This window comes from Phyllobates terribilis, unplaced genomic scaffold (genome assembly GCF_046119375.1).
Source record: "Phyllobates terribilis strain yellow unplaced genomic scaffold, ASM4611937v1 Scaffold_7__3_contigs__length_470593459, whole genome shotgun sequence".
NCBI classification, from domain to species: Eukaryota; Metazoa; Chordata; class Amphibia; order Anura; family Dendrobatidae; genus Phyllobates; species Phyllobates terribilis.
Genome location: NW_027362767.1, coordinates 187,523,081 through 187,667,259, shown reverse-complemented (window position 1 = coordinate 187,667,259; position 144,179 = coordinate 187,523,081). Strand labels below are relative to the sequence as shown.

The following is a 144,179-nucleotide window of genomic DNA, read 5'->3' as shown; positions in this document are numbered from 1 at the left end:
ATCCTGCAGCTCCTCACTCCTCTCAAATATACACAGCCCCATCCTGCAGCTCCTCACTCCTCTCATCTATACACAGCCCCATCCTGCAGCTCCTCACTCCTCTCATCTATACACAGCCCCATCCTGCAGCTCCTCACTCCTCTCATCTATACACAGCTCCATCCTGCAGCTCCTCACTTCTCTCATCTGGACACAGTCCCATCCGGTAGCTCCTCACTCCTCTCATCTATACACAGCTCCATCCTGCAGCTCCTCACTCCTCTCATCTATACACAGCTCCATCCTGCAGCTCCTCACTCCTCATCTATACACAGCTCCATCCTGCAGCTCCTCACTCCTCTCATCTATACACAGCTCCATCCTGCAGCTCCTCACTCATCTCATCTATACACAGCTCCATCCTGCAGCGCCTCACTCCTCTCATCTATACACAGCTCCATCCTGCAACTCCTCACTCCTCTCATCTATACACCGTTCCATCCTGCAGCTCCTTACTCCTCTCATCTATACACAGCTCCTTCCTGCAGCTCCTCACTCCTCTCACATATACACAGCTCCAGCTTGCAGCTCCTCACTGCTCTCATCTATACAAAGCTCCATCCTGCAGCTCCTCACTCCTCTCATCTATACACAGCCCCATCCTGCATCTCCTCACATCTATACACAGCTCCATCCTGCAGCTCCTCACTCCTTTCATCTATACACAGCCCCATCCTGCATCTCCTCACATCTATACACAGCTCCATCCTGCAGCTCCTCACTCCTCTCATCTATACACAGCCCCATCCTGCATCTCCTCACTCCTCTCATCTATACACAGTCCCGTCCTGCAGCTCCTCACTCCTCTCATCTATACATAGCTCCATCCTGCTGCTCCTCACATCTATACACAGCTCCTTCCTGCAGCTCCTCACTCCTCTCACATATACACAGCTCCAGCTTGCAGCTCCTCACTGCTCTCATCTATACAAAGCTCCATCCTGCAGCTCCTCACTCCTCTCATCTATACACAGCCCCATCCTGCATCTCCTCACATCTATACACAGCTCCATCCTGCAGCTCCTCACTCCTTTCATCTATACACAGCCCCATCCTGCATCTCCTCACATCTATACACAGCTCCATCCTGCAGCTCCTCACTCCTCTCATCTATACACAGCCCCATCCTGCGTCTCCTCACTCCTCTCAAATATACACAGCTCCATCCTGCAGCTCCTCACTCCTCTCATCTATAGTCAGCCCCATCCTGCAGCTCCTCACTCCTCTCATGTATACACAGCCCCATCCTGCAGCTCCTCACTCCTCTCAAATATACACAGCCCCATCCTGCAGCTCCTCACTCCTCTCATCTATACACAGCCCCATCCTGCAGCTCCTCACTCCTCTCATCTATACACAGCCCCATCCTGCAGCTCCTCACTCCTCTCATCTATACACAGCTCCATCCTGCAGCTCCTCACTTCTCTCATCTGGACACAGTCCCATCCGGTAGCTCCTCACTCCTCTCATCTATACACAGCTCCATCCTGCAGCTCTTCACTCCTCTCAAATATACACAGCTCCATCCCGCAGCTCCTCACTCCCCTCATCTATACACAGCTCCATCCTGCAGCTCCTCACTCCTCTCATCTATACACAGCTCCATCCTGCAGCTCCTCACTACTCTCATCTATACTCAGCCCCATCCTGCAGCTCCTCACTCCTCTCATGTATACACAGCCCCATCCTGCAGCTCCTCACTCCTCTCAAATATACACAGCCCCATCCTGCAGCTCCTCACTCCTCTCATCTATACTCAGCCCCATCCTGCAGCTCCTCACTCCTCTCATCTATACAACAGCCCCATCCTGCAATTCCTCACTCCTCTCATCTATACACAGCCCAATCCTGCAGCTCCTCACTCCTCTCATCTATACACAGCTCCATCCTGCAGCTCCTCACTTCTCTCATCTGGACACAGTCCCAACCGGTAGCTCCTCACTCCTCTCATCTATACACAGCTCCATCCTGCAGCTCCTCACTCCTCTCATCTATACACAGCTCCATCCTGCAGCTCCTCACTAATCTCATCTATACACAGCTCCTCACTCCTCTCATCTATACACAGCTCCATCCTGCAGCTCCTCACTCCTCTCATCTATACACAGCTCCATCCTGCAGCTCCTCACTCATCTCATCTATACACAGCTCCAGCCTGTAGCGCCTCACTCCTCTCATCTATACACAGCTCCATCCTGCAGCTCCTCACTCCTCTCATCTATACACAACCCCATCTTGCATCTCCTCACATCTATACACAGCTCCATCATGCAGCTCCTCACTCCTCTCATGTATACACAGCCCCATCCTGCAGCTCCTCACTCCTCTCAAATATACACAGCCCCATCCTGCAGCTCCTCACTCCTCTCATCTATACACAGCCCCATCCTGCAGCTCCTCACTCCTCTCATCTATACACAGCCCCATCCTGCAGCTCCTCACTCCTCTCACCTATACACAGCTCCATCCTGCAGCTCCTCACTTCTCTCATCTGGACACAGTCCCATCCGGTAGCTCCTCACTCCTCTCATCTATACACAGCTCCATCCTGCAGCTCCTCACTCCTCTCATCTATACACAGCTCCATCCTGCAGCTCCTCACTCCTCATCTATACACAGCTCCATCCTGCAGCTCCTCACTCCTCTCATCTATACACAGCTCCATCCTGCAGCTCCTCACTCCTCTCATCTATACACAGCTCCATCCTGCAACTCCTCACTCCTCTCATCTATACACAGCTCCATCCTGCAGCTCCTTACTCCTCTCATCTATACACTGCTCCTTCCTGCAGCTCCTCACTCCTCTCATCTATACACAGCTCCTTCCTGCAGCTCCTCACTCCTCTCATCTATACACAGCTCCAGCTTGCAGCTCCTCACTCCTCTCATCTATACAAAGCTCCATCCTGCAGCTCCTCACTCCTCTCATCTATACACAGCCCCATCCTGCATCTCCTCACATCTATACACAGCTCCATCCTGCAGCTCCTCACTCCTTTCATCTATACACAGCCCCATCCTGCATCTCCTCACATCTATACACAGCTCCATCCTGCAGCTCCTCACTCCTCTCATCTATACACAGCCCCATCCTGCATCTCCTCACTCCTCTCATCTATACACAGTCCCATCCTGCAGCTCCTCACTCCTCTCATCTATACACAGCCCCATCCTGCATCTCCTCACTCCTCTCATCTATACACAGTCCCATCCTGCAGCTCCTCACTCCTCTCATCTATACATAGCTCCATCCTGCAGCTCCTCACATCTATACACAGCTCCATCCCGCAGCTCCTCACTCCCCTCATCTATACACAGCTCCATCCTGCAGCTCCTCACTCCTCTCATCTATACACAGCTCCATCCTGCAGCTCCTCACTCCTCTCATCTATACTCAGCCCCATCCTGCAGCTCCTCACTCCTCTCATGTATACACAGCCCCATCCTGCAGCTCCTCACTCCTCTCAAATATACACAGCCCCATCCTGCAGCTCCTCACTCCTCTCATCTATACTCAGCCCCATCCTGCAGCTCCTTACTCCTCTCATCTATACAACAGCCCCATCCTGCAGCTCCTCACTCCTCTCATCTATACACAGCCCAATCCTGCAGCTCCTCACTCCTCTCATCTATACACAGCTCCATCCTGCAGCTCCTCACTTCTCTCATCTGGACACAGTCCCATCCGGTAGCTCCTCACTCCTCTCATCTATACACAGCTCCATCCTGCAGCTCCTCACTCCTCTCATCTATACACAGCTCCATCCTGCAGCTCCTCACTAATCTCATCTATACACAGCTCCTCACTCCTCTCATCTATACACAGCTCCATCCTGCAGCTCCTCACTCCTCATCTATACACAGCTCCATCCTGCAGCTCCTCACTCCTCTCATCTATACACAGCTCCATCCTGCAGCTCCTCACTCATCTCATCTATACACAGCTCCAGCCTGCAGCGCCTCACTCCTCTCATCTATACACAGCTCCATCCTGCAGCTCCTCACTCCCCTCATCTATACACAGCTCCATCCTGCAGCTCCTCACTCCTCTCATCTATACACAGCTCCATCCTGCAGCTCCTCACTCCCCTCATCTATACACTGCTCCATCCTGCAGCTCCTCACTCCTCTCATCTATACACAGCTCCATCCTGCAGCTCCTCACTCCCCTCATCTATACACTGCTCCATCCTGCAGCGCCTCACTCCTCTCATCTATACACAGCTCCATCCTGCAGCTCCTCACTCCTCTCATTTATACACAGCTCCATCCTGCAGCTCCTCTCTCCCCTCATCTATACACAGCCCCATCCTGCATCTCCTCACTCCTCTCATCTATACACAGCTCGATCCTGCAGCTCCTCACTCCTCTCATCTATACACAGCTCCATCCTGCAGCTCCTCACTCCCCTTATCTATACAGAGCCCCATCCTGCAGCTCCTCACTCCCTCCCCTCATCTGTACACAGCCCCATCCTGCAGCTCCTCACTCCTCTCATCTATACACACCTCCATCCTGCAGCTCCTCACTCATCTCATCTATACACAGCACCATCCTGCAGCTCCTCACTCCTCTCATCTATACACAGCCCCATCCTGCATCTCACCATATCTATAAACAGCTTCATCCTGCAGCTCCTCACTCCTCTTATCTATACACTGCTCCATCCTGCAGCTCCTCACTCCTCTCATGTATACACAGCTCCATCATGCAGCTCCTCACTCCTCTCATCTATACACAGCCCCATCCTGCAGCTCCTCACATCTATACACCGCTCCATCCTGCAGCTCCTCACTCCTCTTATCTATGCACTGCTCCATCCTGCAGCTCCTCACTCCTCTCATCTATACACAGTCCCATCCTGCAGCTCCTCACTCCTCTCATCTATACACAGCCCCATCCTGCATCTCCTCATATCTATACACAGCTCCATCCTGCAGCTCCTCACTCCTCTCATCTATACACAACTCCATCCTGCAGCTCCTCACTCCTCATCTATACACAACTCCATCCTGCAGCTCCTCACTCCTCTCATCTATACATAGTCCTATCCTGCAGCTCCTCACTCCTCTCATCTATACACAGCTCCATCCTGCAGCTCATCATTCCTCTCATTTATACAAAGCTCCATCTTGCAGCTCCTCACTCCTCTCATCTATACACAGCTCCATCCTGCAACTCCTCACTCCTCTCATCTATACACTGCTCAATCCTGCAGCTCCTCACTCCTCTCATCTATACACAGCTCCATCCTGCAGCTCCTCACTCCTCTCATCAATACGCAGCCCCTCACTCCTCTCATCTATACTCAGCCCCATCCTGCAGCTCCTCACTCCTCTCATCTATACACAGCTCCATTCTGCAGCTCCTCACTCCCCTCATCTAAACACTGCTCCATCCTGCAGCTCCTCACTCCTCTCATCTATACACAGCTACATCCTGCAGCTCCTCACTCCCCTCATCTATACACAGTCCCATCCTGCAGCTCCTCACTCCTCTCATCTATACACAGCTCCATCCTGCAGCTCTTCACTCCTCATCTATACACAGCTCCATCCTGCAGCTCCTCACTCCTCTCATCCATACACAGCTCCATCCTGCAGCTCCTCACTCCTCTCACCTATACACAGCTCCATCCTGCAGCTCCTCACTCCTCTCATCTATACACAGCTCCATCCTGCAGCTCCTCACTCCCCTCATCTATACACAGCTCCATCCTGCAGCTCCTTACTCCTCTCATCTATACACAGTCCCATCCTGCAGCTCCTCACTCCTCTGATATATACGCAGCTCCATCCTGCAGCTCCTCACTCCTCTCATCTATACACAGTCGCATCCTGCAGCTCCTCACTCCTCTCATCTATACACAGCTCCATCCTGCAGCTCCTCCCTCCCCTCATCTATACACAGCTCCATTCTGCAGCTCCTCACTCCTCCCATCTATACACAGCTCCATCCTGCAGCTCCTCACATCTATACACAGTCCCATCCTGCAGCTCCTCACTCCTCTCATCTATACACAGATCCATCCTGCAGCTCCTCACTCCTCTCATCTATACACAGCTCCATCCTGCAGCTCCTCACTACTCTCATCTATACACAGCCCTATCCTGCAGCTCCTCACTCCTCTCATCTATACACAGCCTCATCCTGCAGCTCCTCACTCCTCTCATCTATACACAGCTCCATCCTGCAGCTCATCACTCCTTTCATCTATACACAGCTCCATCCTGCAGCTCCTCACTCCTCTCATCTATACGCAGCTCCATCCAGCAGCTCCTCACTCCTCATCTATACACAGCTCCATCTTGCAGCTCCTCACTCCTCTCATCTATACACAGCTCTATACTGCAGCTCCTCACTCCTCTCATCTATACATAGTCCTATCCGGCAGCTCCTCACTCCTCTCATCTATACACAGCTCCATCCTGCAGCTCCTCACTCCTCTCATCTATACTCAGCCCCATCCTGCAGATCCTCACTCCTCTCATCTATACACAGCCCCATCCTGCAGCTCCTCACTCCTCTCATCTATACACAGCTCCATCCTGCAGCTCCTCACTCCTATCTTTTATACATAGCTCCATCCTGCAGCTTCTCACTCCCCTCATTTATACACTGCCCCATTCTGGAGCTCCTCACTCCTCTCATCTATACACAGCTCCATCCTGCAGCTCCTCACTCCCCTCATCTATACACAGCTCCATCCTGCAGCTTGTCACTCCTCTCATCTATACACAGCTCCATCCTGCAGCTCCTCACTCCTATCTTTTATACATAGATCCATCCTGCAGCTCCTCACTCCCCTCATTTATACACTGCCCCATCCTGGAGATCCTCACATCTATACACAGCTCCATCTTGCAGCTCCTCACTCCTCTCATCTATACACAGCCCCATCCTGCATCTCCTCACATCTATACACAGCTCCATCCTGCAGCTCATCACTCCTCTCATCTATACACAGCCCCATCCGGCATCTCCTCACATTTATACACAGCTCCATCCGGCAGCTCCTCACTCCCCTCATCTATACACAACTCCATCCTGCAGCTCCTCACTCCCCTCATCTATACACAGCTCCATCCTGCAGCTCCTCACTCCTCTCATCTATACACAGCTCCATCCTGCAGCTTCTCACTCCTATCTTCTATACATAGCTCCATCCTGCAGCTCCTCACTCCTCTCATCTATACACAGCTCCATCCTGCAGCTCCTCACTCCCCTCATCTATACACAGCTCCATCCTGCAGCTCCTCACTCCCATCATCTATACACAGCCCCTTCCTGCATCTCCTCACTCCTCTCATCTATACACAGCTCCATCCTGCAGCTCCTCACTCCCCTTATCTATACAGAGCCCCATCCTGCAGCTCCTCACTCCCTCCCCTCATCTGTACACAGCCCCATCCTGCAGCTCCTCACTCCTCTCATCTATACACACCTCCATCCTGCAGCTCCTCACTCATCTCATCTATACACAGCACCATCCTGCAGCTCCTCACTCCTCTTATCTATACACAGCCCCATCCTGCATCTCCCCATATCTATAAACAGCTTCATCCTGCAGCTCCTCACTCCTCTTATCTATACACTGCTCCATCCTGCAGCTCCTCACTCCTCTCATGTATACACAGCTCCATCATGCAGCTTCTCACTCCTCTCATCTATACACAGCCCCATCCTGCATCTCCTCACATCTATACACAGCTCCATCCTGCAGCTCCTCACTCCTCTTATCTATGCACTGCTCCATCCTGCAGCTCCTCACTCCTCTCATCTATACACAGTCCCATCCTGCAGCTCCTCACTCCTCTCATCTATACACAGCCCCATCCTGCATCTCCTCATATCTATACACAGCTCCATCCTGCAGCTCCTCACTCCTCTCATCTATACACAACTCCATCCTGCAGCTCCCCACTCCTCATCTATACACAACTCCATCCTGCAGCTCCTCACTCCTCTCATCTATACATAGTCCTATCCTTAAGCTCCTCACTCCTCTCATCTATACACAGCTCTATCCTGCAGCTCCTCATTCCTCTCATTTATACAAAGCTCCATCCTGCAGCTCCTCACTCCTCTCATCTATACACTGCTCAATCCTGCAGCTCCTCACTCCTCTCATCTATACACAGCTCCATCCTGCAGCTCCTCACTCCTCTCATCTATACACTGCTCAATCCTGCAGCTCCTCACTCCTCTCATCTATACACAGCTCCATCCTGCAGCTCCTCACTCCTCTCATCTATACACTGCTCAATCCTGCAGCTCCTCACTCCTCTCATCTATACACAGCTCCATCCTGCAGCTCCTCACTCCTCTCATCTATACACAGTCCCATCCTGCAGCTCCTCACTCCTCTCATCTATACACAGTCCCATCCTGCAGCTCCTCACTCCTCTGATATATACGCAGCTCCATGCTGCAGCTCCTCACTCCTCTCATCTATACACAGTCGCATCCTGCAGCTCCTCACTCCTCTCATCTATACACAGCTCCATCCTGCAGCTCCTCACTCCCCTCATCTAAACACTGCTCCATCCTGCAGCTCCTCTCTCCTCTCATCTATACACAGCTACATCCTGCAGCTCCTCACTCCCCTCATCTATACACAGTCCCATCCTGCAGCTCCTCACTCCTCTCATCTATACACAGCTCCATCCTGCAGCTCTTCACTCCTCATCTATACACAGCTCCATCCTGCAGCTCCTCACTCCTCTCATCCATACACAGCTCCATCCTGCAGCTCCTCACTCCTCTCACCTATACACAGCTACATCCTGCAGCTCCTCACTCCTCTCATCTATACACAGCTCCATCCTGCAGCTCCTCACTCCCCTCATCTATACACAGCTCCATCCTGCAGCTCCTCACTCCTCTCATCTATACACAGCTCCATCCTGCAGCTCCTCACTCCTCTCATCTATACACAGTCCCATCCTGCAGCTCCTCACTCCTCTGATATATACGCAGCTCCATCCTGCAGCTCCTCACTCCTCTCATCTATACACAGTCGCATCCTGCAGCTCCTCACTCCTCTCATCTATACACAGCTCCATCCTGCAGCTCCTCACATCTATACACAGTCCCATCCTGCAGCTCCTCACTCCTCTCATCTATACACAGATCCATCCTGCAGCTCCTCACTCCTCTCATCTATACACAGCTCCATCCTGCAGCTCCTCACTCAACTCATCTATACAAAGCTCCATCCTGCAGCTCCTCACTCCTCTCATCTATACACAGCTCCATCCTGCAGCTCCTCACTCCTCTCATCTATACACAGCCCTATCCTGCAGCTCCTCACTCCTCTCATCTATACACAGCCTCATCCTGCAGCTCCTCACTCCTCTCATCTATACACAGCTACATCCTGCAGCTCATCACTCCTTTCATCTATACACAGCTCCATCCTGCAGCTCCTCACTCCTCTCATCTATACACAGCTCCATCCAGCAGCTCCTCACTCCTCATCTATACACAGCTCCATCTTGCAGCTCCTCACTCCTCTCATCTATACACAGCTCTATACTGCAGCTCCTCACTCCTCTCATCTATACATAGTCCTATCCGGCAGCTCCTCACTCCTCTCATCTATACACAGTTCCATCCTGCAGCTCCTCACTCCTCTCATCTATACTCAGCCCCATCCTGCAGATCCTCACTCCTCTCATCTATACACAGGCCCATCCTGCAGCTCCTCACTCCTCTCATCTATACACAGCTCCATCCTGCAGCTCCTCACTCCCATCATATATACACAGCTCCATCCTGCAGCTCCTCACTCCTATCTTTTATACATAGCTCCATCCTGCAGCTCCTCACTCCCCTCATTTATACACTGCCCCATCCTGGAGATCCTCACATCTATACACAGCTCCATCCTGCAGCTCCTCACTCCTCTCATCTATACACAGCCCCATCCTGCATCTCCTCACATCTATACACAGCTCCATCCTGCAGCTCCTCACTCCTCTCATCTATACACAGCTCCATCCTGCAGCTCCTCACTCCTCTCATCAATACACAACTCCATCCTGCAGCTCCTCACTCCTCTCATCTATACACAACTCCATCCTGCAGCTCCTCACTCCTCTCATCTATACATAGTCCTATCCTGCAGCTCCTCACTCCTCTCATCTGTACTCAGCCCGATCCTGCAGCTCCTCACTTCTCTCATCTATACACTGCTCCATCCTGCAGCTCCTCACTCCTCTCATCTATACACAGCCCCATCCTGCAGCTCCTCACTCCTCTCATCTATACACAGCTCCATCCTGCAGCTCCTCACTCCTCTCATCTATACACAGCTCCATCTTGCAGCTCCTCACTCCTCTCATCTATACACAGCTCTATCCTGCAGCTCCTCACTCCCCTCATCTATACACAGCTCCATCCTGCAGCTCCTCACTCCCCTCATCTATACACAGCTCCATCCTGCAGCTCCTCACTCCTCTCATCTATACACAGCCCCATCCTGCATCTCCTCACATCTATACACAGCTCCATCCTGCAGCTCCTCACTCCTCTCATCTATACACAGCTCCATCCTGCAGCTCCTCACTCCTCTCATCTATACACAGCTCCATCCTGCAGCTCCCCACTCCTCTCATCTATACACAGCACCATCCTGCAGCTCCTCACTCCTCTCATCTATACGCAGCCCCATCCTGCAGCTCCTTACTCCTCTCATCTATACTCAGCCCCATCCTGCAGCTCCTCACTCCTCTCATCTATACACAGACCCATCCTGCAGCTCCTCACTCCTCTCATCTATACACAGCTCCATCCTGCAGCACCTCACTCCTCTCATCTATACACAGCTCCATCCTGCAGCTCCTCACTCCACTCATCTATACACAGCTCCATCCTGCAGCTCCTCACTCCTATCTTTTATACATAGCTCCATCCTGCAGCTCCTCACTCCCCTCATTTATACACTGCCCCATCCTGGAGCTCCTCACTCCTCATCTATACACAGCTCCATCCTGCAGATCCCCACTCCTCTCATCTATACACAGCCCCATCCTGCATCTCCTCACTCCTCTCATCTATACACAGCTCCATCCTGCAGCTCCTCACTCCTCTCATCTATACACAGCTCCATCCTGCAGCTCCTCACTCCCCTCATCTATACACAGCTCCATCCTGCAGCTCCTCACTCCTATCTTTTATACATAGCTCCATCCTGCAGCTCCTCACTCCCCTCATTTATACACTGCCCCATCCTGGAGCTCCTCACTCCTCATCTATACACAGCTCCATCCTGCAGCTCCTCACTCCTCTCATCTATACACAGCCCAATCCTGCATCTCCTTCCATCTATACACAGCTCCATCCTGCAGCTCCTCACTCCTCTCATCTATACACAGCTCCATCCTGCAGCTCCTCATTCCTCTCATCTATACACAGCCCCATCCTGCAGCTCCTCACTCCTCTCATCTATACACAGCTCCATCCTGCAGTTCCTCACTCCTCTCATCTATACAAAGCTCCATCTTGCAGCTCCTCACTCCTCTCATCTATACACAGCTCCATCCTGCAGCTCCTCACTCCTCTCATCTATACACTGCTCGATCCTGCAGCTCCTCACTCCTCTCATCTATACACTGCTCCATCCTGCAGCTCCTCACTCCCCTCATCTATACACTGCTCCATTCTGCAGCTCCTCACTCCTCTCATCTATACACAGCTCCATCCTGCAGCTCCTCACTCCCCTCATCTATACACAGTCCCATCTTGCAGCTCCTCACTCCTCTCATCTATACACTGCTCCATCCTGCAGCTCCTCACTCCTCTCATCTATACACTGCTCCATCCTGCAGCTCCTCACTCCTCTCTATACACAGCTCCATCCTGCAGCTCCTCACTCCTCTCATCTATACACAGCTGCATCCTGCAGCTCCTCACTCCTCTCATATATACACAACTTCATCCTGCAGCTCCTCACTCCTCTCATCTATACACAACTCCATCCTGCAGCTCCTCACTCCTCTCACCTATACACAGCTCCATCCTGCAGCTCCTCACTCCTCTCATCTATACACAGCTCCATCCTGCAGCTCCTCACTCCTCATCTATACACAGCTCCATCCTGCAGCTCCTCACTCCTCTCATCTATACACAGCTCCATCCTGCAGCGCCTCACTCCTCTCATCTATACACAGCTCCATCCTGCAGCTCCTGACTCCTCTCATCTATACACAGCTCCATCCTGCAGCGCCTCACTCCTCTCATCTATACACAGCTCCATCCTGCAGCTCCTGACTCCTCTCATCTATACACAGCTCCATCCTGCAGCTCCTCACTCCTCTCATCTATACACAGCTCCATCCTGCAGCTCCTGACTCCTCTCATCTATACACAGCTCCATCCTGCAGCTCCTCACTCCTCTCATCTATACACAGCTCCATCTTGCAGCTCCTCACTCCTCTCATCTATACACAGCTCCTTCCTGCAGCTAGTCACTCCTCTCATCTATACACAGCTCCATCCTGCAGCTCCGCACTCCTCTCATCTACACACAGCTCCATCCTACAGCTCCTCACTCCTCTCATCTATACACAGCTCCATTCTGCAGCTCCTCGCTCCTCTCATCTATACACAGCTCCATCCTGCAGCTCCTCGCTCCTCTCATCTATACACAGCTCCATCCTGCAGCTCCTCGCTCCTCTCATCTATACACAGCTCCATCATGCAGCTCCTCGCTCCTCTCATCTATACACAGCACCATCCTGCAGTTCCTCGCTCCTCTCATCTATACACCGCTCCATCTTGCAGCTCCTCGCTCCTCTCATCTATACACAGCTCCATCCTGCAGCTCCTCACATCTATACACAGCTCCATCCTGCAGATCCTCACTCCTCTCATCTATACGCAGCTCCATCCTGCAGCTCCTCACTCCTCTGATCTATACGCAGCCCTATCCTGCAGCTCCTCACTCCTCTCATCTATACGCAGCCTCATCCTGCAGCTCCTCACTCCTCTCATCTATACGCAGCCTCATCCTGCAGCTCCTCACTCCTCATCTATACGCAGCCTCATCCTGCAGCTCCTGACTCCTCTCATCTATACGCAGCTCCATCCTGCAGCTCCTCACTCCTCTCATCTATACGCAGCTCCATCCTGCAGCTCCTCACTCCTCTCATCTATACGCAGCTCCATCCTGCAGCTCCTCACTCCTCTCATCTATACGCATCTCCATCTTGCAGCTCCTCACTCCTCTCATCTATACACAGCTCCGTCCTGGAGCTCGTCACTCCTCTCATCTATACACAGCTCTATACTGCAGCTCCTCACTCCTCTCATCTATACATAGTCCTATCCTGCAGCTCCTCACTCCTCTCATCTATACACAGTTCCATCCTGAAGCTCCTCACTCCTCTCATCTATACTCAGCCCCATCCTGCAGCTCCTCACTCCCCTCATCTATACACAGCTCCATCCTGCAGCTCCTCACTCCTCTCCTCTATACACAGCTCCATCCTGCAGCTCCTCACTCCTCTCATCTATACACAGCCCCATCCTGCAGCTCCTCACTCCTCTCATCTATACACAGCTCCATCCTGCAGCTCCTCACGCCTATCTTTTATACATAGCTCCATCCTGCAGCTCCTCACTCCCCTCATTTATACATTGCCCCATTCTGGAGCTCCTCACTCCTCTCATCTATACACAGCTCCATCCTGCAGCTCCTCACTCCCCTCATCTATACACAGCTCCATCCTGCAGCTCCTCACTCCTCTCATCTATACACAGCTCCATCCTGCAGCTCCTCACTCCCCTCATTTATACACTGCCCCATCCTGGAGATCCTCACACCTATACACAGCTCCATCCTGCAGCTCCTCACTCCTCTCATCTATACACAGCTCCATCCTGCAGCTCCTCACTCCTATCTTTTATACATAGCTCCATCCTGCAGCTCCTCATTCCCCTCATTTATACACTGCCCCATCCTGGAGATCCTCACACCTATACACAGCCCCATCCTGCATCTCCTCACATCTATACACAGCTCCATCCTGCAGCTCCTCACTCCTCTCATCTATACACAGCTCCATACTGCAGCTCCTCACTCCTCTCATCTATACATAGTCCTATCCTGCACCTCCTCACTCCTCTCATCTATACACAGTTCCATCCTGCAGTTCCTCACTCCTCTCATCTATACTCAGCCCCATCCTGCAGCTCCTCACTTCTCTCATCTATACACTGCTCCATCCTGCAGCTCCTCACTCCTCTCATCTATACACAGCCCCATCCTGCAGCTCCTCACTCCTCTCATCTATACACAGCTCCATCCTGCAGCTCCTCACTCCTCTCATCTATACTCAGCCCCATCCTGCAGGTCCTCACTTCTCTCGTCTATACACTGCTCCATCCTGCAGCTCCTCACTCCTCTCATCTATACACAGCCCCATCCTGCAGCTCCTCACTCCTCTCATCTATACACAGCTCCATCCTGCAGCACCTCACTCCTCTCATCTATACACAGCTCCATCCTGCAGCTCCTCACTCCCCTCATCTATACACAGCTCCATCCTGCAGCTCCTCACTCCCCTCATTTATACACTGCCCCATCCTGGAGCTCCTCACTCCTCATCTATACACAGCTCCATCCTGCAGCTCCTCACTACTCTCATCTATACACAGCCCCATCCTGCATCTCCTCCCATCTATACACAGATCCATCCTGCAGCTCCTCACTCCTCTCATCTATACACAGCTCCATCCTGCAGCTCATCACTCCTCTCATCTATACACAGCTCCATCCTGCAGCTCCTCATTCCTCTCATCTATACACAGCTCCATCTTGCAGCTCCTCACTCCTCTCATCTATACACAGCTCCATCCTGCAGCTCCTCACTCCTCATCTATACACAGCTGCATCCTGCAGCTCCTCACTCCTCTCATCTATACACAGTTCCATCCTGCAGTTCCTCACTCCTCTCATCTATACTCAGCCCCATCCTGCAGCTTCTCACTTCTCTCATCTATACACTGCTCCATCCTGCAGCTCCTCACTCCTCTCATCTATACACAGCCCCATCCTGCAGCTCCTCACTCCTCTCATCTATACACAGCTCCATCCTGCAGCTCCTCACTCCTCTCATCTATACGCATCTCCATCCTGCAGCTCCTCACTCCTCATCTATACACAGCTCCATCTTGCAGCTCCTCACTCCTCTCATCTATACACAGCTCCATCCTGCAGCTCCTCACTCCTCTCATCTATACACAGCTCCGTCCTGGAGCTCCTCACTCCTCTCATCTATACACAGCTCTATACTGCAGCTCCTCACTCCTCTCATCTATACATAGTCCTATTCTGCAGCTCCTCACTCCTCTCATCTATACACAATTCCATCCTGAAGCTCCTCACTCCTCTCATCTATACTCAGCCCCATCCTGCAGCTCCTCACTCCCCTCATCTATACACAGCTCCATCCTGCAGCTCCTCACTCTTCTCATCCATACACAGCTCCATCCTGCAGCTCCTCACTCCTCTCATCTATACACAGCCCCATCCTGCAGCTCCTCACTCCTCTCATTTATACACAGCTCCATCCTGCAGCTCCTCACGCCTATCTTTTATACATAGCTCCATCCTGCAGCTCCTCACTCCCCTCATTTATACACTGCCCCATTCTGGAGCTCCTCACTCCTCTCATCTATACACAGCTCCATCCTGCAGCTCCTCACTCCCCTCATCTATACACAGCTCCATCCTGCAGCTCCTCACTCCTCTCATCTATACACAGATCCATCCTGCAGCTCCTCACTCCTCATCTATACACAGCTCCATCCTGCAGCTCCTCACTCCTCTCATCTATACGCAGCTCCATCCTGCAGCTCCTCACTCCTCTCATCTATACACAGCTCCATCTTGCAGCTCCTCACTCCTCTCATCTATACACAGCTCCTTCCTGCAGCTCGTCACTCCTCTCATCTATACACAGCTCCATCCTGCAGCTCCTGACTCCTCTCATCTATACACAGCTCCATCCTGCAGCTCCTGACTCCTCTCATCTATACACAGCTCCATCCTGCAGCTCCTCACTCCTCTCATCTATACACAGCTCCATCTTGCAGCTCCTCACTCCTCTCATCTATACACAGCTCCTTCCTGCAGCTCGTCACTCCTCTCATCTATACACAGCTCCATCCTGCAGCTCCGCACTCCTCTCATCTATACACAGCTCCATCCTACAGCTCCTCACTCCTCTCATCTATACACAGCTCCATTCTGCAGCTCCTCGCTCCTCTCATCTATACACAGCTCCATCCTGCAGCTCCTCGCTCCTCTCATCTATACACAGCTCCATCCTGCAGCTCCTCGCTCCTCTCATCTATACACAGCTCCATCATGCAGCTCCTCGCTCCTCTCATCTATACACAGCACCATCCTGCAGTTCCTCGCTCCTCTCATCTATACACCGCTCCATCTTGCAGCTCCTCGCTCCTCTCATCTATACACAGCTCCATCCTGCAGCTCCTCACATCTATACACAGCTCCATCCTGCAGATCCTCACTCCTCTCATCTATACGCAGCTCCATCCTGCAGCTCCTCACTCCTCTGATCTATACGCAGCCCTATCCTGCAGCTCCTCACTCCTCTCATCTATACGCAGCCTCATCCTGCAGCTCCTCACTCCTCTCATCTATACGCAGCCTCATCCTGCAGCTCCTCACTCCTCATCTATACGCAGCCTCATCCTGCAGCTCCTGACTCCTCTCATCTATACGCAGCTCCATCCTGCAGCTCCTCACTCCTCTCATCTATACGCAGCTCCATCCTGCAGCTCCTCACTCCTCTCATCTATACGCAGCTCCATCCTGCAGCTCCTCACTCCTCTCATCTATACGCATCTCCATCTTGCAGCTCCTCACTCCTCTCATCTATACACAGCTCCGTCCTGGAGCTCGTCACTCCTCTCATCTATACACAGCTCTATACTGCAGCTCCTCACTCCTCTCATCTATACATAGTCCTATCCTGCAGCTCCTCACTCCTCTCATCTATACACAGTTCCATCCTGAAGCTCCTCACTCCTCTCATCTATACTCAGCCCCATCCTGCAGCTCCTCACTCCCCTCATCTATACACAGCTCCATCCTGCAGCTCCTCACTCCTCTCATCTATACACAGCTCCATCCTGCAGCTCCTCACTCCTCTCATCTATACACAGCCCCATCCTGCAGCTCCTCACTCCTCTCATCTATACACAGCTCCATCCTGCAGCTCCTCACGCCTATCTTTTATACATAGCTCCATCCTGCAGCTCCTCACTCCCCTCATTTATACACTGCCCCATTCTGGAGCTCCTCACTCCTCTCATCTATACACAGCTCCATCCTGCAGCTCCTCACTCCCCTCATCTATACACAGCTCCATCCTGCAGCTCCTCACTCCTCTCATCTATACACAGCTCCATCCTGTAGCTCCTCACTCCTATATTTTATACATAGCTCCATCCTGCAGCTCCTCACTCCCCTCATTTATACACTGCCCCATCCTGGAGATCCTCACACCTATACACAGCTCCATCCTGCAGCTCCTCACATCTATACACAGCTCCATCCTGCAGCTCCTCACTCCTCTCATCTATACACAGCTCCATACTGCAGCTCCTCACTCCTCTCATCTATACATAGTCCTATCCTGCACCTCCTCACTCCTCTCATCTATACACAGTTCCATCCTGCAGTTCCTCACTCCTCTCATCTATACTCAGCCCCATCCTGCAGCTCCTCACTTCTCTCATCTATACACTGCTCCATCCTGCAGCTCCTCACTCCTCTCATCTATACACAGCCCCATCCTGCAGCTCCTCACTCCTCTCATCTATACACAGCTCCATCCTGCAGCTCCTCACTCCTCTCATCTATACTCAGCCCCATCCTGCAGGTCCTCACTTCTCTCGTCTATACACTGCTCCATCCTGCAGCTCCTCACTCCTCTCATCTATACACAGCCCCATCCTGCAGCTCCTCACTCCTCTCATCTATACACAGCTCCATCCTGCAGCACCTCACTCCTCTCATCTATACACAGCTCCATCCTGCAGCTCCTCACTCCCCTCATCTATACACAGCTCCATCCTGCAGCTCCTCACTCCCCTCATTTATACACTGCCCCATCCTGGAGCTCCTCACTCCTCATCTATACACAGCTCCATCCTGCAGCTCCTCACTCCTCTCATCTATACACAGCCCCATCCTGCATCTCCTCCCATCTATACACAGATCCATCCTGCAGCTCCTCACTCCTCTCATCTATACACTGCTCGATCCTGCAGCTCCTCACTCCTCTCATCTATACACTGCTCCATTCTGCAGCTCCTCACTCCCCTCATCTATACACAGCTCCATCCTGCAGCTCCTCACTCCTCTCATCTATACACAGCTCCATCCTGCAGCTCCTCACTCCCCTCATCTATACACTGCTCCATTCTGCAGCTCCTCACTCCCCTCATCTATACACTGCTCCATCCTGCAGCTCCTCACTCCTCATCTATATACAGCTCCATCCTGCAGCTCCTCACTCCCCTCATCTATACACAGTCCCATCCTGCAGGTCCTCACTCCTCTCATCTATACACTGCTCCATCCTGCAGCTCTTCACTCCTCTCATCTATACACTGCTTCATCCTGCAGCTCCTCACCCCTCTCTATACACTGCTCCATCCTGCAGCTCCTCACTCCTCTCATCTATACACTGCTCCATCCTGCAGCTCCTCACTCCTCTCATCTATACACAACTCCATCCTGCAGCTCCTCACTCCTCTCATCTATACACAACTCCATCCTGCAGCTCCTCACTCCTCTCATCTATAGATAGGCCCATCCTGCATCTCCTCACTCCTCTCATCTATACACAGCTCCATCCTGCAGCTCCTCACTCCTCTCATCTATACACAGCTCCATCCTGCAGCTCCTCACTCCTCTCATCTATACACAGCTCCATCCTGCAGCTCCTCACTCCTCTCATCTATACACAGCTCCATCCTGCAGCTCCTCACTCCTCTCATCTATACACAGCTCCATCCTGCAGCTCATCACTCCTCTCATCTATACACAGCTCCATCCTGCAGCTCCTCACTCCTCTCATCTATACACAGCTCCATCCTGCAGCTCCTCACTCCTCATCTATACACAGCTGCATCCTGCAGCTCCTCACTCCTCTCATCTATACACAGCTCCATCCTGCAGCTCCTCACTCCTCTCATCTATACATAGTCCTATCCTGCACCTCCTCACTCCTCTCATCTATACACAGTTCCATCCTGCAGTTCCTCACTCCTCTCATCTATACTCAGCCCCATCCTGCAGCTCCTCACTTCTCTCATCTATACACTGCTCCATCCTGCAGCTCCTCACTCCTCTCATCTATACACAGCCCCATCCTGCAGCTCCTCACTCCTCTCATCTATACACAGCTCCATCCTGCAGCTCCTCACTCCTCTCATCTATACGCATCTCCATCCTGCAGCTCCTCACTCCTCATCTATACACAGCTCCATCTTGCAGCTCCTCACTCCTCTCATCTATACACAGCTCCGTCCTGGAGCTCCTCACTCCTCTCATCTATACACAGCTCTATACTGCAGCTCCTCACTCCTCTCATCTATACATAGTCCTATTCTGCAGCTCCTCACTCCTCTCATCTATACACAATTCCATCCTGAAGCTCCTCACTCCTCTCATCTATACTCAGCCCCATCCTGCAGCTCCTCACTCCCCTCATCTATACACAGCTCCATCCTGCAGCTCCTCACTCCTCTCATCCATACACAGCTCCATCCTGCAGCTCCTCACTCCTCTCATCTATACACAGCCCCATCCTGCAGCTCCTCACTCCTCTCATTTATACACAGCTCCATCCTGCAGCTCCTCACGCCTATCTTTTATACATAGCTCCATCCTGCAGCTCCTCACTCCCCTCATTTATACACTGCCCCATTCTGGAGCTCCTCACTCCTCTCATCTATACACAGCTCCATCCTGCAGCTCCTCACTCCCCTCATCTATACACAGCTCCATCCTGCAGCTCCTCACTCCTCTCATCTATACACAGCTCCATCCTGCAGCTCCTCACTCCTATATTTTATACATAGCTCCATCCTGCAGCTCCTCACTCCCCTCATTTATACACTGCCCCATCCTGGAGATCCTCACACCTATACACAGCTCCATCCTGCAGCTCCTCACTCCTCTCATCTATACACAGCTCCATCCTGCAGCTCCTCACTCCTATCTTTTATACATAGCTCCATCCTGCAGCTCCTCATTCCCCTCATTTATACACTGCCCCATCCTGGAGATCCTCACACCTATACACAGCTCCATCCTGCAGCTCCTCACTCCTCTCATCTATACACAGCTCCATACTGCAGCTCCTCACTCCTCATCTATACACAACTCCATCCTGCAGCTCCTCACTCCTCTCATCTATACACAACTCCATCCTGCAGCTCCTCACTCCTCTCATCTATACATAGTCCTATCCTGCACCTCCTCACTCCTCTCATCTATACACAGTTCCATCCTGCAGTTCCTCACTCCTCTCATCTATACTCAGCCCCATCCTGCAGCTCCTCACTTCTCTCATCTATACACTGCTCCATCCTGCAGCTCCTCACTCCTCTCATCTATACACAGCCCCATCCTGCAGCTCCTCACTCCTCTCATCTATACACAGCTCCATCCTGCAGCTCCTCACTCCTCTCATCTATACTCAGCCCCATCCTGCAGCTCCTCACTTCTCTCATCTATACACTGCTCCATCCTGCAGCTCCTCACTCCTCTCATCTATACACAGCCCCATCCTGCAGCTCCTCACTCCCCTCATCTATACACAGCTCCATCCTGCAGCTCCTCACTCCTATCTTTTATACATAGCTCCATCCTGCAGCTCCTCACTCCCCTCATTTATACACTGCCCCATCCTGGAGCTCCTCACTCCTCATCTATACACAGCTCCATCCTGCAGCTCCTCACTCCTCTCATCTATACACAGCCCCATCCTGCATCTCCTCCCATCTATACACAGATCCATCCTGCAGCTCCTCACTCCTCTCATCTATACACTGCTCGATCCTGCAGCTCCTCACTCCTCTCATCTATACACTGCTCCATTCTGCAGCTCCTCACTCCCCTCATCTATACACAGCTCCATCCTGCAGCTCCTCACTCCTCTCATCTATACACAGCTCCATCCTGCAGCTCCTCACTCCCCTCATCTATACACTGCTCCATTCTGCAGCTCCTCACTCCCCTCATCTATACACTGCTCCATCCTGCAGCTCCTCACTCCTCTCATCTATACACCGCTCCATCCTGCAGCTCCTCACTCCCCTCATCTATACACAGTCCCATCCTGCAGCTCCTCACTCCCCTCATCTATACACAGTCCCATCCTGCAGCTCCTCACTCCTCTCATCTATACACTGCTCCATCCTGCAGCTCCTCAGTCCTCTCATCTATACACTGCTTCATCCTGCAGCTCCTCACCCCTCTCTATACACTGCTCCATCCTGCAGCTCCTCACTCCTCTCATCTATACACAGCTCCATCCTGCAGCTCCTCACTCCTCTCATTTATACACAACTCCATCCTGCAGCTCCTCACTCCTCTCATCTATACACAACTCCATCCTGCAGCTCCTCACTCCTCTCATCTATACATAGGCCCATCCTGCATCTCCTCACTCCTCTCATCTATACACAGCTCCATCCTGCAGCTCCTCACTCCTCTCATCTATACACAGCTTCATCCTGCAGCTGCTCACTCCTCTCATCTATACACAGCTCCATCCTGCAGCTCCTCACTCCTCTCATCTATACACAGCTCCATCCTGCAGCTCCTCACTCCTCTCATCTATACACAGCTCCATCCTGCAGCTCCTCATTCCTCTCATCTATACACAGCTCCATCTTGCAGCTCCTCACTCCTCTCATCTATACACAGCTCCTTCCTGCAGCTCCTCACTCCTCTCATCTATACACAGCTCCATCCTGCAGCTCCTCACTCCTCATCTATACACAGCTGCATCCTGCAGCTCCTCACTCCTCTCATCTATACACAGCTCCATCCTGCAGCTCCTCACTCCTCTCATCTATACACAGCACCATCCTGCAGCTCCTCACTCCTCTCATCTATACACAGCTCCATCCTGCAGCTCCTCACTCCTCTCATCTATACAGTTCCATCCTGCAGTTCCTCACTCCTCTCATCTATACTCAGCCCCATCCTGCAGCTCCTCACTTCTCTCATCTATACACTGCTCCATCCTGCAGCTCCTCACTCCTCTCATCTATACACAGCCCCATCCTGCAGCTCCTCACTCCTCTCATCTATACACAGCTCCATCCTGCAGCTCCTCACTCCTCTCATCTATACTCAGCCCCATCCTGCAGCTCCTCACTTCTCTCATCTATACACTGCTCCATCCTGCAGCTCCTCACTCCTCTCATCTATACACAACCCCATCCTGCAGCTCCTCACTCCTCTCATCTATACACAGCTCCATCCTGCAGCACCTCACTTCTCTCATCTATACACAGCTCCATCCTGCAGCTCCTCACTCCCCTCATCTATACACAGCTCCATCCTGCAGCTCCTCACTCCTATCTTTTATACATAGCTCCATCCTGCAGCTCCTCACTCCCCTCATTTATACACTGCCCCATCCTGGAGCTCCTCACTCCTCATCTATACACAGCTCCATCCTGCAGCTCCTCACTCCTCTCATCTATACACAGCTCCATCCTGCAGCTCCTCATTCCTCTCATCTATACGCAGCTCCATCCTGCAGCTCCTCACTCCTCTCATCTATACGCAGCTCCATCCTGCAGCTCCTCACTCCTCTCATCTATACGCAGCTCCATCCTGCAGCTCCTCACTCCTCTCATCTATACGCAGCACCATCCTGCAGCTCCTCACTCCTCTCATCTATAAGCAGCCCCATCCTGCAGCTCTTCACTCCTCTCATCTATACGCAGCCCCATCCTGCAGCTCCTCACTCCGCTCATCTATACGCAGCCCCATCCGGCAGCTCCTCACTCCTCTCATCTATACGCAGCTCCATCCTGCAGCTCCTTACTCCTCTCATCTATACGCAGCCCCATCCTGCAGCTCCTCACTCCTCTCATCTATACGCAGCTCCATCCTGCAGCTCCTCATTCCTCTCATCTATACGCAGCCCCTCACTCCTCTCATCTATACTCAGCCCCATCCTGCAGCTCCTCACTCCTCTCATCTATACACAGCTCCATCCTGCAGCTCCTCTCTCCTCTCATCTATACACAGCTCCATCCTGCAGCTCCTCTCTCCTCTCATCTATACACAGCTCCATCCTGCAGCTCCTCACTCCTCTCATCAATACACAGCTCCATCTTGCAGCTCCTCATTCCTCTCATCTATACACAGCTCCATCCTGCAGCTCCTCACTCCTCTCATCTATACACAGCACCATCCTGCAGCTCCTCACTCCTCTCATCTATACACAGCTCCATCCTGTAGCTCCTCCCTCCTCATCTATACACAGCTCTATCCTGCAGCTCCTCACTCCTCTCATCTACACGCAGCCCCATCTTGCAGCTCATCACTCCTGTCATCTATACTCAGCCCCATCCTGCAGCTCCACACTCCTCTCATCTATACGCAGCTCCATCCTGCAGCTCCTCACTCCTCTCATCTATACGCAGCTCCATCCTGCAGCTCCTCACTCCTCTCATCTATACGCAGCTCCATCCTGCAGCTCCTCACTCCTCTCATCTATACGCAGCTCCATCCTGCAGCTCCTCACTCCTCTCATCTATACGCAGCTCCATCCTGCAGCTCCTCGCTCCTCTCATCTATACGCAGCTCCATCCTGCAGCTCCTCGCTCCTCTCATCTATACGCAGCTCCATCCTGCAGCTCCTCGCTCCTCTCATCTATACGCAGCCCCATCCTGCAGCTGCTCGCCCCTCTCATCTATACGCAACCCCATCCTGCAGCTGCTCGCTCCTCTCATTTATACGCAGCCCCATCCTGCAGCTGCTCGCTCCTCTCATCTATACGCAGCCCCATCCTGCAGCTCCTCGCTCCTCTCATCTATACGCAGCCCCATCGTGCAGCTCCTCGCTCCTCTCATCTATACGCAGTTCCATCCTGCAGCTCCTCATTCCTCTCATCTATACGCAGCCCCTCACTCCTCTCATCTATACTCAGCCCCATCCTGCAGCTCCTCACTCCTCTCATCTATACGCAGCTCCATCCTGCAGCTCCTCATTCCTCTCATCTATACTCAGCCCCATCCTGCAGCTCCTCACTCCTCTCATCTATACACAGCTCCATCCTGCAGCTCCTCACTCCTCTCATCTATACAGTTCCATCCTGCAGCTCCTCACTCCTCTCATCTATACGCAGCTCCATCCTGCAGCTCCTCACTCCTCTCATCTATACGCAGCTCCATCCTGCAGCTCCTCACTCCTCTCATCTATACGCAGCCCCATCCTGCAGCTCCTCACTCCTCTCATCTATACTCAGCCCCATCCTGCAGCTCCTCACATCTATACACAGCTCCATCCTGCAGCTCCTCACTCCTCTCATCTATACACAGCTCCATCCTGCAGCTCCTCACTCCTCTCATGTATACACAGCTCCATCCTTCAGCTCCTCACTCCTCTCATCTATACACTGCTCCATCCTGCAGCTCCTCACTCCTCTCATCTATACGCAGCCCCATCCTGCAGCTCCTCACTCCTCTCATCTATACGCAGCTCCATCCTGCAGCTCCTCATTCCTCTCATCTATACGCAGCCCCTCACTCCTCTCATCTAAACTCAGCCCCATCCTGCAACTCCTCACTCCTCTCATCTATACACAGCTCCATCCTGCAGCTCCTCACATCTATACACAGCTCCATCCTGTAGCTCCTCACTCCTCTCATCTATACACAGCTCCATCTTGCAGCTCCTCATTCCTCTCATCTATACACAGCTCCATCCTGCAGCTCCTCACTCCTCTCATCTATACGCAGCTCCATCCTGCAGCTCCTCACTCCTCTCATCTATACGCAGCTCCATCCTGCAGCTCCTCACTCCTCTCATCTATACGCAGCCCCATCCTGCAGCTCCTCACTCCTCTCATCTATACGCAGCTCCATCCTGCAGCTCCTCACTCCTCTCATCTATACGCAGCCCCATCCTGCAGCTCCTCACTCAGCTCATCTATACGCAGCCCCATCCTGCAGCTCCTCACTCCTCTCATCTATACGCAGCTCCATCCTGCAGCTCCTCACTCCTCTCATCTATAAGCAGCCCCATCCTGCAGCTCCTCACTCCTCTCATCTATACGCAGCCCCATCCTGCAGCTCCTCACTCCTCTCATCTATAAGCAGCCCCATCCTGCAGCTCCTCACTCCTCTCATCTATACTCAGCCCCATCCTGCAGCTCCTCACTCCTCTCATCTATACGCAGCTCCATCCTGCAGCTCCTCACTCCTCTCATTTATACGCAGCACCATCCTGCAGCTCCTCACTCCTCTCATCTATACGCAGCTCCATCCTGCAGCTCCTCACTCCTCTCATCTATAAACAGCTCCATCCTGCAGCTCCTCATTCCTCTCATCTATACGCAGCCCCTCACTCCTCTCATCTATACTCAGCCCCATCCTGCAGCTCCTCACTCCTCTCATCTATACGCAGCTCCATCCTGCAGCTCCTCATTCCTCTCATCTATACTCAGCCCCATCCTGCAGCTCCTCACTGCTCTCATCTATACACAACTCCATCCTGCAGCTCCTCACTCCTCTCATCTATACACAGTTCCATCCTGCAGCTCCTCACTCCTCTCATCTATACACAGCTCCATCCTGCAGCTCCTCACTCCTCCCATCTATACACAGCTCCATCTTGCAGCTCCTCACTCCTCTCATCTATACACAGCTCCATCCTGCAGCTCCTCACTCCTCTCATCTATACACAGCTCCATCCTGCAGCTCCTCACTCCTCTCATCTATACACAGCTCCATCCTGCAGCTCCTCACTCCTCTCATCTATACACAGCACCATCCTGCAGCTCCTCACTCCGCTCATCTATACGCAGCCCCATCCTGCAACTCCTCACTCCTCTCATCTATACACAGCTCCATCTTGCAGCTCCTCATTCCTCTCATCTATACACAGCTCCATCCTGCAGCTCCTCACTCCTCTCATCTCCTCACTCCTCTCATCTATACACAGCTCCATCCTGCAGCTCCTCACTCCTCTCATCTATACGCAGCCCCATCCTGCAGCTCCTCACTCCTCTCATCTATACGCAGCCCCATCCTGCAGCTCCTCACTCCTCTCATCTATACTCAGCCCCATCCTGCAGCTCCTCACTCCTCTCATCTATACGCAGCTCCATCCTGCAGCTCCTCACTCCTCTCATCTATACACAGCTCCATCCTGCAGCTCCTCACTCCTCTCATCTATACACAGCTCCATCCTTCAGCTCCTCACTCCTCTCATCTATACACTGCTCCATCCTGCAGCTCCTCACTCCTCTCATCTATACGCAGCCCCATCCTGCAGCTCCTCACTCCTCTCATCTATACGCAGCTCCATCCTGCAGCTCCTCATTCCTCTCATCTATACGCAGCCCCTCACTCCTCTCATCTAAACTCAGCCCCATCCTGCAACTCCTCACTCCTCTCATCTATACACAGCTCCATCCTGCAGCTCCTCACATCTATACACAGCTCCATCCTGCAGCTCCTCACTCCTCTCATCTATACACAGCTCCATCTTGCAGCTCCTCATTCCTCTCATCTATACACAGCTCCATCCTGCAGCTCCTCACTCCTCTCATCTATACGCAGCTCCATCCTGCAGCTCCTCACTCCTCTCATCTATACGCAGCTCCATCCTGCAGCTCCTCACTCCTCTCATCTATACGCAGCCCCATCCTGCAGCTCCTCACTCCTCTCATCTATACGCAGCTCCATCCTGCAGCTCCTCACTCCTCTCATCTATACGCAGCCCCATCCTGCAGCTCCTCACTCAGCTCATCTATACGCAGCCCCATCCTGCAGCTCCTCACTCCTCTCATCTATACGCAGCTCCATCCTGCAGCTCCTCACTCCTCTCATCTATAAGCAGCCCCATCCTGCAGCTCCTCACTCCTCTCATCTATACGCAGCCCCATCCTGCAGCTCCTCACTCCTCTCATCTATAAGCAGCCCCATGCTGCAGCTCCTCACTCCTCTCATCTATACTCAGCCCCATCCTGCAGCTCCTCACTCCTCTCATCTATACGCAGCTCCATCCTGCAGCTCCTCACTCCTCTCATTTATACGCAGCACCATCCTGCAGCTCCTCACTCCTCTCATCTATACGCAGCTCCATCCTGCAGATCCTCACTCCTCTCATCTATAAACAGCTCCATCCTGCAGCTCCTCATTCCTCTCATCTATACGCAGCCCCTCACTCCTCTCATCTATACTCAGCCCCATCCTGCAGCTCCTCACTCCTCTCATCTATACGCAGCTCCATCCTGCAGCTCCTCATTCCTCTCATCTATACTCAGCCCCATCCTGCAGCTCCTCACTGCTCTCATCTATACACAACTCCATCCTGCAGCTCCTCACTCCTCTCATCTATACACAGTTCCATCCTGCAGCTCCTCACTCCTCTCATCTATACACAGCTCCATCCTGCAGCTCCTCACTCCTCTCATCTATACACAGCTCCATCTTGCAGCTCCTCACTCCTCTCATCTATACACAGCTCCATCCTGCAGCTCCTCACTCCTCTCATCTATACACAGCTCCATCCTGCAGCTCCTCACTCCTCTCATCTATACACAGCTCCATCCTGCAGCTCCTCACTCCTCTCATCTATACACAGCACCATCCTGCAGCTCCTCACTCCGCTCATCTATACGCAGCCCCATCCTGCAACTCCTCACTCCTCTCATCTATACACAGCACCATCTTGCAGCTCCTCATTCCTCTCATCTATACACAGCTCCATCCTGCAGCTCCTCACTCCTCTCATCTCCTCACTCCTCTCATCTATACACAGCTCCATCCTGCAGCTCCTCACTCCTCTCATCTATACGCAGCCCCATCCTGCAGCTCCTCACTCCTCTCATCTATACGCAGCCCCATCCTGCAGCTCCTCACTCCTCTCATCTATACTCAGCCCCATCCTGCAGCTCCTCACTCCTCTCATCTATACGCAGCTCCATCCTGCAGCTCCTCACTCCTCTCATCTATACGCAGCTCCATCCTGCAGCTCCTCACTCCTCTCATCTATACGCAGCTCCATCCTGCAGCTCCTCACTCCTCTCATCTATACGCAGCTCCATCCAGTAGCTCCTCACTCCTCTCATCTATACGCAGCCCCATCCTGCAGCTCCTCACTCCTCTCATCTATACGCAGCTCCATCCTGCAGCTCCTCACTCCTCTCATCTATACGCAGCCCCATCCTGCAGTTCCTCACTCCTCTCATCTATACGCAGCTCCATCCTGCAGCTCCTCACTCCTCTCATCTATACGCAGCTCCATCCTGCAGCTCCTCACTCCTCTCATCTATAAGCAGCCCCATCCTGCAGCTCCTCACTCCTCTCATCTATACTCAGCCCCATCCTGCAGCTCCTCACTCCTCTCATCTATACGCAGCTCCATCCTGCAGCTCCTCACTCCTCATCTATACGCAGCACCATCCTGCAGCTCCTCACTCCTCTCATCTATACGCAGCTCCATCCTGCCGCTCCTCACTCCTCTAATCTATACGCAGCTCCATCCTGCCGCTCCTCACTCCTCTCATCTATACGCAGCTCCATCCTGCCGCTCCTCACTCCTCTCTTCTATACGCAGTACCATCCTGCAGCTCCTCACTACACTCATCTATACGCAGCCCCATCCTGCAGCTCTTCACTCCTCTCATCTATACGCAGCCCCATCCTGCAGCTCCTCACTCCGCTCATCTATACGCAGCCCCATCCTGCAGCTCCTCACTCCTCTCATCTATACGCAGCTCCATCCTGCAGCTCCTCACTCCTCTCATCTATACGCAGCCCCATCCTGCAGCTCCTCACTCCTCTCATCTATACGCAGCTCCATCCTGCAGCTCCTCATTCCTCTCATATATAAGCAGCCCCTCACTCCTCTCATCTATACTCAGCCCCATCCTGCAGCTCCTCACTCCTTTCATCTATACACAGCTCCATCCTGCAGCTCCTCACTCCTCTCATCTATACACAGCTCCATCCTGCAGCTCCTCACTCCTCTCATCTATACACAGCTCCATCCTGCAGCTCCTCACTCCTCTCATCTATACACAGCTCCATCTTGCAGCTCCTCATTCCTCTCATCTATACACAGCTCCATCCTGCCTCTCCTCACTCCTCTCATCTATACACAGCACCATCCTGCAGCTCCTCACTCCTCTCATCTATACGCAGCTCCATCCTGCAGCTCCTCACTCCTCTCATCTATACGCAGCTCCATCCTGCTGCTCCTCACTCCTCTCATCTATATGCAGCCCCATCCTGCAGCTCCTCACTCCTCTCATCTATACTCAGCCCCATCCTGCAGCTCCTCACTCCTCTCATCTATACACAGCTCCATCCTGCAGCTCCTCACTCCTCTCATTTATACACAGCCCCATCCTGCAGCTCCTCACTCAGCTCATCTATACGCAGCCCCATCCTGCAGCTCCTCACTCCTCTCATCTATACACAGCACCATCCTGCAGCTCCTCACTCCTCTCATCTATACGCAGCTCCATCCTGCCGCTCCTCACTCCTCTCATCTATACGCAGCTCCATCCTGCCGCTCCTCACTCCTCTCATCTATACGCAGCTCCATCCTGCCGCTCCTCACTCCTCTCATCTATACGCAGCACCATCCTGCAGCTCCTCACTCCTCTCATCTATACGCAGCCCCATCCTGCAGCTCTTCACTCCTCTCATCTATACGCAGCCCCATCCTGCAGCTCCTCACTCCGCTCATCTATACGCAGCCCCATCCTGCAGCTCCTCACTCCTCTCATCTATACGCAGCTCCATCCTGCAGCTCCTCACTCCTCTCATCTATACGCAGCCCCATCCTGCAGCTCCTCACTCCTCTCATCTATACGCAGCTCCATCCTGCAGCTCCTCATTCCTCTCATCTATAAGCAGCCCCTCACTCCTCTCATCTATACTCAGCCCCATCCTGCAGCTCCTCACTCCTTTCATCTATACACAGCTCCATCCTGCAGCTCCTCTCTCCTCTCATCTATACACAGCTCCATCCTGCAGCTCCTCACTCCTCTCATCTATACACAGCTCCATCCTGCAGCTCCTCACTCCTCTCATCTATACACAGCTCCATCTTGCAGCTCCTCATTCCTCTCATCTATACACAGCTCCATCCTGCCTCTCCTCACTCCTCTCATCTATACACAGCACCATCCTGCAGCTCCTCACTCCTCTCATCTATACGCAGCTCCATCCTGCAGCTCCTCACTCCTCTCATCTATACGCAGCTCCATCCTGCAGCTCCTCACTCCTCTCATCTATATACAGCCCCATCCTGCAGCTCCTCACTCCTCTCATCTATACTCAGCCCCATCCTGCAGCTCCTCACTCCTCTCATCTATACACAGCTCCATCCTGCAGCTCCTCACTCCTCTCATCTATACGCAGCCCCATCCTGCAGCTCCTCACTCAGCTCATCTATACGCAGCCCCATCCTGCAGCTCCTCACTCCTCTCATCTATACGCAGCTCCATCCTGCCGCTCCTCACTCCTCTCATCTATACGCAGCTCCATCTTGCCGCTCCTCACTCCTCTCAACTATACGCAGCTCCATCCTGCCGCTCCTCACTCCTCTCATCTATACGCAGCACCATCCTGCAGCTCCTCACTCCTCTCATCTATACGCAGCCCCATCCTGCAGCTCTTCACTCCTCTCATCTATACGCAGCCCCATCCTGCAGCTCCTCACTCCGCTCATCTATACGCAGCCCCATCCTGCAGCTCCTCACTCCTCTCATCTATACGCAGCCCCATCCTGCAGCTCCTCACTCCTCTCATCTATACGCAGCACCATCCTGCAGCTCCTCACTCCTCTCATCTATACGCAGCTCCATCCTGCCGCTCCTCTCTCCTCTCATCTATACGCAGCTCCATCCTGCCGCTCCTCACTCCTCTCATCTATACGCAGCTCCATCCTGCCGCTCCTCACTCCTCTCATCTATACGCAGCACCATCCTGCAGCTCCTCACTCCTCTCATCTATACGCAGCCCCATCCTGCAGCTCTTCACTCCTCATCTATACGCAGCCCCATCCTGCAGCTCCTCACTCCGCTCATCTATACGCAGCCCCATCCTGCAGCTCCTCACTCCTCTCATCTATACGCAGCTCCAACCTGCAGCTCCTCACTCCTCTCATCTATACGCAGCCCCATCCTGCAGCTCCTCACTCCTCTCATCTATACGCAGCTCCATCCTGCAGCTCCTCATTCCTCTCATCTATAAGCAGCCCCTCACTCCTCTCATCTATACTCAGCCCCATCCTGCAGCTCCTCACTCCTTTCATCTATACACAGCTCCATCCTGCAGCTCCTCACTCCTCTCATCTATACACAGCTCCATCCTGCAGCTCCTCACTCCTCTCATCTATACACAGCTCCATCCTGCAGCTCCTCACTCCTCTCATCTATACACAGCTCCATCTTGCAGCTCCTCATTCCTCTCATCTATACACAGCTCCATCCTGCCTCTCCTCACTCCTCTTATCTATACACAGCACCATCCTGCAGCTCCTCACTCCTCTCATCTATACGCAGCTCCATCCTGCAGCTCCTCACTCCTCTCATCTATACACAGCTCCATCCTGCAGCTCCTCACTCCTCTCATCTATACACAGCCCCATCCTGCAGCTCCTCACTCCTCTCATCTATACGCAGCCCCATCCTGCAGCTCCTCACTCAGCTCATCTATACGCAGCCCCATCCTGCAGCTCCTCACTCCTCTCATCTATACGCAGCTCCATCCTGCCGCTCCTCACTCCTCTCATCTATACGCAGCTCCATCCTGCCGCTCCTCACTCCTCTCAACTATACGCAGCTCCATCCTGCCGCTCCTCACTCCTCTCATCTATACGCAGCACCATCCTGCAGCTCCTCACTCCTCTCATCTATACGCAGCCCCATCCTGCAGCTCTTCACTCCTCTCATCTATACGCAGCCCCATCCTGCAGCTCCTCACTCCGCTCATCTATACGCAGCCCCATCCTGCAGCTCCTCACTCCTCTCATCTATACGCAGCTCCATCCTGCAGCTCCTCACTCCTCTCATCTATACGCAGCCCCATCCTGCAGCTCCTCACTCCTCTCATCTATACGCAGCTCCATCCTGCAGCTCCTCATTCCTCTCATCTATAAGCAGCCCCTCACTCCTCTCATCTATACTCAGCCCCATCCTGCAGCTCCTCACTCCTTTCATCTATACACAGCTCCATCCTGCAGCTCCTCACTCCTCTCATCTATACACAGCTCCATCCTGCAGCTCCTCACTCCTCTCATCTATACACAGCTCCATCCTGCAGCTCCTCACTCCTCTCATCTATACACAGCTCCATCTTGCAGCTCCTCATTCCTCTCATCTATACACAGCTCCATCCTGCCTCTCCTCACTCCTCTCATCTATACACAGCACCATCCTGCAGCTCCTCACTCCTCTCATCTATACGCAGCTCCATCCTGCAGCTCCTCACTCCTCTCATCTATACGCAGCTCCATCCTGCAGCTCCTCACTCCTCTCATCTATATACAGCCCCATCCTGCAGCTCCTCACTCCTCTCATCTATACTCAGCCCCATCCTGCAGCTCCTCACTCCTCTCATCTATACACAGCTCCATCCTGCAGCTCCTCACTCCTCTCATCTATACGCAGCCCCATCCTGCAGCTCCTCACTCAGCTCATCTATACGCAGCCCCATCCTGCAGCTCCTCACTCCTCTCATCTATACGCAGCTCCATCCTGCAGCTCCTCACTCCTCTCATCTATAAGCAGCCCCATCCTGCAGCTCCTCACTCCTCTCATCTATACGCAGCCCCATCCTGCAGCTCCTCACTCCTCTCATCTATAAGCAGCCCCATCCTGCAGCTCCTCACTCCTCTCATCTATACTCAGCCCCATCCTGCAGCTCCTCACTCCTCTCATCTATACGCAGCTCCATCCTGCAGCTCCTCACTCCTCTCATCTATACGCAGCACCATCCTGCAGCTCCTCACTCCTCTCATCTATACGCAGCTCCATCCTGCAGCTCCTCACTCCTCTCATCTATACGCAGCTCCATCCTGCAGCTCCTCATTCCTCTCATCTATACGCAGCCCCTCACTCCTCTCATCTATACTCAGCCCCATCCTGCAGCTCCTCACTCCTCTCATCTATACGCAGCTCCATCCTGCAGCTCCTCATTCCTCTCATCTATACTCAGCCCCATCCTGCAGCTCCTCACTCCTCTCATCTATACACAACTCCATCCTGCAGCTCCTCATTCCTCTCATCTATACTCAGCCCCATCCTGCCGCTCCTCACTCCTCTCATCTATACGCAGCTCCATCCTGCCGCTCCTCACTCCTCTCAACTATACGCAGCTCCATCCTGCCGCTCCTCACTCCTCTCATCTATACGCAGCACCATCCTGCAGCTCCTCACTCCTCTCATCTATACGCAGCCCCATCCTGCAGCTCTTCACTCCTCTCATCTATACGCAGCCCCATCCTGCAGCTCCTCACTCCGCTCATCTATACGCAGCCCCATCCTGCAGCTCCTCACTCCTCTCATCTATACGCAGCTCCATCCTGCAGCTCCTCACTCCTCTCATCTATACGCAGCCCCATCCTGCAGCTCCTCACTCCTCTCATCTATACGCAGCTCCATCCTGCAGCTCCTCATTCCTCTCATCTATAAGCAGCCCCTCACTCCTCTCATCTATACTCAGCCCCATCCTGCAGCTCCTCACTCCTTTCATCTATACACAGCTCCATCCTGCAGCTCCTCACTCCTCTCATCTATACACAGCTCCATCCTGCAGCTCCTCACTCCTCTCATCTATACACAGCTCCATCCTGCAGCTCCTCACTCCTCTCATCTATACACAGCTCCATCTTGCAGCTCCTCATTCCTCTCATCTATACACAGCTCCATCCTGCCTCTCCTCACTCCTCTCATCTATACACAGCACCATCCTGCAGCTCCTCACTCCTCTCATCTATACGCAGCTCCATCCTGCAGCTCCTCACTCCTCTCATCTATACGCAGCTCCATCCTGCAGCTCCTCACTCCTCTCATCTATATACAGCCCCATCCTGCAGCTCCTCACTCCTCTCATCTATACTCAGCCCCATCCTGCAGCTCCTCACTCCTCTCATCTATACACAGCTCCATCCTGCAGCTCCTCACTCCTCTCATCTATACGCAGCCCCATCCTGCAGCTCCTCACTCAGCTCATCTATACGCAGCCCCATCCTGCAGCTCCTCACTCCTCTCATCTATACGCAGCTCCATCCTGCAGCTCCTCACTCCTCTCATCTATAAGCAGCCCCATCCTGCAGCTCCTCACTCCTCTCATCTATACGCAGCCCCATCCTGCAGCTCCTCACTCCTCTCATCTATAAGCAGCCCCATCCTGCAGCTCCTCACTCCTCTCATCTATACTCAGCCCCATCCTGCAGCTCCTCACTCCTCTCATCTATACGCAGCTCCATCCTGCAGCTCCTCACTCCTCTCATCTATACGCAGCACCATCCTGCAGCTCCTCACTCCTCTCATCTATACGCAGCTCCATCCTGCAGCTCCTCACTCCTCTCATCTATACGCAGCTCCATCCTGCAGCTCCTCATTCCTCTCATCTATACGCAGCCCCTCACTCCTCTCATCTATACTCAGCCCCATCCTGCAGCTCCTCACTCCTCTCATCTATACGCAGCTCCATCCTGCAGCTCCTCATTCCTCTCATCTATACTCAGCCCCATCCTGCAGCTCCTCACTCCTCTCATCTATACACAACTCCATCCTGCAGCTCCTCACTCCTCATCTATACACAGCTCCATCCTGCAGCTCCTCACTCCTCTCATCTATACACAGCTCCATCCTGCAGCTCCTCACTCCTCTCATCTATACACAGCTCCATCTTGCAGCTCCTCACTCCTCTCATCTATACACAGCTCCATCCTGCAGCTCCTCACTCCTCTCATCTATACACAGCTCCATCCTGCAGCTCCTCACTCCTCTCATCTATACACAGCTCCATCCTGCAGCTCCTCACTCCTCTCATCTATACACAGCACCATCCTGCAGCTCCTCACTCCGCTCATCTATACGCAGCCCCATCCTGCAACTCCTCACTCCTCTCATCTATACACAGCACCATCTTGCAGCTCCTCATTCCTCTCATCTATACACAGCTCCATCCTGCAGCTCCTCACTCCTCTCATCTATACACAGCTCCATCCTGCAGCTCCTCACTCCTCTCATCTATACGCAGCCCCATCCTGCAGCTCCTCACTCCTCTCATCTATACGCAGCCCCATCCTGCAGCTCCTCACTCCTCTCATCTATACTCAGCCCCATCCTGCAGCTCCTCACTCCTCTCATCTATACGCAGCTCCATCCTGCAGCTCCTCACTCCTCTCATCTATACGCAGCTCCATCCTGCAGCTCCTCACGCCTCTCATCTATACGCAGCTCCATCCTGCAGCTCCTCACTCCTCTCATCTATACGCAGCTCCATCCTGTAGCTCCTCACTCCTCTCATCTATACGCAGCCCCATCCTGCAGCTCCTCACTCCTCTCATCTATACGCAGCTCCATCCTGCAGCTCCTCACTCCTCTCATCTATACGCAGCCCCATCCTGCAGCTCCTCACTCCTCTCATCTATACGCAGCTCCATCCTGCAGCTCCTCACTCCTCTCATCTATAAGCAGCCCCATCCTGCAGCTCCTCACTCCTCTCATCTATACTCAGCCCCATCCTGCAGCTCCTCACTCCTCTCATCTATACGCAGCTCCATCCTGCAGCTCCTCACTCCTCTCATCTATACGCAGCACAATCCTGCAGCTCCTCACTCCTCTCATCTATACGCAGCTCCATCCTGCCGCTCCTCACTCCTCTCATCTATACGCAGCTCCATCCTGCCGCTCCTCACTCCTCTCATCTATACGCAGCACCATCCTGCAGCTCCTCACTCCTCTCATCTATACGCAGCCCCATCCTGCAGCTCCTCACTCCTCTCATCTATACGCAGCCCCATCCTGCAGCTCTTCACTCCTCTCATCTATACGCAGCCCCATCCTGCAGCTCCTCACTCCGCTCATCTATACGCAGCCCCATCCTGCAGCTCCTCACTCCTCTCATCTATACGCAGCTCCATCCTGCAGCTCCTCACTCCTCTCATCTATACGCAGCCCCATCCTGCAGCTCCTCACTCCTCTCATCTATACGCAGCTCCATCCTGCAGCTCCTCATTCCTCTCATCTATAAGCAGCCCCTCACTCCTCTCATCTATACTCAGCCCCATCCTGCAGCTCCTCACTCCTTTCATCTATACACAGCTCCATCCTGCAGCTCCTCACTCCTCTCATCTATACACAGCTCCATCCTGCAGCTCCTCACTCCTCTCATCTATACACAGCTCCATCCTGCAGCTCCTCACTCCTCTCATCTATACACAGCTCCATCTTGCAGCTCCTCACTCCTCTCATCTATACACAGCTCCATCCTGCCTCTCCTCACTCCTCTCATCTATACACAGCACCATCCTGCAGCTCCTCACTCCTCTCATCTATACGCAGCTCCATCCTGCAGCTCCTCACTCCTCTCATCTATACGCAGCTCCATCCTGCAGCTCCTCACTCCTCTCATCTATATGCAGCCCCATCCTGCAGCTCCTCACTCCTCTCATCTATACTCAGCCCCATCCTGCAGCTCCTCACTCCTCTCATCTATACACAGCTCCATCCTGCAGCTCCTCACTCCTCTCATCTATACGCAGCTCCATCCTGCAGCTCCTCACTCCTCTCATCTATACACTGCTCCATCCTGCAGCTCCTCACTCCTCTCATCTATACGCAGCTCCATCCTGCAGCTCCTCACTCCTCTCATCTATACGCAGCTCCATCCTGCAGCTCCTCACTCCTCTCATCTACATGCAGCCCCATCCTGCAGCTCCTCACTCCTCTCATCTATACTCAGCCCCATCCTGCAGCTCCTCACTCCTCTCATCTATACACAGCTCCATCCTGCAGCTCCTCACTCCTCTCATCTATACGCAGATCCATCCTGCAGCTCCTCACTCCTCTCATCTATACACAGCTCCATCCTGCAGCTCCTCACTCCTCTCATCTATACACAGCTCCATCCTGCAGCTCCTCACTCCTCTCATCTATACGCAGCTCCATCCTGCAGCTCCTCACTCCGATCATCTATACGCAGCCCCATCCTGCAGCTCATCACTCCTCTCATCTATACGCAGCTCCATCCTGCAGCTCCTCACTCCTCTCATCTATACGCAGCCCCATCCTGCAGCTCCTCACATCTATACGCAGCTCCATCCTGCAGCTCCCCATTCCTCTCATCTATACGCATCTCCATCCTGCAGCTCCTCACTCCTCTCATCTATACGCAGCCCCATCCTGCAGCTCCTCACTCCTCTCATCTATACGCAGCTCCATCCTGCAGCTCCTCATTCCTCTCATCTATACGCAGCCCCATCCTGCAGCTCCTCACTCCTCTCATCTATACTCAGCCCCATCCTGCAGCTCCTCACTCCTCTCATTTATACTCAGCCCCATCCTGCAGCTCCTCACTCCTCTCATTTATACTCAGCCCCATCCTGCAGCTCCTCACTCCTCTCATCTATACACAGCTCTATCCTGCAGCTCCTCACTCCTCTCATCTATACACAGCTCCATCCTGCAGCTCCTCACTCCTCTCATCTATACACAGCTCCATCCTGCAGCTCCTCACTCCTCTCATCTATACACAGCTCCATCCTGCTGCTCCTCACTCCTCTCACCTACGCACAGCACCATCCTGCAGCTCCTCACATCTACGCACAGCTCCATCCTGCAGCTCCTCACTCCTCTCATCTATACTCAGCTCCTCACTCCTCTCATCTACACACAGCTCCATCCTACAGCTCCTCACTCCTCTCATCTACACACAGCTCCATCCTACAGCTCCTCACTCCTCTCATCTATAAACAGCTCCATCCTGCAGCTCCTCACTCCTCTCATCTATACACAGCTCCATCCTGCAGATCGTCACTCCTCTCATCTATACGCAGCCCCATCCTGCAGCTCGTCACTCCTCTCAGCTATACACAGCTCCATCCTGCAGCTCCTCACTCCTCTCATCTATACACAGCTCCTCACTCCTCTCATCTACGCACAGCTCCATCCTGCAGCTCCTCACTCCTCTCATCTATACACTGCTCCATCCTGCAGCTCCTCACTCCTCTCATCTATACACAGCTCCATCCTGCAGCTCCTCACTCCTCTCATCTATACACAGCTCCATCCTGCAGCTCCTCACTCCTCTCATCTATACGCAGCTCCATCCTGCAGCTCCTCACTCCGCTCATCTATACGCAGCCCCATCCTGCAGCTCCTCACTCCTCTCATCTATACACAGCTCCATCCTGCAGCTCCTCACTCCTCTCATCTATACACAGCTCCATCCTGCAGCTCCTCACTCCTCTCATCTATACACAGCTCCATTTTGCAGCTCCTCACTCCTCTCATCTATGCACAGCTCCATCCTGCAGCTCCTCATTCCTCTCATCTATACGCAGCCCCATCCTGCAGCTCCTCACTCCTCTCATCTATACTCAGCCCCATCCTGCAGCTCCTCACTCCTCTCATCTATACACTGCTCCATCCTGCAGCTCCTCACTCCTCTCATCTATACACAGCTCCATCCTGCAGCTCCTCACTCCTCTCATCTACGCACAGCTCCATCCTGCAGCTCCTCACTCCTCTCATCTATACACAGCTCCATCCTGCAGCTCCTCACTCCTCTCATCTATACGCAGCTCCATCCTGCAGCTCCTCACTCCTCTCATCTATACACAGCTCCATCCTGCAGCTCCTCACTCCTCTCATCTATACGCAGCCCCATCCTGCAGCTCCTCACTGCTCTCATCTATACTCAGCCCCATCCTGCAGCTCCTCACTCCTCTCATTTTTACTCAGCCCCATCCTGCAGCTCCTCACTCCTCTCATCTATACACAGCCTCATCCTGCAGCTCCTTACTCCTCTCATCTATACACAGCTCCATCCTGCAGCTCCTCACTCCTCTCATCTATACACAGCTCCATCCTGCAGCTCCTCACTTCTCTCAGACACAAGCAGGCGCGTGCAGTGGTTGTTATTCCTCTAAGCTGGGTAATGTGGTTAAGCTCCGCCCCTCAGTGACATCATTACTGACAGTTCCTGCTCCATCCTGGACACGCCCATCACGCCTGCAGCTTCCTGTTAGGACTCCTCCCTGCACCTATGAGGCCCCGCCCCATCCTGTGACGTCACTCTGCGCAGACGCCGCTCTACTTTGCAGACAGTCCATGCCGCCCAAAGGGAAAGGTGCAAAGGGGGGAACGAAAGGTAAATGTCTCTCCACACAGCCGCGGTCAGAGGAGCAGTATGGGGGGGGGGAGCAGACACCAGGACCCCTGACACACTACACTGATGTCGGAATGGCTGATTATAATATCTCACCCCCCATCCCCGCTATCTCTATATAATATCTGATCTCCCCCCGCTATCTCTATATAATATCTGATCTCCCCCCGCTATCTCTATATAATATCTGATGCCCCCTGCTATCTCTATATAATATCTGATCTCCCCCCCCCGCTATCTCTATATAATAGCTGATCCCCCCGCTATCTCTATATAATATCTGATCTCCCTCCCGCTATCTCTATATAATATCTGATCCCCCCCGCTATCTCTATATAATATCTGATCCCCCCCCGCTATCTCTATATAATATCTGATCCCCCCCGCTATCTCTATATAATATCTGATCCCCCCCCGCTATCTCTATATAATATCTGATCTCCCCCCGCTATCTCTATATAATATCTGATCTCCCCCCCCCGCTATCTCTATATAATATCTGATCTCCCCCCCGCTATCTCTATATAATATCTGATCTCCCCCCGCTATCTCTATATAATATCTGATCCCCCCCCGCTATCTCTATAGAATATCTGATCTCCCCCCGCTATCTCTATATAATATCTGATCCCCCCCCCGCTATCTCTATATAATATCTGATCTCCCCCCCGCTATCTCTATATAATATCTGATCTCCCCCCGCTATCTCTATATAATATCTGATCCCCCCCGCTATCTCTATATAATATCTGATCTCCCCCCCGCTATCTCTATATAATATCTGATCTCCCCCCGCTATCTCTATATAATATCTGATCTCCCCCCCCCGCTATCTCTATATAATATCTGATCTCCCCCCCCGCTATCTCTATATAATATCTGATCTCCCCCCCCCCCGCTATCTCTATATAATATCTGATCTCCCCCCCCCCCGCTATCTCTATATAATATCTGATCTCCCCCCCCCCGCTATCTCTATATAATGTCTGATCTCCCCCCGCTATCTCTATATAATATCTGATCTCCCCCCGCTATCTCTATATAATATCTGATCTCCCCCCCCCCCCGCTATCTCTATATAATGTCTGATCTCCCCCCGCTATCTCTATATAATATCTGATCCCCCCCCCCCGCTATCTCTATATAATATCTGATCTCCCCCCGCTATCTCTATATAATATCTGATCTCCCCCCCCCGCTATCTCTATATAATATCTGATCCCCCCCCGCTATCTCTATATAATATCTGATCTCCCCCTGCTATCTCTATATAATATCTGATCTCCCCCCGCTATCTCTATATAATATCTGATCTCCCCCCCCCCCGCTATCTCTATATAATATCTGATCTCCCCCCGCTATCTCTATATAATATCTGATCTCCCCCCCCCGCTATCTCTATATAATATCTGATCTCCCCCCCGCTATCTCTATATAATATCTGATCTCCCCCCCGCTATCTCTATATAATATCTGATCTCCCCCCCGCTATCTCTATATAATATCTGATCTCCCCCCCGATATCTCTATATAATATCTGATCCCCCCCGCTATCTCTATAGAATATCTGATCCCCCCCGCTATCTCTATATAATATCTGATCTCCCCCCGCTATCTCTATATAATATCTGATCTCCCCCCGCTATCTCTATATAATATCTGATCTCCCCCCGCTATCTCTATATAATATCTGATCCCCCTCCCGCTATCTCTATATAATATCTGATCTCCCCCCGCTATCTCTATATAATATCTGATCCCCCCCCGCTATCTCTATATAATATCTGATCCCCCCCCGCTATCTCTATATAATAACTGATTCCCCCCCCCGCTATCTCTATATAATATCTGATCCCCCCCGCTATCTCTATATAATATCTGATCCCCCCCGCTATCTCTATATAATATCTGATCCCCCCCGCTATCTCTATATAATATCTGATCCCCCCCGCTATCTCTATATAATATCTGATCCCCCCGCTATCTCTATATAATATCTGATCTCCCCCCCGCTATCTCTATATAATATCTGATCTCCCCCCGCTATCTCTATATAATATCTGATCCCCCCCCGCTATCTCTATATAATATCTGATCCCCCCCTCTATCTCTATATAATATCTGATCCCCCCCGCTATCTCTATATAATATCTGATCTCCCCCCCGCTATCTCTATATAATATCTGATCCCCCCCCGCTATCTCTATATAATATCTGATCCCCCCCCGCTATCTCTATATAATATCTGATCCCCCCCCCGCTATCTCTATATAATATCTGATCCCCCCGCTATCTCTATATAATATCTGATCTCCCCCCGCTATCTCTATATAATATCTGATCCCCCCCGCTATCTCTATATAATATCTGATCCCCCCCCGCTATCTCTATATAATATCTGATCCCCCCCGCTATCTCTATATAATATCTGATCTCCCCCCGCTATCTCTATATAATATCTGATCCCCCCCCGCTATCTCTATATAATATCTGATCCCCCCCGCTATCTCTATATAATATCTGATCTCCCCCCGCTATCTCTATATAATATCTGATCTCCCCCCGCTATCTCTATATAATATCTGATCCCCCCCCCGCTATCTCTATATAATATCTGATCCCCCCCCCGCTATCTCTATATAATATCTGATCTCCCCCCGCTATCTCTATATAATATCTGATCTCCCCCCGCTATCTCTATATAATATCTGATCTCCCCCCGCTATCTCTATATAATATCTGATCTCCCCCCGCTATCTCTATATAATATCTGATCCCCCCCGCTATCTCTATATAATATCTGATCCCCCCCGCTATCTCTATATAATATCTGATCTCCCCCCGCTATCTCTATATAATATCTGATCTCCCCCCGCTATCTCTATATAATATCTGATCCCCCCCCCGCTATCTCTATATAATATCTGATCTCCCCCCGCTATCTCTATATAATATCTGATCTCCCCCCGCTATCTCTATATAATATCTGATCTCCCCCCGCTATCTCTATATAATATCTGATCTCCCCCCGCTATCTCTATATAATATCTGATCCCCCCCGCTATCTCTATATAATATCTGATCCCCTCCCGCTATCTCTATATAATATCTGATCCCCCCCGCTATCTCTATATAATATCTGATCCCCCCCCGCTATCTCTATATAATATCTGATCCCCCCCAGCTATCTCTATATAATATCTGATCCCCCCCAGCTATCTCTATATAATATCTGATCCCCCCCGCTATCTCTATATAATATCTGATCCCCCCCGCTATCTCTATATAATATCTGATCCCCCCCCGCTATCTCTATATAATATCTGATCCCCCCCGCTATCTCTATATAATATCTGATCTCCCCCCGCTATCTCTATATAATATCTGATCCCCCCCCGCTATCTCTATATAATATCTGATCTCCCCCCGCTATCTCTATATAATATCTGATCTCCCCCCGCTATCTCTATATAATATCTGATCCCCCCCGCTATCTCTATATAATATCTGATCTCCCCCCGCTATCTCTATATAATATCTGATCTCCCCCCGCTATCTCTATATAATATCTGATCCCCCCCCCGCTATCTCTATATAATATCTGATCTCCCCCCGCTATCTCTATATAATATCTGATCTCCCCCCGCTATCTCTATATAATATCTGATCTCCCCCCGCTATCTCTATATAATATCTGATCTCCCCCCGCTATCTCTATATAATATCTGATCCCCCCCGCTATCTCTATATAATATCTGATCCCCCCCGCTATCTCTATATAATATCTGATCCCCCCCGCTATCTCTATATAATATCTGATCCCCCCCCGCTATCTCTATATAATATCTGATCCCCCCCCAGCTATCTCTATATAATATCTGATCCCCCCCCCGGTATCTCTATATAATATCTGATCCCCCCCGCTATCTCTATATAATATCTGATCCCCCCCCTCTATCTCTATATAATATCTGATCCCCCCCCGCTATCTCTATATAATATCTGATCCCCCCCGCTATCTCTATATAATATCTGATCTCCCCCCGCTATCTCTATATAATATCTGATCCCCCCCACTATCTCTATATAATATCTGATCCCCCCCCGCTATCTCTATATAATATCTGATCCCCCCCCCGCTATCTCTATATAATATCTGATCCCCCCCGCTATCTCTATGTAATATCTGATCTCCCCCCGCTATCTCTATGTAATATCTGATCTCCCCCCGCTATCTCTATATAATATCTGATCCCCCCCCCGCTATCTCTATATAATATCTGATCTCCCCCCGCTATCTCTATATAATATCTGATCTCCCCCCGCTATCTCTATATAATATCTGATCCCCCCCGCTATCTCTATATAATATCTGATCTCCCCCCCGCTATCTCTATATAATATCTGATCTCCCCCCCGCTATCTCTATATAATATCTGATCTCCCCCCCGCTATCTCTATATAATATCTGATCCCCCCCCCCGCTATCTCTATATAATATCTGACCCCCCGCTATCTCTATATAATATCTGATCTCCCCCCGCTATCTCTATATAATAACTGATCCCCCCCCCCGCTATCTCTATATAATAACTGATCTCACCCTCTATCTCTATATAATATCTGATCTCCCCCCGCTATCTCTATATAATATCTGATCTCCCCCCGCTATCTCTATATAATATATGATCCCCCCCCCGCTATCTCTATATAATATCTGATCCCCCCCCCCGCTATCTCTATATAATATCTGATCCCCCCCCGCTATGTCTATATAATATCTGATCCCCCCCCGCTATCTCTATATAATATCTCATCTCCCCCCCGCTATCTCTATATATCTGATCTCCCCCCCGCTATCTCTATATAATATCTGATCCCCCCCGCTATCTCTATAGAATAGCTGATCCCCCCCCGCTATCTCTATATAATAGCTGATCCCCCCCGCTATCTCTATATAATATCTGATCTCCCCCCCGCTATCTCTATATAATATCTGATCCCCCCCCGCTATCTCTATATAATATCTGATCCCCCCCCCGCTATCTCTATATAATATCTGATCCCCCCCCGCTATCTCTATATAATATCTGATCCCCCCCCCCCGCTATCTCTATATAATATCTGATCCCCCCCCGCTATCTCTATATAATATCTGATCTCCCCCCCGCTATCTCTATATAATATCTGATCTCCCCCCCGCTATCTCTATATAATATCTGATCTCCCCCCCGCTATCTCTATATAATATCTGATCCCCCCCCGCTATCTCTATATAATATCTGATCTGATCCCCCCCCGCTATCTCTATATAATATCTGATCCCCCCCCGCTATCTCTATATAATATCTGATCCCCCCCGCTATCTCTATATAATATCTGATCCCCCCCCCGCTATCTCTATATAATATCTGATCCCCCCCCGCTTTCTCTATATAATATCTGATCTCCCCCCCGCTATCTCTATATAATATCTGATCCCCCCCCGCTATCTCTATATAATATCTGATCCCCCCCCCGCTATCTCTATATAATATCTGATCCCCCCCCGCTAACTCTATATAATATCTGATCCCCCCCCGCTATCTCTATATAATATCTGATCCCCCCCCGCTATCTCTATATAATATCTGATCCCCCCCCCGCTATCTCTATATAATATCTGATCCCCCCCGCTATCTCTATGTAATATCTGATCTCCCCCCGCTATCTCTATGTAATATCTGATCTCCCCCCGCTATCTCTATATAATATCTGATCCCCCCCCCCGCTATCTCTATATAATATCTGATCTCCCCCCGCTATCTCTATATAATATCTGATCTCCCCCCGCTATCTCTATATAATATCTGATCCCCCCCGCTATCTCTATATAATATCTGATCTCCCCCCCGCTATCTCTATATAATATCTGATCTCCCCCCCGCTATCTCTATATAATATCTGATCTCCCCCCCGCTATCTCTATATAATATCTGATCCCCCCCCCCGCTATCTCTATATAATATCTGACCCCCCGCTATCTCTATATAATATCTGATCTCCCCCCGCTATCTCTATATAATAACTGATCCCCCCCCCGCTATCTCTATATAATAACTGATCTCACCCTCTATCTCTATATAATATCTGATCTCCCCCCGCTATCTCTATATAATATCTGATCTCCCCCCGCTATCTCTATATAATATATGATCCCCCCCCCGCTATCTCTATATAATATCTGATCCCCCCCCCGCTATCTCTATATAATATCTGATCCCCCCCCGCTATGTCTATATAATATCTGATCCCCCCCCGCTATCTCTATATAATATCTCATCTCCCCCCCGCTATCTCTATATATCTGATCTCCCCCCCGCTATCTCTATATAATATCTGATCCCCCCCGCTATCTCTATAGAATAGCTGATCCCCCCCCGCTATCTCTATATAATAGCTGATCCCCCCCGCTATCTCTATATAATATCTGATCTCCCCCCCGCTATCTCTATATAATATCTGATCCCCCCCCGCTATCTCTATATAATATCTGATCCCCCCCCCGCTATCTCTATATAATATCTGATCCCCCCCCGCTATCTCTATATAATATCTGATCCCCCCCCCCCGCTATCTCTATATAATATCTGATCCCCCCCCGCTATCTCTATATAATATCTGATCTCCCCCCCGCTATCTCTATATAATATCTGATCTCCCCCCCGCTATCTCTATATAATATCTGATCTCCCCCCCGCTATCTCTATATAATATCTGATCCCCCCCCGCTATCTCTATATAATATCTGATCTGATCCCCCCCCGCTATCTCTATATAATATCTGATCCCCCCCCGCTATCTCTATATAATATCTGATCCCCCCCGCTATCTCTATATAATATCTGATCCCCCCCCCGCTATCTCTATATAATATCTGATCCCCCCCCGCTTTCTCTATATAATATCTGATCTCCCCCCCGCTATCTCTATATAATATCTGATCCCCCCCCGCTATCTCTATATAATATCTGATCCCCCCCCCGCTATCTCTATATAATATCTGATCCCCCCCCGCTAACTCTATATAATATCTGATCCCCCCCCGCTATCTCTATATAATATCTGATCCCCCCCCGCTATCTCTATATAATATCTGATCCCCCCCCCGCTATCTCTATATAATATCTGATCACCCCCCGCTATCTCTATATAATATCTGATCCCCCCCCGCTATCTCTTTATAATATCTGATCCCCCCCCCGCTATCTCTATATAATATCTGATCCCCCCCCGCTATCTCTATATAATATCTGATCCCCCCCCGCTATCTCTATATAATATCTGATCCCCCCCCGCTATCTCTATATAATATCTGATCCCCCCCCGCTATCTCTATATAATATCTGATCCCCCCCCGCTATCTCTATATAATATCTGATCCCCCCCCGCTATCTCTATATAATATCTGATCCCCCCCCGCTATCTCTATATAATATCTGATCTCCCCCCGCTATCTCTATATAATATCTGATCCCCCCCCGCTATCTCTATATAATATCTGATCCCCCCCCCGCTATCTCTATATAATATCTGATCCCCCCCCCGCTATCTCTATATAATATCTGATCCCCCCCCCCCGCTATCTCTATATAATATCTGACCCCCCGCTATCTCTATATAATATCTGATCTCCCCCCGCTATCTCTATATAATAACTGATTCCCCCCCCCCGCTATCTCTATATAATAACTGATCTCACCCTCTATCTCTATATAATATCTGATCTCCCCCCGCTATCTCTATATAATATCTGATCTCCCCCCGCTATCTCTATATAATATCTGACCCCCCCCGCTATCTCTATATAATATCTGATCTCCCCCGCTATCTCTATATAATATCTGATCCCCCCGCTATCTCTATATAATATCTGATCCCCCCCCGCTATCTCTATATAATATCTGATCCCCCCCGCTATCTCTATATAATATCTGATCCCCCCCGCTATCTCTATATAATATCTGACCCCCCCCGCTATCTCTATATAATATCTGATCCCCCCCCGCTATCTATATAATATCTGATCCCCTCCCCGCTATCTATATAATATCTGATCCCCCCGCTATCTCTATATAATATCTGATCCCCCCCCGCTATCTCTATATAATATCTGATCCCCCCCCCGCTATCTCTATATAATATCTGATCCCCCCCAGCTATCTCTATATAATATCTGACCCCCCGCTATCTCTATATAATATCTGATCTCCCCCCGCTATCTCTATATAATAACTGATTCCCCCCCCCGCTATCTCTATATAATATCTGATCCCTCCCCCCAGCTATCTCTATATAATATCTGATCCCCCCCGCTATCTCTATATAATATCTGATCCCCCCCCAGCTATCTCTATATAATATCTGATCTCCCCCACGCTATCTCTATATAATATCTGATCCCCCCCGCTATCTCTATATAATATCTGATCTCCCCCCCGCTATCTCTATATAATATCTGATCCCCCCCGCTATCTCTATATAATATCTGATCTCCCCCCCGCTATCTCTATATAATATCTGATCCCCCCCGCTATCTCTATATAATATCTGATCCCCCCCGCTATCTCTATATAATATCTGACCCCCCGCTATCTCTATATAATATCTGATCTCCCCCCCGCTATCTCTATATAATATCTGATCCCCCCCGCTATCTCTATATAATATCTGATCTCCCCCCCGCTATCTCTATATAATATCTGATCCCCCCCGCTATCTCTATATAATATCTGATCTCCCCCCCGCTATCTCTATATAATATCTGACCCCCCCGCTATCTCTATATAATATCTGATCTCCCCCCGCTATCTCTATATAATATCTGATCCCCCCCCGCTATCTCTATATAACATCTGATCCCCCCGCTATCTCCATATAATATCTGATCCCCCCCCACTGTATCTATATAATATCTGATCACCCCCGCTATCTCTATAGAATATCTGATCCCCCCCCCCCTCTATCTCTATATAATATCTGATCTCCCCCTCTATCTCTATATAATATCTGATCCCCCCCCGCTATCTCTATATAATATCTGATCTCCCCCGCTATCTCTATATAATATCTGATCTCCCCCGCTATCTCTATATAATATCTGATCCCCCCCCGCTATCTCTATATAATATCTGATCCCCCCCGCTATCTCTATATAATATCTGATCTCCCCCCGCTATCTCTATATAATATCTGATCTCCCCCCGCTATCTCTATATAATATCTGATCCCCCCCGCTATCTCTATATAATAACTGATTCCCCCCCCCCGCTATCTCTATATATCTGATCTCCCCCTCTATCTCTATATAATATCTGATCTCCCGCTCTATCTCTATATAATATCTGATCCCCCCCCCGCTATCTCTATATAATATCTGATCCCCCCCCGCTATCTCTATATAATATCTGATCTCCCCCTCTATCTCTATATAATATCTGCCCCCCCCGCTATCTCTATATAATATCTGATCTCCCCCCGCTATCTCTATATAATATCTGATCTCCCCCCGCTATCTCTATATAATATCTGATCTCCCCCCGCTATCTCTATAATATCTGATCTCCCCCCGCTATCTCTATAGAATATCTGATCCCCCCCGCTATCTCTATAGAATAGCTGATTCCCCCCCCGCTATCTCTATATAATATTTGATCCCCCCCCCGCTATCTCTATATAATATCTGATCCCCCCCGCTATCTCTATATAATACCTGATCCCCCCAGCTATCTCTATATAATATCTGATCTCCCCCCGCTATCTCAATATAATATCTGATCTCCCCCCGCTATCTCAATATAATATCTGATCTCCCCCCGCTATCTCTATATAATATCTGATCTCCCCCCGCTATCTCTATATAATATCTAACCCCCCCGCTATCTCTATAATATCTGATCTCCCCCCGCTATCTCTATAGAATATCTGATCCCCCCCGCTATCTCTATATAATAACTGATTCCCCCCCCCGCTATCTCTATATATCTGATCTCCCCCTCTATCTCTATATAATATCTGATCTCCCGCTCTATCTCTATATAATATCTGATCCCCCCCCCCGCTATCTCTATATAATATCTGATCCCCCCCCGCTATCTCTATGTAATATCTGATCTCCCCCTCTATCTCTATATAATATCTGCCCCCCCCGCTATCTCTATATAATATCTGATCTCCCCCCGCTATCTCTATATAATATCTGATCTCCCCCCGCTATCTCTATATAATATCTGATCTCCCCCCGCTATCTCTATAATATCTGATCTCCCCCCGCTATCTCTATAGAATATCTGATCCCCCCCGCTATCTCTATAGAATAGCTGATTCCCCCCCCGCTATCTCTATATAATATTTGATCCCCCCCCGCTATCTCTATATAATATCTGATCCCCCCCGCTATCTCTATATAATACCTGATCCCCCCAGCTATCTCTATATAATATCTGATCTCCCCCCGCTATCTCAATATAATATCTGATCTCCCCCCGCTATCTCAATATAATATCTGATCTCCCCCCGCTATCTCTATATAATATCTGATATCCCCCCGCTATCTCTATATAATATCTAACCCCCCCGCTATCTCTATAATATCTGATCTCCCCCCGCTATCTCTATAGAATATCTGATCCCCCCCCGCTATCTCTATATAATATCTGATCCCTCCCCCCCCGCTATCTCTATAATATCTGATCCCCCCCCCGCTATGTCTATATAATATCTGATCCCCCCCTACTATCTCTATATAATATCTGATCCCCCCCCGCTATCTCTATATAATATCTGATCTCCCCCCCCGCTATCTTTATATAATATCTGATCCCCCCCCCACTATCTCTATATATTATCTGATCTCCCCCCCGCTATCTCTATATAATATCTGATCCCCCCGCTATCTCTATATAATATCTGATCCCCCCGCTATCTCTATATAATATCTGATCCCCCCGCTATCTCTATATAATATCTGATCCCCCCGCTATCTCTATATAATATCTGATCCCCCCGCTATCTCTATATAATATCTGATCCCCCCGCTAACTCTATATAATATCTGATCCCCCTCCCGCTATCTCTATATAATATCTGATCCCCCCCCGCTATCTCTATATAATATCTGATCCCCCCCCCCGCTATCTCTATATAATATCTGATCCCCCCCCGCTATCTCTATATAATCTGATCCCCCCCCGCTATCTCTATATAATATCTGATCCCCCCCCCCCCGCTATCTCTATATAATATCTGATCCCCCCCCGCTATCTCTATATAATATCTGATCCCCCCCCGCTATCTCTGTATAATATCTGATCCCCCCCCGCTATCTCTATATAATATCTGACCCCCCGCTATCTCTATATAATATCTGATCTCCCCCCGCTATCTCTATATAATAACTGATTCCCCCCCCGCTATCTCTATATAATAACTGATCTCACCCTCTATCTCTATATAATATCTGATCTCCCCCCGCTATCTCTATATAATATCTGATCTCCCCCCGCTATCTCTATATAATATCTGAGCTCCCCCCGCTATCTCTATATAATATCTGATCCCCCCGCTATCTCTATATAATATCTGATCCCCCCCCGCTATCTCTATATAATATCTGATCCCCCCCCGCTATCTCTATATAATATCTGATCCCCCCCCGCTATCTCTATATAATATCTGATCCCCCCCCGCTATCTCTATATAATATCTGATCCCCCCCCGCTATCTCTATATAATATCTGATCCCCCCCAGCTATCTCTATATAATATCTGACCCCCCGCTATCTCTATATAATATCTGATCTCCCCCCGCTATCTCTATATAATAACTGATTCCCCCCCCCCCGCTATCTCTATATAATATCTGATCCCTCCCCCCAGCTATCTCTATATAATATCTGATCCCCCCCCCAGCTATCTCTATATAATATCTGATCCCCCCCCCAGCTATCTCTATATAATATCTGATCCCCCCCCAGCTATCTCTATATAATATCTGATCTCCCCCCGCTATCTCTATAGAATATCTGATCTCCCCCCGCTATCTCTATAGAATATCTGATCTCCCCCCGCTATCTCTATAGAATATCTGATCTCCCCCCGCTATCTCTATAGAATATCTGATCTCCCCCCGCTATCTCTATAGAATATCTGATCCCCCCCCCGCTATCTCTATAGAATATCTGATCTCCCCCCAGCTATCTCTATATAATATCTGACCCCCCGCTATCTCTATATAATATCTGATCTCCCCCCGCTATCTCTATATAATAACTGATTCCCCCCCGCTATCTCTATATAATATCTGATCTCCCCCTCTATCTCTATATAATATCTGATCCCCCCCCCGCTATCTCTATATAATATCTGATCCCCCCCCGCTATCTCTATATAATATCTGATCCCCCCCCGCTATCTCTATATAATATCTGATCTCCCCCCGCTATCTCTATATAATATCTGATCTCCCCCCTCTATCTCTATATAATATCTGATCCCCCCCGCTATCTCTATATAATATCTGATCCCCCCCGCTATCTCTATATAATATCTGATCCCCCCCGCTATCTCTATATAATATCTGATCCCCCCCCCGCTATCTCTATATAATATCTGATCTCCCCCTCTATCTCTATATAATATCTGATCCCCCCCCGCTATCTTTATATAATATCTGATCTCCCCCGCTATCTCTATATAATATCTGATCCCCCCCCCGCTATCTCTATATAATATCTGATCCCCCCCGCTATCTCTATATAATATCTGATCCCCCCCGCTATCTCTATATAATATCTGATCTCCCCCCGCTATCTCTATATAATATCTGATCTCCCCCCGCTATCTCTATATAATATCTGATCCCCCCCGCTATCTCTATATAATAACTGATTCCCCCCCCCGCTATCTCTATATATCTGATCTCCCCCTCTATCTCTATATAATATCTGATCTCCCGCTCTATCTCTATATAATATCTGATCCCCCCCCCGCTATCTCTATATAATATCTGATCTCCCCCTCTATCTCTACATAATATCTGACCCCCCCCCGCTATCTCTATATAATATCTGCCCCCCCCCCGCTATCTCTATATAATATCTGCCCCCCCCGCTATCTCTATATAATATCTGATCTCCCCCCGCTATCTCTATATAATATCTGATCTCCCCCCGCTATCTCTATATATCTGCCCCCCCCGCTATCTCTATATAATATCTGCCCCCCCGCTATCTCTATATAATATCTGCCCCCCCGCTATCTCTATATATCTGCCCCCCCGCTATCTCTATATATCTGCCCCCCCGCTATCTCTATATATCTGCCCCCCCGCTATCTCTATATAATATCTGCCCCCCGCTATCTCTATATAATATCTGATCCCCCCGCTATCTCTATATAACATCTGATCCCCCCGCTATCTCCATATAATATCTGACCCCCCCCCACTGTCTCTATATAATATCTGATCACCCCCGCTATCTCTATAGAATATCTGATCCCCCCCCGCTATCTCTATAGAATATCTGATCTCCCCCCGCTATCTCTATACAATATCTGATCTCCCCCCGCTATCTCTATAGAATATCTGATCTCCCCCCGCTATCTCTATAGAATATCTGATCTCCCCCCGCTATCTCTATAGAATATCTGATCTCCCCCCGCTATCTCTATAGAATATCTGATCTCCCCCCGCTATCTCTATAGAATATCTGATCTCCCCCCGCTATCTCTATAGAATATCTGATCTCCCCCCGCTATCTCTATAGAATATCTGATCTCCCCCCGCTATCTCTATAGAATATCTGATCTCCCCCCGCTATCTCTATAGAATATCTGATCTCCCCCCGCTATCTCTATAGAATATTCGATCTCCCCCTCTATCTCTATAGAATATCTGATCCCCCCCCCGCTATCTCTATATAATACCTGATCCCCCCCGCTATCTCTATATAATATCTGATCCCCCCCGCTATCTCTATATAATAACTGATTCCCCCCCCGCTATCTCTATATAATATCTGATCTCCCCCCGCTATCTCTATATAATAACTGATCTCCCCCTCTATCTCTATATAATATCTGATCTCCCCCCCGCTATCTCTATATAATATCTGATCTCCCCCCCGCTATCTCTATATAATATCTGATCCCCCCCGCTATCTCTATATAACATCTGATCCCCCCCCTGTCTCTATATAATAGCTGATCTCCCCCCGTTATCTCTATATAATATCTGATCCCCCCCCGCTGTCTCTATATAATATTCGATCTCCCCCTCTATCTCTATATAATATCTGATCCCCCCCCCGCTATCTCTATATAATATCTGATCCCCCCCCCTGCTATCTCTATATAATATCTGATCCCCCCCCGCTATCTCTATATAATATCTGATCCCCCCCGCTATCTCTATATAATATCTGATCCCCCCCCGCTATCTCTATATAATATCTGATCTCCCCCCGCTATCTCTATATAATATCTGACCCCCCGCTATCTCTATATAATAACTGATCCCCCCCGCTATCTCTATATAATATCTGATCCCCCCCCGCTATCTCTATATAATATCTGATCTCCCCCCCGCTATCTCTATATAATATCTGATCTCCCCCCCGCTATCTCTATATAATATCTGATCCCCCCCCCGCTATCTCTATATAATATCTGATCTCCCCCCGCTATCTCTATATAATATCTGATCCCCCCGCTATCTCTATATAATATGTGATCCCCCCCCCGCTATCTCTATATAATATCTGATCTCCCCCCCGCTATCTCTATATAATATCTGATCCCCCTCGCTATCTCTATATAATATCTGATCCCCCTCGCTATCTCTATATAATAGCTGATCTCCCCCACCCCCCTATCTCTATATAATAACTGATCTCCCCCCCGCTATCTCTATATAATATCTGATCTCCCCCCCGCTATCTCTATATAATAGCTGATCTCCCCCGCTATCTCTATATAATATCTGATTCCCCCCGCTATCTCTATATAATAGCTGATTCCCCCCCCGCTATCTCTATATAATATCTGATCCCCCCCGCTATCTCTATATAATATCTGATCCCCCCCCGCTATCTCTATATAATCTGATCCCCCCCCGCTATCTCTATATAATATCTGACCCCCCCCTCTATCTCTATATAATATCTGATCCCCCCCCCCGATATCTCTATAGAATATCTGATCCCCCCCCGCTATCTCTATAGAATATCTGATCCGCCCCCGCTATCTCTATAGAATATCTGATCTCCCCCCCGCTATCTCTATATAATATCTGATCTCCCCCCCGCTATCTCGATAGAATATCTGATCCCCCCCGCTATCTCTATAGAATATCTGATCTCCCCCCGCTCTCTAGAGAATATCTGATCTCCCCCCGCTCTCTAGAGAATATCTGATCCCCCCCCGCTATCTCTATATAATATCTGATCCCCCCCGCTATCTTTATATAATGTCTGATCCCCCCGCTATCTCTATATAATTTCTGATCCCCCCCCCGCTATCTCTATATAATATCTGACCCCCCGCTATCTCTATATAATAACTGATCCCCCCCGCTATCTCTATATAATATCTGATCCCCCCCCCCGCTATCTCTATATAATATCTGATCTCCCCCCCGCTATCTCTATATAATATCTGATCTCCCCCCCGCTATCTCTATATAATATCTGATCTCCCCCCGCTATCTCTATATAATATCTGATCCCCCCGCTATCTCTATATAATATGTGATCCCCCCCCGCTATCTCTATATAATATCTGATCCCCCCCCGCTATCTCTATATAATATCTGATCCCCCCCCCCCGCTATCTCTATATAATATCTGATCTCCCCCCCGCTATCTCTATATAATATCTGATCCCCCTCGCTATCTCTATATAATATCTGATCCCCCTCGCTATCTCTATATAATAGCTGATCTCCCCCACCCCCCTATCTCTATATAATAACTGATCTTCCCCCCGCTATCTCTAGATTATATCTGATCTCCCCCCCGCTATCTCTATATAATATCTGATTCCCCCCGCTATCTCTATATAATATCTGATTCCCCCCGCTATCTCTATATAATAGCTGATTCCCCCCGCTATCTCTATATAATAGCTGATTCCCCCCGCTATCTCTATATAATATCTGATCCCCCCCGCTATCTCTATATAATATCTGATCCCCCCGCTATCTCTATATAATATCTGATCCCCCCCGCTATCTCTATATAATATCTGATCCCCCCCTCTATCTCTATATAATATCTGATCTCCCCCCCGCTATCTCTATATAATAGCTGATCTCCCCCGCTATCTCTATATAATAGCTGATCTCCCCCACCCCCTATCTCTATATAATATCTGATCTCCCCCCGCTATCTCTATATAATATCTAATCTCCCCCCCGCTATCTCTATATAACAGCTGATCTCCCCCGCTATCTCTATATAATAGCTGATCTCCCCCGCTATCTCTATATAATATCTGATTCCCCCCGCTATCTCTATATAATAGCTGATTCCCCCCCTATCTCTATATAATATCTGATCCCCCCCGCTATCTCTATATAATCTGATCCCCCCCGCTATCTCTATATAATATCTGATCCCCCCCGCTATCTCTATATAATATCTGATCCCCCCCCCGCTATCTCTATATAATATCTGATCCCCCCCGCTATCTCTATAGAATATCTGATCCCCCCCCCGCTATCTCTATAGAATATCTGATCCCCCCCCGCTATCTCTATAGAATATCTGATCCCCCCCCCGCTATCTCTATAGAATATCTGATCCCCCCCCCGCTATCTCTATAGAATATCTGATCCCCCCCCCCGCTATCTCTATATAATATCTGATCTCCCCCCGCTATCTCTATATAATATCTGATCTCCCCCGCTATCTCTATATAATATCTGATCCCCCCCGCTATCTCTATATAATGTCTGATCCCCCCCGCTATCTCTATATAATATCTGATCTCCCCCCGCTATCTCTATATAATATCTGATCTCCCCCGCTATCTCTATATAATATCTGATCCCCCCCGCTATCTCTATATAATGTCTGATCCCCCCCGCTATCTCTATATAATATCTGATCCCCCCCCGCTATCTCTATAGAATATCTGATCCCCCCCCCGCTATCTCTATAGAATATCTGATCCCCCCCCCCCGCTATCTCTATATAATATCTGATCTCCCCCCGCTATCTCTATATAATATCTGATCTCCCCCGCTATCTCTATATAATATCTGATCCCCCCCGCTATCTCTATATAATGTCTGATCCCCCCCGCTATCTCTATATAATATCTGATCCCCCCCCCGCTATCTCTATATAATATCTATTCCCCCCCGCTATCTCTATATAATATCTATTCCCCCCCGCTATCTCTATAGAATATCTGATCCCCCCCCCGCTATCTCTATAGAATGTCTGATCCCCCCCCGCTATCTCTATAGAATGTCTGATCCCCCCCGCTATCTCTATATAATGTCTGATCCCCCCCGCTATCTCTATATAATATCTGACCCCCCGCTATCTCTATATAATATCTGATCCCCCCCCCGCTATCTCTATATAATATCTGATCCCCCCGCTATCTCTATATAATATCTGATCCCCCCGCTATCTCTATATAATATCTGATCCCCCCCCCGCTATCTCTATATAATATCTGATCCCCCCGCTATCTCTATATAATATCTGATCCCCCCGCTATCTCTATATAATATCTGATCCCCCCGCTATCTCTATATAATATCTGATCCCCCCGCTATCTCTATATAATATCTGATCCCCCCCACTATCTCTATATAATATCTGATCACCCCCCGCTATCTATGGAATATCTGATCCCCCCGATATCTCTATATAATATCTGATCCCCCCCGCTATCTCTATATAATATCTGATCCCCCCCCCCGCTATCTCTATATAATATCTGATCCCCCACCCGCTATCTCTATATAATATCTGATCCCCCACCCGCTATCTCTATATAATATCTGATCCGCCCCGCTATCTCTATATAATATCTGATCTCCCCCCCGCTATCTCTATATAATATCTGATCCCCCCCGCTATCTCTATATAATATCTGATCCCCCCCCGCTATCTCCATATAATATCTGATCCCCCCCGCTATCTGTATATAATATCTGATCCCCCCTCTATCTCTATATAATATCTGATCCCCCCCGCTATCTCTATATAATATCTGATCCCCCCGCTATCTCTATATAATATCTGATCCCCCCCGCTATCTCTATATAATATCTGATCCCCCCCGTTATCTCTATATAATATCTGATCCCCCCCGCTATCTCTATATAATATCTGATCTCCCCCCCGCTATCTCTATATAATATCTGATCTCCCCCCGCTATCTCTATATAATATCTGATCCCCCCCCGCTATCTCTATAGAATATCTGATCTCCCCCCCGCTATCTCTATAGAATATCTGATCTCCCCCCCGCTATCTCTATATAATATCTGATGCCCCCTGCTATCTCTATATAATATCTGATCCTCCCCCCCGCTATCTCTATATAATTTCTGATCTCCCCCCGCTATCTCTATATAATATCTGATCTCCCCCCGCTATCTCTATATAATATCTGATCTCCCCCCGCTATCTCTATATAATATATGATCTCCCCCCGCTATCTCTATATAATATATGATCCCCCCCGCTATCTCTATATAATATCTGATCCCCCCCCTGCTATCTCTATATAATATCTGATCTCCCCCCCGCTATCTCTATATAATATCTGATCCCCCGCTATCTCCATATAATATCTGATCCCCCCTGCTATCTCTATATAATATCTGACCCCCCCGCTATCTCTATATAATATCTGATCCCCCGCTATCTCTATATAATATCTGATCCCCCGCTATCTCTATATAATATCTGATCCCCCGCTATCTCTATATAATATCTGATCCTCCCCCCCCGCTATCTCTATATAATTTCTGATCCCCCCCCGCTATCTCTATATAATATCTGATCTCCCCCCGCTATCTCTATATAATATATGATCTCCCCCCGCTATCTCTATATAATATCTGATCTCCCCCCGCTATCTCTATATAATATCTGATCTCCCCCCGCTATCTCTATATAATATATGATCTCCCCCCGCTATCTCTATATAATATATGATCCCCCCCCGCTATCTCTATATAATATCTGATCCCCCCCCTGCTATCTCTATATAATATCTGATCTCCCCCCCGCTATCTCTATATAATATCTGATCCCCCGCTATCTCCATATAATATCTGATCCCCCCTGCTATCTCTATATAATATCTGACCCCCCCGCTATCTCTATATAATATCTGATCCCCCGCTATCTCTATATAATATGTGATCCCCCGCTATCTCTATATAATATCTGATCCCCCGCTATCTCTATATAATATCTGATCCCCCCTGCTATCTCTATATAATATCTGACCCCCCCGCTATCTCTATATAATATCTGATCCCCCGCTATCTCCATATAATATCTGATCCCCCCTGCTATCTCTATATAATATCTGACCCCCCCGCTATCTCTATATAATATCTGATCACCCCCCGCTATCTATAGAATATCTGATCCCCCCGATATCTCTATATAATATCTGATCCCCCCCGCTATCTCTATAGAATATCTGATCCCCCCCCGCTATCTCTATAGAATATCTGACCCCCCCCGCTATCTCTATAGAATATCTGATCCCCCCCGCTATCTCTATAGAATATCTGACCCCCCCCCCCGCTATCTCTATAGAATATCTGATCTCCCCCCGCTCTCTAGATAATCTGATCCCCCCCCCCGCTATCTCTAGATAATATCTGATCCCCCCCGCTATCTCTATATAATATCTGATCCCCCCCCCGCTATCTCTCTAATATCTGATCCCCCCCCGCTATCTCTATATAATATCTGATCCCCCCCCCGCTATCTCTATATAATATCTGATCCCCCCCCGCTATCTCTATATAATATCTGATCCCCGCTATCTCTATATAATATCTGATCCCCCCCGCTATCTCTATATAATATCTGATCCCCCCCCCGCTATCTCTATATAATATCTGATCTCCCCCCCGCTATCTCTATATAATATCTGATCTCCCCCCGCTATCTCTATATAATATCTGATCTCTCCCCCGCTATCTCTATATAATATCTGGTCTCCCCCCGCTATCTCTATATAATATCTGATCTTCCCCCTGCTATCTCTATATAATATCTGATCTCCCCCCGCTATCTCAATATAATATCTGATCCCCCCCCCCGCTATCTCTATATAATATCTGATCCCCCCCGCTATCTCTATATAATATCTGATCCCCCCCGCTATCTCTATAGAATATCTGACCCCCCCCCGCTATCTCTATAGAATATCTGATCTCCCCCCGCTCTCTAGATAATCTGATCCCCCCCCCGCTATCTCTATATAATATCTGATCCCCCCCCGCTATCTCTATATAATATCTGATCCCCCCCGCTATCTCTATATAATATCTGATCTCCCCCCGCTATCTCTATATAATATCTGATCCCCCCCCGCTATCTCTATATAATATCTGATCCCCCCCCGCTATCTCTATATAATATCTGATCCCCCCCGCTATCTCTATATAATATCTGATCTCCCCCCCGCTATCTATATATCTGACCCCCCCCCGCTATCTCTATATAATATCTGACCCCCCCCCCTTTATCTCTATATAATATTTGATCCCCCCCGCTATCTCTATATATCTGATCCCCCCCCGCTATCTCTATATAATATCTGATCCCCCCCCGCTATCTCTATATAATATCTGATCCCCCCCTCTATCTCTATATAATATCTGATCTCCCCCCCCTCTATCTCTATAGAATATCTGATCCCCCCCCGATATCTCTATAGAATATCTGATCCCCCCGCGCTATCTCTATAGAATATCTGATCCCCCCCCGCTATCTCTATAGAATATCTGATCCCCCCCGCTATCTCTATAGAATATCTGATCCCCCCCGCTATCTCTATAGAATATCTGATCCCCCCCGCTATCTCTATAGAATATCTGATCCCCCCCCGCTATCTCTATAGAATATCTGATCCCCCCCCGCTATCTCTATAGAATATCTGATCCCCCCCGCTATCTCTATAGAATATCTGATCTCCCCCCGCTATCTCTATAGAATATCTGATCTCCCCCGCTATCTCTATATAATATCTGATCCCCCCCCCGCTATCTCTATGTAATATCTGATACCCCCCCCGCTATCTGTATATAATATCTGATCCCCCCGCTATCTCTATATAATATCTGATCCCCCCCGCTATCTCTATATAATATCTGATCCCCCCGCTATCTCTATATAATATCTGATCCCCCCCGCTATCTCTATATAATATCTGATCCCCCCCGTTATCTCTATATAATATCTGATCCCCCCCGCTATCTCTATATAATATCTGATCTCCCCCCCGCTATCTCTATATAATATCTGATCTCCCCCCCGCTATCTCTATATAATATCTGATGCCCCCTGCTATCTCTATATAATATCTGATCCTCCCCCCCGCTATCTCTATATAATTTCTGATCCCCCCCCGCTATCTCTATATAATATCTGATCTCCCCCCGCTATCTCTATATAATATGATCTCCCCCCGCTATCTCTATATAATATATGATCCCCCCCGCTATCTCTATATAATATCTGATCCCCCCCCTGCTATCTCTATATAATATCTGATCTCCCCCCCGCTATCTCTATATAATATCTCATCCCCCGCTATCTCCATATAATATCTGATCCCCCCTGCTATCTCTATATAATATCTGACCCCCCCGCTATCTCTATATAATATCTGATCCCCCGCTATCTGTATATAATATCTGATCCCCCGCTATCTCCATATAATATCTGATCCCCCCTGCTATCTCTATATAATATCTGACCCCCCCGCTATCTCTATATAATATCTGATCCCCCGCTATCTCCATATAATATCTGATCCCCCCCCGCTATCTCTATATAATATCTGATCACCCCCCGCTATCTATAGAATATCTGATCCCCCCGATATCTCTATATAATATCTGATCCCCCCCGCTATCTCTATATAATATCTGACCCCCCCGCTATCTCTATATAATATCTGATCACCCCCCGCTATCTATAGAATATCTGATCCCCCCGATATCTCTATATAATATCTGATCCCCCCCGCTATCTCTATAGAATATCTGATCCCCCCCCGCTATCTCTATAGAATATCTGACCCCCCCCCGCTATCTCTATAGAATATCTGATCCCCCCCCGCTATCTCTATAGAATATCTGACCCCCCCCGCTATCTCTATAGAATATCTGATCTCCCCCCGCTCTCTAGATAATCTGATCCCCCCCCCCGCTATCTCTATATAATATCTGATCCCCCCCCGCTATCTCTATATAATATCTGATCCCCCCCCGCTATCTCTATATAATATCTGATCCCCCCCCCGCTATCTCTATATAATATCTGATCCCCCCCCGCTATCTCTATATAATATCTGATCCCCGCTATCTCTATATAATATCTGATCCCCCCCGCTATCTCTATATAATATCTGATCCCCCCCCCGCTATCTCTATATAATATCTGATCTCCCCCCCGCTATCTCTATATAATATCTGATCTCCCCCCGCTATCTCTATATAATATCTGATCTCCCCCCGCTATCTCTATATAATATCTGATCTCCCCCCCGCTATCTCTATATAATATCTGATCCCCCCCCCGCTATCTCTATATAATATCTGATCCCCCCCCGCTATCTCTATATAATATCTGATCTCCCCCGCTATCTCTATATAATATCTGATCTCCCCCCGCTATCTCTATATAATATCTGATCTCCCCCCCGCTATCTCTATATAATATCTGACCCCCCCGCTATCTCTATATAATATCTGACCCCCCCCGCTATCTCTATATAATATCTGACCCCCCCCGCTATCTCTATATAATATCTGATCTCCCCCCGCTATCTCTATATAATGTCTGACCCCCCCGCTATCTCTATATAATATCTGACCCCCCCCCGCTATCTCTATATAATAGCTGATCTCCCCCGCTATCTCTATATAATATCTGATCCCCCCCGCTATCTCTATATAATGTCTGATCCCCCCCGCTATCTCTATATAATATCTGACCCCCCGCTATCTCTATAATATCTGATCCCCCCCCCGCTATCTCTATATAATATCTGATCCCCCCCCCGCTATCTGTATATAATATCTGATCCCCCCCCCGCTATCTGTATATAATATCTGATCCCCCCCCCCGCTATCTGTATATAATATCTGATCCCCCCGCTATCTCTATATAATATCTGATCCCCCCGCTATCTCTATATAATATCTGATTCCCCCGCTATCTCTATATAATATCTGATCCCCCCCACTATCTCTATATAATATCTGATCACCCCCCGCTATCTATGGAATATCTGATCCCCCCGATATCTCTATATAATATCTGATCCCCCCCGCTATCTCTATATAATATCTGATCCCCCGCTATCTCTATATAATATCTGATCCCCCGCTATCTCTATATAATATCTGATCCCCCCTGCTATCTCTATATAATATCTGACCCCCCCGCTATCTCTATATAATATCTCATCCCCCGCTATCTCCATATAATATCTGATCCCCCCTGCTATCTCTATATAATATCTGACCCCCCCGCTATCTCTATATAATATCTGATCACCCCCCGCTATCTATAGAATATCTGATCCCCCCGATATCTCTATATAATATCTGATCCCCCCCGCTATCTCTATAGAATATCTGATCCCCCCCCGCTATCTCTATAGAATATCTGACCCCCCCCCGCTATCTCTATAGAATATCTGATCCCCCCCCGCTATCTCTATAGAATATCTGACCCCCCCCGCTATCTCTATAGAATATCTGATCTCCCCCCGCTCTCTAGATAATCTGATCCCCCCCCCCGCTATCTCTAGATAATATCTGATCCCCCCCCGCTATCTCTATATAATATCTGATCCCCCCCCGCTATCTCTATATAATATCTGATCCCCCCCCGCTATCTCTATATAATATCTGATCCCCCCCCGCTATCTCTATATAATATCTGATCCCCCCCCCGCTATCTCTATATAATATCTGATCCCCCCCCGCTATCTCTATATAATATCTGATCCCCGCTATCTCTATATAATATCTGATCCCCCCCGCTATCTCTATATAATATCTGATCCCCCCCCCGCTATCTCTATATAATATCTGATCTCCCCCCCGCTATCTCTATATAATATGTGATCTCTCCCCGCTATCTCTATATAATATCTGATCTCTCCCCCGCTATCTCTATATAATATCTGATCTCCCCCCGCTATCTCTATATAATATCTGATCTCCCCCCGCTATCTCTATATAATATCTGATCTCCCCCCGCTATCTCAATATAATATCTGATCCCCCCCGCTATCTCTATATAATATCTGATCCCCCCCGCTATCTCTATAGAATATCTGACCCCCCCCGCTATCTCTATAGAATATCTGATCTCCCCCCGCTCTCTAGATAATCTGATCCCCCCCCCCCCGCTATCTCTATATAATATCTGATCCCCCCCCCGCTATCTCTATATAACATCTGATCCCCCCCCGCTATCTCTATATAATATCTGATCCCCCCCCGCTATCTCTATATAATATCTGATCCCCCCCCCGCTATCTCTATATAATATCTGATCCCCCCCCCGCTATCTCTATATAATATCTGATCTCCCCCCCCCGCTATCTCTATATAATATCTGATCCCCCCCGCTATCTCTATATAATATCTGATCCCCCCCCCCCGCTATCTCTATATAATATCTGATCCCCCCCGCTATCTCTATATAATATCTGATCCCCCCCGCTATCTCTATGTAATATCTGATCTCCCCCCCCGCTATCTCTATATAATATCTGATCTCCCCCCCCGCTATCTCTATATAATATCTGATCTCCCCCCGCTATCTCTATATAATATCTGATCTCCCCCCGCTATCTCTATATAATATCTGATCTCCCCCCCGCTATCTCTATATAATATCTGATCTCCCCCCGCTATCTCTATATAATATCTGATCCCCCCCCCGCTATCTCTATATAATATCTGATCCCCCCCCGCTATCTCTATATAATATCTGATCCCCCCCGCTATCTCTATATAATATCTGATCTCCCCCCCGCTATCTATATATCTGACCCCCCCCGCTATCTCTATATAATATCTGACCCCCCCCTTTATCTCTATATAATATTTGATCCCCCCCGCTATCTCTATATAATATCTGATCCCCCCCCGCTATCTCTATATAATATCTGATCCCCCCCCGCTATCTCTATATAATATCTGATCCCCCCCTCTATCTCTATATAATATCTGATCCCCCCCGCTATCTCTATATAATATCTGATCTCCCCCCCGCTATCTCTATATAATATCTGATCCCCCCCCCGCTATCTGTATATAATATCTGATCCCCCCGCTATCTCTATATAATATCTGATCCCCCCCGCTATCTCTATATAATATCTGATCCCCCCGCTATCTCTATATAATATCTGATCCCCCCCGCTATCTCTATATAATATCTGATCCCCCCCGCTATCTCTATATAATATCTGATCCCCCCCGCTATCTCTATATAATATCTGATCTCCCCCCCGCTATCTCTATATAATATCTGATCTCCCCCCCGCTATCTCTATATAATATCTGATGCCCCCTGCTATCTCTATATAATATCTGATCCTCCCCCCCGCTATCTCTATATAATTTCTGATCCCCCCCCGCTATCTCTATATAATATCTGATCTCCCCCCGCTATCTCTATATAATATATGATCTCCCCCCGCTATCTCTATATAATATATGATCCCCCCCGCTATCTCTATATAATATCTGATCCCCCCCCTGCTATCTCTATATAATATCTGATCTCCCCCCCGCTATCTCTATATAATATCTGATCCCCCGCTATCTCCATATAATATCTGATCCCCCCTGCTATCTCTATATAATATCTGACCCCCCCGCTATCTCTATATAATATCTGACCCCCCCGCTATCTCTATATAATATCTGACCCCCCCGCTATCTCTATATAATATCTGATCCCCCGCTATCTCTATATAATATCTGATCCCCCGCTATCTCCATATAATATCTGATCCCCCCTGCTATCTCTATATAATATCTGATCCCCCGCTATCTCCATATAATATCTGATCCCCCCCCGCTATCTCTATATAATATCTGATCACCCCCCGCTATCTATAGAATATCTGATCCCCCCGATATCTCTATATAATATCTGATCCCCCCCGCTATCTCTATATAATATCTGACCCCCCCGCTATCTCTATATAATATCTGATCACCCCCCGCTATCTATAGAATATCTGATCCCCCCGATATCTCTATATAATATCTGATCCCCCCCGCTATCTCTATAGAATATCTGATCCCCCCCCGCTATCTCTATAGAATATCTGACCCCCCCCCGCTATCTCTATAGAATATCTGATCCCCCCCGCTATCTCTATAGAATATCTGACCCCCCCCGCTATCTCTATAGAATATCTGATCTCCCCCCGCTCTCTAGATAATCTGATCCCCCCCCCCGCTATCTCTATATAATATCTGATCCCCCCCCGCTATCTCTATATAATATCTGATCCCCGCTATCTCTATATAATATCTGATCCCCCCCCCGCTATCTCTATATAATATCTGATCCCCGCTATCTCTATATAATATCTGATCCCCCCCGCTATCTCTATATAATATCTGATCCCCCCCCCGCTATCTCTATATAATATCTGATCTCCCCCCCGCTATCTCTATATAATATCTGATCTCCCCCCCGCTATCTCTATATAATATCTGATCTCCCCCCGCTATCTCTATATAATATCTGATCTCCCCCCCGCTATCTCTATATAATATCTGATCCCCCCCCGCTATCTCTATATAATATCTGATCCCCCCCCGCTATCTCTATATAATATCTGATCTCCCCCGCTATCTCTATATAATATCTGATCTCCCCCCGCTATCTCTATATAATATCTGATCTCCCTCCCGCTATCTCTATATAATATCTGACCCCCCTGCTATCTCTATATAATATCTGACCCCCCCGCTATCTCTATATAATATCTGACCCCCCCCGCTATCTCTATATAATATCTGATCTCCCCCCGCTATCTCTATATAATGTCTGACCCCCCCGCTATCTCTATATAATATCTGACCCCCCCCCGCTATCTCTATATAATAGCTGATCTCCCCCGCTATCTCTATATAATATCTGATCCCCCCCGCTATCTCTATATAATGTCTGATCCCCCCCGCTATCTCTATATAATATCTGACCCCCCGCTATCTCTATAATATCTGATCCCCCCCCGCTATCTCTATATAATATCTGATCCCCCCCCCGCTATCTGTATATAATATCTGATCCCCCCGCTATCTCTATATAATATCTGATCCCCCCGCTATCTCTATATAATATCTGATCCCCCCGCTATCTCTATATAATATCTGATTCCCCCTGCTATCTCTATATAATATCTGATCTCCCCCCCGCTATCTCTATATAATATCTGATCTCCCCCCCGCTATCTCTATATAATATCTGATCCCCCCCCGTTATCTCTATATAATATCTGATCCCCCCCGCTATCTCTATATAATATCTGATCTCCCCCCCGCTATCTCTATATAATATCTGATCTCCCCCCCGCTATCTCTATATAATATCTGATCTCCCCCCCGCTATCTCTATATAATATCTGATCCCCCCTGCTATCTCTATATAATATCTGATCCCCCCCCGCTATCTCTATATAATTTCTGATCCCCCCCGCTATCTCTATATAATATCTGATCTCCCCCCGCTATCTCTATATAATATATGATCCCCCCCGCTATCTCTATATAATATCTGATCCCCCCTGCTATCTCTATATAATATCTGATCTCCCCCGCTATCTCTATATAATTTCTGATCCCCCCCGCTATCTCTATATAATATCTGATCTCCCCCCGCTATCTCTATATAATATATGATCCCCCCCGCTATCTCTATATAATATCTGATCCCCCCTGCTATCTCTATATAATATCTGATCCCCCCTGCTATCTCTATATAATATCTGATCCCCCCCCGCTATCTCTATATAATATCTGATCCCCTGCTATCTCCATATAATATCTGATCCCCCCTGCTATCTCTATATAATATCTGACCCCCCCGCTATCTCTATATAATATCTGATCCCCCCCGCTATCTCTATAGAATATCTGATCTCCCCCCGCTATCTCTATATAATATCTGATCTCCCCCCGCTATCTCTATATAATATATGATCCCCCCCGCTATCTCTATATAATATCTGATCACCCCCTGCTATCTATAGAATATCTGATCCCCCCCGATATCTCTATATAATATCTGATCCCCCCCGCTATCTCTATATAATATCTGACCCCCCCCCGCTATCTCTATAGAATATCTGATCTCTCCCCGCTCTCTAGATAATCTGATCCCCCCCCCCGCTATCTCTATATAATATCTGATCCCCCCCCGCTATCTCTATATAATATCTGATCCCCCCCGCTATCTCTATATAATATCTGATCCCCCCCGCTATCTCTATATAATATCTGATCCCCCCCCCGCTATCTCTATATAATATCTGATCCCCCCCCCCCGCTATCTCTATATAATATCTGATCTCCCCCCGCTATCTCTATATAATATCTGATCTCCCCCCGCTATCTCTATATAATATCTGATCTCCCCCCGCTATCTCTATATAATATCTGATCTCCCCCCCGCTATCTCTATATAATATCTGATCCCCCCCCGCTATCTCTATATAATATCTGATCCCCCCCCGCTATCTCTATATAATATCTGATCCCCCCCGCTATCTCTATATAATATCTGACCCCCCCCTTTATCTCTATATAATATTTGATCCCCCCCGCTATCTCTATATAATATCTGATCCCCCCCCCGATATCTCTATATAATATCTGATCCCCCCCGCTATCTCTATATAATATCTGACCCCCCCCTTTATCTCTATATAATATTTGATCCCCCCCGCTATCTCTATAGAATATCTGATCCCCCCCCGATATCTCTATAGAATATCTGATCCCCCCCCCGCTATCTCTATAGAATATCTGATCCCCCCCCCCGCTATCTCTATAGAATATCTGATCCCCCCCCGCTATCTCTATAGAATATCTGATCCCCCCCGCTATCTCTATATAATATCTGATCCCCCCCGCTATCTCTATATAATATCTGATCTCCCCCCGCTATCTCTATATAATATCTGATCCCCCCCGCTATCTCCATATAATATCTGATCTCCCCCGCTATCTCTTAATAATATCTGATCCCCCCCCGCTATCTCTATAGAATATCTGATCCCCCCCGCTATCTCTATAGAATATCTGATCCCCCCCGCTATCTCTATAGAATATCTGATCTCCCCCGCTATCTCTTAATAATATCTGATCCCCCCCCCGCTTTCTCTATATAATATCTGATCCCCCCCCCCGCTATCTCTATATAATATCTGATCCCCCCCCGCTATCTCTATAGAATATCTGATCCCCCCCCGCTATCTCTATAGAATATCTGATCCCCCCCGCTATCTCTATAGAATATCTGATCTCCCACGCTATCTCTTTATAATATCTGATCCCCCCCCCCGCTATCTCTATATAATATCTGATCCCCCCCGGCTATCTCTATATAATATCTGATCCCCCCCGCTATCTCTATATAATAGCTGATCCCCCCCCCCCCCCTGCTATCTCTATATAATATCTGATCCCCCCCCGCTATCTCTATATAATATCTGATCTCCCCCCCGCTATCTCTATAGAATATCTGATCCCCCCTGCTATCTCTATATAATATCTGATCCCCCCCCCGCTATCTCTATATAATTTCTGATCCCCCCCGCTATCTCTATATAATATCTGATCTCCCCCCGCTATCTCTATATAATATATGATCCCCCCCGCTATCTCTATATAATATCTGATCCCCCCTGCTATCTCTATATAATATCTGATCTCCCCCCGCTATCTCTATATAATATATGATCCCCCCCGCTATCTCTATATAATATCTGATCCCCCCTGCTATCTCTATATAATATCTGATCTCCCCCCCGCTATCTCTATAGAATATCTGACCCCCCCCCGCTATCTCTATAGAATATCTGATCCCCCGCTATCTCTATAGAATATCTGATCCCCCCCCGCTATCTCTATAGAATATCTGATCTCCCCCCGCTCTCTAGATAATCTGATCCCCCCCCGCTATCTCTATATAATATCTGATCCCCCCCCGCTATCTCTATAATATCTGATCTCCCTCCCGCTATCTCTATATAATATCTGATCCCCCCCGCTATCTCTATATAATATCTGATCCCCCCCCGCTATCTCTATAATATCTGATCTCCCTCCCGCTATCTCTATATAATATCTGATCCCCCCCGCTATCTCTATATAATATCTGATCCCCCCCGCTATCTCTATATAATATCTGATCTCCCCCCGCTATCTCTATATAATATCTGATCCCCCGTGCTATCTCTATATAATATCCGATCCCCCCCCGCTATCTCTATATAATATCTGACCCCCCCCCGCTATCTCTATATAATATCTGACCCACCCGCTATCTCTATATAATATCTGATCCCCCCCGCTATCTCTATATAATATCTGATCTCCCCCCGCTATCTTTATATAATATCTGATCCCCCCTGCTATCTCTATATAATATCCGATCCCCCCCCGCTATCTCTATATAATATCTGACCCCCCCCGCTATCTCTATATAATATCTGATCTCCCCCCGCTATCTCTATATAATATCTGATCTCCGCCCGCTATCTCTATATAATATCTGATCTCCGCCCGCTATCTCTATATAATATCTGACCTCCCCCCGCTATCTCTATATAATATCTGATTCCCCCCGCTATCTCTATATGATATCTGATCCCCCCGCTATCTCTATATAATATCTGATCCCGCCGCTATCTCTATATAATATCTGATCTCCCCCCGCTATCTCTATATAATATCTGATCCCCCCCCCGCTATCTCTATATAATATCTGATCCCCCCCGCTATCTCTATATAATATCTGATCCCCCCCGCTATCTCTATATAATATCTGATCCCCCCCGCTATCTCTATAGAATCTGATCCCCCCCCGCTATCTCTATATAATATCTGATCCCCCCCGCTATCTCTATATAATATCTGATCCCCCCCGCTATCTCTATATAATATCTGATCCCCCCCCGCTATCTCTATATAATATCTGATCCCCCCCCCCGCTATCTCTATATAATATCTGACCCCCCCCTTTATCTCTATATAATATTTGATCCCCCCCGCTATCTCTATATAATATCTGATCCCCCCCCGATATCTCTATAGAATATCTGATCCCCCCCCGCTATCTCTATAGAATATCTGATCCCCCCCCCGCTATCTCTATAGAATATCTGATCCCCCCCCGCTATCTCTATAGAATATCTGATCCCCCCCGCTATCTCTATAGAATATCTGATCTCCCCCGCTATCTCTTTATAATATCTGATCCCCCCCCGCTATCTCTATATAATATCTGATCCCCCCCCCCGCTATCTCTATATAATATCTGATCCCCCCCCGCTATCTCTATAGAATATCTGATCCCCCCACGCTATTTCTATAGAATATCTGATCCCCCCCCCGCTATCTCTTTATAATATCTGATCCCCCCCCCGCTATCTCTTTATAATATCTGATCCCCCCCCCGCTATCTCTTTATAATATCTGATCCCCCCCCCGCTATCTCTATATAATATCTGATCCCCCCGGCTATCTCTATATAATATCTGATCCCCCCCGCTATCTCTATATAATATCTGATCCCCCCCCCGCTATCTCTATATAATATCTGATCCCCCCCGCTATCTCTATATAATATCTGATCCCCCCCGCTATCTCTATATAATATCTGATCCCCCCCGCTATCTCTATATAATATCTGATCCCCCCCGCTATCTCTATATAATATCTGATCCCCCCCGCTATCTCTATATAATATCTGATCTCCGCCCGCTATCTCTATATAATATCTGATCTCCCCCCGCTATCTCTATATAATATCTGATCTCCGCCCGCTATCTCTATATAATATCTGATCCCCCCCCCCTGCTATCTCTATATAATATCTGATCTCCCCCGCTATCTCTATATAATATCTGATCCCCCCCGCTATCTCTATAGAATATCTGATCCCCCGCTATCTCTATAGAATATCTGATCCCCCCCCCGCTATCTCTATAGAATATCTGATCCCCCCCGCTATCTCTATAGAATATCTGATCCCCCGCTATCTCTATAGAATATCTGATCCCCCCCCGCTATCTCTATAGAATATCTGACCGCCCCCGCTATCTCTATATAATATCTGACCCCCCCCGCTATCTCTATAGAATATCTGACCCCCCCCGCTATCTCTATAGAATATCTGATCCCCCCCCGCTATCTCTATAGAATATCTGACCCCCCCGCTATCTCTATAGAATATCTGATCCCCCCCGCTATCTCTATAGAATATCTGACCGCCCCCGCTATCTCTATATAATATCTGACCCCCCCCGCTATCTCTATAGAATATCTGACCCCCCCCGCTATCTCTATAGAATATCTGATCCCCCCCCCGCTATCTCTATAGAATATCTGATCTCCCTCCCGCTATCTCTATATAATATCTGACCCCCCCCGCTATCTCTATAGAATATCTGATCTCCCTCCCGCTATCTCTATATAATATCTGATCCCCCACCCGCTATCTCTATATAATATCTGATCCCCCCCGCTATCTCTATATAATGTCTGATCCCCCCCGCTATCTCTATATAATATCTGACCCCCCGCTATCTCTATAATATCTGATCCCCCCCCGCTATCTCTATATAATATCTGATCCCCCCCCCCGCTATCTCTATATAATATCTGATCCCCCCGCTATCTCTATATAATATCTGATCCCCCCGCTATCTCTATATAATATCTGATCCCCCCGCTATCTCTATATAATATCTGATCCCCCCGCTATCTCTATATAATATCTGATCCCCCCCACTATCTCTATATAATATCTGATCACCCCCCGCTATCTATGGAATATCTGATCCCCCCGATATCTCTATATAATATCTGATCCCCCCCGCTATCTCTATATAATATCTGATCCCCCCCGCTATCTCTATATAATATCTGATCCCCCCCCGCTATCTCTATATAATATCTGATCCCCCCCCCCTGCTATCTCTATATAATATCTGATCTCCCCCCCGCTATCTCTATATAATATCTGATCTCCCCCCCGCTATCTCTATATAATATCTGATCCCCCCCGTTATCTCTATATAATATCTGATCCCCCCCGCTATCTCTATATAATATCTGATCTCCCCCCCGCTATCTCTATATAATATCTGATCTCCCCCCCGCTATCTCTATATAATATCTGATCCCCCCTGCTATCTCTATATAATATCTGATCCCCCCCCCGCTATCTCTATATAATTTCTGATCCCCCCCGCTATCTCTATATAATATCTGATCTCCCCCCGCTATCTCTATATAATATATGATCCCCCCCGCTATCTCTATATAATATCTGATCCCCCCTGCTATCTCTATATAATATCTGATCTCCCCCCCGCTATCTCTATATAATATCTGATCCCCCGCTATCTCCATATAATATCTGATCCCCCCTGCTATCTCTATATAATATCTGACCCCCCCGCTATCTCTATATAATATCTGATCCCCCCCGCTATCTCTATAGAATATCTGATCTCCCCCCGCTATCTCTATATAATATCTGATCTCCCCCCGCTATCTCTATATAATATATGATCCCCCCCGCTATCTCTATATAATATCTGATCACCCCCCGCTATCTATAGAATATCTGATCCCCCCCGATATCTCTATATAATATCTGATCCCCCCCGCTATCTCTATATAATATCTGACCCCCCCCCGCTATCTCTATAGAATATCTGATCTCTCCCCGCTCTCTAGATAATCTGATCCCCCCCCCGCTATCTCTATATAATATCTGATCCCCCCCCGCTATCTCTATATAATATCTGATCCCCCCCGCTATCTCTATATAATATCTGATCCCCCCCGCTATCTCTATATAATATCTGATCCCCCCCCCCGCTATCTCTATATAATATCTGATCCCCCCCCCGCTATCTCTATATAATATCTGATCCCCCCCCCGCTATCTCTATATAATATCTGATCTCCCCCCGCTATCTCTATATAATATCTGATCTCCCCCCGCTATCTCTATATAATATCTGATCTCCCCCCCGCTATCTCTATATAATATCTGATCCCCCCCCGCTATCTCTATATAATATCTGATCCCCCCCCGCTATCTCTATATAATATCTGACCCCCCCCTTTATCTCTATATAATATTTGATCCCCCCCGCTATCTCTATATAATATCTGATCCCCCCCCCGATATCTCTATATAATATCTGATCCCCCCCGCTATCTCTATATAATATCTGACCCCCCCCCTTTATCTCTATATAATATTTGATCCCCCCCGCTATCTCTATAGAATATCTGATCCCCCCCCCGATATCTCTATAGAATATCTGATCCCCCCCCGCTATCTCTATAGAATATCTGATCCCCCCCCCCGCTATCTCTATAGAATATCTGATCCCCCCCCCCCTATCTCTATAGAATATCTGATCCCCCCCGCTATCTCTATATAATATCTGATCCCCCCCGCTATCTCTATATAATATCTGATCTCCCCCCCGCTATCTCTATATAATATCTGATCCCCCGCTATCTCCATATAATATCTGATCTCCCCCGCTATCTCTTAATAATATCTGATCCCCCCCCGCTATCTCTATAGAATATCTGATCCCCCCCGCTATCTCTATAGAATATCTGATCCCCCCCGCTATCTCTATAGAATATCTGATCTCCCCCGCTATCTCTTAATAATATCTGATCCCCCCCCCCGCTATCTCTATATAATATCTGATCCCCCCCCCCGCTATCTCTATATAATATCTGATCCCCCCCGCTATCTCTATAGAATATCTGATCCCCCCCCCGCTATCTCTATAGAATATCTGATCCCCCCCGCTATCTCTATAGAATATCTGATCTCCCACGCTATCTCTTTATAATATCTGATCCCCCCCCCGCTATCTCTATATAATATCTGATCCCCCCGGCTATCTCTATATAATATCTGATCCCCCCCCGCTATCTCTATATAATAGCTGATCCCCCCCCCCCCTGCTATCTCTATATAATATCTGATCCCCCCCCGCTATCTCTATATAATATCTGATCCCCCCCGCTATCTCTATAGAATATCTGATCCCCCGCTATCTCTATAGAATATCTGATCCCCCCCCGCTATCTCTATAGAATATCTGACCCCCCCCCCGCTATCTCTATAGAATATCTGATCCCCCGCTATCTCTATAGAATATCTGATCCCCCCCCGCTATCTCTATAGAATATCTGATCTCCCCCCGCTCTCTAGATAATCTGATCCCCCCCCGCTATCTCTATATAATATCTGATCCCCCCCCGCTATCTCTATAATATCTGATCTCCCTCCCGCTATCTCTATATAATATCTGATCTCCCCCCGCTATCTCTATATAATATCTGATCCCCCCTGCTATCTCTATATAATATCCGATCCCCCCCCGCTATCTCTATATAATATCTGATCCCCCCCGCTATCTCTATATAATATCTGATCCCCCCTGCTATCTCTATATAATATCTGACCCCCCCCCGCTATCTCTATATAATATCTGACCCCCCCCGCTATCTCTATATAATATCTGATCTCCCCCCGCTATCTTTATATAATATCTGATCCCCCCTGCTATCTCTATATAATATCCGATCCCCCCCCGCTATCTCTATATAATATCTGACCCCCCCCGCTATCTCTATATAATATCTGATCTCCCCCCGCTATCTCTATATAATATCTGATCTCCGCCCGCTATCTCTATATAATATCTGATCTCCGCCCGCTATCTCTATATAATATCTGACCTCCCCCCGCTATCTCTATATAATATCTGATTCCCCCCGCTATCTCTATATGATATCTGATCCCCCCGCTATCTCTATATAATATCTGATCCCGCCGCTATCTCTATATAATATCTGATCTCCCCCCGCTATCTCTATATAATATCTGATCCCCCCCCCGCTATCTCTATATAATATCTGATCCCCCCCGCTATCTCTATATAATATCTGATCCCCCCCGCTATCTCTATATAATATCTGATCCCCCCCCGCTATCTCTATAGAATCTGATCCCCCCCCGCTATCTCTATATAATATCTGATCCCCCCGCTATCTCTATATAATATCTGATCCCGCCGCTATCTCTATATAATATCTGATCTCCCCCCCGCTATCTCTATATAATATCTGATCCCCCCCCGCTATCTCTATATAATATCTGATCCCCCCCCCGCTATCTCTATATAATATCTGATCCCCCCCGCTATCTCTATATAATATCTGACCCCCCCCCCTTTATCTCTATATAATATTTGATCCCCCCCGCTATCTCTATATAATATCTGATCCCCCCCCGATATCTCTATAGAATATCTGATCCCCCCCCGCTATCTCTATAGAATATCTGATCCCCCCCCGCTATCTCTATAGAATATCTGATCCCCCCCCGCTATCTCTATAGAATATCTGATCCCCCCCGCTATCTCTATAGAATATCTGATCTCCCCCGCTATCTCTTTATAATATCTGATCCCCCCCCCGCTATCTCTATATAATATCTGATCCCCCCCCCGCTATCTCTATATAATATCTGATCCCCCCCCGCTATCTCTATAGAATATCTGATCCCCCCACGCTATTTCTATAGAATATCTGATCCCCCCCCCGCTATCTCTTTATAATATCTGATCCCCCCCCCGCTATCTCTTTATAATATCTGATCCCCCCCCCGCTATCTCTATATAATATCTGATCCCCCCGGCTATCTCTATATAATATCTGATCCCCCCCGCTATCTCTATATAATATCTGATCCCCCCCCCGCTATCTCTATATAATATCTGATCCCCCCCGCTATCTCTATATAATATCTGATCCCCCCCGCTATCTCTATACAATATCTGATCCCCCCCGCTATCTCTATATAATATCTGATCTCCGCCCGCTATCTCTATATAATATCTGATCTCCCCCCGCTATCTCTATATAATATCTGATCTCCGCCCGCTATCTCTATATAATATCTGATCCCCCACCCCTGCTATCTCTATATAATATCTGATCTCCCCCGCTATCTCTATATAATATCTGATCCCCCGCTATCTCTATAGAATATCTGATCCCCCGCTATCTCTATATAATATCTGATCCCCCCCGCTATCTCTATAGAATATCTGATCCCCCCCGCTATCTCTATAGAATATCTGATCCCCCGCTATCTCTATAGAATATCTGATCCCCCCCCGCTATCTCTATAGAATATCTGACCGCCCCCGCTATCTCTATATAATATCTGACCCCCCCCGCTATCTCTATAGAATATCTGACCCCCCCCGCTATCTCTATAGAATATCTGATCCCCCCCCCGCTATCTCTATAGAATATCTGACCGCCCCCGCTATCTCTATATAATATCTGACCCCCCCCCGCTATCTCTATAGAATATCTGATCTCCCTCCCGCTATCTCTATATAATATCTGATCCCCCACCCGCTATCTCTATATAATATCTGATCCCCCCTGCTATCTCTATATAATATCCGATCCCCCCCCGCTATCTCTATATAATATCTGACCCCCCCCGCTATCTCTATATAATATCTGATCTCCCCCCGCTATCTCTATATAATATCTGATCCCCCCCGCTATCTCTATATAATATCTGATCCCCCCCCGCTATCTCTATATAATATCTGATCTCCCCCCGCTATCTCTATATAATATCTGATCTCCCCCCGCTATCTCTATATAATATCTGATCTCCCCCCGCTATCTCTATATAATATCTGATCCCCCCCGCTATCTTTATATAATATCTGATCCCCCCCCCCGCTATCTCTATATAATATCTGATCCCCCCCCCGCTATCTCTATATAATATCTGACCCCCCCCGCTATCTCTATATAATATCTGATCCCCCCCGCTATCTCTATATAATATCTGATCCCCCCTGCTATCTCTATATAATATCTGATCCCCCCTGCTATCTCTATATAATATCTGATCCCCCCCCCGCTATCTCTATATAATATCTGATCCCCCCCCCGCTATCTCTATATAATATCTGATCCCCCCCCGCTATCTCTATATAATATCTGATCCCCCCCCGCTATCTCTATATAATATCTGATCCCCCCCCGCTATCTCTATATAATATCTGATCCCCCCCCCCGCTATCTCTATATAATATCTGATCTCCCCCGCTATCTCTATATAATATCTGATCTCCCCCGCTATCTCTATATAATATCTGATCCCCCCCCCGCTATCTCTATATAATATCTGATCTCCCCCGCTATCTCTATATAATATCTGATCCCCCCCCCCGCTATCTCTATATAATATCTGATCCCCCCCGCTATCTCTATATAATATCTGATCCCCCCCGCTATCTCTATATAATATTTGATCCCCCCCCCGCTATCTCTATATAATATCTGATCTCCCCCCACTAACTCTATAGAATATCTATTCCCCCCGCTATCTCTATATAATATCTGATCCCCCCCCGCTATCTCTATATAATATCTGATCCCCCCCGCTATCTCTATATAATGTCTGATCCCCCCCGCTATCTCTATATAATATCTGACCCCCCGCTATCTCTATATAATATCTGATCCCCCCCGCTATCTGTATATAATATCTGATCCCCCGCTATCTCTATATAATATCTGATCCCCCCGCTATCTCTATATAATATCTGATCCCCCCTCTATCTCTATATAATATCTGATCCCCCACCCGCTATCTCTATATAATATCTGATCCCCCCTGCTATCTCTATATAATATCCGATCCCCCCCCGCTATCTCTATATAATATCTGACCCCCCCCGCTATCTCTATATAATATCTGATCTCCCCCCGCTATCTCTATATAATATCTGATCCCCCCCGCTATCTCTATATAATATCTGATCCCCCCCCGCTATCTCTATATAATATCTGATCTCCCCCCGCTATCTCTATATAATATCTGATCTCCCCCCGCTATCTCTATATAATATCTGATCTCCCCCCGCTATCTCTATATAATATCTGATCCCCCCCGCTATCTTTATATAATATCTGATCCCCCCCCCGCTATCTCTATATAATATCTGATCCCCCCCCCCGCTATCTCTATATAATATCTGACCCCCCCCGCTATCTCTATATAATATCTGATCCCCCCCGCTATCTCTATATAATATCTGATCCCCCCTGCTATCTCTATATAATATCTGATCCCCCCTGCTATCTCTATATAATATCTGATCCCCCCCCCCGCTATCTCTATATAATATTTGATCCCCCCCCCCGCTATCTCTATATAATATCTGATCTCCCCCCACTAACTCTATAGAATATCTATTCCCCCCCGCTATCTCTATATAATATCTGATCCCCCCCCGCTATCTCTATATAATATCTGATCCCCCCCGCTATCTCTATATAATGTCTGATCCCCCCCGCTATCTCTATATAATATCTGACCCCCCGCTATCTCTATATAATATCTGATCCCCCCCGCTATCTGTATATAATATCTGATCCCCCGCTATCTCTATATAATATCTGATCCCCCCGCTATCTCTATATAATATCTGATCCCCCCTCTATCTCTATATATCTGATCCCCCCGCTATCTCTATATAATATCTGATCCCCCCGCTATCTCTATATAATATCTGATCCCCCCCACTATCTCTATATAATATCTGATCCCCCCCGCTATCTCTATAGAATATCTGATCCCCCCCCGCTATCTCTATATAATATCTGATCCCCCCCCGCTATCTCTTTATAATATCTGATCCCCCCCCCGCTATCTCTATATAATATCTGATCCCCCCCCGCTATCTCTATATAATATCTGATCCCCCCCGCTATCTCTATATAATATCTGATCCCCCCCGCTATCTCTATATAATATCTGATCCCCCCCGCTATCTCTATATAATATCTGATCCCCCCCGCTATCTCTATATAATATCTGATCTCCGCCCGCTATCTCTATATAATATCTGATCTCCCCCGCTATCTCTATATAATATCTGATCTCCGCCCGCTATCTCTATATAATATCTGATCTCCGCCCGCTATCTCTATATAATATCTGATCCCCCCCGCTATCTCTATATAATATCTGATCCCCCCCCGCTATCTCTATAGAATCTGATCCCCCCCCGCTATCTCTATATAATATCTGATCCCCCCGCTATCTCTATATAATATCTGATCCCGCCGCTATCTCTATATAATATCTGATCTCCCCCCCGCTATCTCTATATAATATCTGATCCCCCCCGCTATCTCTATATAATATCTGATCCCCCCCCGCTATCTCTATATAATATCTGATCCCCCCCGCTATCTCTATATAATATCTGACCCCCCCCCCCTTTATCTCTATATAATATTTGATCCCCCCCGCTATCTCTATATAATATCTGATCCCCCCCCGATATCTCTATAGAATATCTGATCCCCCCCCGCTATCTCTATAGAATATCTGATCCCCCCCCCGCTATCTCTATAGAATATCTGATCCCCCCCCGCTATCTCTATAGAATATCTGATCCCCCCCGCTATCTCTATAGAATATCTGATCTCCCCCGCTATCTCTTTATAATATCTGATCCCCCCCCGCTATCTCTATATAATATCTGATCCCCCCCCCGCTATCTCTATATAATATCTGATCCCCCCCCCGCTATCTCTATAGAATATCTGATCCCCCCACGCTATTTCTATAGAATATCTGATCCCCCCCCCGCTATCTCTTTATAATATCTGATCCCCCCCCCGCTATCTCTTTATAATATCTGATCCCCCCCCCGCTATCTCTATATAATATCTGATCCCCCCGGCTATCTCTATATAATATCTGATCCCCCCCCCGCTATCTCTATATAATATCTGATCCCCCCCCCGCTATCTCTATATAATATCTGATCCCCCCCCCGCTATCTCTATATAATATCTGATCCCCCCCGCTATCTCTATATAATATCTGATCCCCCCCGCTATCTCTATATAATATCTGATCTCCGCCCGCTATCTCTATATAATATCTGATCTCCCCCCGCTATCTCTATATAATATCTGATCTCCGCCCGCTATCTCTATATAATATCTGATCCCCCACCCCTGCTATCTCTATATAATATCTGATCTCCCCCGCTATCTCTATATAATATCTGATCTCCCCCGCTATCTCTATATAATATCTGATCCCCCGCTATCTCTATATAATATCTGATCCCCCCCGCTATCTCTATAGAATATCTGATCCCCCGCTATCTCTATAGAATATCTGATCCCCCGCTATCTCTATAGAATATCTGATCCCCCGCTATCTCTATAGAATATCTGATCCCCCCCGCTATCTCTATAGAATATCTGACCGCCCCCGCTATCTCTATATAATATCTGACCCCCCCCGCTATCTCTATAGAATATCTGATCCCCCCCCCGCTATCTCTATAGAATATCTGATCTCCCTCCCGCTATCTCTATATAATATCTGATCCCCCACCCGCTATCTCTATATAATATCTGATCCCCCCTGCTATCTCTATATAATATCCGATCCCCCCCCGCTATCTCTATATAATATCTGACCCCCCCCGCTATCTCTATATAATATCTGATCTCCCCCCGCTATCTCTATATAATATCTGATCCCCCCCGCTATCTCTATATAATATCTGATCCCCCCCCGCTATCTCTATATAATATCTGATCTCCCCCCGCTATCTCTATATAATATCTGATCTCCCCCCGCTATCTCTATATAATATCTGATCCCCCCCGCTATCTCTATATAATATCTGATCCCCCCCGCTATCTTTATATAATATCTGATCCCCCCCCGCTATCTCTATATAATATCTGATCCCCCCCCCCGCTATCTCTATATAATATCTGACCCCCCCCGCTATCTCTATATAATATCTGATCCCCCCCGCTATCTCTATATAATATCTGATCCCCCCTGCTATCTCTATATAATATCTGATCCCCCCTGCTATCTCTATATAATATCTGATCCCCCCCCCGCTATCTCTATATAATATCTGATCCCCCCCCCGCTATCTCTATATAATATCTGATCCCCCCCGCTATCTCTATATAATATCTGATCCCCCCCCCGCTATCTCTATATAATATCTGATCCCCCCCCGCTATCTCTATATAATATCTGATCTCCCCCGCTATCTCTATATAATATCTGATCTCCCCCGCTATCTCTATATAATATCTGATCCCCCCCCCGCTATCTCTATATAATATCTGATCTCCCCCGCTATCTCTATATAATATCTGATCCCCCCCCCGCTATCTCTATATAATATCTGATCCCCCCCGCTATCTCTATATAATATTTGATCCCCCCCCCGCTATCTCTATATAATATCTGATCTCCCCCCACTAACTCTATAGAATATCTATTCCCCCCCGCTATCTCTATATAATATCTGATCCCCCCCCGCTATCTCTATATAATATCTGATCCCCCCCGCTATCTCTATATAATGTCTGATCCCCCCCGCTATCTCTATATAATATCTGACCCCCCGCTATCTCTATATAATATCTGATCCCCCCCGCTATCTGTATATAATATCTGATCCCCCGCTATCTCTATATAATATCTGATCCCCCCGCTATCTCTATATAATATCTGATCCCCCCTCTATCTCTATATAATATCTGATCCCCCCGCTATCTCTATATAATATCTGATCCCCCCCGCTATCTCTATATAATATCTGATCCCCCCCACTATCTCTATATAATATCTGATCCCCCCCCGCTATCTCTATAGAATATCTGATCCCCCCCCGCTATCTCTATATAATATCTGATCCCCCCCCCGCTATCTCTTTATAATATCTGATCCCCCCCCCGCTATCTCTATATAATATCTGATCCCCCCCCGCTATCTCTATATAATATCTGATCCCCCCCGCTATCTCTATATAATATCTGATCCCCCCCGCTATCTCTATATAATATCTGATCCCCCCCGCTATCTCTATATAATATCTGATCCCCCCCGCTATCTCTATATAATATCTGATCTCCGCCCGCTATCTCTATATAATATCTGATCTCCCCCGCTATCTCTATATAATATCTGATCTCCGCCCGCTATCTCTATATAATATCTGATCCCCCCCCCTGCTATCTCTATATAATATCTGATCCCCCCCGCTATCTCTATATAATATCTGATCTCCCCCCCGCTATCTCTATAGAATATCTGATCCCCCGCTATCTCTATAGAATATCTGATCCCCCCCCGCTATCTCTATATAATATCTGATCCCCCCCCGCTATCTCTATATAATATCTGATCCCCCCGCTATCTCTATAGAATATCTGATCCCCCCCGCTATCTCTATAGAATATCTGATCCCCCCCCCGCTATCTCTATAGAATATCTGATCCCCCCCCGCTATCTCTATAGAATATCTGACCGCCCCCGCTATCTCTATATAATATCTGACCCCCCCGCTATCTCTATAGAATATCTGATCCCCCCCCCGCTATCTCTATGATATCTGATCTCCCTCCCGCTATCTCTATATAATATCTGATCCCCCCTGCTATCTCTATATAATATCCGATCCCCCCCCGCTATCTCTATATAATATCTGACCCCCCCCGCTATCTCTATATAATATCTGATCTCCCCCCGCTATCTTTATATAATATCTGATCCCCCCCCCGCTATCTCTATATAATATCTGATCTCCCCCCGCTATCTCTATATAATATCTGATCCCCCCCGCTATCTCTATATAATATCTGATCTCCCCCCGCTATCTCTATATAATATCTGATCCCCCCCGCTATCTTTATATAATATCTGATCCCCCCCCGCTATCTCTATATAATATCTGACCCCCCCCGCTATCTCTATATAATATCTGATCTCCCCCCGCTATCTCTATATAATATCTGATCCCCCCCGCTATCTCTATATAATATCTGATCCCCCCTGCTATCTCTATATAATATCTGATCCCCCCCCCGCTATCTCTATATAATATCTGATCCCCCCCCCCCGCTATCTCTATATAATATCTGATCCCCCCCCGCTATCTCTATATAATATCTGATTCCCCCGCTATCTCTATATAATATCTGATCCCCCCCACTATCTCTATATAATATCTGATCCCCCCCGCTATCTATGGAATATCTGATCCCCCCGATATCTCTATATAATATCTGATCCCCCCCGCTATCTCTATATAATATCTGATCCCCCCCGCTATCTCTATATAATATCTGATCCCCCCCCCGCTATCTCTATATAATATCTGATCCCCCCCCTGCTATCTCTATATAATATCTGATCTCCCCCCCGCTATCTCTATATAATATCTGATCCCCCCCGCTATCTCTATATAATATCTGATCCCCCCCCGCTATCTCTATATAATATCTGATCCCCCCCGTTATCTCTATATAATATCTGATCCCCCCCGCTATCTCTATATAATATCTGATCTCCCCCCCGCTATCTCTATATAATATCTGATCCCCCACCCGCTATCTCTATATAATATCTGATCCCCCCCGCTATCTCTATATAATATCTGATCCCCCCCGCTATCTCTATATAATATCTGATCCCCCCCGCTATCTCTATATAATATCTGATCTCCCCCCCGCTATCTCTATATAATATCTGATCTCCCCCCGCTATCTCTATATAATATCTGATCTCCCCCCCGCTATCTCTATATAATATCTGATCTCCCCCCGCTATCTCTATATAATATCTGATCTCCCCCCGCTATCTCTATATAATATCTGATCCCCCCCCGCTATCTCTATATAATATCTGATCTCCCCCGCTATCTCTATATAATATCTGATCTCCCCCGCTATCTCTATATAATATCTGATCCCCCCCCGCTATCTCTATATAATATCTGATCTCCCCCCCCCGCTATCTCTATATAATATCTGATCTCCCCCCCCCGCTATCTCTATATAATATCTGATCTCCCCCCCCCCGCTATCTCTATATAATATCTGATCTCCCCCCGCTATCTCTATATAATATCTGATCTCCCCCCGCTATCTCTATAGAATATCTGATCTCCCCCCGCTATCTCTATAGAATATCTGATCCCCCCCCGCTAACTCTATATAATATCTGATCCCCCCCCGCTATCTCTATATAATATCTGATCCCCCCCGCTATCTCTATATAATATCTGATCTCCCCCCCGCTATCTATATATCTGATCCCCCCGCTATCTCTATATAATATCTGATCCCCCTCCGCTATCTCTATATAATGTCTGACCCCCCCGCTATCTCTATATAATATCTGACCCCCCCGCTATCTCTATATAATATCTGATCCCCCCCCCCGCTATCTCTATATAATATCTGACCCCCCCCGCTATCTCTATATAATATCTGACCCCCCCCGCTATCTCTATATAATATCTGACCCCCCCGCTATCTCTATATAATATCTGACCCCCCCGCTATCTCTATATAATATCTGCCCCCCCCCGCTATCTCTATATAATATCTGACCCCCCCTTTATCTCTTTATAATATCTGATCCCCCCCGCTATCTCTATATAATATCTGATCCCCCCCGCTATCTCTATATAATATCTGATCCCCCCCTCTATCTCTATATAATATCTGATCTCCCCCCCCCTATCTCTATATAATATCTGATCTCCCCCCGCTATCTCTATATAATATCTGACCCCCCCTTTATCTCTATATAATATCTGATCCCCCCCGCTATCTCTATATAATAACTGATTCCCCCCCCCGCTATCTTTATAGAATAGCTGATTCACCCCCCTATCTCTATATAATATCTGATCCCCCCCGCTATCTCTATATAATATCTGATCCCCCCCCGCTATCTCTATATAATATCTGATCCCCCCCCGCTATCTCTATATAATATCTGATCCCCCCCCGCTATCTCTATAGAATATCTGATCCCCCCCCGCTATCTCTATATAATAGCTGATCTCTCCCGCTATCTCTATATAATAGCTGATCTCCCCCGCTATCTCTACATAATAGCTGATCTCCCCCACCCCCCTATCTCTATAGAATATCTGATCCCCCCCCCGCTATCTCTATAGAATATCTGACCCCCCCCGCTATCTCTATAGAATATCTGATCTCCCCCCGCTCTCTAGATAATCTGATCTCCCCCCCGCTATCTCTATATAATATCTGATCCCCCCCCCGCTATCTCTATATAATATCTGATCCCCCCCCCGCTATCTCTATAATATCTGATCTCCCTCCCGCTATCTCTATATAATATCTGATCTCCCCCCGCTATCTCTATATAATATCTGATCTCCCCCCGCTATCTCTATATAATATCTGACCCCCCCGCTATCTCTATATAATATCTGATCCCCCCTGCTATCTCTATATAATATCCGATCCCCCCCCGCTATCTGTATATAATATCTGATCTCCGCCCGCTATCTCTATATAATATCTGACCTCCCCCCGCTATCTCTATATAATATCTGATCCCCCCCGCTATCTCTATATGATATCTGATCCCCCCGCTATCTCTATATAATATCTGATCCCGCCGCTATCTCTATATAATATCTGATCTCCCCCCGCTATCTCTATATAATATCTGACCCGCCGCTATCTCTATATAATATCTGATCTCCCCCCACTATCTCTATATAATATCTGATCTCCCCCGCTATCTCTATATAATATCTGATCTCCCCCCCGCTATTTCTATATAATATCTGATCCCCCCCGCTATCTCTATATAATGTCTGATCCCCCCCGCTATCTCTATATAATATCTGATCCCCCCCCGCTATCTCTATATAATATCTGATCCCCCCCCGGTATCTCTATATAATAACTGATCCCCCCCCGCTATCTCTATATAATATCTGATCTCCCCCCGCTATCTCTATATAATATCTGATCTCCCCCGCTATCTCTATATAATATCTCATCTCCCCCGCTATCTCTATATAATATCTGATCCCCCCCCCGCTATCTCTATATAATATCTGATCCCCCCCCCCGCTATCTCTATATAATATCTGATCTCCCCCCCGCTATCTCTATATAATAGCTGATATCCCCCGCTATCTCTATATAATAGCTGATCTCCCCCACCCCCCTATCTCTATATAATAGCTGATCTCCCCCACCCCCCTATCTCTATATAATATCTGATCTCCCCCCGCTATCTCTATATAATAGCTGATCTCCCCCCGCTATCTCTATATAATAGCTGATCTCCCCCGCTATCTCTATATAATATCTGATCTCCCCCCGCTATCTCTATATAATAGCTGATCTCCCCCACCCCCCTATCTCTATATAATAGCTGATCTCCCCCCCGCTATCTCTGTATAATAGCTGATCTCCCCCGCTATCTCTGTATAATAGCTGATCTCCCCCGCTATCTCTATATAATAGCTGATCTCTCCCGCTATCTCTATATAATAGCTGATCTCCCCCGCTATCTCTACATAATATCTGATCTCCCCCAGCTATCTCTATATAATATCTGATCTCCCCCCGCTATCTCTATATAATATCTGATCCCCCCCCGCTATCGCTATATAATATCTGATCCCCCCCGCTATCTCTATATAATATCTGATCTCCCCCCGCTATCTCTATATAATATCTGATCTCCCCCCGCTATCTCTATATAATATCTGATCTCCCCCCGCTATCTCTATATAATATCTGATCCCCCCCGCTATCTCTATATAATATCTGATCCCCCCCGCTATCTCTATATAATATCTGATCCCCCCCGCTATCTCTATATAATATCTGATCCCCTCCGCTATCTCTATATAATATCTGATCCCCCCCGCTATCTCTATATAATATCTGATCCCCCACCCGCTATCTCTATATAATATCTGATCCCCCCCGCTATCTCTATATAATATCTGATCCCCCCCGCTATCTCTATATAATATCTGATCCCCCCCCTGCTATCTCTATATAATATCTGATCTCCCCCCCGCTATCTCTATATAATATCTGATCTCCCCCCCGCTATCTCTATATAATATCTGATCCCCCCCGCTATCTCTATATATCTGATCTCCCCCCGCTATCTCTATATAATATCTGATCTCCCCCGCTATCTCTATATAATAACTGATTCCCCCCCCGCTATCTCTATATAATATCTGATCTCCCCCGCTATCTCTATATAATAACTGATTCCCCCCCCGCTATCTCTTTATAATATCTGATCCCCCCCGCTATCTCTATATAATATCTATTCCCCCCCGCTATCTCTATAGAATATCTATTCCCCCCCGCTATCGCTATATAATATCTGATCCCCCCCCGCTATCTCTATATAATATCTGATCCCCCCCCGCTATCTCTATATAATATCTGATCCCCCCCCGCTATCTCTATATAATATCTGATCCCCACTGCTATCTCTATATAATATCTGATCCCCCCGCTATCTCTATATAATATCTGATCCCCCCCCCGCTATCTCTATATAATATCTGATCCCCCCCGCTATCTCTATATAATATCTGATCCCCCCCCCGCTATCTCTATATAATATCTGATCTCCCCCCGCTATCTCTATATAATATCTGATCCCCCCCCCGCTATCTCTATATAATATCTGATCCCCCCCGCTATCTCTATATAATATCTGATCTCCCCCCGCTATCTCTATATAATATCTGATCTCCCCCGCTATCTCTATATAATGTCTGATCCCCTCCGCTATCTCTATATAATATCTGATCCCCCCCCGCTATCTCTATATAATATCTGACCCCCCGCTATCTCTATATAATATCTGATCCCCCCCCGCTATCTGTATATAATATCTGATCCCCCGCTATCTCTATATAATATCTGATCCCCCCCGCTATCTCTATATAATATCTGATCCCCCCGTTATCTCTATATAATATCTTATCCCCCCCGCTATCTCTATATAATATCTGATCTCCCCCCCGCTATCTCTATATAATATCTGATCCCCCCCGCTATCTCTATATAATATCTGATCTCCCCCCCGCTATCTCTATATAATATCTGATCCCCCCCGCTATCTCTATATAATATCTGATCCCCCCTGCTATCTCTATATAATATCTGATCCCCCCGCTATCTCTATATAATATCTGATCCCCCCCCTGCTATCTCTATATAATATCTGATCTCCCCTCGCTATCTCTATATAATATCTGATCTCCCCCCCGCTATCTCTATATAATATCTGATCCCCCGCTATCTCCATATAATATCTGATCCCCCCCGCTATCTCTATATAATATCTGACCCCCCCGCTATCTCTATATAATATCTGATCTCCCCCCGCTATCTCTATATAATATCTGATCCCCCCCCACTATCTCTATATAATATCTGATCACCCCCCGCTATCTATAGAATATCTGATCCCCCCCCCGCTATCTCTATATAATATCTGATCCCCCCCTGCTATCTCTATATAATATCTGATCTCCCCCCCGCTATCTCTATATAATATCTGATCCCCCCCGCTATCTCTATATAATATCTGATCCCCCCGCTATCTCTATATAATATCTGATCCCCCCCGCTATCTCTATATAATATCTGATCCCCCCCGCTATCTCTATATAATATCTGATCCCCCCCGCTATCTCTATATAATATCTGATCCCCCCCGCTATCTCTATATAATATCTGATCTCCCCCCCGCTATCTCTATATAATATCTGATCCCCCCCCCGCTATCTCTATATAATTTCTGATCCCCCCCCGCTATCTTTATATAATATCTGATCTCCCCCCGCTATCTCTATATAATATATGATCTCCCCCCGCTATCTCTATATAATATATGATCCCCCCCGCTATCTCTATATAATATCTGATCCCCCCCCTGCTATCTCTATATAATATCTGATCTCCCCCCCGCTATCTCTATATAATATCTGATCCCCCCTGCTATCTCTATATAATATCTGACCCCCCCGCTATCTCTATATAATATCTGATCCCCCCCCGCTATCTCTATATAATATCTGATCCCCCCCCGCTATCTCTATATAATATCTGACCCCCCGCTATCTCTATATAATAACTGATCCCCCCCCCCGCTATCTCTATATAATATCTGATCCCCCCCGCTATCTCTATATAATATCTGATCCCCCCCCGCTATCTCTATATAATATCTGATCTCCCCACCGCTATCTCTATATAATTACTGATCCCCCCCCGCTATCTCTATATAATATCTGATCCCCCCCCGCTATCTCTATATAATATCTGATCTCCCCCCGCTATCTCTATATAATATCTGATCCCCCCCGCTATCTCTATATAATATCTGATCCCCCCCCGCTATCTCTATATAATATCTGATCCCCCCCCGCTATCTCTATATAATATCTGATCTCCCCACCGCTATCTCTATATAATTACTGATCCTCCCCCGCTATCTCTATATAATATCTGATCTCCCCCCGCTATCTCTATATAATATCTGATCCCCCCCCCGCTATCTCTATATAATATCTGATCCCCCCCCCGCTATCTCTATATAATATCTGATCCCCCCCGCTATCTCTATATAATATCTGATCCCCCCCCGCTATCTCTATATAATATCTGATCCCCCCCCGCTATCTCTATATAATATCTGATCCCCCCCCGCTATCTCTATATAATATCTGATCTCCCCCCCGCTATCTCTATATAATATCTGATCCCCCCCGCTATCTCTATATAATATCTGATCCCCCCCCCGCTATCTCTATATAATATCTGATCCCCCCCCGCTATCTCTATATAATATCTGATCTCCCCCCCGCTATCTCTATATAATATCTGATCTCCCCCCCGCTATCTCTATATAATATCTGATCCCCCCCCGCTATCTCTATATAATATCTGATCCCCCCCCGCTATCTCTATATAATATCTGATCTCCTCCCCGCTATCTCTATATAATATCTGATCCCCCCCCGCTATCTCTATATAATATCTGATCCCCCCCCGCTATCTCTATATAATATCTGATCCCCCCCCGCTATCTCTATATAATATCTGATCCCCCCCCGCTATCTCTATATAATATCTGATCCCCCCCCGCTTTCTCTATATAATATCTGATCCCCCCCTCGCTATCTCTATATAATATCTGATCCCCCCCGCTATCTCTATATAATATCTGATCCCCCCCCCGCTATCTCTATATAATATCTGACCCCCCCCGCTATCTCTATATAATATCTGATCCCCCCCCGCTATCTCTATATAATATCTGATCCCCCCCGCTATCTCTATATAATATCTGATCCCCCCCGCTATCTCTATATAATATCTGATCTCCCCCCCGCTATCTCTATATAATATCTGATCCCCCCCCGCTATCTCTATATAATTTCTGATCCCCCCCCGCTATCTCTATATAATATCTGATCTCCCCCCACTATCTCTATATAATATATGATCCCCCCCCGCTATCTCTATATAATATCTGATCCCCCCCCGCTATCTCTATATAATATCTGATCCCCCCCGCTATCTCTATATAATATCTGATCCCCCTCGCTATCTCTATATAATATCTGATCCCCCCCGCTATCTCTATATAATATCTGATCCCCCCCCCGCTATCTCTATATAATATCTGATCCCCCCCCCCGCTATCTCTATATAATATCTGATCCCCCCCCCGCTATCTCTATATAATATCTGATCCCCCCCCCGCTATCTCTATATAATATCTGATCCCCCCCCCGCTATCTCTATATAATATCTGATCCCCCCCCCGCTATCTCTATATAATATCTGATCCCCCCCCCGCTATCTCTATATAATATCTGATCCCCCCCCCCGCTATCTCTATATAATATCTGATCCCCCCCGCTATCTCTATATAATATCTGATCCCCCCCCGCTATCTCTATATAATATCTGATCCCCCCCCCGCTATCTCTATATAATATCTGATCCCCCCGCTATCTCTATATAATATCTGATCCCCCCCCGCTATCTCTATATAATATCTGATCCCCCCCCCGCTATCTCTATATAATATCTGATCCCCCCGCTATCTCTATATAATAGCTGATCTCCCCCCAGCTATCTCTATATAATATCTGATCTCCCCCCGCTATCTCTATATAATAGCTGATCTCCCCCCGCTATCTCTATATAATAGCTGATCCCCCCCCACTATCTCTGACCTCTGAGACCCCCCCACCCCACTAGCCTGATGTTGTCTGACCTCTGACACCCCCCCATTACTCTTGTTCTTTCCTCAGTCGTGCAGAGCGTATGTTCAGCCCCCCATTGCTGGAGTGGGCACTCTTTTCCCCCTTCTGTGGGGTCTGTCACCGCTCCTTTTGGATGGGTGGGTGATGGTTGTGAGCGGATGGTGCTGTGACGTTGCTGTGTGCACAGGACGGGGTGTTGTGAATGGTGATGCGTCCCCCCGCTGCTGTCACCTGTCCTTTTCTTCTTGTATTGGGCAGGTGGTGCCGGTGCCGCTGAAGCCGCCGACAAGAAATCCCAGACCCCAAAAGGTGGAAATGCAGTGAAGGTACAGTGTGTGTTGTACATGGCACTTGGTGAAGGGGGCATCACAGGGAGTCTGTCCCTGGGTTTTTACTCCCCCATGGATGTAAGGGCTGAGATCCTGATTCCAGCAATGTATCACTTACAGAGCTGGTTGCTGTAGTTTTGCGTAAAATTATTATTTTCTCTGCTGCAGAGCTCTGAATGCTGAGCGCTGTATAACCCCGCCCCAACCATTGATTGGCTGCTTTCTGCCTATGCAGTCAGTGGTTGGAGCTGGAGCGGGTTACACAGAGCTCATGAATATTGGTCATCTAGTGAGAAACTGATTTTATCAAACCTAAAGCCGCACAGTAAGTGACAGATCACTGGAATCAGAGTCTCTGTCTCTACGATTAGCTGGCAAAAACCTGATGACAGATTTCTTTTAAAGGGCTTTTTATTCACAGTATAAATAATTACTGGCTGATTGGTGGCAGTCTGACCCCTGAAAAGCCCATCAATTCCCAGAACGGGGACCTGCTGTCAGTCAGTGTCGGTGCGGTTATAGCCGCCGCTGTCTATACAGAGCGGTGAGTGAAGCGGTGCCGGGGGCAATAAAATGAATTTCCTGCCAGCCCCGCAGGGTGTCAGAACGCTGCTCAACTGCAGATTAACCCTATATCTGCGGGTTATTAACACTGTTTTACATGACCGTTTCCCTTTAAAAACACCATAATAATGAATCGGGGAAGATCCGGAAGAACGTGCGTAGGGGTGTGGTGCCCCCTGACTTCATAGTATTATATGCCGACAGTTTCTTGACTAAAAATGACATGTTATCGTCTAAAAGTGCAGTGAATATTCTGTGTATTGTACAGGAGAAGCCTATCCTTCTGTTCTCAATAACAGTGATTCACGTTACATGAGTAATGATGCTCTGCCGGCTGCAGTCACGCTGTTGTTGTGTTTAGGTGAGACACATCCTCTGCGAGAAACATGGACGAGTCATGGAGGCCATGGAGAAGCTGAGGTCTGGAGCTCGATTCAGTGAGGTGGCGGCTCAGTACAGCGAGGACAAGGCCCGACAAGGGGTAACGCCCCCATATTCGTTATTCTGGTCATCACTAACCCTACCTGTGTATTAGTGACCCCCTCTATGGGGCCTGGGGGGGGGTATAAGGAGATGAACGGCCGCCGGTGTGTGAGGTCCCAGCCATTACTATCACCTGCACCATCACTGATGAGCCGCATGTACGCCATTACCCATTATCTACAGCACCGTGCAAAAGTCTTAGGCAGATGTGGCAAAAAGGCTGTAAAGTAAGAAGCGTTCAATAATAGCTCGCTCCATCCAGCTCATCCTTCCTCCCCCATTGTACATGGTCATCCAGCTCATCCTTCCTCCCCCATTGTACATGGTCATCCAGCTCATCCTTCCTCCCCCATTGTACATGGTCATCCAGCTCATCCTTCCTCCCCCATTGTACATGGTCATCCAGCTCATCCTTCCTCCCCCATTGTACATGGTCATCCAGCTCATCCTTCCTCCCCCATTGTACATGGTCATCCAGCTCATCCTTCCTCCCCCATTGTACATGGTCATCCAGCTCATCCTTCCTCCCCCATTGTACATGGTCATCCAGCTCATCCTTCCTCCCCCATTGTACATGGTCATCCAGCTCATCCTTCCTCCCCCATTGTACATGGTCATCCAGCTCATCCTTCCTCCCCCATTGTACATGGTCATCCAGCTCATCCTTCCTCCCCCATTGTACATGGTCATCCAGCTCATCCTTCCTCCCCCATTGTACATTGTCATTTACCCACATTGTTACCTGTATGGAGGAAATCATCCAATATATAAAGCTGTTCTAGTGTCTGCCCCTTGTATAAAGCTGTTATAGTGTCGGCCCCTTGTATAAAGCTGTTATAGTGTCGGCCCCTGTATAAAGCTGTTATAGTGTCGGCCCCTGTATAAAGCTGTTAGTGTCGGCCCCTGTATAAAGCTGTTATAGTGTCGGCCCCTGTATAAAGCTGTTAGTGTCGGCCCCTGTATAAAGCCGTTATAGTGTCGGCCCCTGTATAAAGCCGTTATAGTGTCGGCCCCTGTATAAAGCCGTTATAGTGTCGGCCCCTGTATAAAGCCGTTATAGTGTCGGCCCCTGTATAAAGCCGTTATAGTGTCGGCCCCTGTATAAAGCCGTTATAGTGTCGGCCCCTGTATAAAGCCGTTATAGTGTCGGCCCCTGTATAAAGCCGTTATAGTGTCGGCTCCTGTATAAAGCCGTTATAGTGTCGGCTCCTGTATAAAGCTGTTATAGTGTTGTCCCCTGTATAAAGCTGTTATAGTGTCGGCTCCTGTATAAAGCTGTTATAGTGTCGGCCCCTGTATAAAGCTGTTATAGTGTCGGCTCCTGTATAAAGCCGTTATAGTGTCGGCTCCTGTATAAAGCTGTTATAGTGTCGGCTCCTGTATAAAGCTGTTATAGTGTCGGCTCCTGTATAAAGCCGTTATAGTGTCGGCTCCTGTATAAAGCTGTTATAGTGTCGGCTCCCGTATAAAGCTGTTATAGTGTCGCTCCTGTATAAAGCTGTTATAGTGTCGCTCCTGTATAAAGCTGTTATAGTGTCGGCTCCTGTATAAAGCCGTTATAGTGTCGGCCCCTGTATAAAGCCGTTATAGTGTCGGCCCCTGTATAAAGCTGTTATAGTGTCGGCCCTGTATAAAGCTGTTATAGTGTCGGCCCTTGTATAAAGCTGTTATAGTGTTGTCCCCTGTATAAAGCTGTTATAGTGTCGGCTCCTGTATAAAGCCGTTATAGTGTCGGCCCCTGTATAAAGCCGTTATAGTGTCGGCTCCTGTATAAAGCTGTTATAGTGTCGGCCCTGTATAAAGCTGTTATAGTGTCGGCCCTTGTATAAAGCTGTTATAGTGTTGTCCCCTGTATAAAGCTGTTATAGTGTCGGCTCCTGTATAAAGCCGTTATAGTGTCGGCTCCTGTATAAAGCCGTTATAGTGTCGGCTCCTGTATAAAGCCGTTATAGTGTCGGCTCCTGTATAAAGCTGTTATAGTGTCGGTCCCTGTATAAAGCCGTTATAGTGTCGGCTCCTGTATAAAGCCGTTATAGTGTCGGCTCCTGTATAAAGCTGTTATAGTGTCGGCCCCTGTATAAAGCTGTTATAGTGTCGGCCCCTGTATAAAGCTGTTATAGTGTCGGCCCCTGTATAAAGCTGTTATAGTGTCGGCCCCTGTATAAAGCCGTTATAGTGTCGGCCCCTGTATAAAGCCGTTATAGTGTCGGCCCCTGTATAAAGCCGTTATAGTGTCGGCCCCTGTATAAAGCCGTTATAGTGTCGGCTCCTGTATAAAGCCGTTATAGTGTCGGCTCCTGTATAAAGCTGTTATAGTGTTGTCCCCTGTATAAAGCTGTTATAGTGTCGGCTCCTGTATAAAGCTGTTATAGTGTCGGCCCCTGTATAAAGCTGTTATAGTGTCGGCTCCTGTATAAAGCCGTTATAGTGTCGGCTCCTGTATAAAGCTGTTATAGTGTCGGCTCCTGTATAAAGCTGTTATAGTGTCGGCTCCTGTATAAAGCTGTTATAGTGTCGGCTCCTGTATAAAGCCGTTATAGTGTCGGCTCCTGTATAAAGCTGTTATAGTGTCGGCTCCCGTATAAAGCTGTTATAGTGTCGCTCCTGTATAAAGCTGTTATAGTGTCGCTCCTGTATAAAGCTGTTATAGTGTCGGCTCCTGTATAAAGCCGTTATAGTGTCGGCCCCTGTATAAAGCCGTTATAGTGTCGGCCCCTGTATAAAGCTGTTATAGTGTCGGCCCTGTATAAAGCTGTTATAGTGTCGGCCCTTGTATAAAGCTGTTATAGTGTTGTCCCCTGTATAAAGCTGTTATAGTGTCGGCTCCTGTATAAAGCCGTTATAGTGTCGGCCCCTGTATAAAGCCGTTATAGTGTCGGCTCCTGTATAAAGCCGTTATAGTGTCGGCCCTGTATAAAGCTGTTATAGTGTCGGCCCTTGTATAAAGCTGTTATAGTGTTGTCCCCTGTATAAAGCTGTTATAGTGTCGGCTCCTGTATAAAGCCGTTATAGTGTCGGCTCCTGTATAAAGCCGTTATAGTGTCGGCTCCTGTATAAAGCCGTTATAGTGTCGGCTCCTGTATAAAGCTGTTATAGTGTCGGTCCCTGTATAAAGCCGTTATAGTGTCGGCTCCTGTATAAAGCCGTTATAGTGTCGGCTCCTGTATAAAGCTGTTATAGTGTCGGCCCCTGTATAAAGCTGTTATAGTGTCGGCCCCTGTATAAAGCTGTTATAGTGTCGGCCCCTGTATAAAGCTGTTATAGCGTCGGCTCCTGTATAAAGCCGTTATAGCGTCGGCTCCTGTATAAAGCTGTTATAGCGTCGGCTCCTGTATAAAGCCGTTATAGTGTCGGCTCCTGTATAAAGCCGTTATAGTGTCGGCCCCTGTATAAAGCTGTTATAGTGTCGGCTCCTGTATAAAGCTGTTAGTGTCGGCTCCTGTATAAAGCTGTTATAGTGTCGGCTCCTGTATAAAGCCGTTATAGTGTCGGCTCCTGTATAAAGCCGTTATAGTGTCGGCTCCTGTATAAAGCCGTTATAGTGTCGGCCCCTGTATAAAGCTGTTAGTGTCGGCTCCTGTATAAAGCTGTTATAGTGTCGGCTCCTGTATAAAGCCGTTATAGTGTCGGCTCCTGTATAAAGCCGTTATAGTGTCGGCTCCTGTATAAAGCCGTTATAGTGTCGGCCCCTGTATAAAGCTGTTAGTGTCGGCTCCTGTATAAAGCCGTTATAGTGTCGGCCCCTGTATAAAGCTGTTAGTGTCGGCTCCTGTATAAAGCTGTTATAGCGTCGGCTCCTGTATAAAGCCGTTATAGTGTCGGCTCCTGTATAAAGCCGTTATAGTGTCGGCTCCTGTATAAAGCCGTTATAGTGTCGGCCCCTGTATAAAGCTGTTAGTGTCGGCTCCTGTATAAAGCTGTTATAGTGTCGGCTCCTGTATAAAGCTGTTATAGTGTCGGCTCCTGTATAAAGCTGTTATAGTGTCGGCTCCTGTATAAAGCTGTTATAGTGTCGGCCCTGTATGAAGCCGTTATAGTGTCGGCCCCTGTATAAAGCTGTTATAGTGTCGGCTCCTGTATAAAGCTGTTATAGTGTCGGCTCCTGTATAAAGCCGTTATAGTGTCGGCCTCTGTATAAAGCTGTTATAGTGTCGGCCTCTGTATAAAGCTGTTATAGTGTCGGCCTCTGTATGAAGCTGTTATAGTGTCGGCCCCTGTATAAAGCTGTTATAGTGTCGGCCCTGTATAAAGCTGTTAGTGTCGGCTCCTGTATAAAGCTGTTATAGTGTCGGCTCCTGTATAAAGCTGTTATAGTGTCGGCTCCTGTGTAAAGCTGTTATAGTGTCGGCTCCTGTATAAAGCTGTTATAGTGTCGGCTCCTGTATAAAGCTGTTATAGTGTCGGCTCCTGTATAAAGCCGTTATAGTGTCGGCCTCTGTATAAAGCTGTTATAGTGTCGGCCTCTGTATAAAGCTGTTATAGTGTCGGCCTCTGTATGAAGCTGTTATAGTGTCGGCCTCTGTATGAAGCCGTTATAGTGTCGGCCCTGTGTAAAGCTGTTATAGTGTCGGCTCCTGTATAAAGCTGTTATAGTGTCGTCCCCTGTATAAAGCTGTTATAGTGTCGGCTCCTGTATAAAGCTGTTATAGTGTCGGCCCCTGTATAAAGCTGTTATAGTGTCGGCCCCTGTATAAAGCTGTTATAGTGTCGTCCCCTGTATAAAGCTGTTATAGTGTCGGCTCCTGTATAAAGCTGTTATAGTGTCGGCCCTGTATAAAGCTGTTATAGTGTCGGCCCTGTATAAAGCTGTTATAGTGTCGGCCTCTGTATAAAGCTGTTATAGTGTCGGCCCTGTATAAAGCTGTTATAGTGTCGGCCTCTGTATAAAGCTGTTATAGTGTCGGCCCCTGTATAAAGCTGTTATAGTGTCGGCCCCTGTATAAAGCTGTTATAGTGTCGGCCCTGTATAAAGCCGTTATAGTGTCGGCTCCTGTATAAAGCTGTTATAGTGTCGGCTCCTGTATAAAGCTGTTATAGTGTCGCTCCTGTATAAAGCTGTTATAGTGTCGGCCCCTGTATAAAGCTGTTATAGTGTCGGCCCCTTGTATAAAGCTGTTATAGTGTCGGCCCCTGTATAAAGCTGTTATAGTGTCGGCCCTTGTATAAAGCTGTTATAGTGTCGGCCCCTGTATAAAGCCGTTATAGTGTCGGCCCTTGTATAAAGCCGTTATAGTGTCGGCCCCTGTATAAAGCTGTTATAGTGTCGGCCCCTGTATAAAGCTGTTATAGTGTCGGCCCCTGTATAAAGCTGTTATAGTGTCGGCCCCTTGTATAAAGCTGTTATAGTGTCGGCCCCTTGTATAAAGCTGTTATAGTGTCGGCCCCTTGTATAAAGCTGTTATAGTGTCGGCCCTTGTATAAAGCTGTTATAGTGTCGGCCCCTTGTATAAAGCTGTTATAGTGTCGGCCCTTGTATAAAGCTGTTATAGTGTCGGCCCTGTATAAAGCTGTTATAGTGTCGGCCCTTGTATAAAGCTGTTATAGTGTTGTCCCCTGTATAAAGCTGTTATAGTGTCGGCTCCTGTATAAAGCTGTTATAGTGTCGGCCCTTGTATAAAGCCGTTATAGTGTCGGCTCCTGTATAAAGCTGTTATAGTGTCGGCCCTTGTATAAAGCTGTTATAGTGTTGTCCCCTGTATAAAGCCGTTATAGTGTCGGCTCCTGTATAAAGCTGTTATAGTGTCGGCCCTTGTATAAAGCCGTTATAGTGTCGGCTCCTGTATAAAGCTGTTATAGTGTCGGCCCCTGTATAAAGCTGTTATAGTGTCGGCCCTTGTATAAAGCCGTTATAGTGTCGGCCCCTGTATAAAGCCGTTATAGTGTCGGCCCTTGTATAAAGCCGTTATAGTGTCGGCCCCTGTATAAAGCCGTTATAGTGTCGGCCCCTGTATAAAGCTGTTATAGTGTCGGCCCTTGTATAAAGCTGTTATAGTGTCGGCCCCTTGTATAAAGCTGTTATAGTGTCGGCCCCTTGTATAAAGCTGTTATAGTGTCGGCCCCTTGTATAAAGCTGTTATAGTGTCGGCCCTTGTATAAAGCTGTTATAGTGTCGGCCCTGTATAAAGCTGTTATAGTGTCGGCTCCTGTATAAAGCTGTTATAGTGTCGGCTCCTGTATAAAGCTGTTATAGTGTCGGCTCCTGTATAAAGCTGTTATAGTGTCGGCTCCTGTATAAAGCCGTTATAGTGTCGGCCTCTGTATAAAGCTGTTATAGTGTCGGCCTCTGTATAAAGCTGTTATAGTGTCGGCCTCTGTATGAAGCTGTTATAGTGTCGGCCCTGTGTAAAGCTGTTATAGTGTCGGCTCCTGTATAAAGCTGTTATAGTGTCGTCCCCTGTATAAAGCTGTTATAGTGTCGGCTCCTGTATAAAGCTGTTATAGTGTCGGCCCCTGTATAAAGCTGTTATAGTGTCGGCCCCTGTATAAAGCTGTTATAGTGTCGGCCCCTGTATAAAGCTGTTATAGTGTCGGCTCCTGTATAAAGCCGTTATAGTGTCGGCCTCTGTATAAAGCTGTTATAGTGTCGGCCTCTGTATAAAGCTGTTATAGTGTCGGCCTCTGTATGAAGCCGTTATAGTGTCGGCCCTGTGTAAAGCTGTTATAGTGTCGGCTCCTGTATAAAGCTGTTATAGTGTCGTCCCCTGTATAAAGCTGTTATAGTGTCGGCTCCTGTATAAAGCTGTTATAGTGTCGGCTCCTGTATAAAGCTGTTATAGTGTCGGCCCCTGTATAAAGCTGTTATAGTGTCGGCCCCTGTATAAAGCTGTTATAGTGTCGTCCCCTGTATAAAGCTGTTATAGTGTCGGCTCCTGTATAAAGCTGTTATAGTGTCGGCCCTGTATAAAGCTGTTATAGTGTCGGCCCTGTATAAAGCTGTTATAGTGTCGGCCTCTGTATAAAGCTGTTATAGTGTCGGCCCTGTATAAAGCTGTTATAGTGTCGGCCTCTGTATAAAGCTGTTATAGTGTCGGCCCCTGTATAAAGCTGTTATAGTGTCGGCCCCTGTATAAAGCTGTTATAGTGTCGGCCCTGTATAAAGCCGTTATAGTGTCGGCTCCTGTATAAAGCTGTTATAGTGTCGGCTCCTGTATAAAGCTGTTATAGTGTCGCTCCTGTATAAAGCTGTTATAGTGTCGGCCCCTGTATAAAGCCGTTATAGTGTCGGCCCCTGTATAAAGCCGTTATAGTGTCGGCCCTGTATAAAGCTGTTATAGTGTCGGCTCCTGTATAAAGCTGTTATAGTGTCAGGCCCTCCTGTATAAAGCTGTTATAGTGTCGGCCCTTGTATAAAGCTGTTATAGTGTCGGCCCCTGTATAAAGCTGTTATAGTGTTGGCCCTTGTATAAAGCTGTTATAGTGTCGGCCCCTGTATAAAGCCGTTATAGTGTCGGCCCTTGTATAAAGCCGTTATAGTGTCGGCCCCTGTATAAAGCTGTTATAGTGTCGGCCCCTGTATAAAGCTGTTATAGTGTCGGCCCCTGTATAAAGCTGTTATAGTGTCGGCCCCTTGTATAAAGCTGTTATAGTGTCGGCCCCTTGTATAAAGCTGTTATAGTGTCGGCCCCTTGTATAAAGCTGTTATAGTGTCGGCCCTTGTATAAAGCTGTTATAGTGTCGGCCCTGTATAAAGCTGTTATAGTGTCGGCCCTTGTATAAAGCTGTTATAGTGTTGTCCCCTGTATAAAGCTGTTATAGTGTCGGCTCCTGTATAAAGCTGTTATAGTGTCGGCCCTTGTATAAAGCCGTTATAGTGTCGGCTCCTGTATAAAGCTGTTATAGTGTCGGCCCTTGTATAAAGCTGTTATAGTGTTGTCCCCTGTATAAAGCTGTTATAGTGTCGGCTCCTGTATAAAGCTGTTATAGTGTCGGCCCTTGTATAAAGCCGTTATAGTGTCGGCTCCTGTATAAAGCTGTTATAGTGTCGGCCCCTGTATAAAGCTGTTATAGTGTCGGCCCTTGTATAAAGCTGTTATAGTGTCGGCCCCTGTATAAAGCCGTTATAGTGTCGGCCCTTGTATAAAGCCGTTATAGTGTCGGCCCCTGTATAAAGCCGTTATAGTGTCGGCCCCTGTATAAAGCTGTTATAGTGTCGGCCCTTGTATAAAGCTGTTATAGTGTCGGCCCCTTGTATAAAGCTGTTATAGTGTCGGCCCCTTGTATAAAGCTGTTATAGTGTCGGCCCCTTGTATAAAGCTGTTATAGTGTCGGCCCTTGTATAAAGCTGTTATAGTGTCGGCCCTGTATAAAGCTGTTATAGTGTCGGCCCTTGTATAAAGCTGTTATAGTGTTGTCCCCTGTATAAAGCTGTTATAGTGTCGGCCCTTGTATAAAGCTGTTATAGTGTTGTCCCCTGTATAAAGCTGTTATAGTGTCGGCCCTTGTATAAAGCTGTTATAGTGTCGGCTCCTGTATAAAGCTGTTATAGTGTCGGCTCCTGTATAAAGCTGTTATAGTGTCGGCCATCTCTACCTCTTGTGGTCGGCGTTCCACAGTCTCTGCTCTGACTGTAGAGAATCCTTTCCTGTTTAGCTGCTGGAATCGCCTTTCTTCCACCGGTAATGAGCCCCCTGGTCCTTAGTGAGGTCTTTGGAAGTAATAAGTCCTGTGCCGTCCTTTGTACTGACCCCACAGATATTATAAATGTAATGAGATCCCCTCTGAGGAGTCGTTATTCTAAGCTAAACAGACTCAACTTTATCAGTCTCTCATCATAGGAGAGGCCTCGGCCCCGCGTGGTGTAGGGGGGGGGGGCCTCCGGCCCCGCGTGGTGTAGGGGGGGGGGGCCTCCGGCCCCGCGTGGTGTAGGGGGGGGGGGCCTCCGGCCCCGCGTGGTGTAGGGGGGGGGGGCCTCCGGCCCCGCGTGGTGTAGGGGGGGGGGGCCTCCGGCCCCGCGTGGTGTAGGGGGGGGGGGCCTCCGGCCCCGCGTGGTGTAGGGGGGTGGGGCCTCCGGCCCCGCGTGGTGTAGGGGGGGGGGGCCTCCGGCCCCGCGTGGTGTAGGGGGGGGGGGCCTCCGGCCCCGCGTGGTGTAGGGGGGGGGGGCCTCCGGCCCCGCGTGGTGTAGGGGGGGGGGGCCTCCGGCCCCGCGTGGTGTAGGGGGGGGGGGCCTCCGGCCCCGCGTGGTGTAGGGGGGGGGGGCCTCCGGCCCCGCGTGGTGTAGGGGGGGGGGCCTCCGGCCCCGCGTGGTGTAGGGGGGGGGGGCCTCCGGCCCCGCGTGGTGTAGGGGGGGGGGGCCTCCGGCCCCGCGTGGTGTAGGGGGGGGGGGCCTCCGGCCCCGCGTGGTGTAGGGGGGGGGGGCCTCCGGCCCCGCGTGGTGTAGGGGGGGGGGGCCTCCGGCCCCGCGTGGTGTAGGGGGGGGGGGCCTCCGGCCCCGCGTGGTGTAGGGGGGGGGGGCCTCCGGCCCCGCGTGGTGTAGGGGGGGGGGGCCTCCGGCCCCGCGTGGTGTAGGGGGGGGGGGCCTCCGGCCCCGCGTGGTGTAGGGGGGGGGGGCCTCCGGCCCCGCGTGGTGTAGGGGGGGGGGGCCTCCGGCCCCGCGTGGTGTAGGGGGGGGGGGCCTCCGGCCCCGCGTGGTGTAGGGGGGGGGGGCCTCCGGCCCCGCGTGGTGTAGGGGGGGGGGGCCTCCGGCCCCGCGTGGTGTAGGGGGGGGGGGCCTCCGGCCCCGCGTGGTGTAGGGGGGGGGGGCCTCCGGCCCCGCGTGGTGTAGGGGGGGGGGGCCTCCGGCCCCGCGTGGTGTAGGGGGGGGGGCCTCCGGCCCCGCGTGGTGTAGGGGGGGGGGCCTCCGGCCCCGCGTGGTGTAGGGGGGGGGGGCCTCCGGCCCCGCGTGGTGTAGGGGGGGGGGGCCTCCGGCCCCGCGTGGTGTAGGGGGGGGGGGCCTCCGGCCCCGCGTGGTGTAGGGGGGGGGGGCCTCCGGCCCCGCGTGGTGTAGGGGGGGGGGGCCTCCGGCCCCGCGTGGTGTAGGGGGGGGGGGCCTCCGGCCCCGCGTGGTGTAGGGGGGGGGGGCCTCCGGCCCCGCGTGGTGTAGGGGGGGGGGGCCTCCGGCCCCGCGTGGTGTAGGGGGGGGGGGCCTCCGGCCCCGCGTGGTGTAGGGGGGGGGGGCCTCCGGCCCCGCGTGGTGTAGGGGGGGGGGGCCTCCGGCCCCGCGTGGTGTAGGGGGGGGGGGCCTCCGGCCCCGCGTGGTGTAGGGGGGGGGGGCCTCCGGCCCCGCGTGGTGTAGGGGGGGGGGGCCTCCGGCCCCGCGTGGTGTAGGGGGGGGGGGCCTCCGGCCCCGCGTGGTGTAGGGGGGGGGGGCCTCCGGCCCCGCGTGGTGTAGGGGGGGGGGGCCTCCGGCCCCGCGTGGTGTAGGGGGGGGGGGGCCTCCGGCCCCGCGTGGTGTAGGGGGGGGGGGCCTCCGGCCCCGCGTGGTGTAGGGGGGGGGGGCCTCCGGCCCCGCGTGGTGTAGGGGGGGGGGCCTCCGGCCCCGCGTGGTGTAGGGGGGGGGGGCCTCCGGCCCCGCGTGGTGTAGGGGGGGGGGGCCTCCGGCCCCGCGTGGTGTAGGGGGGGGGGGCCTCCGGCCCCGCGTGGTGTAGGGGGGGGGGGCCTCCGGCCCCGCGTGGTGTAGGGGGGGGGGGCCTCCGGCCCCGCGTGGTGTAGGGGGGGGGGGCCTCCGGCCCCGCGTGGTGTAGGGGGGGGGGGCCTCCGGCCCCGCGTGGTGTAGGGGGGGGGGCCTCCGGCCCCGCGTGGTGTAGGGGGGGGGGGCCTCCGGCCCCGCGTGGTGTAGGGGGGGGGGGCCTCCGGCCCCGCGTGGTGTAGGGGGGGGGGGCCTCCGGCCCCGCGTGGTGTAGGGGGGGGGGGCCTCCGGCCCCGCGTGGTGTAGGGGGGGGGGCTTCCGGCCCCGCGTGGTGTAGGGGGGGCCCTCCGGCCCCGCGTGGTGTAGGGGAGGCCCTCCGGCCCCGCGTGGTGTGGGGGAGGCCCTCCGGCCCCGCGTGGTGTGGGGGAGGCCCTCCGGCCCCGCGTGGTGGGGGGGAGGCCCTCCGGCCCCGCGTGGTGTGGGGGAGGCCCTCCGGCCCCGCGTGGTGTGGGGGAGGCCCTCCGGCCCCGCGTGGTGGGGGGGAGGCCCTCCGGCCCCGCGTGGTGGGGGGGGGGGGCGGCCGCCTCCGGCCCCGCGTGGTGGGGGGGGGGGCGGCCGCCTCCGGCCCCGCGTGGTGTGGTGTGGTGTGGTGGGGGGTGGGGGGTGGGGGGGGGGGGGGGAGGCCCTCCGGTGTGGTGGGGGGGGGGGGAGGCCCTCCGGCCCCGCGTGGTGTAGGGGAGGCCCTCCGGCCCCGCGTGGTGTAGGGGAGGCCCTCCGGCCCCGCGTGGTGTGTGGTGGGGGGGCGGCCTCCGGCCCCGCGTGGTGGGGGGGGGGGGGGCGGCCTCCGGCCCCGCGTGGTGGGGGGGGGGGGCGGCCTCCGGCCCCGCGTGGTGATCTAGTTGACTAACTCTTAAATATCCTACCCCTTTCCGATGTGGTCAGTAATAGTGCGCACCACGTCAGAAAGGCAGGTTCAGCGCGGGCTCCGGCGCTGAGCCCGCACTGAACCGAGCACATGTCAGCCGATTCTTACAGCTGACATGTGCCCGCAACAGCCGCGGGTTGAATCGCGATCCACCCACGGCTGTTAACATGTTAAATGCTGCTGTCAATGTCTGACCGGCATTTTAACAGCGCTGCGCTGGAAGCGTGGCATTAGCCTCGCCCATCGGTGACCCCGTCACATGATCGCGGGTCACTGATGGGTGGACATGACAACCCTGGGTCTGCAGCAGACCCCAGTGGTTGTCATGAGCTGATCGCTATGAGCACCACCTAGTGGTCGGCGCTCATAGTACAGGAGCATTTCTGCTACACAGAGGTGATCAGACAACTGCTACTTCTATACAAGTAAGCAAAAAGTGTAAAAAAAAAAAAAAAGTTATTAAAAAAAAATTATGGTTTAAACCCCCCCCCCTTCGCCCCATTCAAAGTAAAATAAAAAATAAACCCCACATACACATATTTGGTATCGCCGTGTTCAGAATCGCCCGATCTATCAATATAAAAAAAAATTAATCCGATCGGTAAACGGCGTAACGGGAAAAAAATTCCAAACTCCAGAATTACGGGTTTTTTTGTCGCCGCAATAATATGCAATAATGGGCGATCAAAACATCGGATCTACCCCAAAATGTTATCAATAAAAACATCAGCCCGGCGTTCAAAAAATAAGCCCTCACCCGGCCCCAGATCCCGAAAAATGGAGACGTTACAGGTCTCAGAAATGGAGACTTTTTTTTTTGGATTTATTTTTTTTAGCAAATTTTAGAATTTTTTTTCACCACCTTAATAAAAAAGAACCTATACATGTTTGGTGTCTACGAACTCGTAATGACCTGGAGAATAATAATGGCGGCTCAGTTTTAGCATTCAGTTACCGTGGAAAGAAAAAAAAAACAACTGTGGAATTGCATTTTTGTTGCAATTTCACCGCACTTGGAATCTTTTTCCTGTTTTCCCGTACACGATATGGTAAAACTAGTAATGGCGTTTTAAAGTACAACTCGTCCCGCAAGAAATAAGCCCCCACACGGCCATATTGACCGAAAAATAGAAAGGCTATGGCTCCGGGAACAAGGGGAGCAAAAAACGAAAACTCAAAAACGGAAAATGCTCCAGTCACGAGCATTAAAATGTGGAGCCCAAAACTGGATCCCATATTCCAGATGTGGCCCACCAGTGATGTATAAAGGGGTAACATTACATTGGGACCGCAGGATTTTATTTCTCGTTTTACACATCCTAAAATCTTGTTTGCTTTTGCGGCTGCTGCCTGACATTGAGCTGCTGCTCAGTTACTTGTAACCAGAATCCCCCGTCCTTCTCCTGCTCTGTAGTCCCGAGTATCCTCTCATCTAATGTGTATGCAGCAATAGGATTACTCCGTCCTCGGTGCATTACTCTACATTAAACCTCATCTGCCGAGTGTTTCCCATTCAGACATCTTATTTAGACTAGTGTCAGGCCAGTCCCTGGTGACTTTCCCCAGCCTGACAGGTCTGCCTGTGTCTGTAGAGGTCCCATTATCCCACTGTACAGTGTGACCACCTGGCATGAACCGCTAGACTGGTTATTCCTGTTAGTATTAGGCATGTACATATTAAGTGGAACACAAGGAGCAATGTAAAACAATAGCTGTGCCTCGGTAAATCACTGATCTAGCCACACCTCGAGTAATGTGAACAGCTGTGCGTACCAGAGTATACAGTGGCTACAGAAAGTATTCACACCCCATAAAATGATTCACTCTTTGTTTCATTGTAGCCATTTGGTAAACTCTAAAAAGTTCATTGTTTTTCACATTAAAGTCCACTCTGCCCCATCTTGACTGAAAAAAAAAGAAATGTAGAAAAATTTGCAAATTTATTAAAAAAGAAAAACTGAAATCTCACATGGTCATAAGTATTCAGACCCTTTGATCGGACACTTGTATTTAAGTCACATGCTGTCCATTTCCTTGTGATCCTCCTTGAGATGGTTCTACTCCTTCATTGGAGTCCAGTTGTGTTTAAACTGATAGGACTTGATTTGGAAAGGCACACACCGGTCTATATAAGACCTCACAGCTCACAGTGCATGTCAGACCAAATGAGAATCATGAGCTCAAAGGAACTGCCCAAGGAGCTCAGAGACAGAAATGTGGCAAGGCACAGATCTGACCAAGGTTACAAAAGAATTTCTGCATTACTCAAGGTTCCTAAGAGCACAGTGGCCTCCATAATCCTTAAATGGAAGAAGTTTGGGACCAGCAGAAGTCCTCCTAGACCTGGTCATCCAGCCAAACTGAGCAATCATGGGAGAAGAGCTTTGGTGAGAGAGGTAAAGAAGACACCCAAGATCACTGTGGCTGAGCTCCAGAGATGCAGAAGGGAGATGGGAGAAAGTTCCACAAAGTCAACTATCACTGCAGCCCTCCACCAGTCGGGCCTTTATGGCAGAGTGGCCCCACGGAAGCCTCTCCTCAGTGCAAGACATATGAAAGCCCGCATAGAGTTTGCTCAAAAACACATGAAGGACTTCCAGACTGAGAAATAAGATTCTCTGGTCTGATGAGACAAAGATAGAACTTTTTGGTGATAATTCTAAGCGGTATGTGTGGAGAAAACCAGGCACTGCTCATCACCTGCCCAATACAATCCCAACAGTAAAACATGGTGGTGGCAGCATCATGCTATGGAGGTGTTTTTCAGCTGCAGGGACAGAACGACTGGTTGCAATTGAAGGAAACATGAATGCGGCCAAGTACAAAAATATCCTGGATGAAAACCTCTTCCAGAGTGCTCTGGACCTCAGACTTGGCCGAAGGTTCACCTTCCAACAAGCCAATGACCCTAAGCACACAGCTAAAATAACAAAGGAGTGGCTTCAGAACAACTGTGACAATTCTTGACTGGCCCAGCCAGAGCCCTGACCTTAACCCAATTGAGCATCTCTGGAGAGACCTGAAAATGGCTCTCCACCAACGTTCACCATCCAACCTGACGGAACTGGAGAGGATCTGCAAGGAAGAATGGCCGAGGATCCCCAAATCCAGGTGTGAAAAACTTGTTGCATCATTCCCAAGAAGACTCATGGCTGTACTAGCTCAAAAGGGGGCTTCTACTCAATACTGAGCTAAGGGTCTGAATACTTATGACCATGTGATATTTCAGTTTTTCTTTTTTAATAAATTTGCCAAAAAAATAAACTTTTTAGAATTTACCAAATGGCTGCAATGAAACAGAGTGCAAAATTTGAAGGGGTCTGAATACTTTCTGTACCCACTGTAAAAAAGACGTTATGCTACAGTCCTCTCGGAGCAGAGCAACCAAGGGGTTAAACGGCTTGTCCTGTTTCAGAAAACACTCTCTCATAGGCTCCGGTAGCAAAAGGTCAATGTGCACTGGCAGTGCGCTCTCTGACTGGCTGTGCGCTCTCTGACTGGCTGTGCGCTCTCTGACTGGCTGTGCACTCTCTCGCTGGCTCGTCACTTCTCATTAGGGCTAGTGAGGGATCGCAGAGTGTTTATGGAGGAATTGGAGAGATCTCATTTGTCTGACTGCTGACGAAGGTGCAGGACACCATTACCTGGACAAAATGATCAGAGGGTGCAGACACTTGAGGGTTATTTTGTAGGGAATCTTGGTTGTGTTCTTTAATCCCGTCTGAACATATTTTCCTCTTTCTTGACAGGGTGATCTCGGCTGGATGACGAGAGGCTCGATGGTTGGACCTTTCCAAGAAGCTGCCTTTGCTCTCCCTGTGAGCGGTATGGACAAGCCTGTTTACACCGACCCCCCTGTAAAGACCAAATTTGGATATCACATTATTTTGGTGGAAGGAAGGAAATAAGGACTACAATAAATAATCTTTGATTATATTGTTCATATATAATGTTTGCTGTTCATTAAATAACTTGTTTTTGTTTTATTAGTTATTACAGAATTTTTATTTCCGCGGCATCTAGAAGAGTCCAGAAAACCCCTTTACTCTGCTGAATGTCCGAATATAGAAATCTAAACTTTCCCTTTTCTTCTTTTACTTTCTTTTTTTTAGCCCTTTTCCATAGTTTGTCATAACGTGAACATTTCTCCATCTATATGACCGTAAACGGGTCTGATTGATAGACAATTAGCAGTTTTGATGCTGTCATTAATTTACTAATTTACCATCCAATGAACAATGAGAAAAAAAGTGCAGTCCGCCATAGTTTCCCGGGTACGACATTGACTTTGTGGTGACTATGACTTGTAAGCCTTATTCTGATGGTTGGTGGTCAGTGGGGTGATAGTGATGCCGAACGCAAATACACTGGCTTGCGATAGTGTTCACCCCTTTAGCTTTTTGTTCATTTTGTTACTTTACAACCTTGTGTTTTAAATATTTTTTTCCCTTCACCCATGACAGCACCCCTGAGAGAGGGATCTGCCCATCAAGGACGGGAAACCTGAATTTTATAGGGCGGTACCTCTCCCCCGCATCAGTTGGTTTCCTGTCCTTGATGGGAACCTTGTATAGAAGAAAAGTGCTCACCCAGGCCAGTCCCTGCGCCGGAAGAACAGGCTGCGTGCCTGTGGCGACGTCCTTCAGGTGTCTGTAAGCGCCATTTACAGATTGCCTGGGGACTTGCTGCACGTGTGAGTGGTAGAGAGGTCCTGTGCTTCTATCGGACCACCACTCCGCCCTCCCCCTGCCTCACACCCCAAGCCTGTTCCGGAAGTGGCTAGGGGGAGCTCAGCGGTGTCGCGCTCCCCTGACGTCATGGCGCAAGGCACGCTGGGAAGGGCGTGCCTGGGTGACATCGGGGGCGGGGCCGGAAACATTATGGCGGGGACCTGTGCGTCACCAGCCAGCACGAAAGAACAGTGGCTGCGGCTGCAATGGGAGAGGAGCATCATAAAGAGACCGGAAGGTGGCGCTGACCCCACCCACCCCCTTGTTTTAAAGGGGATCAGCAGGGTCAGGAGGCTGCTCATGTGGACTGATCACTATGGATGATCAAGACAGAGCAGTCGCAGCCACCATCATCTGAGAGGAAGCCACTTGAGTGGCCGGAGCAGTAGCCATCCCAGCCGGAGGAGCAGGTACCCCTGACATTACAGCTAGCCTCAGGTCTGTCATGAGATCTGAAGTAAAGGGTTCCCTGAAAACACTATTGAAGAAAAGAAGGGGTCGCCCCCTAGGAGAAAAAAGGAAGTGGGAATTTAAGAATAAAAAGGAATACTGGTACATGGTCGGAGATCCCTCCTTCACTTCCAAGAACCCCTCCCAATGATGCCCGGCCACAAGTAGGGGGAAGGCTGTCCTGCTTTGTTCAGGCCTGAGAGAACATATCCTCCAGCACCTGGGTTCTGACTATAGTGAGGAAAGACCTAAAAATACAATTCTACCAGCAACCACGGCATTTATTTGTAATAACCCCCATCAGGAAGTCGTCAGAGGAGCAACTTGCCCTGGAAACAGAGATCTTGAGCTTAGTAGGAAAACAGGTCCTATGCGAGGTCCTGGGCAAACAAAAAGGAAGGGTATTTTATTCCCCCTGGACGGCTCATTCAGGACCATTATAAGTCCGAAGAGTCTCAATCGCCTGGTAAAGAAGATGGAGTCGTTGATTACGGCCGTAAAACTCCTATTTCACAAGTGGTTTATGGTAGTAATCGATCTAAAAGATGCATATAATAACATCCCAATTCATCTGGCTCATCAAAAATACCTAAGAGTTGCTCTTTACATACAAGGAAGGTGCAATCATTTCCAATTCTGAGCCCTCTCCTTTGGTTTGTCAATCCCTCCAAGAGTATTCCCCAAACTGATAGCTGAAATGATGGCTTTTCTACTCATTCAAAATACAGTCATTACCTACCTAGACGACTTCCTTATAGTGGGGAGTTCAGAGAACCACTGTGGTACAGTTATAAGAAGTGACAGTTGTCTTGCAAAACCTAGGCTGTGATGGTGAATACCCAAAAATCGAGACTAAAACTCACGAGTTTACACCTTCCTGGGATTTGCTCTGGACACAGAGCTTCAGACTTGTGTTCTACCGGAAAACAAGATCGACAAAGTTGTAAAGGGTTCAGGCAGGGATGCATTCTCTGCCTCGGCCGGTGTGGGATCCCTGGAGGCGCCACTGTGGGCTCAAGGAGGCCTGCTCCATTAGCGATGGTGAGATGAGCTGGCCTCCTGTGCCTGGGGATGGACCGCTCAAGCGTGGCTCGGGTGGCAATTCCGCAGCTTCCCAGTACATCAGCAGGAACTGTGGGCTGCGGAGGATGTGGCCGCATGACATGCAGTATGTGACAGCGCGGCCGTGCGATGCGGCCGGGTGATGTGGCCTGATCCAAGATGGCAGCCTGCATGGTCACCCGGAAGTACCAGTGTTTTTCGTCTGTCTATGCGCCGGAGGGGGCATTCTCGTCCAAGGGAGGGGTTCCCCACCGGGGAACCTATGCAGAGCCACACAGAGCGCCTCGTGACCCGTGGGTACCAGGCAGTGGCCAATATAAAAATGGCTGGCTCCACTGCTGGGGTGCTTCCCAGCTCATCATGTGTATTCCATGATAAAGCATTGCGAGCAGCAAGATCAGCTGCTGCCTGGGGAGCCCCAAGAACAAGTGGTCAAGCGCCGCCCTCGTTCCAATGGAGGGAGCAGCCGTTCCACAGGGAGGCATGGATCTATGAGGTCCAGCCAGAAAGGTTCAAGCAGGAGGGAGATTTCTGCAGCCCAACGAAAAAAACTCCAGCTGAGAAAGATCCTTCAGCAAACCTGGTACCGTATGTCTTCGTGAAAGTTCACTTGGTGATTGTCCCCCTTCTCCTTGTTAAACTTTCCAGGAAAAGAAGTATGGTGCCAAATCCAAGCTCAAGGAGTGTGCTTTATGTAAAGTCCCCCTGCCAGACTCTTGCCTTAAAAAACTCTATATTGATCAAACTTTGGCTGAAGAGACCCCCGATTTCTCCTCAGGATTAAGATCCTTGATCAGGGAAGAGAAGGCCTTCTGCAAAAACAACTACAGAACAGCGGGGAAGGGAACCTTCTCCAGTATCTGATAGCTCCTTTGTTTCTATTGATCCAGAGAATTCGGGTGATTCTTCCCTTTCTGCATCCTCTTCAGATAGTGACTCAGGTCATCACTGTTTTCCCCTGAACGAAGTTGACGCCCTGGTTAAAGCCGTCCGTACCACAATGAGTATCGTGGACTCTTAAGACAGAGAAATTTTTAGAGGATAGGATGTTTGGGGTCTAGACCAGAAGAAAGTGTTTTCCCTTAAATAATAAAATTCAAGGGTTAATCTAGAGAGAGTGGAAGAAGCCAGAAAGAAAAGGCTCTCTTCCACCTTCATTCAAGAGAAAGTATCCCTTTGATGAGGCATCATGCTCCTCCTTGTCCAAAGCCCCTAAACTAGATGTGGCCATAACCAAAGCCTCCAGAAAATCCTCTCTACCTTTCGACGACATGGGAGCGTTAAAGGATCCGCTTGACAGAAGGGTGGATACCTTTCTAAAAGGCACATGGGAGACTTCACCGGGGGCCTTAAAGCCTGCAGTAGCAGCTACCTGCACTTCCAGGACTTTAATGATTTGGTTGGAGCAGTTGGAGGGAGTAGTAAGAAGTCAAATCTTGACCTCAATTCCCCTTGTTCAGAGTGCTGCAGCCTTTCTTGCTGATGCATCAGTGGACTAGCAGCAAGATCGGCCGCCCTCTCAAATGCAGCACGAGTCTTGCGGTTAAAGTGTTGGCCGGGGGACATTCAGGCCAGGTCCAGATTGTGTTCCATCCCTTGTGAGGGAGAATATCTGTTCGGTCCTATGATGGATGAGATACTAGAGAAGGCAAGAGATTCTAAAAAAGGATTTCCATCAGTATCCATGCCTAGCTACAAACGGTCATTTCAGAAAAAGAAGTTTATCCGCAGGATGCCAGCGAAGGGCCAGAACAAGTACGAGGAGCGCAAGCCGAAAGGTAGAGGACTGTGTTACGCACATGCCCGGGCAGACGAGCGTGAGCGTGATTAGTGATCCCACTGTATCATGAACTGAGGAGTGCCTGGAGGGGCGTAACTAAGTATCAACCCGATCCGATCAAGGTCACACGGCGGCTCAGTCGACTCCGTGAACCAGGGAGAAACCGAGCACAGGGACCAGGTGCTACTCCAGGTCAGACCCCAGTCACAGCTGTTGACCCACACCGGGGAATGCAGGAACAGGCATGTTAAACTGGCATATTGACTAGTGGGTACTGGCAGGCACGGCTGGTATGCAGACAGGTGGATATTGACAGGCACGGCTGGCATGCAGACAGGTGGGCACAGGCAGGCACGGCTGGCATGCAGACAGGTGGGCACAGGCAGGCACGGCTGACATGCAGAGAGGCGGGTACTGGCAAGTAGGAACATAGGCAGGATAGGGACCAGTACAGACTAGGATACAGGAACAGAGCCGCAGGTGCGGTAGAAAAGCAGAGTGGAGCAAAGCCAGCAGATGCTTTGAACAAGTAAAGCAGAGCAAAACCCGCAGATGCTTTGAACAAGCAAAGCGGAGCAAAACCCGCAGATGCTTTGAACAAGCAAAGCGGAGCAAAACCCGCAGATGCGGTAAACAAGCAAAGCGGAGCAAATCCCGCAGATGCGGTGAACAAGCAAAGCGGAGCAAAACCCGCAGATGCGGTGAACAAGCAAAGCGGAGCAAAACCCGCAGATGCGGTGAACAAGCAAAGCGGAGCAAAACCCGCAGATGCGGTGAACAAGCAAAGCGGAGCAAAACCCGCAGATGCGGTGAACAAGCAAAGCGGAGCAAAACCCGCAGATGCGGTGAACAAGCAAAGCGGAGCAAAACCCGCAGATGCGGTGAACAAGCAAAGCGGAGCAAAACCCGCAGATGCGGTGAACAAGCAAAGCGGAGCAAAACCCGCAGATGCGGTGAACAAGCAAAGCGGAGCAAAACCCGCAGATGCGGTGAACAAGCAAAGCGGAGCAAAACCCGCAGATGCGGTGAACAAGCAAAGCGGAGCAAAACCCGCAGATGCGGTGAACAAGCAAAGCAGAGCAAAACCGCAGGTGCGGTGAGCAAGCAGAGCAAAGCAAAAACCGCAGATGCGGTAGACAGGACAGGGCTCTGTTCATATGGAACAGACTGGAAAACACTAGAAGATAGCTGGAACACAGGAGTTAGATACAGAGGCAGGGAAACAGAACGAGCAGAACCAGATATACACAAGGTACTAGCAATGAAGTAGCGAGTGGACACAAAACTCACAAACAGAAGTACAGAGACAATGAGTTGGAGTTAAGTGCAGGTTCAGATACTGCAGGAAAAAGGGAAGATACAGACATAGAGACAAACAAGTAACAGACTAGGACACTGTTCAGACAAGATCTGAACCAGGAACGAGCCTGGGAACTCAGCCCCCAGGGTGGCAGAAACTGACTAGAAGTCACAGGTACAGGTAGCGGCCCTGGGTACTCAGCCCCCAGGGTGGCGGAAACAGACTAGAAGTCAGAGATACAGGTAGCGGCCCTGGGTACTCAGCCCCCAGGGTGCTAGAAACAGACTAGAGTCAGGACAGGACCTGGCAACTCACAGTTGCACAGAACACACTGTAAGAAAGTGTTGCTCAGGCCCCTTCTACTGGGTCGAGGGGGTTTAAGTATCCAGTGACTCACAGCAATAGGCTGGGGACACATTAGGGCTGCGCACACTGTAGCTTTAAGAATCAGAAAGCAACAGCGCAGACGCCCTAAGCCAGTAGACAAGACACATACAAACAGCAGGTACTGGAGCAAAGTGTGCAGCCTGGCCTGAAAGGTAAGATTGCGGTCTTGCATGGTGGGAGATGGTAAGCCATGCAAGCACGCCGCCAGGGATGTTACAGACTGCTGTTTGGATCCTCCCAGGGAGCTTGAAAGTCAGGGCAATTACATTTAGCCCAGGTGGGGGGGGAGGCTTTCCACGTTTTTCTCAGCCTGGGAGTGCATCACTGTGAGCGGATGGATCCTCGGTCTAGTGAAGTCAGGACTGAAGATGGAATTTTCTTCTCTACACCAGGGTAGATTTATGATTACTCCTGTTACACGCACGCCGCTAGGTTCAGATAGGGCGGCCAGGTTTCATGAATTCGTTGGAATCCTGGGGGAACTGTTACTCAGGGCGATCATAGACCATGTGCTGCAGCTTCTCTCAGGCACACGCTAGATTCAATTGCTGACCAGACACATCTGACAAGAGTCTTCTCAACAGTTTAACAGTGGAGTTTATTCAAGTACGACCAGTACAATTTAACTCTTTGAAGAAGCAGTCTTCACCACAGTACAGTATATTAAAGCAAGTACAGTAACATCAGTCTCTTCAGTAGCACAGTTCAGCACAGATTAGATCTCTTACCAGCACGCTTCTATGCATACACTACTACGGGCTTTTCCTTCACTAGGACACAAAAGTACATAGCATTCTTTATCCTGCATGGAGATGGAGGGGGGAGAGGGTTTGATGATGGAGATGATCCCTGTGACACAATTCCTTCCAGTCCTTATCTTCCTGACCGATAATACGCTGCACTGCTAGTTTCGGGAGTTTATCTGACCTGTGTTTAGTTTCTCTCCTGATCTGAATCCTGTTCAGTTGCTTTCTGTCAGATACAGATAACACACCAGGTTCCCTTCTGCTTCAGCCACACTACTGTAATCAACTTCCCCCACAATCCCCCTGGGGCTCTGCTAAAACACTCCCCTTCTCTTGTGGCTGTGTTAACCCCTCTAGTTGCTGGATGCTTCTGGAGCACAACACTTCCTGTCTCCTGTGCTTGTGTTACTTCTAATAGTTGCTGAATGCTTTTAAAGCAACAGCACTACTTCTGCATGTCACACTCTGCAACAGGACTACTTCTGCATGTCACACTCTGCAACAGGACTACTTCTGCATGTCACACTCTGCAACAGCACTACTTCTGCCTGTCACACTCTGCAACAGCACTACTTCTGCCTGTCACACTCTGCAACAGCACTACTTCTGCCTGTCACACTCTGCAACAGCACTACTTCTGCATGTCACACTCTGCAACAGCACTACTTCTGCCTGTCACACTCTGCAACAGCACTACTTCTGCATGTCACACTCTGCAACAGCACTACTTCTGCATGTCACACTCTGCAACAGCACTACTTCTGCATGTCACACTCTGCAACAGCACTACTTCTGCATGTCACACTCTGCAACAGCACTACTTCTGCATGTCACACTCTGCAACAGCACTACTTCTGCATGTCACACTCTGCAACAGCACTACTTCTGCATGTCACACTCTGCAACAGCACTACTTCTGCATGTCACACTCTGCAACAGCACTACTTCTGCATGTCACACTCTGCAACAGCACTACTTCTGCATGTCACACTCTGCAACAGCACTACTTCTGCATGTCACACTCTGCAACAGCACTACTTCTGCATGTCACACTCTGCAACAGCACTACTTCTGCCTGTCACACTGTTAGTCACTGATGCAAGTCCATCTGGTTAGGGAGCCCATCTAGGGGAAGAACTGGTCCCGTGGGTTTGGTCAGAAGAAGAGAAAAAATTCTCCTCTAATGCCAAAGAATTATTGGCAATTGATAAAGCAGTAAACAATTTCCTTGTATCCTTGCAGGCCAGGACGTCAGGGTGTTCTCGGACAATGTGTAGCCGTGGCTTATATAAACCACCAAGGGGGTACCCGGTCAAAATCTCTAATGAAAGTGGCAGACAAGCTGTTGAAGAAGGCAGAAATACATCTACTCTCCCTTACTGCCTTACATATAAAAGGAAGCAAAAACACCAAGGCAGATTTCCTGAGCCGCAGTACTTTAAGGGAGGGAGAATGGGTATGGAATCAACAACTCTTTTTTTCGGATGACCCAGATGTGGGGTCTTCCAGTGGTGGATTTATTTGCCACCAGACAAAATCGATAAGTAAGCGAATTCTGCTCCCTGAATCCCAGAGAAGATCCCCTAGTTGTGGACTCTCCTGATTCCATGGACATTTCAGTCTGGCTTATGCCTTTCCCCCATTATCCCTGCTTCCAGCGGTCGTAAGGAAAGTCGGCGCAGAAAGAGCACGAATATTGCTCATAGTACCCTTCTGGCCCAAGAGGCCCTGGTTTGCCTGTCTGGGGGAAATGTCGGTGACAGACCAGTGGATCCTGCCAGAGATCCTGGACCTCCTCTCTCAGGGGCCAATCATCCACCCTCCTTTCTATTTTTCTCAGGTGCCAAAGTAGAAGGGACACCTATAGGAAAGATTTTAGAATTTATTCAAAAAGGCCTGGAATTGGGGTTGGCTATTAGTACACTGAAGGTTAAGATCTCAGCATTAGGTGTCTTGTTTTCCTGTGATCTGGCAGGAAACCACTGGATCTCAATAATTATTAAAGCATCATTTAGATCCAGGCCTATTATAAAATCTAAACTGACGCCTTGGGACTTGAACTTGGTCCTAAATGCACTGACCAACCCACCTTTTGAACCTTTAGAGTCAGCATCCCTAAAAATTATCTCCCTTAAAACATCACTTTTTGTCGCATTAACCTCAACCAGAAGGGTAGGCAATATCCAAGTACTATCCACGACCCACCCTTCACTCAAATATTAGGGGATAAAATAATCTTCAAACCAGACTCGACTTATCTCCCTAAAGTGTCAACTCGTTCTCACAGAACCCAAAGAGATAGTTTTACCCTCCTTCTGTACAAACCCTAAAAACCAGGAGGAAGAAAAATTGGATGTTAGGAGATGCATTATCAAATATCTTGCAGTCTCGGAGGGTTAAAGAAAGGATAGGTCCCTTTTCTTATGTTACCAGGGCGTTAGGAAAGGGTATAGGACCTCAAAATCCACTATTGCCAGGTGGATAAGGGATGCCATTGCTCTTGCCTATTCGTCAACCAGTGAGGAAGCACCAGAAGGCCTGAGAGCCCATTCTACTCGGGCAGTGGCGACCTCCTGGGCAGAGAAGACGGATGTCTCCATAGAGGAGATATGTAAGGCTGCTACCTGGTCCTCTCCCTTTACTTTTTTCAAGCACTATAGGTTAGATATGGGTGTCTCTACCGATCTCACCTTTTGGGAGAAAGGTGCTCCAGGCTGTGGTCCCTCCCTAGATATTTCCTCTCTGTAATTATCTTGTGGTGCTGTCATGGGTGAACTAATAAAGTTTTAGTTACTTACCAGTAACGGGATTTTTCGGAACCCACGACAGCACCCTTATATTCCCTCCCTTCACGTTGGTGGGAGCACTCCTTTAGGTATATCATATCTCATGCTTATAAGGTGAAAAAAAATTTTGGGGGGATAAACACATTGTTGTGAATTGGATTGTTGTACAAATCTTGGCGGTCCTCTGTAAATCAAACTGAAGTGAGAGAGAGCAGCACGCCCTTCTAAGCCTGTAGGTTTCCTGTCCTTGGTGGGTGGATCTGTGGCTCCACTGAGGGTTCAGTCGCCACAGGGGTACTGCACCTCAGTTCGAGGTGTGGTATCTCCTCTTCCAGGTAAGGATGGAGCATCTCTCAGGACACCACTGCACCATTCAACACTACACCACTCCTGTCCTGTAGGGGGCCTAAATGCACCAGGGTGCTGCCCCGGCCCGGGATAGAGGAGATGGGGGGAACCAAAGATAGGGGGAACCATGTAGTGGGTGAGGGTAGAGGACACACTTTTAGGAAACACATATTCATTCATATTTAACCTACGGCTATCTTGGGTTCAAGGTCCTTTGATTGTGATCTTCGTCTGTGATTGTGGTCTTCGTCTCTGATTGTGGTCACTCGCCAGAGTCCAGCATAAGGCTGCAGCCGACTGAAGATACACGGTCCTCGTCCTCTGGCCTTGAGACGAGGAGCGGGTCAGAGTTAACCACTGTCTCTACCCGGTCAGGGTCCTGACCTAAGAAGGCCTAGGAGGGGAGCAGCGGAGATAGGCTCCACAGGCCAAAGGATCCCAGGGGGATACGGACGGAGCGGCCTACGCCACCTGTATTCTTTATTCTGGCCTAGTCAGAGGGATTCCTGCTGCAAGAGGGGTAACTGGCCCCCGACATCTGACTTTGTTACTTCACGTCTCAGTCAGAAAAGCACGGAGGCTTAGGGGATCCCAGAGGGATACGGACGGAGCGGCCTACGCTGTTAGAACCCTCCTGTTAGTTTTTTTCTATTTTGTGGTCACGTGACCTGCTGCCTATTTATTCCAGCTCCGCCCTTCTGGCTTTGCTGGACTTCAGTGTTTCTTTGACTCTTAATCTAGCCAGGTGCTTTGTACCTATCTCTATAGTTTGCTTGGTCCTTGGACCTCTAAGTATTTTTGTCTGTTTGTCTTTTTGCTCCACTACAACTTCTGCTAGGAGGTGTCCAATTTTGTCCCAGCCCTTAGTAATTATTGGGACCCCTCCCTTATATCTATAGGTCTGCGTTCAGACTAGCTGAGGACGAAGGCGGGTCTGTTCACAAGGAACAGGTTGCCCGCAGCATCGTAGGGAATCAGCTTAGTCCTATTGTAGGGACAGTTTTCCTATCTTTCCTTAGTTCTTGTAGCAGATCATAACAGTAAGTCCAGCCCAAAATCAAAAAAAAAAAATCCTAAGGAACGAGATCAGCATGGCGTCTATTCAGGAATTGGCTCAACGCATGCAGGGAATGTCTCTTGAGGTGGCCGAGCTCCAGCAACACGTGAGTAGCTGTCCTGGAGCGCATTCTGTTGAACCGAAGGTAGGACTGCATGATTTTTTTTATGGTAAACAACAAGATTTTTTTACCTTTAAAAATGCTTGTTTATTATATTTTCGTTTGAGACCCAGGTCCTCTGGGAATGAATCACAGCGCATTGGGTTTATCATGTCACTTTTGCGCAAGGAACCACAGGGATGGGCCTTTTCTCTCCAACCTAATGATCCGTGTTTTAGATCAGTGGAAGATTTTTTTCTGCTATGGGGTTGTTGTATGACGATCCTGATCGAGTCTCTTCTGCTGAGACACAACTGAGACGTTTAAAGCAGGGGTCAGGTCATGTTGAAAATTATTGTACACACTTCAGAAGGTGGTCTTCTGAAGTGAGATGGAATGATTCGGCGTTAAAATGTGTGTTTCTTGCTGGTCTAAGTGAAAGGGTTAAGGATCTGCTGATTGCTTTCCCTGCACCTGGAAACTTGCCAGAAGCCATGCAATTAGCTATACGGGTGGACAGGAGACTGCGTGCCAGGGTTAATGAGGAGAAAACTCCTGCTATGGCAGCTCCTAGTTCCCAGAGGGTCTGCTCGGACGGTGGAGAACCGATGGATATTGGGGCGATGTCACTCCGCTCTCAGGAAAAAGACCGCAGGTTTTCCAAGGGATTGTGTTTTTATTGTGGTAAATCTGACCATTTTGTTAAGAACTGTGAGCTTCTGTTAAAAAAAAGAAAAAAAAAGGTCAGTTACGCCCGTATTGCTTGTTTAAACTCTAAGGGAGTATTTCTTTCAGGGAGTACCTCATTGCAGGAGGAGTTGATTGAATTTCAGGTTTTTGTGGATTGTGGTTCTACACTGAATGTGATTGATAAGGGATTTTTGGAAAAACTTAAATTGGAACCTAAACCTTTGTCATCTCCTATTTCTGTGGTTGCTGTTGATAACACTCCTTTGAAATATGTTACTCACAAGGTTGCTGCATTTCCCTTCACTATCAATGGCATTCACCAAGAGAATTTGAATTTAGTGGTATTAAATAATTTACCTTCTCCAGTAGTTTTAGGTTTGCCTTGGTTAAAACTGCACAATCCTTTACTGGACTGGTCTACTAATGAGATTAAATCTTGGAGTCCTAAGTGTTATGATAAATGTTGTAACGGTCGCATTGCTGCTGTGGATAGAGGGGAATTACCTGTACCTATTCAGGATTTTTGGAAGGTTTTTTCAGAGGAGGAGTCGCAGATTCTACCTCCTCATAGGGACTATGATTGCACCATTGAGTTTGTTCCTGGAGCTACTCTTCCCAAGAGTCGCTTATTTAATCTTACTATCCCTGAAAGAAAGGCTTTGGAGGAATACATACAGACGAGCTTGGCTGCTGGTCACATTAGACCTTCTAAGTCTCCTGTGGCTGTTGGATTTTTTTTTGTAAAAAAAAAAAAAAAGGACGGCGGTTTACGTCCATGTCTGGATTTTTGTGAAATAAGATTACCGTATGCAATTCCTACCCATTGCCGTTAATTCCTGACTTGTTTAACCAGTTAGTGGGGGCCAAGTGGTTCTCAAAAATTGATCTCCGGGGGGCATACAATTTGTTGCGCATGAAGGAGGGTGATGAATGGAAGACTGCTTTTAACACTCCTGTGGGTCATTTTGAGAATCTGGTGATGCCTTTTGGTCTTACCAATGCACCAGTGTTTTTTCAGAACCTTATTAATGACATCCTGAGACCTTTGATTGGTAAGAATGTGGTGGTGTATTTGGATGACATTTTGATTTATTCGCCAGATCTGGAGTCTCATTGGCGGAGCGTACGTGAGGTATTGCAGTTAAGTGACAATTCACTTTTTGCTAAGCTGGAGAAATGCGAGTTCGCTGTGCAGAGAATTAGTTTTTTGGGCTACATTGTCTCCAGCGAGGGCTTTGAGATGGACCCGGTTAAGGTTCAGGCTGTGCAGGAATGGCCTAGGCCTATTGGTTTAAAATCGATAGAGATTTTTGGGTTTCGCCAATTATTACAGAAAATTCATTAAGAATTTTTCTATAATTGTTAAGCCGCTGACCGATCTCACCAGGAAAGGTGCGAATAAGGCCCAGTGGACTACTGAGGCCATTGAAGCTTTTGTGTATCTCAAGGAGAGGTTCAGTTCTGCCCCCATCCTTATGCAGCCTGATGAGACCAAGCCTTTTTTGGTCGAGGTTGATGCTTCTTCGGTGGGGGTCGGTGTGGTTTTGTCTCAGGAGAACAAGGATGGAGTACATCCCTGTGCTTTTTTTTCGAAAAATTTTCTGAAACCGAACTTAATTACAATGTTGGTAATCGGGAATTGCTGGCGATTAAACTCGCATTTGAACATTGGCGTCATTTCTTGGAAGGTGCTGAATTTCCCATTCAGGTTTTTACTGATCATAAGAATCTGATCTATCTAGATGCTGCCAAGCACTTCAATGCCGTCAGGCTAGGTGGGCACTGTTTTTTTCACGGTTTAATTTTTCTGTTACTTACATCCCGGGTACCAAGAATGTTAAAGCTGAGCATTTTACAGGAAGGAGTTGTGATAGCAGCATTGGACTCCGTTTTGGAAGATGGGATTCTGAAAGCCCAGGAGGATGCCCCATCTAACACTCCCCATGGGAGGTTGTTTGTACCTAGAACCTTTAGGAGAGAGTTGTTTGTGGAGTATCATGAGTCTCGGTTGGCAGGTCATCCAGGAATTTCTGAGACTAAGAGACTGGTAGGTCGCAGTTTTTGGTGGCCTGGGTGGCAGAAGGAAATCATTAAATGGGTGCGTCAATGTACTGTGTGTGCTAGGTCAAAGGCTTCACATGCTCCTGCTGCGGGGTTGCTTTGCCCTCTGGAGGTTCCTAGTGCACCTTGGACGCATCTTGCAATGGATTTTATTACTGACCTTCCTGTGTCCGAGGGTTTCACTGTCATCTGGGTGGTCGTGGACCGTTTTATCAAGATGTGTCACTTGGTTCCTTTCATTAAACTACCCTGCGCTAAGACACTCGCTAAGGCTTTTGTCAAGGAAATTGTCAGACTCCATGGCGTTCCCACCGACATTGTTTCTGATAGGGGATCTCAGTTTGTGGCTCGTTTTTGGCGTGCCTTTTGTGACAGGTTGGGAGTCCATTTGTCATTTTCATCTGGGTATCATCCTGAGTCCAATGGACGGACAGAAAGAAAGAATCAGAATGTAGAACAGTTTTTGCGATGTTTTGTGGCTGACAATCAAGAGGGGTGGTCTGAGTTTCTGCCACTGGCTGAATTTGCTCTTAACAACCATACATCCTCTTCTGCTGGGTGTACTCCGTTTTTTTGTTGTACTGGGAGACATCCGTCGTTTGGTTTGTTCTCCAAATTGGTGTCGGCTGTGCCGGAGGAGGAGAATTTTTCCGGTGATTTGGAGAGAGTTTGGACTGATGTACGTTGTAACCTTCAAGAGGCTAACAAAAAGTCTAATAAGTATTTTAACAGGAAACGTCAAGAGGTTTTGTTTACGGTTGGTGACATGGTTTGGTTGTCCTCAAAGAATCTGCGGTTGAGGATTCCTTCTAAGAAATTGGGTCCGAAGTTTGTGGGACCATTTAAGGTGCTTCAGGTGGTTAACCAGTCTGCTGTTAGGTTGGAGGTTCCTACCTCCTGGAAGATTAATCCGGTGTTTCATGTTTCCTTGTTGAAAAAAGCTGATGTATCGGATAGGGATGCTACTGTCACAGTTCCTCCGGTGGTGGAAGACTATGAATATGAAATTTCTCGTATCCTGAATTCCAGAAGGCATAGAGGGAGATTGCAGTATCTCGTCGCTTGGAAAGGTTTCGGTCCCGAGGATAACTCCTGGGTAAGGGCAGATGATGTCTCTGCTCCTAGACTTATCAGAGCATTTCACAGGAGGTTTCCTGATAAGCCTGGGCCTGGAGGAGCCGAGGATCCTCATAGAAGAGGGGGTACTGTTAGAACCCACCTGTTCGTTTTTTTCTATTTTGTGGTCACGTGACCTGCTGCCTATTTATTCCAGCTCCGCCCTTCTGACTTTGCTGGACTTCAGTGTTTCTTCGACTCTTAATCTAGCCAGGTGCTTTGTACCTATCTCTATAGTTTGTTTGGTCCTTGGACCTTTAAGTATTTTTGTCTGTCTTTTTGCTCCGCTACAACTTCTGCTAGGAGGTGTCCAATTTTGTCCCAGACCTTAGTACTTTTAGGGACCCCTCCCTTATATCTATAGGTCTGCGTTCAGACTAGCTGAGGACGAAGGCGGGTCTGTTCACAAGGAACAGGTTGCCCGCTGCATCGTAGGGAATCAGCTTAGTCTTATTGTAGGGACAGTTTTCTTATCTTTCCTTAGTTCTTGTAGCAGATCATAACATACGCCACCTGTATCTCTTACACTGCATTTATCCAGTGGGACCCGGCCTTACACCTCGTTCTAACCACACACAGTCAGGAGAAGACTTAGTGGGAGAACAACCTACCAAGGAGAGGAACACACACCAGAGGGGTCTCGACAGGTGCTCCTGATCTGCCTGGAAAGTGCTGAACCCCCTTCCCGGTGGCCGCAGTACGCCGTGTGTAGCAGAGAGAAGCTTTGCGGCTGAAAGTTCATCCCAAGTGAGTAAAGACCCTGATGACTTCATGCACCGTCTCAGCTCGTTATTTCCTGCGCGGCACTGCACCCACCATTCCTTCTCACACTGCCCTGAGGCCTGCTCCGCCTGTGGGGAGCCGTTCCATCTTAGCTGCCTGTAACACCGGCCTCCATGGACTGAAGCAGCGCTGGTGCCCATCACCGGAAACCGCAGGTGGCGTAGTCGAAAAATACCACTCTTACTTGATACCCTATTACAGTTATATGAAAAAGTTTGGGCACCCCTATTAATCTTAAGCTTAGTGTTTTATAAAAATTGGTGTTTTTGCAACAGCTATTTCAGTTTGATATATGTAATAACTGTTGGACATAGTAATGTTTCTGCCTTGAAATGAGGTTTATTGTACTAACAGAAAATGTGCAATCTGCATTCAAACAAAATTTGACAGGTGCATAAGTATGGGCACCTCACCAGAAAAGTGACATTAATATTTAGTAGATCCTCCTTTTGCAAAAATAACAGCCTCTAGTCGCTTCCTGTAGCTTTTAATGATTTCCTGGATCCTGGATGAAGGTATTTTTGACCATTCCTCTTTACAAAACAATTCCAGTTCAGTTAAGTTTGATGGTCGTCGAGCATGGACAGCCCTCTTCAAATGATCCCGCAGATGTTCAATGATATTCAGGTCTGGGGACTGGGATGGCCATTTCAGAACATTGTAATTGTTCCTCTGCATGAATGCCTGAGTAGATTTGGAGCGGTGTTTTGGATCATTGTCTTGCTGAAAGATCCATCCCCTGCGTAACTTCAACTTTGTCACTGATTCTTGAACATTATTGTCAAGAATCTGCTGATACTGAGTGGAATCCATGTTTCCCTCAACTTTAACAAGATTCCCGATGCCGGCGTTGGCCACACAGCCCCAAAGCATGATGGAACCTCCACCAAATTTTACTGTGGGTAGCAAGTGTTTTTCTTGGAATGCTGTGTTTTTTTGCCGCCATGCATAACGCCTTTTTGTATGACCAAACAACTCAATCTTGGTTTCATCAGTCCACAGGACCTTCTTCCAAAAAGAAATTGGCTTCTCCAAATGTGCTTTTGCATACCTCAGCCGACTCTGTTTGTGGCGTGCTTGCAGAAACGGCTTATTTCGGATCTCTCTCCCATACAGCTTCTCCTTGTGCAAAGTGCGTTGTATAGTTGACCGATGCACAGTGACACCATCTGCAGCAAGTTGATGCTGCAGCTCTCTGGAGGTGGTCTGAGGATTGTCCTTGACTGATCTCACCATTCTTCTTCTCTACCTTTCTGATGTTTTTCTTGGCCTGCCACTTCTGGCCTTAACAAGAACTGTCCCTGTGTTCTTCCATTTCCTCACTATGTTCCTCACAGTGGAAACTGACAGGTTAAATCTCTGAGACAGCTTTTTGTATCCTTCCCCTGAACAACTATGTTGAATAATCTTTGTTTTCAGATCATTTGACAGTTGTTTTGAAGAGCCCATGATGCCACTCTTCAAAGGAGATTCAAACAGGAGAACAACTTGCAAGTGGCCACTTTAAGTAGCTTTTCTCATGATTGCATACACCTGGCTGTGAAGTTCAAAGCTCAATGAGGGTACAAAAACAAAAAAAGTGCTTTAGTAAAAAGTAGGTAGGAGTATTTAAAATAAGAAAATGATAAGGGTGCCCATACTTATGCACCTGTCAAATTTTGTTTGAATGCAGATTGCACATTTTCTGTTAGTACAATAAACCTCATTTCAAGGCAGAAACATTACTGTGTCCAACAGTTATTACATATATGAAACTGAAATAGCTGTTGCAAAAACACCAATTTTTATAAAACATTAAGCTTAAGATTAATAGGGGTGCCCAAACTTTTTCATATAACTGTACATCTTTTATGTGACTGCTCTGAGCAAGTAACGGGTCTAGGCCACGACTGTATCCCCCGAAACACCTACACCGACCCGGCTCCGAGTGCCCCAAGATCCCAGTGAGGGCGAAAGTGTCACAACTTGGCGTAGTTGGCAGGATAGCGTGCCCGCAGCAAAGGAAGAGGAAAACCCCCATTGCCGACGGGTACTGTGCGTCTTTACACAAAAAGACTGTCTTTTCACACTTAACGTGGCGCCGCCCAAGAAGAACGGACGCCATTATGTGTAAAAACAACAGCAATCAAAGTCCTCCCATCGTGGGCCTGGCTCCCCAATGGCGCCAAAAGTGCAGACCGCCCCCTCCTTCAGAGACAGTCCACATAGTAGTGTCCGTCAAAACGGATGGGATGTCCCAAGGAGTGCCCGTCAGCCAGCCGCCCTGGAGCCGCTCCAAAAGAAGGAGCAACAGACCGCACCCAGCAGCCAAGATGGAAGCAGCAAAGGAGAAGTCCTCTGTCGCTGGCCCACCTGCTGCTACCTCCCTCGGTATGGAAGGAATCCACCTGACCGCGGAGGAGGCAGAGTTCCTCCGTGGTGAAACGCAGGACACGACCCGGAGGGTCACAGAGGCCCAGCGACTGGCCACCTCAGAGTGGAGGGAGGATGTGTTGCGGAGGATCCGGGACCGCCGCCAGAGCTCGCTGCGCCTGTCAAGTGAGGCTCCAGCCCAGGCGGAGGAAGCCCAGGAGGCCCCGTGCAGCCCAAGTGCGGGTAAGGCAAAAACCCCAATCCCGGGCGCGGGACGCACTGAAGCCCTCCTAAGCATCCTGCCGGCACCCCTATCCCCGGGCCCCGTCGTGTGGGAACAGCTCCTGGCTCCAGAGGTCGAGGCCCAAGCCACCGCCACAGTCGGGGACCTGTTATGCCTCTCGACCCCCGATCCGGAAGTGCCTGCATTAACCTGGGTGTCCACCTGCCCCAATCCGGACTGGGCCGCATTCACAAAGCACACGCAGCAACCCCCGTTACTGCCGCTGCCCACGCCACCGGTCGCTTGCCCGGCGGCTGAAGAGTTTGCCTGGGATAACCGGGGGGGGGGGCGACCTGATGGGCTTCCCCCGGGAAACCAAGACCGAAGCGCGGAGGCGGGAGGAGACCTGCCGCAAAGAACTCCTCCAGTATGAGAAGGAGCGACGGGAGAAGCAGGTCCGCTGTGAGCGCCTGCAGGTGCGCGCCAAGGCTGCAAAAGCGCAGGCCCGTCAGGCGGAGGCCACCCGTCCAAGCCCCCGGGAAGAAGGCGTCATTGTGCGCTTCCACCAGGTGGCAGGATGGGGCTTCATCCGCAGCCCACAGTTCGACCGCGACGTGTTTGTGAACCTGCGGGACGTCGAGCAGCAGCTGGAGCAGGGCCACCCTGGCCAAAACTTCTACCCGGGTGATTTGGTGTCCTACACCCGCCACCACGGGGAGCGTGGGTGGTATGCCCTGGACGTCCATAGGATATTTAAGGAGGATGCCCCCACTCACCTGCCCACAGAGGACCGGTCAGGCTCCGTCGGGAAAGATGAGCCATTTCCCCAGTGGGGATACCGCTTTTAAGCAGACCCAGGAGATGCATTTCCCAGTTGTGTGAACAGTTTTGTGTTGTCCTTTTTCTTCACCTGGATTTGAGTTTAGACATTTGTCTCTGCGGACACTGGCAGTAGACCGACTCATTATTGTGTATAGTTTCTGCATCTGTTTGGGTGCTCCCTATTGGTTTTATGCAAAACCACTTCTACCTCAGAAGCAAAACCTGCCTGGAGTGGCTCAAATGGAGGTCCGACTCGGGATCTCCATGCCCTGCAGCCACCCCAGGGCCTACGTTGAGGGTTTGGGACAGGTCCCTCATGCTGCTGAACTGACACTTTCTACTGTATTTTCTACAGAACTGTCTACATGCATAATGTCTCTTTAATGTCTTCCAGATATGCACAATGTCTCTTTGATGTTTTACTATATTTATATTCCATATATATCTATCATGCAACGTTAAAAGTGTCCTAACCTCCCATAAAGGGAAGATTGTTTCATGTTTACAAAAACTTTTAAAAATTGAATGTCTGTACCAACTCTTTACTCTATTACAGCCCACGGACGTGCTGTGTTTCACCGGGGGGGAATGTGGCACCCCTGAGGGTTCAGTCGCGACAGGGGTACTGCACCTCAGATCGAGGTGTGGTATCTCCTCTTCCAGGTAAGGATGGAGCATCTCTCAGGACACCACTTCACCATTCAACACTACACCACTCCTGTCCTGTAGGGGGCCTAAATGCACCAGGGTGCTGCCCCGGCCCGGGATAGAGGAGATGGGGGGAACCAAAGATAGGGGGAACCATGTAGTGGGTGAGGGTGGAGGACACACTTTTAGGAAACACATATTCATTCATATTTAACCTACGGCCATCTTGGGTTCAAGGTCTTTGATTGTGATCTTCGTCTGAGATTGTGGTCTTCGTCTCTGATTGTGGTCACCTGCCAGAGTCCAGCAAAAGGCCGCAGCCGACTGAAGATACACGGTCCTCGTCCTCTGGCCTTGAGACGAGGAGCGGGTCAGAGTTAACCACTGTCTCTACCCGGTCAAGGTCCTTACCTAAGAAGGCCTGGAGGGGTGCAGAGGAGATAGGCTCCACAGGCAAAAGGATCCCAGGGGGATACGGACGGAGCGGCCTACGCCACCTTTATTCTGGTCTAGTCAGAGGGATTCCTGCTGCAAGACGGGTAACCGGCCCCCGACATCTGACTTTGTTACTTTACGTCTCAGTCAGAAAAGCCCGGAGGCTTAGTGGATCCCAGAGGGATATGGACGGAGCGGCCTACGCCACCTGTATCTCTTACACTGCGTTTATCCAGTGGGACCCGGCCTTACACCTCGTTCTAACCACACACAGTCAGGAGAAGACTTAGTGGGAGAACAACCTACCAAAGAGAGGAATACACACCAGAGGGGTCTCGACAGGTGCTCCTGATCTACCTGGGAAGTGCTGGACCCCCTTCCTGGTGGCCGCAGTACGCCGTGTGTAGCAGAGAGAAGCTTTGCGGCTGAAAGTTCATCCCAAGTGAGTAAAGACCCGGATGACTTCATGCACCGTCTCAGCTCGTTATTTCCTGCGCGGCACTGCACCCATCATTCCTACTCACACTGCTCTAAGGCCCGCTCCGCCTGTGGGGAGCCATTCCATCTTAGCTGCCTGTAACATCGGCCTCCGTGGACTGAAGCAGTGCCGGTGCCCATCACCGGAAACCGCAGGTGGCGTAGTCGAAAAATACCACTCTTACTTGATAGCCCATTACATCTTTTATGTGACTGCCCTGGGCACGGAACGGGTCTAGGCCACGACTGCATCCCCCGTAACACCTACACCGACCTGGCTCCGAGTACCCCAAGATCCCAGGGAGGGCGAAGGTGTCACAGATCCCCTCTCTCGTGGTGTGGTCATGGGTTCCGGAAAATCCTGTTACCGATAAGTAACTAAGACTTTTGGTAGCTTTGACGTCAGCCCGCAGGTTAAGCGACATACAGGCCCTGTCTACAAATCCTCCGCATACACAAATATGAGGATAGAGTAGTGTTAAGACCTGATCCAGCATATCTCCCTAAGGTAGCACTGAAATTTCATAGGAGTCAAGAAAATGTTCTGCCCTCCTTTGTAACAACCCAAAGAGTCCAGGGGAACAGAAATATCATAACCTTGATGTTAGAAGGGCACTACTGCAATACATTCATGTAACTAGCCAGTGGAGACGAGCCCAATCCCTGTTCATAGCCTTTCAGGGGAATAGGAAGGCTATGGGGTCACAAAAGGCACCATTGCAAGATGGATTAGGAAGGCTATTAGCTTAGCCTATTCTGCTAGTGGCACTCCGATCCATCTCTCAGGTGTGCTGTCATGGGTTCTGGAAAAAAACGGCTACCGGTAAGTAACCTTGTTGTTGTTTTTTCTGATTTGTGTGTGATGCATCAGCACTAAATAGACTTAGTTGGTGAAGTGAGAAAATATAGCCATACATTATATTCATGGGTTAAATTAACTAAAAATTGGCATGTGCATACAGTACAGACCAAAAGTTTGGACACACCTTCTCATTTAAAGATTTTTATGTATTTTCATGACCATGAAAATTGTACATTCACCCTGAAGGCATCAAAACTATGAATTACCACATGTGGAATTATATACTTTACAAAAAAGTGTGAAACAACTGAAAATATGTCTTATATTCTAGGTTCTTCAAAGTAGCCACCTTTTGCTTTGATGACTGCTTTACACACTCTTGGCATTCTCTTGATGAGCTTCAAGAGGTAGTCACCGGAAATGGTCTTCCAACAATCTTGAAGGAGTTCCCAGAGATGCTTAGCACTTGTTGGCCCTTTTGCCTTCACTGTGCGGTCCAGCTCACCCCAAACCATCTCGATTGGGTTCAGGTCTGGTGACTGTGGAGGCCAGGTCATCTGGCGTAGCACCCCATCACTCTCCTTCTTGGTCAAATAGCCCTTACACAGCCTGGAGGTGTGTTTGGGGTCATTGTCCTGTTGAAAAATAAATGATGGTCCAACTAAACGCAAACCGGATGGAATAGCATGCCGCTGCAAGATGCTGTGGTAGCCATGCTGGTTCAGTATGCCTTCAATTTTGAATAAATCCCCAACAGTGTCATCCGCAAAGCACCCCCACACCATCACACCTCCTCCTCCATGCTTCACGGTGGGAACCAGGCATGTAGAGTCCATCTGTTCACCTTTTCTGCGTCGCACAAAGACATGGTGGTTGGAACCAAAGATCTCAAATTTGGACTCATCAGACCAAAGCGCAGATTTCCACTGGTCTAATGTCCATTCCTTGTGTTCTTTAGCCCAAACAAGTCTCTTCTCCTTGTTGCCTGTCCTTAGCAGTGGTTTCCTAGCAGCTATTTTACCATGAAGGCCTGCTGCACAAAGTCTCCTCTTAACAGTTGATGTAGAGATGTGTCTGCTGCTAGAACTCTGTGTGGCATTGACCTGGTCTCTAATCTGAGCTGCTGTTAACCTGCGATTTCTGAGGCTGGTGACTCTGATAAACTTATCCTCAGAAGCTGAGGTGACTCTTGGTCTTCCTTTCCTGGGGCGGTCCTCATGTGAGCCAGTTTCTTTGTAGCGCTTGATGGTTTTTGCAACTGCACTTGGGGACACTTTCAAAGTTTTCCCATTTTTTCAGACTGACTGACCTTCATTTCTTAAAGTAATGATGGCCACTCGTTTTTCTTTACTTAGCTGCTTTTTTCTTGCCATAATACAAATTCTAACAGTCTATTCAGTAGGACTATCATCTGTGTATCCACCAGACTTCTGCACAACACAACTGATGATCCCAACCCCATTTATAAGGCAAGAAATCCTGCTTATTAAACCTGACAGGGCACACCTGTGAAGTGAAAACCATTTCCGGTGACTACCTCTTGGTGCCATGAATATTGGCCCCCTCCCAGGCTAGAAACACCAGCCGTTAGCCGCCCCAGAAATGGCGCATCCATAGGATGTGCCAATTCTGGCACTTAGCCTCGCTCTTCCCACTGCCCTGTAGCGGTGGCTGTGGGGTAATAGGGTTGGGGTTGATGTCAGCTTATAATGCCAGCTGACATCAAGCCCAGGTTAGTAATGGAGAGGCATCTATAAGACACCCCCATTACTAACCCCATAGTCAAATTTAAAAAAAACACAAACACCCAGAATAAAATCCTTTAATTGAAATAAAGATACATTCCTTTAATGTTCTAAATTAAACCATACTTACCATCACGCCCATTCCAGCTGAAGCCAATGTCTTCTGCAATAAAAGTAAAATAATTAACCAACCTCATCCTTACCTTTCCATGGTTCCCAGGACTGCTCCAGCTCTGCTACATTCACATGACAGGCTGGATCGCAGCAGAATGCTGCCATCCAGCTTGCCATGCCGCAGACACTGAGAAGCTCCTCAGTGAAGCTTCTCAGTGTCTGGCTGTGTAACGGCATCCAGATGAGCCGAGTGCATGTTCAATGAACTCAGCTCACCTCATGCACGTCACTGACAGCGTAGGAGAATTCTCCTGCGCTCAGCGCTTGAGCAGGAGAATTCTCCCACGCTGGGATGGCATTGAAATGACAGGCTGGATCGCTGCCATCCAGCAGGCCATCCTTCATAGACACTGCAGAGCGAAGTTGGTGCATTTCCCTAGGGCCGGGTTCTGAACGCTGCCCTCATCATGGTTCCCTGCCGACGCTGAGATCAAAACCAGCAGGAACAGTGATGAGGGTAGTAGTGTCTGCTCCCACAGTGTCCCTGTGTAAAAATAAGAATGAAATACAATCCTTATACTCACCTTCCTAAATGTTCCCCGCTGTAATTCTCTAACCTCTGAGGCCGAGGAGCTGGGGAGAATGAGCTGCTGAAGCAAGTGGCCCCGGAGCTGAGCTCAGTGAGTGACAGGACACCGCTCCTGAACCCTACATAGCCCTCCAAACAGAATAATGGCCCCCACATAGCCCTCCAAACAATAGCCCTCCATACAGAATAATGGCCCCACATAGTCCTCCATACACATACACTATAATGGCTCCCACATACTGTATGGAGGACTATGTGGGAGCCATTATACTGTATGGAGGATTATTTGGTGCCATTATTCTGTATGGAGGGCTATGTGGGGGCCATTCTGTATGGAGGGCTATAATAGCCCTCACATAGTCCTCCCTACAGTATAATGGCCCCCACATAGTCCTCCATACAGTATAATAGGCCCCACATAGCTCTCCAAAAAGTGCAATGGGCCCTCCAGATAGTCCTCCATACAGAATAATGGCCCCACGTAGTCCTCCATACAGTATAATGGCCCCACGTAGTCCTCCATACAGTATAATGGCCCCACGTAGTCCTCCATACAGAATAATGGCCCCACGTAGTCCTCCATACAGAATAATGGCCCCACGTAGTCCTCTATACAGAATAATGGACCCACGTAGTGCTCCATACAGTATAATGGCCTCACGTAGTCCTCCATACAGTATAATGGCCCCACGTAGTCCTCCATACAGTATAATGGCCCCATGCAGTCCTCCATACAGTATAATGGCCCCACATAGTCCTCCATACAGTATAATGGGCCCCACATAGTCCTCCATACAGTATAATGCCCCCCCACATAGTCCTCCATACAGAATAATGGCCCCACGTAGTCCTCCATACAGTATAATGGGCCCCACATAGTCCTCCCTACAGTATTATGGGACCCACATAGTCCTCCCTACAGTATTATGGGACCCACATAGTCCTCCCTACAGTATTATGGGACCCACATAGTCCTCCCTACAGTATTATGGGACCCACATAGTCCTCCCTACAGTATTATGGGACCCACATAGTCCTCCCTACAGTATTATGGGACCCACATAGTCCTCCATACAGTATTATGGGACCCACATAGTCCTCCATACAGTATTATGGGCCCCACATAGTCCTCCATACAGTATTATGGGCCCCACATAGTCCTCCATACAGTATTATGGGCCCCACATAGTCCTCCATACAGTATTATGGGCCCCACATAGTCCTCCATAAAGTATTACAGGCCCCAGGTATGTTTATTATGGGCCCTACATTAAAATCAGCCCATTTCCCTTTTTATCATTTTTTGCCTAAAATACAAAGGAAATGTGTCATCTGTAATTTTAGCCCTTTTACATAATTTCATCTTCAACTTCCTTAACTGTTTACAATAAGTCATTTTGACCAGGGGTGCCCAATCTTTTACATGCCACTGTAGTGACAGCCAGGTTTTGGCTTTCACTTAGGCCTCATTCACACATCCCTTTCTCTGGTACAGGAGGTGCCAGTTTTCACACGTACTGGAGACACTGACACATGTAGACTAGTGCTGAGTGAGCACTAAAATGCTCAGGTGCTCGAAGCTCGGGCCGAGCTCACCGTGATACTCGGGTGCTTGACCCAAGCAACGAGCCCAATGTTAGTCTATGGGAGACCCGAGCATTTTTGCGGCGGCACCCCCGGCAGTCTGTAGAAAGCCTAAAAAGTGCCCAAAATGATAGTGACAGTGCACAAATGACATGGGGACAGCATGGGGATCACCCCAGGAAGCACTTCTGACCCCCAGGTCACTGCTGTCAACAACATAGTCAGAGGTATTAAGCCACTTTTACGGGCTCACAATTAAACGTTCAAAAACTAAACTGAAACGGTTTTCCTGTGAAATATGTTAAGGAACATCCTTTCCAGGGTAAAGACTTGTGTATAAGGTAAAATAAATAACCAAAAACAAAAATACTCCTCCACACCTTGGGCTATGTTCACAAGTAGCATTTTTTATGCATTTTTGCACTTCTGTATTGCTTTCAACCGTGACAAATGCATTTACCGGGAAATGTAATTTTAACATTTTACAACCTTATCTGGCCATGTGCTGTGTGACACATGCATACAGTGCTGAAAAGACATGGGAACAGCATGGGGAAGACCCCTGGAAGCATCTCTGACACCCAGGTCACTGCCTAAAAGTATGCCCATCAGAAGTGATCCTTGCCGCATCAGAAGATGCAGACTTGCAACTATCCCCGTGCAAGTCCTTGTCCCAGGGCAGTGTTCAATTGTACCTTCCCCCATTCCTTGCAATGCAAGCACAAGTATGCAGCCTGCCACCCACCCAGCCCCAGGCTGCAATACCATACTGCTTGCTTGCACTTGAAATTGGGCCTTTTAGGCATGTGGAGGCGGAATCTGGCCACTACGTCATGGCTGCATCGGCGGCCTGGTATCCACACTCAGTCCATCCGCCCGGCGGCCGGGTGTCCACGCTTGGCCCCCAGCCGCCAGGGGGCGGCCGGGTGTCCATACTCGGTCCCCAGCCGCCCCGTGGCCAAGTGCCCACACACGGTCCTGGTGCGCCTTATACACAAGCGCGCATACCAAAACATTACCTGTGCCCTCCCCAGTGCATTTAGTTGGAAGGACAGCCTAACCACAAACACGTGGACAAGTCAATGTGGCCAGGGATGGTCCATCTCACTGGCGCCTTCACAATGGGTTAATATTGTGGATGCCGGGACTCAGTTGGACACTGGGATGCAACATGTCCTTCAGACATAGAGGATTGCGGGTCCTGAGTCAATCAGGCTTCAACACAAAGTTCAGAAGGTAGACAGCAGCAGTGGTCGGCCTCCTACACAACGAGTAAATTATTCCTGATCATGAGGCCATCCATCTCCTTAGCTTTCTGCTCCTTGGAATGCAAGCGCATGTATGTAGTAGCGGCTAGGCCTGAGGTGGTCAGCGTTTTGGCACATTTCCTACCTCCTCCGAGGATTGCTGGATGTTTTCTTGCTACTATCCCAGTTCTATGACTCCTGTTAAAACAAAGCTTCAGGTGATGAATGATGGATGAGGTGGTGGCAAAAGAGAAAGAGCAGGAGGAACAGGGACCATTCACATCAATATCAGGTCAGTCAACCACACATGTCTTGTAGGATATGTTTCTGTACCAAAAGGAGCGGTTCGGCTACACAGTTATAGGGCATACAGTGAGTGCAATGCCTACCAAAAATTTCGAGGCACTCCAATGTCCCTTGGAAATGACAAGGAGGTCAGAGGGCCTTAACTAAACCTTTTTTTCCATTTATAGCAACTGGGTCTCCTGTACGCTGTTGGCCTAAGCAGTGAATGGAAGGCTTTCCAAAAATTATGAGGACCTGCAATGCCCCTTGAAACAGACGTGGATTACCGCATACTAAAAACCTTCTACCCATTATTGGGGAGTGGGTCTCCCTCAGTGTTCGCCTATGCATTGAAAAGCAAAAGCTGACTAAAATTAGGAGGAAATGCAATGCCCGTTGGAAGAGTCGTGGAGGTTAGAGGTAATTAAAAACAACATTTCAATGCCCCTTGGAGGAGCTGTGGAGTTCAGAGTGGTTTAACAAGACGGTTTTAATGCCCCTTGTAAGAGACGTGGAGGTCACAGTAGCTTAACAAGACTCTTTTAATGCCCCTTGGAAGAGACGTGGAGGTTTCAGTGGAATAAAAAGACAATATCAACGCCCCTTGGCAGAGTGGTGGAGGTCCCAGTGGAATAAAAAGACAATATCAATGCCCCTTGGAAGAGTGGTGGAGGTTGCAGTGGAATAAAAAGACAATATCAATGCCCCTTGGAAGAGATGTGGAGGTCACAGTAGCTGAACAAGGCGATTTTAATGCCCCTTGGAAGAGACGTGGAGGTCACAGTAGCTTAAGACGGTTTTATTGCCCCTTGGAAGAGACGTGGAGGTCCCAGTGGAATAAAAAGGCAATATCAATGCCCCTTGGAAGAGTGGTGGAGGTTACAGTGGAATAAAAAGACAATATCAATGAATGACCCTTGGAAGAGACGTGGAGGTCACAGTAGCTTAACAAGACGGTTTTAATGCCCCTTGGAACAGACGTGGAGTTCAGCGTGGTTTAACAAGACGATTTTAATGCCCCTTGGAAGAGACGTGGAGTTCAGAGTGGTTTAACAAGACTGTTTTAAATGCCCCTTGGAAGAGACGTGGAGGTCACAGTAGCTTAACAAGACGGTTTTAATGCCCCTTGGAACAGACGTGGAGTTCAGCGTGGTTTAGCAAGACGGTTTTAATGACCCTTGGAAGAGACGTGGAGGTCCCAGTGGAATAAAAAGACAATATCAATGCCCCTTGGAAGAGTGGTGGAGGTCCCAGTGGAATAAAAAGACATTATCAATGCCCCTTGGAGGAGTGGTGGAGGTTTCAGTGGAATAAAAAGACAATATCAATGCCCCTTGGAAGAGTGGTGGAGGTCTCAGTGGAATAAAAAGACAATATTAATGCCCCTTGGAAGAGTGGTGGAGGTCGCAGTGGAATAAAAAGATAATATCAATGCCTCTTGGAAGAGTGGTGGAGGTAGCAGTGGAATAAAAAGACAATATCAATGCCCCTTGGAAGAGTGGTGGAGGTCACAGTGGAATAAAAAGACAATATCAATGCCCCTTGGAAGAGTGGTGGAGGTTACAGTGGAATAAAAAGACAATATCAATGACCCTTGGAAGAGACGTGGAGGTCACAGTAGCTAAACAAGATGATTTTAATGCCCCTTGAAAGAGACGTGGAGGTCCCAGTGGAATAAAAGACAATATCAATGACCCTTGGAAGAGTGGTGGAGGTCGCAGTGGAATAAAAAGACAATATCAATGACCCTTGGAAGAGACGTGGAGGTCACAGTAGCTTAACAAGACTATTTTAATGCCCCTTACAAGAGCCATGCAGTACAGCATATTAAAAACCTTATTCCCATTATTGGGGAGTGGGTCTCCCATAGTCTTTGCCTATGCCTTCCAAGCAAAAGTTGCCAAAAATTAGGACGGAGGAACTTGCAATGCTGGCAACAACACGGACCACAGTCACCCTGGTGGTATAGTAGTGGTGGAGGCTGAGGATAAGGAGAAGAACAAAAAGCAGCCGAAATGAGGAAGCGTATACCCATGTGTGGGTGTGAAGCGCTGCATGGGAATACACCTCCCGAAATAACACAGTGGATTTCACTTTGTTACTCTGCTGTCATTTGGTGGTGATGAGAAGTCTGGCCCAATCCTGCCCTTGTTCATTTTGATAAGGGTCACCTTGTCAGCATTGTCAGTTGACAGGGGTGTGCGCTTATCAGTTATAATTCCCCCAGCGGCACTAAAAACACGCTCCGATAACACGCTAGCGGCAGGGCAGGCCAGGACCTCCAAGGCGTACAGAGCGAGTTCATTACAAGTGTCCAGCTTGGATACCCAATAATTAAAAGGCACAGAGGAATCACGGAGTATGCTGGTACAGTCAGCAAGGTACTCCCTCACCATCTTTTGAAACCTTCCACTCCCTGTGAGAGTACCGCGCGCCTCAGGGCCTGTAAGCTGGGCGGGTCTCAGAAAACTGTCCCAGAATGTTGACAGTGTTCCCCTGCCTCTGCTGGATTGGAGTTGCGTCTCTCTCGCCTGTATGCCTTGGTTGGTCAACGAACTGTGACCTCTGCCGTTAGCGTGTTCAGATGGGAATTTTTTTTAACAGTTCTTCAGCAAGGGCCTTCTGGTACTGCCCCAATTTTGTAGACCTCTCCACATCAGGAATAAGAGAGTGAAAGTTCTCCTGGTAGCGGGGGTCTAAAAGTGTCACCAACCAGTAATGACTGTCACCCAACATTTTGACAACGCGAGGGTCACGGTTAAGGCAGCGTAACATAAAGTCAGCCATGCGTGCCAGACTGGTAACGAGCAACACTTCCGTGTCCTCACCAAGATGACGACTGACCATGCTCTCCTCCTCCTCCAACCCCCCCCCCTGTCCTCAGGCCACCCACACTGAACCGACGGTATGACAGTTGTACAGGTACTACCGTCTACAGCGCATGATACCAGCTCCTGTTCTTCCTCCTCCTCCTCCACCTCTCCCTCATTGTCCCCCAATGCACGTTGGGATGAGATGAGGCTGGGCTGTGTGTAATCGCCCGCTACGGCTTCTTGATCCATCTCATCATACTCTGGCTGCAATGCCTCCTTTTTAATTCTCTGCAGAGAGCGTTGCAAAAGACAGACAAGTGGGATGCTGACGCTAATGATGGCGTCATCGCCACTCACCATCTTGGTGGACTCCTCAAAGTTTGTCAAGATGGTACATATATCAGACATCCAGGTCCACTCCTGAGGTCTTATGTGTGGAGTCTGACCGGAATATCGACTGCCTTGTTGCCGCTGGTACTCCACAACTGCTCTCTTCTGCTCACAAATCCTTTGCAACATGTGGAGGGTAGAGTTCCAACGTGTGGGGACATCACACACCAGTCGGTGTGCCGGAAGCTGCAAACGGTGCTGCAACACAGCAAGGGCGGCGGAAGCTGTAGCCAACTTCCAAAAATGAGCTGACAGGTGGCATACTTTGACGAGCAGATCTGGCAACTCGTGGTACGATTTAAGAAACCGCTGAACCACGAGGTTAAGCACATGAGCCAGGCATGGTACGTGTATGATATCACCTCGCCTCAGAGCCGCCACCAGGTTACGGCCATTGTCACACATGACCATGCCTGGATGTAGGTTCAGCGGTCTCAGCCACAGATCTGCCTGCTCTTTCACAGCTGTCCACAACTCACAAGCAGTGTGAGGTTTATCACCAAAGCTTATGAGTTTCAGCACAGCCTGTTGCCGCTTGGCGGAGGCAGTACTGCAGTGCTTCCAGCTTGTAACTGATGTGGTGATATCGGAGATGGAGGCTGAACATGAGGAAGAGGAGGAGGATGATGCGCAGGAGCTGTACACTGTGGGGGCAACTCTGACTGACATAGGGCCCGCAATCCTCGGTGTGGGGCGGATGTGTTCCGTCCCAAGGTCCGACTGGGTCCCGGCTTCCACTATGTTTACCCAGTGTGCCGTCAGGGAGATGTACCGTCCCTGGCCACAAGCACTTGTCCACGTGTCCGTTGTCAGGTGGACTCTCCTAGTAACTGCGTTGTTGAGGGCACGGCAGATGTTTTGGGACACGTGCTTGTGTAGTGCGGGGATGGCACACCGGGCAAAATAGTGTCGGCTGGGGACCGAGTACCGAGGGACGGCCACCGCCATAAGGTTGCGGAAGGATTCCGTCTCCACCAGCCTAAAAGGCAGCATTTCCAACGCAAGCAGTCGTGAAATGTGCGAATTTAGGACTGTGGCCTGTGGGGCGTTGGCTGCGAATTTGCCCTTTCATTCAAAGCTCTGGGATATGGACAATTGAACGCTGCGGTGGGACGTGGACGTTGATGCTGTTTCTTGAGAAACTGCCATAACAAGTGAAGACAGAGGAGGGGGCATCTTTGCATGCAGTATGGACAGGGGATTGCCTTGCACGCACAACAGGGGGTTCTCTTAAGCACACAACAGCGGAAGAAGCAGTGGTGACACCCGCTGACACTGGTCGTGGACCCTGGGGTTCGCCCCACAAAGTCGGGTGCTTTGCTGCCGTGTGCCTGATCATGCTGGTGGTGATCAGGCTGGTAGTTTTGTCACCCCTGCTGATGCTGGCCTGGCAGGTGGTGCAAATGGCCTTTTTGGGGTTATCAGCAGAGTCTTTAAAAAATTCCAGACTCTGGAAGACCTACCGGTTGTACTGGCAACGTCTCTCGTGTTTGTGTTACGTGGAACAGTTGCCCGCCTTCTGTCTGCGGCCACCACACTGCTTCTTCCTGCCTGTTGGGGTACTCTGCCTTCCTCCCCCTGTGTGCTGCTGGCTTCGCTCTGCGTGTCCTCCTGCCACATTGGGTCAGTTACTAGATCATCCACCACCTCCTCCTCTTCCACTTCCGCACCACTGTCCTCCTCCTCACTTCATGGCAATTGTGTCTCGTCATCGTCCACCTCTTGTGACAAATTGCCAGCGTCTCCTTCCAGCGGCCGTGGCTGTTCAAATATTTGGCCATCGCTACAAGGGATCTCCTCTTCCACCACTTCAAGCGGAGCAGGCGAGGGGCACAAATCTGGAAATGGACCAGTGAACAGCTCTTCAGAGTGTCCAACTGTGGGATCAGTTGCTGTCTGACAACACTCGGCATGGTGGGAGGAAGGAGCATCAGGGTGAGGAGGAGTATACGGTCGAGACTCACGGCTACTAGCACTTGACCGTGTGGAAGACAGACTGGAGGTGGTGGTGCCCAGGTGACAAAGTATTATCTGCTATCCAATTAATAACCTGTTCACACTGATCAGTTCGCAATAGTGGTGCTGTAGTGTGCTTCCATAGTAATTCTGTCAAGAAGTGGGAGCGAGAAGATGTGGCTGTTGGTTGTGGCACATTTTCACCTTGGCCATGACCCCGTCCTCTGCACGCACCATCACCAGAACGTCCAGTTTCACGTCCCTTGCCACACGCCTTGCCCATTGTAAATTAAGTAAAATAGTTGACACTCGCACTATCAATGGAAAAAGGGTAACTAAAAGGAGATTAGAACCGTGGAAGAGGAAAACCACAGTTCTATTTCTTTGGCCTACACCCGACTCTTTTAAACAGATATATTTGTGTCTGAACAGTCAGCGAGACACTGAAACTGTTTTTTTTATGCAAAAAGGTGGATTACACCCAGATTTGAACCGTAGAAGAGGAAAACCACAGTTCTAGTTCTCTGGCCTACACCAGAATCTTTTAAACAGATATATTTGTGTCTGAACACTCACAGACACACTCATTTTTTTTTTTTGGGGGGTGGGGGGGGGGGAATACCAAAAGGTTAATTAGATGGGTATTTGTACAGTCTGACTGAGGGGGAAAAAAAAAAGAGGATTTAGATGGAAAAAAAAAAGGATTTTTCCTGGCCCCTGAGACCTGGGGCTAAGTCTAGCAATTTGAAAAGCAACACACAGGACTGTAATGCAGCGTTTGCTGGTATAACCACTGCGTCTCCTATACAGCCTGCCTGCCTGGTATCTGGGATGGATATTAGTCCTGAGAAGGACTGTCTGTTTGATTTGGCAGTCTTTAGAGAACCTACACTACCTATTTCGTAGTATAAATCTCTCCCTAGCTCAGCAGCACTCTCCCTACACTGTCTGATCCAGAGCGACTGTGTCCAAGATGGCAGCGCCCGGTTTTAAATACTCGAGGTGACGCTGTGCGGCCAGCCAATCACTGTAATGCCCACAACCAACATGGCTGCAGCATTACAGTGACTGGCTGGCAATCCCTGCATGTTCATTGGCTCCGTAAAGAGCGCCAAACGTGCAGGGCGGAGACCCGAGCTTCCGCCCGAGTAACCCGAAAATGCTCGGTGCTCGCCCAACATCCCGAGTAGTAAGATGCTCGGGCGAGTACCGAGCAGTGTCGAGCATGCTCTCTCAACACTAATGTAGACCCATTGAAAGGAATTGGTCTGCACACGTCAGTGTGTTTCCACAGACCATGTGTTCATGTGCTCCACACACTGACATGTCTGTTTTTTACATGCAGCATGGGACTCAAAACGTCCTACACACGTGCACACTGACACATGGATGACATCCGTGTGTCATCAGTGTGACACATACCGGCGCCTGGAAATCAGCGGTACAAATCGCGCTGATTCACGGCGCTAGCTGATGGAGGCAAGTCTCATCATTGTCCCCTGCTTGTGCTGTGATCAGAACTAGCAGGGGACAGTGTTGAGAGTTGTATTCTGCTCCCGCTGTATCCAACAACTGTAAAAATAAGAATTACATAAAAAAATCATTATACTCACCTGTCCAAAGATGAAATAAGCCAGTGTCCCACGCTGTAATACATCTGACCGACATTTCTTCATCAGCGTGTTTAGTGGTTTGAGGTGACTGCACACACTGATGAGCAGAGGAGAATGAACTCGCTGCAGCGAGTGGGCACCTGAGCTACGCTGAACTCACTGAGCGGTGTTGTCATTCAGTGAACTCAGCACGGTTCAGAGAGGGCTGTACTGAGATGCTCCAAATTCATGAGGAGGTGTGCGCCTGATGAGTGGCGCGACCTCAGCGTACTAAAAAGAATGAAGAAAAAGAATAAATAAAAAGAATGAAGATAATAACTTAGAGGTTCAAACATATGGAGATTGGGGGGTGAGGGCACCACGCATACCAGGATTGTGGGGTGAGGGGTACCATGCATACCAGGATTGGGGGGTGAGGGGACCATGCATACCAGGATTGGGGGGTGAGGGGTGCCATGCATACCAGAATTGGGGGATGAGGGGTGCTATGCATACCAGCATTGGGGATGAGGGGGTACCATACATACCAAGATTGGAGGGTGAGGGGACCATGCATGCCAGGAAAGGGATGAGGGGGTACCATGCATACCAGGATTGGGGGGTGAGGGGTCCATGCATACCAGGATAGGTATGAGGGGTACCATGCATAAAAGGATTGGGGTGAGAGGTGCCATACATACAAGGACAGGGATGAGGGGGTACCATGCATACCAGGATAGGGATGAGGGGGTACCATGCATACCAGGATTGGGGGGTGAGTGGACCATGCATACCAGGATAGGGAAGAGGGGTACCATGCATACCAGGATTGGGGAGTGAGGGGACCATGCATACCAGGATTGGGGAGTGAGGGGTGCCATGCTTACCAGGATAGGGATGAGGGGGTACCATGCATACCAGGATTGGGGGGTGAGGGGACCATGCATAACACAATAGGGATGAGGGGTACCATGCATACCAGGATTGGGGGGTGAGGGGGCCATGCATACCAAGATTGGGGGGTGAGGGGTGCCATGCATACCAGAATTGCGGGGTGAAGGGGTACCATGCATACCAGGATTGGGGGGTGAGGGGACCATGCATACCAGGACTGGGGGGTGAGAGGTGCCATACATATAAGGATAGGGATGAGGGGGTACCATGCATACCAGGATTGGGGGGTGAGGAGACCATACATACCAGGATTGGGGGGTGAAGAGTGCCATGCATACGAGAATTGGGGGGTGAGGGATGCCATTCATACCAGCATTGGGGATGAGGGGTACCATACATACCAGTATTGGAGGGTGAGGGGTGCCATGCATACCAGAT

General features: G+C 48.6%; 1 protein-coding gene across 1 annotated transcript; it reads left to right on the top strand.

The window, feature by feature from the left end:
- Positions 1–39,534: 39,534 nt before the first annotated feature.
- PIN4 (peptidylprolyl cis/trans isomerase, NIMA-interacting 4) lies at positions 39,535–109,363 on the top strand. The gene is made up of 4 exons (XM_073637735.1): positions 39,535–39,682; positions 92,732–92,799; positions 93,728–93,847; positions 109,127–109,363. Exons 1-4 carry the CDS (start codon positions 39,643–39,645, stop codon positions 109,283–109,285), a joined length of 387 nt encoding a protein of 128 aa, XP_073493836.1. The 5' UTR covers positions 39,535–39,642; the 3' UTR covers positions 109,286–109,363.
- The last annotated feature ends 34,816 nt before the right edge of the window (positions 109,364–144,179 follow it).

Coding starts and splice junctions, on each gene's coding strand:
- PIN4 (XM_073637735.1), top strand. CDS start 39,643: ATGCCGCCCAAAGGGAAAGGTGCAAAGGGGGGAACGAAAG. Junction 92,800..93,727: donor AAGGTGGAAATGCAGTGAAG/GTACAGTGTGTG, acceptor TGTTGTGTTTAG/GTGAGACACATCCTCTGCGA. Junction 93,848..109,126: donor AGGACAAGGCCCGACAAGGG/GTAACGCCCCCA, acceptor CTTTCTTGACAG/GGTGATCTCGGCTGGATGAC.